Source organism: Impatiens glandulifera, chromosome 3, assembly GCF_907164915.1.
Source record: "Impatiens glandulifera chromosome 3, dImpGla2.1, whole genome shotgun sequence".
Taxonomy (NCBI): Eukaryota; Viridiplantae; Streptophyta; class Magnoliopsida; order Ericales; family Balsaminaceae; genus Impatiens; species Impatiens glandulifera.
In genome coordinates this window covers 12,283,749-12,414,531 of record NC_061864.1, presented here as the reverse complement: position 1 = coordinate 12,414,531, position 130,783 = coordinate 12,283,749, and the positions used below count along the sequence as shown (strand labels likewise).

The window sequence follows — 130,783 nt, the reverse complement described above, 5'->3', positions numbered from 1 at the left end:
ATAAAAATTACAAATATTAATGAGAATATAAGAGTTTGTCTATATTAAAAATAAAAAATAAAAATATATAATAAACGCTTTTGTCATTTAGTTAGTTGGAATAAGGTAATTAATAAAAAGGTTTGAATATTCGATATCTTATTTATTTTAATAAAGCTCTTCTATAGTTTTTGGACATCGATGATTAAATGTAAGTATGGTTACAATTGGTCTGGTTGGTTCACAAAAATGTTTAATTATACATCGGGGTTTGGAGGGAATTTATTCTATGTGGAAAAAAATTCACGAGCAATCTTGATTCATTGTGGGGAATGATTATTCGATTAGTTTTTTAGCGACAATTGGTGTAGTGTCAAAAGTTTAATTACGATATCATAAGCTTGTTTCCATTGCTTTATGTAAAATGCCACAATTAAGAACATGTTTGTTCATGTAAAATGCCACAATTAAGAACATGTTTGTTCTCAATCTAGTGGTTTCATTAGTCGAAGTAGATATAGAAAAAGATTAATAGAGAGTTCGTACCATTATAAATTTTATTTTTGGTAGTACGCAAGGTGAACTTAAAAAGTTATTTATTTATTTTTTAAAAATTATTTGAAAAGAAAATCAAGAGAAAAACATATATAATATATATGCACTAAAATATAATTTAAAAAGATATATCATATTAGTTGTTAGAAAAATATTATTATTATTATTATTATTAAAATGTTGTAATATGTCTTAGTAATATATTAATGTTAATTATTTTAAAGAATAATTATTTATTATTAAAAAATATTTTATACATAAAATAAATAAACATAATTTGAGAAATAAAAAATACTTATAAATTATAAAAACACTCAATTAATATAGTATCATACAAAAATAAAAATAATAATAATCAAACAAACTCTAACAAAGGTTTGATATTAGGTTTTTTTATTTGAAAGTTTTACTCAAAACTTGTTATTTTCTCACATTTCACTTCATTTATCTCATTATTTTTATTATTTATGAAATAAAAAATATATTTTATTTAATATATTTTCTCTTATTTCTATCTTCCATATATTTGTATGGAATAGAATAATTAATAAAGCTTACAAACATAATTTTAAAAAAATTAAATCAAATATAAATTATATCCATAACCAATATAAAACAAAAATGAAACAAGCTCTAATATATTATAATGTCTTTCCCTCAAATCATACTCAAATAAGAAAACATCTCTCTCAAGTTCAGAATATATATATATATATATATATATATATATATATATATATATATATATATATATATATATATATATATATAAAAGAAAAGAAAATTCTAGGGTGGGCTTAAGCCCATTTGAGTGTCACCATTTGAATAATACGTTATACGTTGACAAGACATTGATAGTTTCTTTTTGAGGCATTGTTACAAGTTATTCGCTAATATAATTTCATATAATTTTTGTTAGGAGAAATTTTTTTGAGTAAAAAATTACATCTAAGATCTCGTTCTTTGGATGGAGAATTATTCACAGTGAAATTCTTACGGATGATATGTGCATGAAAAATGTTGTATTATGGTTTTTCGTTGTCGTATGTGTCATGAGGAGGTTGAATCGACAAATCACTTACTTTTTTATTATCGAAGGATGACAAATATCTGAAGTTTTTTGTGGAATATCACTGAGAATCATTGGATGATGCCCGAGTCTTTGGGTAATTGTTGGGAAATTTGGATTAATGCAGATAATATGGCATGCCTATATAATTGGGTTATCATCCCAATTATTTTTTGGTAGACTATCTAGTTGGAGAGAAATCGTCGAATTTTCACTGATTGTAGTCGTCCGATGTGTATCATTCATAATGTTATAATTATGATGTTTTCTGAGATTTATTCTGGAAAATCACTAGAGTCTATTGTAGAGTTAATCGTTCTTTTCGAGAACTTACAAGCTCGATAACTAATTTAGTAACGTTTTTCTTTTCTCTTTATGTCATGTTTTTTTTTGTTATGCTAAAACGATTTATACAAAAGACATCATTTTTAATATACATGGACATTTTTAAAAAATATATATTATAAATGAAATAGAAGATTAATAATATATATATATATATATATATATAGAATTTGAAAAAAAAATGGTAGAAAGATAACGTGGTGTAATCTAATTTCTTTTATTTTTCTTAATATTTTAATAATGTTAAAAATAAATTAGTCAGTGATGGTAGACATCTCATATATACACTCAAAATTAAAATAAATTTGTCCGACAAATTTTTGCAACTTAGTTATATTTTTCCAAATCATCAAATAATCCCTCTCAAATTAGTCCTAACAAAATCTAATATTGATAGGAATTGAATTCAATTTCAAAGTATTCAATAGAAAGTTCAAATTGCAACTCAAAATTCCAAAATTAAGTAGCTACTTTTTTCAGAATGTATTCAATCAAATCATATTTGATTCAATTTAAATTTATCTCAAATCAAATGAACACAATCATCCTAAGAAGCTAAATAATAGAACCATTCAAACCGTAAATCGCAATTACATCAATCAAGACTTTATTTCATCACAATATCAAAAGTTCATATAAACATTTTCGGTAAAACTATAATTCTAATTTAATTAATACTATTCTATTACACTCAAATTAAAACTATAAATAGACGCTAACTTTTAAATAAAAAGCAGAAGAAGCTCTAAATGCTTCAAGCTCAACCAACACCCATCCTTCTCACGGAAAGGAACAAATGAGGCGTATAAAAGAGTAAGGAAACATTATTTCCTTGGAGTGGAAAGTTCTCACCCTCAATGGAGCTCATACTAGAGGAATTTTATGAGATGAATTTTCCTTCTTTTAGGATAACCCAAGTTGCTAGAGTGAATGAAGTCTTCGTCGCAACAGTAGTAGGGACGACGATCGTCGTAGCAGTAGGGGTCGACGGTTGTCGCATGTCAGAGAAAGGGATTTTGAAAATGGGGAAAGAAGAGCTTTTGAGTTTTGTCATTTAATTGAACAATACCGATTGGTGTTGTACCAATCAGTACTATAACTTAATAAACGTGGTAAAATGTCAACCATCTCTAGCGATTGGTTATAATACCAATCAATATTATTAGCTTAATACCGATTGATATCATAATCAATCGCTAGAGATGATTGACATTTACCCTTTTTTACTACTGGATCATATTTGATAATTAGAATAGACGTTAAAATTCAAAACTACTTTTCTAAACTGGCTTGAAATGGCCCTCTAAAAACGGTCCAAGCGCCAATTTTAATATATTCAAAATTTGGATAATCCAATACCTTCAGATTGACTAATTTGAAAAATCCTAAATTTTGAGTATAATATTGTTCTTTGAAAAAATGTATAAAACAACTATTTTAACGCTTGTATTTTATACTCAAACACCATTTTTCATATACAATTTAAATTAGAGAGATCTGATACGTTCAGATTAACCGGTTAGAAAAATTATAAATTTTGAGTATATATATTAGCAATTTTGTGTAAAAAGTATTCAAAATGCCAAAAGAGTGAAACTCGAGTCAAATTGGGCAATTTGAGGCTTGGTCAATGAAAGTCAACGCAAGACTACTGCGCCAAGACTCTTTAAAACATGAAGATGACATCATCATGATGTCAATGAGAACCACATTTGAAAATTCTCAATTGTGTTCTTGAATTGGTATCGCCCATTTATAGGAAGAACTTCTAACTTCAAAAAATCACTCTGGTCTAAATAATCGATAGTTTTGAATGATTTTTAAATGTTTTGGAAAGCTTGCAGAGACCTTTACGAAATTGGTTTAAGTTCCATTTTGGATTGAAGCTCTTGATAATGAGGAATCATCGATACAAAAAAAGTCTACAGAATAGGATCAAACCAGACATACATTTAGTTTAAAATTCATAACTTGAGCCACAAGGCCTAAAAAAGGAATTTATACTTATCGTTGGAAATTTAAGACATGGCCCAATCGAATGACATCGATCTCAGACTATCATTCGACATTTAAGGGGTCTAAATGCCCACGCAAGGTTGATGTAAGTGCACCTATTTTGATCCTGGAGTAAATTGAAGTTAGGGGTAACTTCATAAATTCATATATTTTGATCTACTCAACCATTTGGTGCAAATGTATTACCATTGTAAAGATCATTGAGACAACTTTCTTTGAATACCAAGTAGCTCTCATGGATCAACCTACCACCGACGATAGGTTCCCAAGATTAGCTAAACCAAACAAATTTTTTATCTTCACAAGATGGTTGAAGACGAGATTCCAAAAAGACATAACTTTAAAAGATTCACTTGACGCTTATTGTAAAGTGAAATGGGAGACAATATTTTTGATGAATAATTTTAAGTAGATGGGAGGAAGAGAATACATCTGAAATTGATTCACTTTTATTATATTTATTTCAGTTTTTATTTCTTTTACATCCTCTGTCAGTTCATCCAATTTATATTCAACAACAACATAATAGGAATTAGTTTGGGGTGCTATTGATGAAGCTCTCCAACCAGATGTTGGAGTCACTGAATGATGGACATGTGTTGTTTTAGTCATTTGATAGATTCGCAATGGGGAGAGAATGAGAGGTGTTAGGGCTAAGGGAGTAAGTAGTTTCTTTTTGTCAGGTTTGGAAGAAACTACATCTTCATTTTTTCTCATGTTTTCTCTTCCTCCTATCTACTTCAAAGGTTCATAAAAAATATTGTCTCCTATTTCTTCAAAGTCTACCCCATCGTACAAGATCTTCTCCTCTTCAGACTCTTTCATCTTAGTGGCAGTCTTGCCCTTCAGGGCAGTGATTAGATCCTGGACAGTGTTCTTCTTGCTGGATTTGTAAAGTAATATCATTGGACAGAAATGTTCATACACTTCGTCCTATTGGAAAATTTAGGCACAAATGTTTTCATCACCTCATAGGTCCACACTTGAAATGCTAGTGTGAACCCAAAGTCTCTCTTGTCCCCTTCTTCTTCCTCTCCAAGGTTTACTTCTTGGCCAAATATATAGACTGTTGGTGTTTCATGTCCTTGTTAAAAACCTTCAGGATTGCTCTAAATGACACATTCCCCATGAAAATTGGAGGAAAATGTCAATGTCCTCCACCATTTAGACGGTTTTAATATTTACAATCCTCCTTGAGTCAAGGGCGAAAGATACTAGCAAACCAGGCATACTAACCCCATCTTCCATGCATCTTCCTTATGAAAGCATGAAAGAAAATTTGACTCAAGGTCTGCAATTCTAACAGTCATATTACTGTTAAAATATTTAACTTCTTCATCTTCTTTGCCAATATTTTCCACCATAGAAAATTTGTCAAAGTTGAGGTCTGTCATCATGACATACTCCTTCATGCCAAAGCACACCTCCTCTCCATCACCAGGAACTTCATCTCCTTCGAGTTTGAGTTGATTTTCTTGAGAAGCATTTGATAGATATTGTTCTGAGAACAGTACGTACGGGACTCTAAATAAATATTGGAATTGGGTTTCCAGATCCCTATTCATAAGATTCATTGCAACAAACTTCTGGACAATTTTTTTCGGATTGAATTTCTATGAAACCCTATTAAAAATTGTTCAGCCATGGAAATAATGGTTTTGGTTGACGTCAACTTCAAAAAGGAACAAGAGTATGTTAGAATAAGTCGTGAAGAAATAAAAAATGGTGATGAAGTTATATAAGATCGTGATGAGGTTATATAAGATCGCGACAGACATGACAATACAAGGTTTGACAAAAAAACTCAAACTCACCTGAATAATCAAGACGATGTTTGAAGGAACGACGATACGAACTTTGATGGATGAGTCAAGGCAACAGTGATGATGAGAAGTTAGAGACGGAGTCGAGAGATGAAATCTTTAAAGGAACAATAGTATGTTAGAATAAGTCGTGAAGAAATGAAAAATCGTGACGATGTTTTATAAGACCGTGAAGAGGTTATATACAATTATGACGAACATGAAAATAATAAAGTTTGACGAAAAAGCTCATACTTACCAGAATAATCAAGACGAGGTTTGAAAAACGACGAGACAAGCTTCGATTGATGAGTCGATTCAACAATAATTATGAGCAACTAGAGAGACAAAGACAACGAGAGAGATGAAATCTTCCAAGAAGGGGCGGAGCCACTCTTGGGCTAAGGTGGGCTCCAGCCACACCTAAATTTAAAAAAAACGGGACAAATTAAGTGAATAAACGGAGCAAATTTTATCAATTGAAAACTGAAAAGGGAGAAAGACCGAAAGCTCACAAAACCTCAATTTGTTGCTTGTGTTGTGCGATTGACGCTGCCATAACCCTCCATCTTGTTGGTTCGATTCCAGATTTTTAGTGGTCTTCTTCGCTTCGGCCTCCGGTCATCTTCTTCCATCAGCTTGCTCTCGGTTTGGTTCGTTCTTTACCCCTTTCTCTGCATTTAATTTTTTAATCAGTTTATCGTATGAATCAAGAACAGTTTATGTGTGAGTTGTGACAGTGTGAGTGTGAGTGTGTGACTATGTCCGAATTCCATTAATAGTCCTCAAAGAACAACAAAATAACCAATATATTATGTGTGTTTTATTTAAATTTTGTTAGGGTTATAATGGAACTATCAACTATGGAAGCTCAAAGAAAAACTATTAACTCATTTTTTAAACCAAAAGATCAGTCATGTACAAGTCAAGGGGGTAATGAATCAACTGTCGATATCTCAAATGTCCCTGCTCAAGAACCTAACAAATCTTCTAGAATTGATGTTGATGTAAGTTCTCTTGAACCTGATTCAGCATTACGTATTTCGATGTGGAAATGTCATTTTAATCAAATGAATGAAATTAGACGAGCTTATATCAAGATGGGGCAATATCAACCTATTAAGGATGAGTACCCGCCGACCAAATTTGGAAATCAAAATCGACGGTTTCAAAGACAATGATTTAAGAAATTTACTTGGTTAGAAATACTCTCCTTTGAAAGATGTTGCTTTTTGTTTCCCATTTTTCTTGATTGAACATAAACAACCCCAAAAACCTGCATTTACAACAGATGGATTCAAATATTGGAAGCGAGTTAATGATGAGGATATATGCGCTTTGTTATGCATATAGGATGTAATACTTCACCACATAATACTGCAGTTGAATATCTTGATAATTTAATGAATATCTCTTGTCATATTGACAAAGTACTGAATGCACAGTCTTCAGATGAAAAAACAAAAGAATAGAATACGACTTACAACAACTATTGAAAGCATTCGGTGGCTCACTTTGCAAGCGTGTGCATTGAGAAGGCATAATGAGTCTCCATCTTCTAATAATCGTAGAAATTTTATTGAGATGATAAAATTTATGGGGAAATTGAATGAGAGTATTGAAAACACTATCTAAAATCGGGGATGCCAAATTCTGCATTTTAGTTGACGAAGCAAGAAATGCATCTAACAAGGAGCAGATGGGTATTGTGTTAAGATTTGTGGATATTGATGGGTTTTTACGAGAACGGTTCTTTGCCATTGTAAATGTGGATGATACAACCGCTGCAATACTTAAGAAAGAAATATTTGATGCTCTTGGTCGTTATGACTTGCATATCCATAACATGAGGGGACAATGATACGATGGTGCTAGCAATATGTGTGGCTCTTGGAATGGATTACAGGCTCTTTTTTTGAAAGATTGTTCATGTGCATATTATGTACATTGTTTTGCTCATCGGCTTCAACTAGCATTAATTGCGACTGTCGAAAAAGAGGTATCTATTTGGTTATTCTTTTCGAAACTGAATTCCACATGTAATCTTATTAATGCATCTCCTAAACGTCATGCCGAGTTACATTCTTCTCAAAGAAATGAAATTGCACATATGGTAGCTACTGGTGAACGTGATACCGGTAGATGATGTAATCAGATTGGAAATTTATTACGGCTAGGGAAGACTCGTTGGAGTTCTAATTTTGACTCACTTTGTAGCATGGTTGATATGTATGGCTCTGTGATTACCATGTTAGAAAATATGGTGGATAAGGGGTCTTCTAACTCCATTCGTGGTGAAGCTAGTGGTTTGTTGATTGCGATGAAGTTTTTTGATTTCATATTCATTCTACACTTAATACAAAAGATAATGGGATTAACAAATCTATTTTGTCGAGCATTGCAAGAGAGATCTTTAGATATTTTAAATGCATTGGACCATGTTTCAACTACTAAAACTTTGCTTCATGCTTTGCTTTGAGAGAGCAAGGGTTTGATATTTTACTCAGTTATGTGGAAGAAGTTTGTGAAAAGTATGACATTGAGATACCTCAGATGGAAGCTCGTTACAAATCTAGTAGAAGTCGTTCTTATCAACAAAAGGATTCGATTATAGTTAAGCACCACTATCTATTTGATGTATTTGTTGTTGCAATAGATTTTCAAATTGAAGATCTCAATAATAGATTCAAGGACAAGGTAGTCGAATTTCTTAAGCTCAGTGGTGCTTTGGAATCTAAAGACAACTTTAAACTTCTTAATGTTGATCACATCTATCAACTTGTTGAGAAATTCTATCATCTAGATTTTGATGCACAAGATTTGCACCACTTGAGAACACAATTGGCTCACTATGAGCTTGACATGCCTATCAATGAAAGATTTCAGAATTTATCAACTATTTCAGAATTATGTCGAAGATTAATAGAGACAAATAAGTCAAAAACCTACAATTTGATTGATAGGTTTTTTTATCATTTGTTATAATTTATGAAATATAGCTATATTGTTTACTTATACTAATATATTTCTACATCAGGTCTATAAAAATATTATTGACATCTACAATTTTTTCCAGAATTTTCGAAGCACGTTTGGAAAAACACTCATTTTCGCAATGTCATATCTAAAGTTTTGCAATTTCGAAAATTTCAAACTCGAGTGTAGCGTGCTCCTAAAATTGTACTTGACATACATAAAATATTTAAAACAAATTATAACACTTTTTTGGAAAATTTCTTAATTTTTAAGGTGTCATTTTCCTACACTTGTGGACTCCTTTCCTTTCTACAAGGTTCAACACTCTAAACCAACAAACAAGCAACATGCGTTGATTCATAATTGTATTCACTTGTGTCCACGATGCTTCAAGGCTTCATTATATCGTCTTTGTCTAAAACCTAATGGCGTTTAGAGTCATCTCTGGAGAAATAATATGGTTAGCCCCTTTGATAGGCATAAAACCTAATCGAAAGATCAAGATAATTCAATAGTTTTTTGGGGAATTAAAGGAGAACTAGCATGACACCCCACAATCATGCCCCCCCCCCCCCCCCCCGCTTTAAAAGTGGCCACGGGGGTTAATCACGTATCCCGTAAACACACTTAATCATTTAACTAGGCACATAACTTGTTATCTAACGGGCTCGAACTCAGGACCTCTCAAGGAGGTTGGGGATATCCACATCTTGTTGTCACTAGGCTAGAAGAGGGGATTAAAATGTGGCCACATGGGGGTTACGCACATAGCCCGCAAACTCACTTAACCATTTAACTAGGCTAAACTTATCTAACCTTGTCTAATTTTAATGGACGCCTAGAGTTAGTTTTAAGCAAGAAATATGGTTAGTCCCTTCGTATAGACACATGATTAAGATATGTGTAACAACCCTTCTTAAAAAATCAATAACCAACTATGTTCGAGTAAAAATTATCATTTTTATAGGCACATAGGATACAACGCCAATACAATTTCTTAATATGTAACTAAGCACCGTGCCCTTAAAATGAGAATACTCTAATTTTATTTCTTTTAGTTTCTTTATGACATAAGCTATAGTGGCAACTCTTAAAGTCAATTAGCTTATTACGTATTAATTTAAAACTTGTACGGATCAAACGATTCTATTTCGGTTCATCATGTCTAAGATAGGATAATATCTTAAAATGATAGTCTTCCAATCTACTTTTTATGAGATTCGCGAGGAAGGTAAACTAAGGGATTCTATAACATAACTTCTGTAGAATTTTTTTTCTTTTTAAAATAGTGCACAGGTCGAGTCTATCATTTAAATCTTTTGTTATGTCCCCTCCGCGGAAGGAGCACTCGAAAGGATATAAATTTTAGGTCAATTAGGTACCCGATTTTTTTGGACGAGTTCAGGTCGGTTTTGGTTCGGGTTACTCAATACCTGAAAATTTATCATGTCTAGCATTTGGTGGGTTGTTTGTTGTTCATACCCTTCAATTGTTTTTTTTTGGGGAATTAAAAACATGTGTCCATAAGGAATTAAACACATAACTCACAAACACAATTAACCATTTAACTAGGCGCAAAACTTGACGTACAATTAACCATTTAACTAGGCACAAAACTTGACGTCTAACGGGCTCGAACCCATGACCTCTCAAGGAGGTTGAGAAGGCTGAGAATATCCATATCTTGTTGTCGTTAGGTTAGAAGAGGGGATCTCTTCAATTGTTTTTATAACCTTTTCTTGAGTCTATGTCCATCTTTTTTTAATTACAAATTAAACGTTATTATTGAATTTTGAGTTATTTTTAATTTTTTCAATAAAAAATACTTGAATTCATACTTCTAAAGATATTCTCTCATTATTTATATATATATATATATATATATATATATATATATATATATATATATATATATATATATATATATATATATATGGTCAATTATCATCTAATAATTTTTTCCAAAATTGTTTATCAACCATTCATTAAGAATAATTTTAAGGGCAACTCAAAATATTTAGTAGATATTATGTTCCGTTTGATTAGTTAGTTGTACTTATTTACTTTATTTTACTTTAACACTCATTGTTTAAATACTCAATTAAATTTGTTTTTGGAAAAACTCTCAACCAATAACGTGATTGTTAGAATATTTTGATTAAAAATTTTAACTTTATAAATTATTCATACAATTCACCATATAATTCATTCATTGTTATTTTGATTCTTTATATATACATATAATTTGTAACTGAATTTAATAAGATTTAATTTTATTAAAATTAAATAAATAAATTAGATGAGAGATAAATAAACTAATTTTTAATAATTATAATTTAAATAAACTTTTAATAATATATACAAGCTTATATGTTTAAATGTTGCAATAAATTATATTTATAATCAAAATTTAGAAAACAGTTTTGAAGGTGTATAAAAAAAAATTCCTACTTTGGAGTAAGAAACATAAGACAAGAGCCTTTAATATTTGTAAGAAAACTCTCATAAACACTTGAAAATGAACTTGACGTGACCTCTGTAGTCTCTTTCAAATTAACATCAATAAATAAATTTACTTTTACTAGGGTGTAAGTCAAATTTAATTATCTGCCAAACCCCCTGCCCCATATTTAAAGTTTTGGTTGTTACAAGGACCATTAATACTATCATCAAATACCTCCCAAATTTAATCCTATTATGGATAAGTGCCCAACAACTTTGAAGAGACTAATATACCATCTTGCTTGGTTGATTCAAATTCTTAAGTTTTTTTTCAAAAAGGTTATAAGCATTCTAACTATCTCTAGAAAATAACATGATTTAAATATATATAATTAATAAATAAATAAATAATTCGTTGCTTTGAATTTATTGAAATAAACATGATTTATTTAATAAAGTATTGAATTATCAAATTTGGGTTGGGTCAATTGAGATTTCGAACCTCACAATTTAGGTTTATTATTGTTAAAGTTATAAAAAAATGAGATTTTATCTTTAAAATTTTAATCCGTTTAACTTATTATTTACGTGACATTTATAAATAAATAATTTATATCACTAATTTAATTACTGAATTTCAGATAAATGAATGTTTTGACTATTGATTCTTTAATATTTGGTAGTCAAAAAAAAATAATTCGTTAAAATTCGGTAGTTAAATATTGATATGAATATTTTATATATTCATTTATAAATGTTAGTTAGATAATAAATTAATTACGTTTAAAATTATTAATATAAAATCTCGTTTTATATAATTTTAATAATAATAAATCTAAATTTTGAGGTTGAAAATAAGAGAATTAAAATTTTAATTGCTTCTAATAAAAATAGCCCAAATTTGACCCGTAGGCCATTAAAATAAATATTGAGTTGCAATATTTTGAATAAATATGTATTTTTTTATATATAAAAAAAAAACTTAAATGTATAAATATATAATAATAAAATAATTCTTATTTTAAAATAAATAATATTTTAATATTAAATAATATAATGTAATAGGAGAAGGAGAATTAAAGGGAAATTTGATGGAATAACCCTCATAAGAGGGGAATTTCCACTTTTAACAGGTGATTAATAAATTTTTCATTTTTGACCTTTTGCCAAGGCAAAAGGTCAGTTTTACCCTTTATTAAAAAAAAAAAAAAAATTTTGATTTTCATTCTCCCCCGTCTTCCTTTCCCTCGAACCCAGTTCTCCTTTCACTCCCCCGTCTTCCTTTCCCAGTTCTCCTTTCACTCCCTCTCTCTCGTTTCCAACTTCGACGACGTCCTCTCCCTCGAACCCCGACGAGCTCCGACGACAAACAAGAGCCCCCGACAAATACGTCGAATGTGAGTTTATCTTCCCCGTTTCTATCCTAGTTCTCCGTTTTATTGTTTAGGGTTTAGTTTTGGGTTTAAAATGCTTCTGTCGAAGGCTGTTGCAGGGTTTTGGGTTTATTGCAGATGCATTTTCGCAGGCGACAGTGCATCTGTCGCAGACGACAGTGCATCTGTCGCAGACGACAGTGCATCTGTCGCAGACGACAGTGCATATGTCGCAGACGACAGATGCATCTGTCGCAGGAAGAATACACTATTCGCCTGCGACAGATGCATCTGTCGTCTGCGACAGATGCACTGTCGCCTGCGACAGATGCACTGTCGCCTGCGAAAAATGTCATATTTCCTTTAAATTAGTGGTATTTACTTTCATTATTCTGACTTATTGATTTTTTGCAGATGGCACCAACCAAATGCAAAAACAGATGGAAAGGGCTATGAAGAGTCAAGTTTAATTATTCTGACTTGAATGTAAACCTTATGTATTTATTTTTGAATGTAAACCTTATGTATTTATTTTTGAATGTAATGTAGTTTGCTATTTTGAATTCAAATATAATATAGTATATATATATATAATTAAGCACAAAACATAAATGAAATGCATTTATCGCATGCGACGGTGCATCTGTCGCAGACGGGAAATGCATCTGGATAATACCCTACAAGTACATGTTCGACCCTTGAAGTCAACTTGAAAATCAAATTCACCGTCATGCACATGGAACTGAAATCGATTAAGTGGATAAACACTGTAGAATCTAGCATTTTCACCTTCCTCACGTAATAACTTTTCATAATATGGAGATAAATGTTCGTTGTGGTTGGATGATTTTTCTCTTCTATGATAAAACCAATCTTGTATTGTGAATCTTAAATAGTCAGCTAATGTTGTTATGGGATATTTCCTAGCTTCTCTGCACTGACTATTAAAACTCTCAGCGTAATTACTTGTCATTTGATTGTATCGCGAACCGGGGAAAAAAGCACGACTCCATTTCTCCACTCCAATTTGTTCCAAATATTGAGCAATCCTAGGGTCTTTAGTTCTGATCTTGTCAAAATGCTTCTGAAACGTGGTCTCGGTGTATGCACGAGAAGCCAAATCAAACTCAACATGACAGTTATCAGTTTTAAATTTGGCCATTATATTCATTTTGATGTGGTATGTGCATGCCCCGTGATGTGCTTCTGGAAAAACCGCGGACAAGGCGTTGGCAATACTTGGGTGTCTATCGGATATGAAGACGAGATCCGGGACTGATCCAATTGCCAACCTTAGTTGTTGCATGAAATATGTCCAAGAGTTATTATTCTCTGAATCAACGACACCAAAAGCAACGGGATATAGTTGCTCGTTCGCATCCAATGCTATCGCAACCAGTAGTTGACCTCCAACTTTATGCTTAAGGAAGCTGGCATCGATGCACAATACAGGACGACAACATCCTATGAAACCCCTAATTGAAACCCCTAAAGACATGAACATATACCTGAAGTGTCCTTCCTCATCCGTCTGGATGTCAGTTATGGTACCTGGGTTCTTCTTCTGCAACATGAACAGGTAGGATGGCAATTCACCATAGGAATCCTCCACAGTTCCTCGCACCGCCATTAAGGCCTTTTCCCTTGACCTCCAAGCCTTATTATATGTCAAAGTTAACCCATAACTTGTATGCATGTCTTCCATTATTTTTTTAGGCATGTGGTCATGGTGATGGTCCATGTATTTACGTTTGATACACTCCGCAATTACCCATGATGGTGCTTGCCTCACATTGTCTTGTCTCGTCAAAATTGAGCATGTGTGTTCTTTTACAAATTTTCTGATCTCAAACATCTCCGAGAATTTTCCTTTCATAGCACGCAATTTCCACTTGCAGTTCTCAGCCATGCATTTTACAAACCAAAGATTTTTTGTTGACTTCACCACTTTAAGGACAAAGTGATTAGACATCGCATGTCTATGCAACCTCAATTGTATTTCTTTTTTGTTATCAAAGAACGTACCCACTTCCAATGAATTTTCAATTAATGGAGCAGGAGTTTCGATCTCGAGTGGTTCATATGAGAAGTAGTGCTTGGTTCCCTCAGTATGGCTGAATCTATTCCTAACATGGGAAGTGCTTGGTTGACTTGGGAAAACATTTTCCGGCTCAAAAACATTTTGCTCCTCACATACATCTCTCTGCTCAAAAACATCTTGCTGCTCAAATATATCTCGCTGCTCAAACACATCCTGCTGCTCAAACACATGCTCAGATACATCTTGTTGCCTTAGGAATACATCTTGTTGACTTGGGAATACATCTTGCTGCTCAAACACATCCTGCTGCTCAGATACATCTTGTTGTCTTGGGAATACATCTTGTTGACTTGGGAATACATCTTGCTGCTCAAACACATCTCGATGCCTTGGTAAGATATCTTGCTGCTCAAATATGTCATTTTCTGGTCTTTCACTTTGTTGAGTTGAAGGTATTGACTTCTCTACTAAGGAGACACATAGCGGGGCGCGATGATTGGGCAGTGAAGACGAGAGTTCTTGTAAATAGAACGCCACATCGCTATCTCCAATGATTGTTGCAGGAGGAGAATTGATCATTAGCATATTATACTTTACCTTGAACACTAAGTCATATCTTAGTTTGTCCACACCAATAGAATTATAGACAATTGAAGTTAACTCTTCATATGTAGCATTTCGGGGTACATTCACACCACGACACGAACTTGAGACAAAAGAACTAACCCCACAATCATCAGTTTTCCAGTCTCCATCAAAGAGTAGAAAAACACCAACATTCATGTGATCTGCAATTGAAAAAAATTCAAAGAAGTCAGTGACAGTGACCAGTCAGTGTTAATTGCAAGGAGGAAAATGCAAGGAGGAAAATGCATCTGTCGCAGGCGACAGTGCATCTGTCGCAGGCGGGAAATGCATCTGTCGCAGACGACAGTGCATCTGTCGCAGACGACAGTGCATCTGTCGCAGGCGGGAAATGCATTTGTCGCATGCGACAGTACAGATGCACTGTCGCCTTCGTCACCTTCTTCGGATGTATATTTCACTGTAAAACATATCAGCCAAGCTCTAAAACCATTATTCCATGACCTAACCTACATCTTAGACTCTAAACAACAAAACCCTAAAAGGACGAACGTCTAACCTGAATGTTGAAGACGATCGTCGATGATGAAGGAAGGATCCGTTGATGATGAAGGAAGCTTGATGATGAAGGAAGCTTGATGATGAAGAACCTTGATGAAGGAAGCTTGATGATGAAGAACCTTGATGAAGGAAGGACGGGGAAAGGACGGTTGGTGGAGAGGAGGGAGGGAAATGGAGAAGAAAGTGACATTTCATAACTGAAATGCGCACTCACTTACTGATTTTTTTTTTTTTTTTTTTTAATAAAGGGTAAAACTGAAAGGTCAAAAATGAAAAATTTATTAATCACCTGTTAAAATGGAAATTCCCCTCTTATGAGGGTTATTCCATCAAATTTCCCGAATTAAATGTTATAATTTAAGGAGGCCTAAAACAGAAAATAACAGCCCAACCTGAAGTACTGGGCTAGTCTACACCACTTTTCTAAAAAATACATTTTTTTAACCAAAATTTAAGAAATTTATAATATATTAATATTTAAAATTAGCTAAATAATTTTACTATAATTGGACAACAAATTGGATCAGTTAAGAAAAAAACATTTAAATATCATATATTATTGTAAAAGAAGTTGATTAGTAAAACTAATAATTTTATAACTATTTATTTTCTTTATTTATTATGTGATAAATAATATATATAAGTAAGCTTGTTTTAAATGTCCATATTTTGGGTCTAGAATTAAAACCATAATAGAAAATTTCAATTAATTAATGACTGACTCGTGGCTAATAAGCGCATTAGATCTTTTTTTTAAAGCAGCACCCCCCCCCCCCCCCCCCCCCCCACCCCAATAACAAAATAAAAAAAAAAAAACAAACAAACAGGAAATAAATAAACCCTAAACCCCCAACAGACCGACAGACAGACCGACCGACTACCACCAAACCAAAAACATTCTAGAAATCGAGCTTCTTGCTAAGAGAGGCGAAAGATAACTCATGAATAGTTTCGGTAATAAGATCCTTAAATATCTGCCTCTCTATATCCAGCACTATATCCGCTATTTCCTGAGTTGGCTCTTCACCCCCCCATCCACTAATCTCCTTCCCCCCCTTTTCAAAATCCTTCCTCACTATCTCTTCCGCAGTTATTTCGTCCTCTTTCGTCTTCTCCTTCTCCTTCTGATTCATCTTCATCAGCAACTTCTCTATCTTAACATCATCATCTTCTGGCTTCCGCCGGATATTCTCAAACTCAGCCCATATCTGCTCCAGCGTCGGCAACGAAGAAGCGTCCGCCTCCATTGCCGCCTTTGTCCAAGGCGGCAATGGACGACGCTTCTGTTTAAAGATTTCCATGACCATATCAAACATCGCCTTTCTCTCTGGCTTTGAAATTGTAGTACTAGTAGACCCTTCTTTCTCTTTTAGCAGGTACTGCTCTTCAACTGTTAAGAACGGGTCGATATATTCAGGAAGATTGGTTATGGCTTTGAAGATGTCGGCAAGGTAGATGAATTCAGGCTCGGAAGAGATGATGGCCGGGGTGGTGGTGGTGATAGAGTGCTTGAAGTAGTATTCATCGACGTCATATTCCAGCAGTCCTTTTTCTTAACAAAAAATAAAATAAAATAAAATTATTATTAAAAGTATGGGGGGCAACAGTGATATGAATGTCTAGTACTGATTAAACAGTAGTACTTTTAAATCACTTGGGTACAAGTTAGAATTCCTTCATTAGAACAACCAACCCACGAATTTAATGTTTTTTTGTTTTTTTGTACAAGAGGAGGAAATAAAAACAGTCATCATATATGTTTTTGTAACAAAATAAAGCATTACCATAACAAGGTAAATAAATAAACACCCAACAAAAGAAAAAAAGCATGCGTAGTTCAGTAAAAAGGACAAGACACAGATTCTGCCTTTGCAGTTCATAAATATTTCTACTTCTTCTTTTTTTTGTGTATAATTAATACTAAACCCTAAATTATTTAAGGCTTAAGACTTAAGAGATATGATATAAATTCAGGGTCGGTCGGCAATTGTTCATGAAGCACGCAAAGTTATTAGTAGCTGTCTAATCATTGATCACTTGTCAGTTGCAGCAATTAATAATATATATATATATATATGATAGGATGATGCAATCTGAAACCCTAACACTCTGCAAATAACGGTGCAAATTTAAGTACCTCCTTTGAAGTCAATGCACCGGGGAAGAACCGGGGAAGGAGGGGAAAGGGAAGGGGAAGGGGAGGCTGATTCTTCCTTATACTGTAGAACAGAGACCGGACTCGGTTGTGTATCGGCCGCGGCTGTCATTTCCGCTATGCTATTAAGCAGCTTGTCGCACCTCTCCAACAAGTTCTTCCCTCCTCCTCCGCTTTCCTCCGTTTTGGGTTTCTTCTTCTGCATCAAAACAACAACAAACAATCAGGAACTGACTTCTATTACAAATGGGGTCTGAATCAAATTTACCTCTGAATCAGTTTGAGGAGGAGGTATTGGCGTGATGGGTTTCACCTCTGCAGTGATCTGGCGTCGGTTCCTCGGTGAAAGGTCGGCTGGGATCTTGTTCCTGGGACTCTGAACTGGGGACTGAGAAGGGGAGGAGACCCTTCTCCCCTGTTCATTGTTACTCTTCTTCTTTGTTATGGCAATGGCAGATTGTCTTTTACCCCTGATTGGATTTGGAGCTTTTGGGGGACCTTCCTTACGAGTATATGATGAACTGGAACTGGAACTACTACCATTCCTTATCCGCCTTGGTTGATTATCCTATTTGGGCAGTGAATTTGAGAATTATTAAGCATTTGAATCTGATTGATTATTATTAATGTATCAAGTGTTTGAGTACTTACCGACAAACTGCTATGACATAATATCAATGATGGGAACGGCTCTACATGCGGACGGATAAACTTTGACTGCATTAGGCTAGTGTGAGATTTAGCCGACCGGAGACTCTGTTCATAGACGAAGTCGTTCTTCTGTTTGATTGCAGTATTGACGTGAAGAAGTCCTTTGAGCCGACGATCTTCAATGAATTGTTTCAATGAGTCTAGTTCTTTCGATGGATCAGCAACACCTTTCATCTTCATCCGTTTCTCCATCTCACCATAGGAAGGGAAAGACTCGTCGGAATCAAAGATGCTCCTACGCGGTAATTGAGATCCGCCGGCGATTTCACTCTTCATCAGTGATTGCGAATTCGCATTCGCTACATTTTCCGGCGGAGCAGTAGTCAGTTGTTTCGGAGACAGTGTTGGCGATTGATGATTAATTCGCTGCTTTCCGGAATGATTAGCATCCACGAATTGATTTTGCGACAGATCTCTAGTAAGTCGAGATTCCGAAGCAGATCTACGAAGTTCAGACTTGTTCGTAGCATCCGGACATGAAGGCAACAGTTCGATCCCCATGAGCCTAGCAATGACGCTGGGAGACCGGCTTTGATTGTCATCATCGGTATCAGCAACAGTTCCATTTCGTGAGAGAATCGCCAACTTAGTTCGGATATCCTTTGGCTGAAGGCTTCCTCTAGAATCCATAGTTGCTCTGCTATCAAGTGAAAGCCTAGGTGGAAATGGAAATGGAACCGGTAACGGTAGCCCTGCCGGAACGGGAATCGGAGTGGCGGCGGTTCTCGTAACCACCACTTCTTCATTTTCAGTAACCGCCGCCGGTGCCGGTGGAGTGACGGTTGTAACCGAATCGGGAGTTGTAACAACTAACTGAAATCATAACGAATTGGATTTCAGTTATAAAAATATAATTAACTGATTTCGATTTGTTGTTATGGTTAGTGATCAGTTGGGCCTACATTAATATTGTAACCGGATGGAAGGAAGGAGACAAAACAAAAAAGAAAAGAAAAAAGAGAGAAGAAAGGAAGAATGTTGACTTACCGAAGGAGGAGAAATGAGTCCTTTGGTGGAATTGAATCTTCGGTTGGCGCCCATGATATGATTCTTTTCGAACATTTGGAAGAAGACGGTCATGCATCCCATTTGCTTCTCCAATTTGCGATCGCGTAACATTGCACTCGTCATTTTCCGGCAGAGATACAGGAGGAAATAGCTAGGAGGAAGAAGAAATCGAAATCAATGGCTCGCTCTTCTCACTCAAGAGTAGTACTACAACACTTTTGCTTTTATCATCTACTCCCGCTTTCAGCTCCCTTTTAAAGGCTTCAATTCTAGAGAGAGAAAGTTGATGGTAGTATTTACGTGGGGCCCACATTAAATAAATTTCATAGTTGAAATAAAATCTAAATAAATGTTTCATTTATTTATGTTATTTTTTTTATTATTTATAAAAACAAAAACAAAACTTCGATTACTCTACCAAGAGCTCGTTTGATATTGAGTTATTTGCAATTTTTATTGGGCTCGTTTGATTCAACTTATAATTGTTACGTGTATTATTTGCGTAATAATCTGTTACATTACGTTTGAACACAATATTTTTTTTTTAACTCTCTTTCTAACCTGAACTAATTAGTATTAGAAGGATGGAAGAAGTTCAAGATGAATATCTAGCTCCTTTGAGCATAGGATTCTAAGATGAGTGTACGAGAGGATAAGCAGAATCCAAGTTATTTTATTATTATTTTAGTGAAAATGTATATTATTTTTTATTTAGATTTTGATAGTTAATATATCTTTTTTATATTTCTAAGGAAATTTATTATATATAACATGTCACATAGAATCATAGATGGGCAATTTAAATTTAATACATTGAGCTCACTAGTTTATCATTTTCAATGTTATCATATTCATTCTAGATATCAAAGTTTAATGAAAACACCTTTCATTTTCATTTTCTAATAGTAGACGCTAAACATTAATCATTAACTTTATGAAATAATCAAATAAGTACTTATTAGTGGGGTATGGTAGATCATATACTAAAATATTTAAATAAAAATGTTTATAATTCTAGTTAAAGTTAGCTGAAATTAATGTTATGGGTTATAGTATTGACTATTGAGTTATAATATGGTGTACACTTCTACTTGATTTCACAATTTCACTTTAAGTTTAAGAACAATGTTATTAATGTTAAATTATACAATTAAAATTTATACCTAACTAAGTTATGAAAGTTGTGTTATTCTTTCCTTTATGAATTCTGCAATTCTTGTCCCCTCTTTTCCATTTTTGATAATTTATTTTCCCAACTAAAACTTTAGGGTCGTTTGTACATTTGAGATGTACATTTTTTTTACTTACATTTTCAAAAGTAACTTTTTATATATTTGTTTATGAATCTATGTTTTTAATATTAATTAATTTAATCACATGATGTAGATCTTACGACTTGGGTAAATGCTGTAATACATTATAAAGGGCTCGGATTTCAATAAATTGCATCAGTGGTGAATGAAGTAGCCGTTGCTATTGAACAGGTCTATTTAGTATTTACCTTTTCATTTCATGATTTTTACCGCATTGATTTACATACAATAAAAAAAAACACTTACCCACAGATAAATTAGTTAACATCATATCCTTCAAAGACAATCTATGGGAAAAAGTTAAAAGGTTTATTCATATTTTACCTCAAATTATCGTTAATACTTGTCTATTTCATTTTTATTTTATTTTTTTTATCATTATAAATTTATAGTTACATGTTTGTATCTCTATATGTTACCAATGTTGGTAAACCGGCAAGAGAAAAAATGCCCATAGTTTTTCACCATAAATTTTTGTAAGTCATGAAAAAACAAGCTCACATCCCAAGGAAACTCTATTATTTATAGGTCTCGAATTCTCAACCCAGCGAACCAATTACTAATCAATGACATGTCTAAAAAATTAAAATCATGGTGCTCTACTTCAATGTTACAGCCATATTTGCAGCAATTTCAAATAAGAACAAAAACTGCAATGCTTTACAGAGCATCTTAGAGCATCTTAGAGCATCTTGAGAAATCTAAAAAAAATAAAAAATATTTATGAAAGGTTAGTATAATTGAGGTAGATGAATCTAATTCCGGGTTTGATTTGCGTTTAATTTTACAGTGTTTAGTGTTTTCGTAATAATCAGCTGCTACAGTTGTTTTGCATAATAAGTTAACGCAAAAAATTATAATTAGACACATTTTGTATTCAAACGCAAATTTTCTCTATCGCCCTCCTCTATTATGAATAATTTGGAGCGAATAAACTGAATATAAACTAAATTTTATTAGAGATATATGAGAATTTAAGTTGAGTATAAGCTGAATTCTATTTAATGGATCTAAAAACAAGCTAGAGTAAATAAGTTTAGTATAAGTTGAATCAAACTTACCCGAAACTTGGTTTAATATATAAGAAATTGACCAAAAGAAAATGTTATTCAGCTCTCATTTTATATTTTTTACCCACTCAGAATGCTTTATATGATATTATTGCGAAAAAATAAATAAATTTGAATTGAAACGGCTGATATTGTATACATACATATTTGTGTTATCATCCCAATTATTTCCTAATAAATTATCTGGTTTGAGAGTTAACGACAAACTTTCAATAACCGTAGTTGTTCGATTCGTATAATTTATAATGATATTATTATGATATTATTATGATATTTTTTGAAATTTGTTCCGGAGATTTGGTGTTTCTCTTAAAGATCTACGAGCTTGATAACATGTAATATTTACATGTGTTTGTATTTTTTTTCTTCTTATTTTCATTCTTTGTAACATATTTATTTTGTTTACAAATATAATGTTTTGTTGTTATGCTTAAACGATTCCTATCATTTTTAATAATAAATTAATCATTTAAAAAATATATATAATAATATTTTATCATTTTTTTTAATTATAATAAATTCAATTAGGTTAAAATATCCACATTAAACTTTTGACAATTATAAATTTTATTTTACTTTTTCTTGACAAAATTAGTTATAGATGGATTAACTACTAATTGGTTAATTATTTTAGAAACTATATGAATTATTATTTAAACTATGCTTAAATCTTGTGATGGTGTCTTCTTTTTTATTATCAAAAAGCATAATTAAATGTTAAACCTAATAATTGATAATTAATAGTTTTGAAATATATAATATCTTATAAAATTCATACCATATTCAAATTTTAATACAATATTATAATTAAATAAAAAAAATTATTATAATTATAATAGACAAAATATTTATTTATGGGATGTATAGTAATTTGCATAAATAAAATTTTATGTGTGATTAACAGATATATTAATGTATTATTTAAATAATTAATATTTAGTTAAATTAATACAATAGTGTTTAAAATTTAAGCATACTTTATTTTAAATAATATATAGTTTAACTTATTAATTATTACATTTGAATTATTTGAAACATAAATATTCAATTAAATAATAAAAAATTAATATCGAACAAATACTAATAATATGTTATTAAATAAAAATTATATCAAATCGAGGTCTCATTGATTTGAATTTTATGTAAAAGATTTCTATGTTAGATCAATTTTTTTTTTTATCTAAATGCAAACAAATGAAAATGAAAACAAACAAGGTTTAAACAAAATACTATAGTGGGTGAAGAACAAATTAACAAAGATTTGGAACAACAGTCTGAAAAAAAACAGACAAACAGAGAACATTTATAAAGAATGTTATTAGAAAGAATGGTATAAAGTTCATTGAAAATACAACATAATGATCAGTGATCATCTGGAAGTTGGTGCAGGATAAAAGTGAGAAATATGTTTAGAATAAATCTGTTAAATTTTATAAAGTTATTCTACCAATAGTAAACTGTATTTTTGCACAATTTTCAAATAAAATATTATGTCAGTGTAGAGCTTGAGCTCCCATAATCATCCATTGGCGAGGATGTCTCTCAATCATTTGAATTAAAAAAACGACAACAGTTGGACCACTTAATTAAACCCTGACCTAAATACTCAGAGAACAAACTTCACTATCTGTGTTATATTTATTCGGAAAAGTAAGTTTCAGATTACAAGTGAATGTTTATATGATTGGTATGTAATAAAATATTTGTTTTAAATAAAAGTGATTTTTTAGATTCTTAGAATAACTTCTTAAGTTTATTGTCAGAATTAGACCAATGAACTCATACAAAACCCTGTTGTGACCAGAAATTCGATTTGTTATCTAGCAAAAATAATGATTACTTAATTCATATAAAAAAATAAATTCATTAATATTTTTGAAGTTTAAACAGTTAAAAATATTATTTTAGTGATTAAACTTACTTAACCGGTTTCTTATATACAAGTAGGTTGATATTTATAACCATAGTTTACGATGGTTTATTTTTCTTGTCAAATTAACTTAGTATGACTAATTAAAAAGTCAACATTTTTATATTTATTTTGTAAATCATATTTCACAACATAAAACAAAATAAGAAATATTTTAATATTATTTTCTTAAACAATTTTTACATTATACTTTATATTTATTTGTCGGTTAATTAAGTCTTTAGACATAAGTTTTTCATTTTTTTTAAATATATGTATTAACATTATTTATAATAATTTTGATTGTATTATTTAATTATATTTCATATATATATTAGTAAATATTTTTAAATGATTATTAAATCATTTAAAAAAATAAAATATATTTTTATTTTTTAAGTTTGTTAATGTATTAAAGTTATTTTAAGATTAGATGTTAAAATCTATTTATAAAAAAATCATCTATAACTAATAACCCTAAAAATGTAGAAAGGTCAAATATTTTTATAACATTAATTGATTTATTTGATCAATAACTCAAAGTTTAGAAGTTTATTAAATTTATTTTCAAAGACATTAAAACAACTAATTTATTTATTACTGGACAAATGGGTCGTGATTCACGGGTCTCGACACGGTTAGAACTGAGCACCGCACAGTTAAGACTAAACGGACCATTAGTAAACACACCACACTTACTTACTGGTGATATTTTTGGGAGATCTTATAAAAAAAAATTAATAATGTTACTGTTAATTACTGTTGATTTATTATAATGTTTAATGTAACTCATTTATTTTTTATTATTAAATTGTACTCACTACTCACTTTATAGGAATTTATAAATGGGATGGACCTTTCATCCTTCTTTCCAAATTCTTCCAATCTTTATATCTATTAAGAACAGAGAATCAAGAGAATCAATGTCACTACAAATAATACTTAAATATATAGTTACCAGGTTTTTTAAAATAGCTATATTTTATTTTTCATCCCAATTTCAAATATTCACTTTCTTAAACATTTTGATTATTTTTTGTATATATATAATTCAAACCAAATTGTTAAATAATTTTTAATTTTTTGAAAAACGTTAATTAATCTAACATAAATCCGACCAATTTAAGTTTAACGATAAAATTTTACAAAATCAAGTGAACTAACGTAATAAAAAGACACTAGATACAAAATGAGTAATACAATTTCAAAAACAACGAAAATAAAATACTCGCCAAAGAGCAACAAAAAAACCGACCGTTAACGAACATGTAGGTCTTAGAGAAAATCAATGACATCCGCAAACTGAGTATAATTATTTAATTATACTGATAGTATTGTAAAATAACAAATCTTATTTTCTCTTTTAAAAAGTGTTAGATTTACTTTTTAACGAGATTGACAGATTTGTCAGTATTATAATTTAGTACATTTATTTTCATTAACAAACTAATGACACGTGTTAGAGTTTTTAGGTCTGATTAATCATTAACAGTTATAGACCCACCCAGAGTTTTGGATTCATCGATAACCCAAAACGGTTTGTAAAAATTATAAAAACAATATAAAAAAATAACACTGTTTCCAACAATAAGTTCCCATGTTCTCTCACCCACTCGTCTACTCTCTGCTCACATTCCTCCATATCTGACATTTTCTTCTTTTTTTTTATATATTTAAAATTAAGATATCATTATAATAAAAAAATGCATTACATAATAAATCTATTAGGCTCGTTAACTCGTTTGATCCTTGGATTATCCCATAACATAACAATTTTATCATAAATCAAATTAATTATTTTATTAATTAAAATATTTAAATTACCTTTTATTAAAATATTTTATTTTATATTAATAAAAATAAATATATATATCTTATATTTATTTTATTACATTATAAAATTTATTTTTAAATAAATTAAATTAATAAATTATTTTATTTAAAAAAATTATATTAAATATAAATTTAGTTTAAAATATAAATAAAATTAAAACTTACTATTTTATCTAATATACAATTTAAATTAAATAATTATATTAGAAAATAAAGTGAAACATATTTAAATAAAAATATTAATTAATTTATAAATATATCGCATTTAAATTAAATATTTATAAAGAAATTTATTTAAATTTTTTTGATATAAACTAACTTTAAACGATTATTCTAACTAAGTATTTTAATAAACTTGTTTAAATTTTGATTATTATCTTATAATATTTATTTAATGTAAAAATTTTATATTGATTATATTAAATAAAAATAAATACACAATATAAATAAAATTATAATATACTATTTATGTAATATTTAAATTATAATAGTAGTGATTTATAAAATTAGTATTTATTTAAATTTTTATTTATGTATTAATAAAAGTTAATATTAACATATTTATAGTTTTTTTAATATTTAATTTATTATATTTTAAAATTTTATTTAATATAAATTAAATTATTTCGTTTAAAAAATATTATTAATTATAATATATATATATATATATATATATATATATATATATATATATATATATATATATAATGAGATAGAGGAGGTGTATAACAAGAAATTTTTTTTTAAAAAACCTAGTTTTTTACTAATTCCATCAAACAAGCATTATTTAAAAAAATAACCAAGATTTATTCAAATAACCCATTCATCAAAACAAGCTCTTAGAGTTAGTTTGAATTGAACTTATTTTAATAACATAGAGAATTGTTTTTAATAATAATCGTTAATGATTTTGAGGAATTGATAAAAAAAAATAATAATTCTCATTTAATTATTTTTAATTTTATAAATATTATTTGTCAAGTAATTTTTTATATAAATATTTTTATTTGAATTATATAAGAATTATATTTTATAAAAAAACATTTCTCATCCTAAGTGATGTAATTGTATAAAGTTAATAAAATGATAAAATTTTATTATTATTTCAATTAAATTAAAAATAGTTTTTTTCTTACTTAACATAGTAAATTTATTTGGTTTATCAACTTTTAAAAACAATATTTTTTGGACATTTTTTTTATTAATTCCAATATATTTTTAAATTATTATACAATCTTTAAGCACAATTCTTGACTTATATGTGGTTAAATAGGAGTTTTTTAAAATAATCTTTGATCATTTAAAAAAATATTGCTTAACTATGATCTTTTACAAATTCTGTTTTTTTTTTTTTTTTTTTTTTTGTTAAAAATACTTCAAGAGCTTGTTTGACCTTTTGGGTTTTTAGGAGTGTTAAAGAGTTCAAGAGCTTGTTTGATATTTTGGGTTTTTAGGGTTTTTTACTTAAAACCTAATCATCACTTCATTCTGTTTAATAATTTTTTGTATCTATTAAAACATCAAAATTATCATTTATTAACCCAAAATATAAATGTTTCAAAATTATTTTAAATAAAAATAAAATAAAAAATGTAAAATAAACAATTTCAAACAAAATTATACATAAAAATATATTTCAAACTTAATTAAATATACAATAATAAAACAAGGGTTAAGCTTGTTCAGTTAGGATTTACTTAAATAAACTCTACTTTATTTAAAAAAAATGTTTATTAATGTTGATTTTAATATAGATGTTTTTTCTAATATAAAAAAAACTTAATTCACTCGCATCATTCAACCTAGAAATTAAAAATATTATTGATATTAAAATTAATAAATAATAAAGTAGGGTAACAATACCGAAATTATCGGTATAAACCGAAATAATATTTATAAATATATATATATATATATATATATATATATATATATATATATATATATAATATTTATAAAGAAAAAATAATAACTAATCAAAATAATAAATAATTCAATTTTTATTTTTATTTTAAGAATTAGATTAACTTGGTTAATATGAATTTTTTTTGGCAAGATGAAACGGTTATTAATGAGTCAATGATCTTAGTAAACTTATTTTATTTGAACAAATTTGAGGTTTATGTATCTCTAATCTTAATAGTTTTTTTTAGATTTGATGTTAATTTAATTATATAAATTTAATTTTTTAAAATTAAATTAAAATATTATTAATTTATAATGTTATTTATTATATATAATTTCTAGACATTTTATTTGGTAAGATAATAAACTAATTTGATATATAGAGAGAGGGGTATAAATATATAATATACTAATATCGTATTGAAATCTTGGTATTAGGGGTAGGTCGGTACGGTATACCTTAGTGTTTTATCTATACCTTATACTTTACCTAAAATTTTGGTATGCAAAAAATGCATATCTTTACCTTATCTTGATTTTGGTATACCTTGATTTCGATATACCTTAATTTCGGTATACAAAAAATTCATAAATTTATCTTACCTTGATTTCGGTAAACCTTAATTTCGGTACGGTATCGGTATTATACCTTTCATACCTAAAAACATATTAAATTTTAAAAAATCAATCTTATCCATAAGGTAGAGATTGCATATATTGAATAATTTTTTATTATAATTATATTTTAATATTATTCAAAAATTATATTTCTATAATTAAATTAATATCAAATATATTTAATTATTTCTTTATAAGTATTATATATATATTTATATATGTTTTAACTTATAAATACTATTTCGGTATTTCAGTATATCTCGATATACTAAAATTTTCAAAATTTCATTCCTTTAACGTACCAATAATTTTGGTACGGTATCATACCTTATCTTTTTTTTTCGGTATACCTTAAATATCGATATTTTCGATATATTGCGGTACGGTATTTTCGATATACCTTTAAAATTGGTAATTTTCCACACCCCTACTTGGTATACCGTCAATATTTGGTATGATCGGTATGTTATTTGTATTATATCGAAATTTCGGTAAACCAAAATATCGGTATAATTTTTCATATATCAAAACTTTCGGTACAATATAAAGTATGAATAAAAATTATTGTATACCGATCCATCTCTAATAAAATTTATTAATCAAAATAATAAAATATTTTCTATTTAAAAATAATAATATTTTATCATTATAAATTAATACATTTTAAATATTTATAAAAAATACACAAAATCTAAAAATCAACCCCTCAACATTTTTTAAATAAATCAAGCCATTGTTTGATTATTATTATTTTTTTAGAATTTAAGTATAATCGAACATCATTTCATTCAATCTCGTATCAATAACATCACATAATTAATTAAACAAAATACTAAAATACCTTTTATTTATAAAAAAAAATATCTTATATGTTTTATTACTAAAAAAAATATTCACCTCCTTCGTCATTATTTTACAACTAAACATAAGTTTATTCAAATAATCACTTGTCAAACAATTCTTTACGCATATTAAAAATGATAAGAATCGTTTACGCATAACGATAAAAAATGACATTAAAAATGTACTCACAAAGATATCGAGCCCGTAAATTCTAAAGAAAAATGATTAACTCCCGACTCTACCGACTTTCCAGAATGAATCTTAGAAAGCATCTTAATAATAACATTATAAATTATACTCATTGGACGACTACGATCAATGAAAGTTCAATGATTTCTCTCCAACTAGATAGTTCACCAAAATATAATTGGAATGGTAATCTAACTATAAAGAGATGACATATCAGTCGTCAATTCAAGCTTTCCAACAACTACCCTCAGACTCAGACATCACCATTTTTCTAGTTTAGCGGCAACGAGATATGAATATTCAGCCTCCTTGAGAGGTTTTGGGTTCAAGCCCGTTAGGCGACAAGTTTTGTGCTTGGTTAATCTGTTAAGTGTGTTTGAAGAGAATATTACCGGTTTGATTCTATCTTGAAGCGTTTTGAGTTTAAGTGGGGGACCATGGTTGTAGTGTGTTATGTTAGTTCTCTTTTAATTCAAAAAAATAACTATAGATAATAATCACTCATCGAAAATGTAAAATTAAGTAAGTTGTTAATTCAACATCATCGTGACACATACGACAATGATAATCATAATACAATTTGTTTTTATGCACATATCAATTGTAAAATTTTTACCGTAAATAACGTTCCATCCAAACGAGATCTTAAAATGTATTAATTTCCAAACAAGCTCTTAAAATGTATTAATTTCCAAACAAGCTCTAAAGAATATTTAGAATATTAGTTAATAAATTATGTGACGTGATTAGAACTTGAAACAATGAGGTTAATTATGAAAAACTCAACTTTGATATAAATTGAAAACAGAAATTATTATAATAATTAAAATTTGATATTGAAAATATTGATAAGTAAAATTAAAAATAAAAAAGTTGATGAAAGAGAGGAAGGTGGGATTCTGGATTTCTGAATCACGTCTGGGTTGTAGCAGCTGGACGGTCTGGTCTCATTTCTTGAAGACTGCTCCTTTGTTTCATGTGATACTCTGTAACCCCCTATCCCTTTCTTAACAACTAATATAAAAATAATATTCTTATTTATTTATTTATTGATCATCCATCCATATAGTAAAAAAGAAAAAAAGAAAACAGTACCCTTAAGAGGTGTTTCAATAATCAATCATATACAAAGTGTGTTTATTTTTATAAAAAAACAATATACATGAATAGTTAGCTAGCTAGCTAGAATATAAATTAAATAAATAAAAAATGTTTTTGGAGATTGTGTGGTGGGGATGGATGGATAGATGGAAGCTTAACCAGCTATTGGTTGACATTATAAATAATTAATTATATATTAATTTTTCTGTATGTACCAATGGGATTCATTCTTGCATGCATCCATGTGACGATAAAAGTTGTCATATTTGTCCCCTAGTATCTATTATTATATATTAATAATTTAATTCTTAACATTCCCAATCTAACCATCTCATTCTCAATCTAGTTAGGTACCTAGTTGCTAGATTTAGGGGCATGCAATTGAAACTTTTATCATTTTTTATATAAAGACCAAGATCACACACACTCTCTCTTTGTATATTTTGTTTCGAGAATTGTATTAAAAACGATCTAAATTGAAGTAAGTAAGTAAGTAGTATAACGGTTATAATAAGATATTAGCTAGGGTTAGTATTTTAAATTTTGAAAAAGAAAGAAAACAAAAACAAAATTGGTGACAGGCTAGGAATCAAATCATAGCTAGCATATGAACATTGTTTCAGAAAATAGAGGAAATAGATTGGCATAACTTTCTCAATCAGAGCACTGAGGGAGGACCTATCTATGGTTGTTTGTCCCCCCATACTTTAATTCAGGAATCTCTTCTGCTTGCTATGAGCCATTAATTTGTGATGCCAAAAAAATTAACATTATCGATCGAAGCAATGTTTGCATGGATGTTATATTTATTTTTTTAATAAAAAAAAAGTGATTAAGACATATCATGACCATTTTCACTTTAATACAAACTACTTTTAATATTGGTATTAATTATGATACATCAACACAGTCTGTGTTATTTGACCAAGAATCTTAACTATGGAACCATAATTGGTTACAGCTAATTGATTGGAAATGAGAAAATTTATTTCTCCTCATTAACTCTTTTTCTTCAAACAATTTTCCTTTTTTTTTTTTTTGGTAAGAATAACTCCATTACAAAACTAGAATCCGGGTATTGAAAATATTTTTGATAAAAGATGAATAAATGTGGATGAGTTAGTATGTTTCAAAATGGGATACTTCTCATTAATCAATAACTCAATTTGGTGGTTCTCTACTTATATTGGAAAGACAATGGCAACCAAATTTCTTTTAAGACAATAATGACAATTCAACAAACATATTACACATGAGGGTTTCGGCCTTTTGCATCGATATCTATGTTTGTAAAAAGCTCTTTTCTAAATAACGTTGGATATTGGGAAAGATAACTGTGGACAGAGGCGTTTTGGGCGATGTAATTATGTGAATAATAATCGTTTGTATACTAAAGATGTTTCTGATCAAACTCATAGCATTGTATGTTTTTGATTTTCTTTGGTTGTGTATTTTGTTGTTATTCATGTCTTATTAATATAAAATATACTTGAATCTTTTTAATTAAAAAAAAAACTGAAAACCAAACAAAGTCCTTAGAATAAATGAGAATGACTCATACATAAGAGACATAAATAAAATTGATGGCCAAAAAGAAGATGCAATGTGACATAACCTTAAACAAAAGTAAGATGTTATGTTTTTGGGTTGATTAATGGAGACTTTGATCATGACCAAAAAAAGAACACATGATGAAGTCACACAGTCATCTCATCTCATGATGATAATATATTCAACACATGACCTCTGCACTTTTATATTATATTAAATAAATAAATTATGCTTGAAAGAATAAAAATGTGCACATGATATTGGCTTAGCTCTATTATAGTATTATTGTATTATTTATATAGGCATGCTTTTCTATGTCAGAAGATACCTCGATCATATTCATTCACTTCAAAAATCTAACCAAATGCTTGTTGTTTCATCTGTTGGTTATTTTTAATTTGTATATACCAAAATATCCCTACACTTCATAATATATATATAAACATATTGGAAGTCTGTTTTATTATTTATATACAAACCAGAAGGGGCTACTTTGTTTTTGGCTATTAAAGTCATGTAAGGCTATATGGTTCAATCATTTAAACATCAATAAATAGTTTGTCTATACTTTTAAAAACAGATCATAAATAATTAGTCATAAACAATATAATAAATAGTAAAACAACTACAACATTATTTTGTCAAATGAAATGTTTGTAAAAAAGGGGGGGGGGGGGGGGGGGGGGGGGGGGGGGGGAAGATGGAAAAACAATGGGCGTTTGTTCACAATACAAGAAAGAAAGAAAAGGCGGAATTGCAGTAGCTGCAAAATGACACAGTATGTATGTATGTATGCTGCTGCTGAACAAGAAAGATAGTCAAGGTTTCAAATAAATTTTTGGTCCATATCTAAAAAGACAAAAAAGAGTGAACAGGCTTAATTAAAAGCATGCAGGATCACATACACTCATTTTAAAAAACTTAACTTATTCCCCACCATTATCAGGGCTGATGTCTTCATAGTTAACCAAAGCCCTTCTTCCACCCAGAGCTACATTATCAGGGCTGGGTGATCTGGATTTTGAGATGGACCTTCTCCTCCTTTTTGGGCTAAGTTCATTGTCCACCACAGCCCGAGGCCCAAGACGAGATTTCAGCTTATCACCCATTGTAGAAACTCCTCTCCTGTCCACGGGGCTCCTGCTATGCTTCTTCCTATCTTGACGCCGATCAGGGCTCCTAGATCTGCTCCTACTTCTCTCTCTCCGGTTATACCTGAGAGATCAAGCAACAACATTTAAATTATGGCAGAGTATTTAAACAACCTTGTTCGGATTAGGATCAAGCAACAACATTTAAGGCTTAATATATAATGAAAATGATATTTTTTCTTAAAAGAAATCTATGGTATTTTGGTTGATGAAAAGAAGATGGGTTATTATTTGAAGATTATTCACATAACCCAATCCAAACAAGGCCTGCATAGTTACCTGTATGTGAGAAAGAGAGAAATCTAGTCATTCTTAAGTAAGTGGCCTTGTTTGATGTGGGTTATTTGAGATTAGATTTAAGTAATTTACTATCCAATTACAATTCAAATCATCAAACAAAATACCCTCTTTTTTTCTCTTTTCTAAAATCATTGTATTATTTAACCTAATGTATTTTTGTAACCCAAATAACCTACTTTTCAATAACCTTACATCAAATAAAGTTATTTAGAAATAAGCTTATTCAAATAAACACTAAATCAAACAAGAAATCAGAAAAGAGGTATACTATTATTATTGTGGTACATTCAACTTTAAGACTAAGAGCTTGTTTAATCTGATTTTTTAGGATTTTTATGGGTTTTTTTTAAACCTTGTTTGATAATAAAAAAAGGTGAAATATTAGGGATATGTTTAGGATTAGTTACTAAAATATCCTTTTATATTTAAATTTAATAAAAGTAAACTAAAGGTATTTTAGATGATGAAGAAAGTGATTTTATGGATCGAAAAAATCATAAGATCAAACTAGTTATCGTTGTTTGTGTATGAGAGAGAATGAGACCTGTCGGGACTCCTGCCCCTTGCTGGACTTCTATTTCTTCTTGGAGGCGAGCGATTGGAGCTATCTCTATAGCTTGAATACCTATCATGTTAAATAAACATCGATTGTATAAGAAAACTCAATTATCATATCTTATTAGCATTAATGTCGACCATAGAATACAATTACCTGTTGTTATTGTCACGGTTCCTTCCATTAAAGTTTCTGCCACCATACAGGTATGGCTGATTATAAGAGGGGCGGGTTGGAGATGGGGTGCGGTACTTTCGTGCAAATGCATATTGTTGAGTAAACCCACGCCCCTTCCTGATGCGCTTTGGAGACCCATTTGGCGAAGGGCTTCTAGACAAACCTTGCCTATGTCGACCAGCAACAATAGGATCAGAAATTTTCGGAGCATTAGTTTCAGTTGGACCTCTTACAGGACTTTCTCGGTCTTTCAGTCTTGGCCTACGATCACTATTCCCATTGTGACCACCTGGGTTTGAAGGACTTGTTTTGCTTCTTTTGGGCCTCCCCTCAGAACTGCTGCTAGGACTTGGTTTAAATTTCCTTCCGGGGCTTCTAATTGTTACAACCAACAATGGGGGAAATTTCATTATCACACAGTTGTTGACATTAAAATGACGAATTAAATAGATACATTTTAGGCTTCCTAAAAGATATACCACAAAGTTCTAATGAGTTGAAAATTTTGCATTTGTTGTGTTATCCAAATTACAACAATCTAGATTGAAAAAAAAAAGTATCTATACCAAATGAAATAGGAAATTGCAGTATAATTTGGATCAAGATCAATAAAATAATTTTGATGCCAAACTGAAGCAACAAAAATTTCACTATAATCTATATTCATCATCTAAAAAATAATCTGATCATGATTGAAAAATAAATATTATACCAAACAGAGAGATTAAGAGAGATGGACTTCCAATTAACTTTGTCTATTTTCCAATGAGATCGTGATTGTGTCAAAATACAAATTTCTAAATAAATTTTGATGAACTTCGTAATCTTTTCTTTAATATTTGGTTTCTATTAAGGAAGATTAGCTTGAAAGGCCCTAAAAGAGATAGATATACATGATAGACAGCCATATGCATTATCTAAAAATAGAGCCAACCTGGATTTGTTGGAATCGTCCAAATGTTGTTGGTTGGAGGTCTTGTCAGATTTGCTTCCTTTTCCATTACTATTATTGAAAAGCCTAGTTTCCATCCCTTCAAATTCACCATCTTCATGTGACAGCTTGTCATTGATCTTCAGACTGAGATCCTTCTTCTGTTCCGTAAGAGGAGAGTTTCTAACAAGATCTATAACAACGCAGCAATTATTCCCATTGGCATCCTAAGGAAACAGTGAATCAAAGTGGAAAAGGAACTAATATCCCAAAAAAGTATGTATGCTTTACCAGTGTCCTTCAGCGACTTGTTTTGACCATTTCTTGAGTTCTTATTTTTCCTCACAGAACCTTGCCTCCCAGTATTTTCATCATCAGAGCTGCTGCTACCATCACTGTAGCTTGAACTTTCCGAACTCCTGATGAAAAGGGTAAAGTTCAGAAGAGAAGATAGCGTGGAAGCTGCTATGGATGCACAATTGCAGACTGCCAACAATTGAAAAGATAGTATAAAATGAGAATGAACAATACGGTTTAGATTTGTGCTTTGATCTTTTATCACGACCAGTTTTTGTCTTCTCCCTTCTTTTATCTCTCCCGTTACTTCTCTTTGTTGATTTTCTCTTGCGGCGACGTCTTCTATCACTGGATGAACTTGAGGAATAAGAATCAGATTCTGAATCAGATTCTGAGTCTGAAGAGGAGGAATCAGAATATGTGTCAGAACTCGATGAATCAGATGATGAGTAACTCATCTTTCTCTTGTTTCTTCTGTCTTTGAGAGATGATCCACGCTTTGAACGACCTTTAACATTTTTTTTCTTTTTTCCTGTAGAAAATGACATTGATATCATCAAGTAGGTCAATTAATAAAAATTAGGCTTCAGTCTAGAAGCAATTTTGCTATAATCTCAACTTTACCTTTATTGGAACCTTCCTCCGTCACTTGAAGTTTGTTGTCAGGTACCTCACCACAATCCACAACCGTGACAACTCCAGAAGGTTTTCCATCACTAGTCCCTAGTTGTTCAATCTTCTTTAGAATGTCCATCCCGTCCACAACCTTTCCAAAAACAACATGTTTGCTGCAACATTTTTAACAGTTGTAGAGTTATAGAATTGCATGGATGAAAAATCACATATGAGATAGAAAATAATCTTAGGCAGTGTTTAATATCCAAGCTTATCACTAAATTTAAATAATTAAGAGCTAATTTGAATTAAGTTCATTTGATAATTGTTATTTAATATCAATTAATTATGTAGATTTAATTCGATAAACAATAAAAACTTAACTTGGTAATATAGTTAGTGCGAAAAAAAAAAGCTTTAACCCCATAGAATAAACTATATTACGTCTCTGTAAGGATGAAATCGTCTTTAAGTACTTTTCTAATATTATACCAAATTTGATCAAATCTACTTACAAATCAAATATTTAAATTCAAATATTTACATTGGATTTATTCGGCATTTGAAAAACACTTAACTAATTAGGCACTTAAAATTCAGTATATAGCATTTAGCACTCAATTTTCAGTTTTATAAAAAACACCCTTACTCAAAAGCATGGACACACTTACCCGTCCAGATGAGGTAAACGTTTGAATGATATAAAGAATTGAGACCCATTAGTATTTGGACCTCTATTTGCCATGGAGAGGAAGCCAGAACCGCTGTGGTCGAGTTTAAAGTTCTCATCTATAAGCATCAGAAGACACCGTTAATTAAATTAATTTGCATATAACTGATAATAAAAAGTAAGAGCACCTGCCAAGTGAGAATAAACATATATTAGAGGTTACCTGCAAATTTATCACCATAAATACTTTCTCCACCGGTTCCTGCAAATCATCAGAATGTGGTGTCTTACAAGTCTGCTTGGGGAAGTGAGTTAAATGGATCATCTACATGTCTGAAAAGCATACCATTTCTGTCTGAAAAGTCACCACCCTGCAGTAATAAGAATTTATTCAATTACTGGGAACAATATTGTCAAAGTTGAACAGACAATATGAAATCTAAAATAATGCATATCATGGTCAAATTATTGCACATTGAATATATGTAACTCATACTTGAGCCATGAATCCTTTGATTATCCGGTGGAAAATTGATCCTTTGTAGTGCAATGGCTTCCCAGTAGAAACTCCCATGCCTTTCTCACCTACAATAATGGCATGCAGTTTTCATAGGATGAAGTTCCTTTCAAGCATATTCATGAAGTTCCCCTCCTTTTTTTTAAGGATGAAACTTTTTTTATTAATCCACAATTACTACAAATGTTGCATGAATCGTGGTGAAACAACCAGAAAAAAAAGAGAGTATTAAATCAAGTATAAATCCAGAGTTGTCATAAGTTAATCATAAAAAACAAACAAACCAAACATCAGAAAGGACCAAAATCCCCAAAAGAGGATATCTTAGTAACAGAAGATGGATAAGAAGCAATATCAACAGATTAGTTTTTTTAAAAATGGTAATGGCAACAAGAACTGAAATAACATCAATAAAATAGAAGAAGGTGGGTCTGGGGAAGATTAATTGTACATGTAATCACCAGGTTATAAAGGAGAAAAGATATGACAAATAAGGACCAGAAAGTGCTACAATGCATAAATTAGGTATATATTATTTTAGCACCCAATTAGCGTCTCAAGTAACTGAGAATTAAAGAACACAATTTGGGAATGATCAACCATGATAGCTAGATTTGACCCAACTTTTGCAGCATTATTTAGTAGGTTTTCTTAGGTTTTGGCTTCCCAAACAGGGAAACAATTTCCTTGACATGATCCTTTACAAATAATCTTCAACTATAATCGGATACCATCCTTGACATTATATTCTTAAAAGGGTAGCACAGTGAAGCTTTACCTGTACAAAGGGCCTTGAAATTCTCGGCTGTCTTGGGCACAACATCAGCAAAGAGCTGCAAATCCAATTTTTTAGTTTAACCAGGAAACCGTACAAAAGAAATACATACTACAATTCAAATGTTCTCATTAAAAATTACCTCAAAAACTATTCTTTCTCCTTCATTACCATCTATTGACAGATTAAAAAACACAAGCGGATTCTTCTTACTCATCTTCCCGACCCTGTAGATACTAAGTAACAGAGTTTAATACAATTCTAGCAACAGTTGAGCCACAATCAAATCAAAACTCAAGATTTAGCCCATTAATTGAACTTCAAAGCACGTTTAGATTAGCTAGGTCAGAAAAGGACAAAAACAGATACTTTGTAATGAAAATGCAACACTTGTCAAAAGCATTCCACCAAACAAGCAGCTGAAGAGGATTCTTATTTAAATGTTAGACATTTTGATAGCACATTATAGAAAAGTGAATGTGAATGCTAAATAATAACACATTTCAACGATTCATTTACTATGAGCGTGATAAGAGAATAAAAACACAAACCGTAGCTGTACCCAAAAATCAAATGAATAAAACCCTAAACCCTAATTTTCCTTCAGTGTTCATTTAAAGCCGATACGTAGATTTCAAGTCATTATGGAATTGCGATGCATGAAATACAAGCGTCTACAGGAAACGTACAAATCTCCAAGAGCTAGAACTGAAAAAACTTGACAGAAATGATAATGGAAAACAAAATGGAATGAAAAGAAAAAGAACCTTGGACAAGTTGTGATCTAACCTTAGTTTTCTGTATCAGAATCCCGCAATGAAAGCTGACTGAAGAAGATCAGGAGAGAGAGAGAGAGAGGGCGCCGTCTGAGCTTTGAAATGGCATTGGCGAGAACAGACAGAGCTTGAGTAAGGGTACAGGTTTTTCTTTTACAAAATAAGCTCGTTTATTTTTCATATTTGCTCATTTTTACCTTGAGCTTTTCTTTTCATTATTTATTATTTTATTTGTTTGTGTTTGAAATATTTAAATTTTATTGATAGTCTATTCCAATGTGGAAAATCATACCATCTTGATATACATGAAAACTGACTGCTCGAAAGAAAGAGAAACAAAGAAGATATGTGACTGCACAAAAGAAAAAAAAAAAAACAATTTAGACGATCAAGTTTTTGTCGTTTGTTCTTGTCGTTTGCGTTTAATCCTTCTTAATATAGAAACGTAGTAGTTACCCGAATAATCGAAATATTTAGCAATAAAATATGTTATTGCATCCTTTATTATACTAACTAGGATATTGATTAATTAATTATAAAATAATTAATTAAATAAATTACAAAAAATATAAAAAAAATAAAAGACAAAAAAAAATATAGCAAAATAGACAATCAAGTTTTTGTTGTTTGTTCTTGTCGTTTGCGTTTAATCCTTCTTAATATAGAAACTTCTTAATATAGAAACGTAGTAGTTACCCGAATAATCGAAATATTTAGCAATAAAATATGTTATTGCATCATTTATTACACTAACTAGGATATTGATCAATTAATTATAAAATAATTAATTAAATAAATTACAAAAAAAATATAACAAAAATAAAACACAAAAAAATATAGCAAAATAGACATAAAAAATAGTTACATTAAACTTATTACATAAGTTAAAAATATTAAATTTTAAAATTGATAAATATTTATTTTATTTCATTTTGAATATGTTTATTATTTTTTAATCAAATTTTTTAATTAATCTTTTCAAATTATCATACACAATTGTCGGTCTAGTAAAGTAGATAAAACGACATATTAAAATATTATAAAATGTAATTAAATTTAATAAGAACTTACCCTACATATCTTATTTTTTTTTTAAAATTCGTTATGAACGACATTCAAATTATCATTCCCTTCCTCTCAATCGAATTAACATATTTCGTCATATCTTATGTTTTAAGGATTTAATTATTAACGACATTGAACAATTATTCTTTGATCGCCGAATTCGCACCACCTTTACCTCAATCCATCTAATTTGGATTCATATATTTCATCATAATTTATCTTTCAAAAATATTATTATGGTATTCACACCGTTCTTAAATCCTCAAATTCTTACCATCATTCCATCCCTCCCTCTAATTTTGAATTCTCATTATTAACCTCACATTCAATTCACACCGTCATTCTCTTAATATCTCATGCACCCACCAAATATTAATCATTTAATTATTGGACTATTTTTATTGTTAAATTTAATTTATAATTTTATGTATACATATATATTTTATTATTTTATTTTAAAAAATAAAAATTATATAAATAATAAACATGTTAGAAGAATATATAAAAATTAGTAATTTTTAAAAAAAATATTTAAAAATTTAGATTATTTTTTTTATTTAATATATATATATATTATGAAATAGTTAATAAAAATATAATTATTGATTTATATAATTTATTTAAAAAAAATAAGTAAAATAGTTAAAATAATATATCTAATAAAAAATATTAAAAGTTAATTTAATAAATATGGACATATATATATAAATATATAATATAAATGAGAGACAAATAATAAATTAAATTTATTTATTTTTATTTAAATATATTAAAATTAATTTTAAATAAATTAATTTTAAATATATTTTTATATATTAAAACATAATAACTTTCATAATTAATTATTCATTCCTTATTTTCTTAAATATTTGACTTTTGATATATTTTATATCAATACCCATTAACTTAAGGTTAAATGAATCAACTCGATTCATTTGTATAAAAAAAAAATCAAATCACTCACAACGATTCATTTTGTCTAACAAAAATATCCAAATCAATAATAAGGTCTATATATATTGATAAAAATCTTTCAAGCACAATAATAAATTAAGAATAACATGAAAAAAATACGTAACTCTCAACCAATCCTCGTTAAAACGTTAAAAGTGTGTTGTCATCTATATTCATATATATCTTAATTCATTATCTCCAAGAATGTGATACATATTTATCTTATTTAAATTATATTTATTTTTTATTTAATATTAAATACAAATAATATTTGTAACATTTAACTATATTTTTTGGTTCTTAATAATGTCTTAAGAGTTAAGACATAATTAGTATTTACTAAATAGTATAGAAATAAAATAAAATACTGAAGAGAAAGTTCAAATTGTTATGTTATTATTAAAAAAAATCTAAAAAATTATTGGCCTTGTGAATATCAGAAGTAACCACCAATTTTGTCAATTGTTGGTTTACCAACTTAAGTTGAACAAAATATATTACAAAATCTCAATAAACATAATTTAGGGTAAATGAGGAAGATCAAATATTTATGTGTTTGACTTTCCTTTCTTACTAGAATGGCTGTTAATTCCCCGGTTAAATTTGTATGTTTCTGTCTCTATGATATAAAGTTATTATAATTTTGTCCTATTTTATATTAGTAGTTATTTTGTTACTGTAGTTTAATACTTTTATGGCCTAAATAATTTGTATTGCATAAAATTTTAATAGTTTTTTAATTTTATGTAATACTTATTCTCTTGTAACATCGACGTGGATTCGAATTTTAACTTAAAATGAAAGAAAATTATACTATTTAAACAAAATAAAAAATAGAGATTTCTCTAAAATGTATGTAATTAATTAAAAAACAGTATGTAATAAAATTATATAAAAATATAACATAATTGATATATATATATATATATATATCCAAAAAAATTACCTCACAAACATATATATTATTAAGTTGATAATATATAAATATACAAAATATCATATATTTGAATTTGATTTGTTACATCTTAATTTAAATTTGTAGGTTTAGTAGCTATCATATGTTCTAGAGATTTCAAAGATTGAGTTAATTTTGAAATTAATTGTGAATTATTTGTTGTTAAGTAACATTATTAGCTTGTTTGTAAATACATTATTAAGAAATAGGAAGATACCTGATCTAGAATTTGGAGGTAGGTTGTACCTGAAAATATTTGTGATGGAATTAGAAAATAAAGAGAAAAATTTAAGTCAATATTTTATCAAATATTAAATTAAATTGAAAAAAATAAGTTATGGAATAATTTAATGTTCTTCTATTTGAAAATAAAAAGTTAGGAAGCTAACTCAGAGACCCATGATTGAATTTGACCGCCCAATATCAGAAAGCCCAATTATAAGGCCCAACTAAATCATTTATTTCTAATTTTATTATGACTTCACTAATTTATATATCAAAAAAATAATTATCTCAGAAACATATATAGTATTAAGTTGATAATAGATAAATATACAAGATATTATATATTTTAATTTGATTTGTTACATCTTAATTTATTTATTTTAGGTTTAGTAGCTATATGTTCTAGAGATTCAAAGATTGAGTTAATTTTGAAATGGTTAATTAATTAATTGTGAATTATTTGTTGTCGAATAACATTATGGCTTGTTTGTAAATCCATTATTAGGAAATAGGAATTTCAATATTCATAGGACGCAGAGTAGGATAGAAGAATTACTATTTTATCTTACTAAACATTAATTTCAATGAAAAAATTAGTAAAATTAAATCTTAAAATTATTTACTTTACTTTTTATAAGATATTTTATTAATCTTAGTTAAATTTTATTTTGGACATCCCAGTCAGAATACAATTTATACTTCTTTTATTATATAAATTATTTTATAAATTATAACTCCAATCTTATTATATGTATTTTTTTTTGTTACATGTAACGAGATTTTTCTATCATAAAAACAAGTTTTTCAATTATAAGGTTGAACATTTGATAAAATTATCTATCATAAAAACAAGTTTTTCAATTATAAGGTTGAACATTTGATAAAATTATCAAAGTGTTTTTTTTATAATGTTGAACATTTTTTTCTATGATAAAATAGCACATTAAATACATAAAAGGAGTATTTAATTAACTAATATATTACATAATACATATTTCCGCAAGCAAGCGAGCAAAATTGGAACTAACTATACAGAGGTTGGAAAATTCCATATATGTTTGTAATAATATCATGAATTTATGTGTATATTTCCTTAATATCAAATATAGAGTTTGTCTAGATTGATACAAACGAATTTATGTCGTTTTTATTTTTATTTTTTTATTTTAGGGTTTTAATGAAATGGTAGCTAAACCGTTTTTTCTAAAAATAAAAAAACTATAAACTAATTCTTCCTAAATAAAAAAAAAACAACTTAAACTCATTTTTATTTAACAAATTAAATTATACAATAAATGTAAAAAAAAAAAAAAATTCAAACTATTTATTAGAAAAAAAAGTGTACTAAAACAAAATGACAAAAAATTATGAATAGTCATAAATTTTTAAATAAGATCTTCAATTTGATTCGAAAGGAACCGTCATCACTGATGTGACATCGTGACATCGCTATTATTATGACAATATAAAAGAATTTATGAAAAATCTGTACCTCATTAATTTAAAAAAAAAAAAACCAAACTCTTTATCGTTAAATTTTATGTTATTTTTGTTTTTAGTTAACATTTTATTTTTATTTTTATTTTTATTCTCAAATAGTTAATCTTATTGTATTTTGTATGTTTGATGATATTTGTATACTCTATTCTTTTATAATTTTATCTTATGATTGAACTACTTTCATTTATATCATATAATATATGGATTTTTTTAAAATATGTAAAAAAATAAAATAAAAGAGAAATAAATTAATAAAACAAATAAATTAAAAAAGCAAACTAAAAACAAAAATGTAAAATAACCAACAAATAAATTAAAAAAGCAAACTAAAAACAAAAAAGTAAAATAACCAAACAAAAGGAAAGCAATAAGATCAATCGTCGTATTTCATCTCATTGTTTTTTTTAATCTATTTATATAAGGAAAGTTTGATGTGATTTATTAAATTATTTTCTATTACATTTTTTTATCTACTTGTACAAGGATTGTGTGGTTTGATTTTTTTTTTTATTATTTTAAATATTATTAATATATATTTATATAAAATTATTATAATGATAAACTAAAATATTAAAATATATTTTATAATATAAAAATAGTAAGTATATTTTTTTATAATTTAATATAATCATCCAATAAATTATTTTTTAATAAACTAAATTATTTTGAATGACCAAAATCAAACAAGTTCGCTAGGGTTTTTAATCTAGTTTACTTAATGAGAAGAGTTAATACAAATATATTGATTGAAGCTTTTGACTATTCAAAGTCAAACGGACAACGACAACTTGAAATAAATGTCCACACACGACGGTTTGTTTGATCTAAAGTTTTTATTTCAACGTGATGATGTGTTTTTTTTTTTTAGTGAAAATTCAACTAAATTAATTTTGTATCAAAAGTCATTGATTTTTTTTTTATAGAAAGTTTTAGTTTGATGTAAATTGGATTATTTGAAAAGGACAATCATATCTTTAATATTTACTTAAATTAATTAATTTTAACAATATAGTTAATTAAATAATTCAATAAATTGCGGGACAATGTATAAAACATGTGATTTTTTTTTTGTTGTCCAATGTAAATATATTTTTTTTAAGTCTAGTTTAAAAACTTGATATGATATGTTTTAAATGAGATTTGAATTCATAATCAAATTAAAATTTTTAAATTTTATTTTAAATCATATTGTTAAAACATTTTTTTATGTTTAAAAAAATAATAAATTTTAATTATTTTTTTTAATAATTAGACTGAAAAGTGTGACCCTAGCCCGAGATGAGATGATTATGAGTACCAAACAAAGAAAATAATTCATACTACAAGTTAAAATGCAAACATATCATTAACAAATGGAGATAAATAATATTTTTTTTTTGTCTTAAATTTTACAAATAATAAATTTACGTACTAAAAAAAAGTTAATTGGTAAACTCTTATTAGAAAACAGTACATGCATATATAATTATATAAATACACATAATTAGGACAGAACCGTGAAATATAGTAGAACAGGAAATAAGGTTGGGTGGGCTTAAAAAAATAGCAAAAATAATTGAGTAAAATTAGTGGATTAAGGTAAATTTTATTATTTTTTAATAATTAGATAAACAAACATTGAATTATATTAAAAAATTTAAAGTCGAATTTGAACATAAAAAAACAAAAAATTGGAGTGGGCAAACTCCTAACTTCTGTCCCTGCCTGTAATATAGTAATATAGAATATTATTAGTAGACTAATTATAATACTGTTATAAATATATATTACAAAATAGTTTAAATTATAAAATGTGCAAAATATAATGTTAAATCATTTTAATAAGTTTAAATCACATCAAAAGTTTATAAAATATATAAGTTAATCTCTTAAAAGCTAAATAATTTTTATTAGTTTGGTTATTTAAGCAAATAAATATAACAATATTTTTTTTAATATGGTTATAAAATATTTATGATTAATAAATCTAATATAGGTCGGTAATTAGTTTTGTGGCGGTCGATCAGATATATGGCCGGTGATGGAAGATGTTCACCCTACCAAATATATGAAGGAAGTTCCAAGGCAAATTCTCCTCAGATACAGAATTCAAGTTTTTAACTTCTTAATTTAATTTAATTTATCCACTTTTCTCTCATTTCATTCATTTATTTAAGTGCAAAAGTCATCCAAGAAGTAATGAAAGTTACATTATTTTATTGTTTGACACATCTCAAAATGTAAGTTTGACCAATCCACTAAGATAAAGATGAGGGCGGAGGGCAATGGCCCGATAAAGAAATTTGAAACCATCTAGATTTAAAATAAATTAAAAAATAATACCAACCAAATCAAATCAAATCATCTAAATACAAATATAGACATTCAATAATAAAATAAATTTATGATAAATAAAATCTTAATAATAAATTCAACAATTTTATAATTTCAAACATCTTAATAATGATAAATGATGAAAAATTTAATAAGTCGAACAACCAATCAAACTTTTATATATATATATATATATATAATAATAAATTAGCATTATACATTACAGTAAATACTTTCACTTTTATTTAATTTATTTACTTATTATTTTTATTTTTAAATTAAAATCAAAATTGTGACTTTGAGTCTTTTAATAACAACTATGAGTAAATAATATTGCTCTAATTATTTTATTTATTTATTTGATCATCTTAGATGGTCGACATCAACGACTATACTACATTCAATAATAATATCAACCACTCATAATCAAAATTGTTTAATCTGTTAAGGACATCAAATTATAATTTTTTGAAACTATTCAAACTTTCTATACTCACATGCTTAATAATTTAATAAAAAGAATTAAACAATTTGTAATAGCTCCAACTTTAACACCTAAATAAATAAAATGTTTTCCATAGAAGGGTCAGGAAATACTCGGTTTAAATTATTTGACTGCAGACCGGACTTTCTTAGCAAATATTATTTTATAAAAATCCGCTTCTTGACTTTTTCTCTCTTTAATTTTCCCACACGATTATTATAATTGAAATTTCCTAAAACCCCTTTTCCTTTCTCATTTAAATACACCCCTCCCTTCCTTCTCATTTTCTACAAATATCTCTCTTTCTCTCTCTACATATATCAGTTTTTAATATTAATTTATTTCAATGGCTTATAATACTTTGACAGTCGATCAGATTGCCGAGTTTAAGGATGCCTTTTGCTTGATAGACAAGGATTCGGATGGTACTAATTAATTATTTTTTCTTTTATATATATAATAATAATAATTGATTTTTGGGTGTTAATTAATTAATTAATTATAAATTTATAATTAGGAGTGATTACGACGGAGGAGCTAGCGGCGGTGATACAGTCGTTGAATGAACATCCAACCAAAGAAGAGGTTGAAGAAATGATGAATGAAGTCGATGTAGATGGGGATGGAACTATCGACTTTAACGAGTTCTTGAGTATTATGTCCAATAAAATTAAGGTATATTTGAACGATTTTCGTCATTTTTAATATAATACATCGTTTTAAAAATAAAATTTAATTAGTTCATATTTTACTTAATCACACGCGTGCAGGATAATGTGTCCGATGAACTGCGAGAAGCATTCAAAGTATTTGACAGAGACCAGGATGGTTTTATTTCAGCTCTTGAGGTCTTAATTAATTTCTTGATGTTTTATTATTATTATTAAAAATAATTTAAATATGTTAGAAATTAATTATTAAATTTTGGACGCAGTTGAGGAATGTGATGATAAATTTAGGAGAGAGGTTATCAGATGAAGAGGCAGAGCAGATGATTAGAGAAGCAGATTTAGATGGAGATGGTTTAGTTAGCTATGAGGAGTTTGCTAGGATGATGATGGTATCATAATTTATTTATTTATTATTTATCCTAATCATGTAATAATTCTTAATAATTTAACAATTCTCATTACTATAATATATATTTCTATAAGTATGTACATTTATATGTATTAAATCAAATAAAAGTGTTATATATATATATTAATCTATTATTTACACTACATTTGTCTTGAAATCCTTCTAAATTGTTTCATTATCTTAAAATTTTGATTATGCGCTTGCCACATCCCCTCTTAAACTAAAGTAATATTGGTTTTATTCTTTTGAAAATAAAATAATAAAAATAAATAAATAAGATAATGAACATTAACATCTCAAAATTTTATATTATTACTAATATATATATATATATAATATTTATAATTTCATATTTATTTGTAAACGGTGCACTATTCTTTACTTTTCTTTCTCTGGATCTAGACAAGTTTATATATATTTTTCAAATTGATCCAGTGTGAAATGTTAGGTCTCTATTATTTAATGGGCCATGCTATTGTCAAAGATACCGAGTTATTGTTCTCCTTGGTTTTTAAAATTTTTATTCAAAATCAAATATTCAATCAATCACTTCTCAAGAATTATATAATTCATTTCATTAATCAAAATATTAAAATACCTTCTATTTTAAATTATTATTTTTTATTTTATTCATATATATATCAATACTCTTTAAGTATTTTTATCAAAAATAATCACTACCTCTTTAAAATCATCACCGATCATTATTTTTTTCCCTCTCTAGGTTTTTTCATAAACCCATTCCAAACCAGGCCCATTTTGGAGAAGATTCTTCTCGTTTGCAAATATAATTTTGGAGCTCTATTATTATTATTATTATTATTATTATTATTATTATTATTATTATTATTATTATTATTATTATTATTATTAGTAATAGTAATGAGTTATTTAAATAATTTGTAAATTATTTAAAATTGACTGGTTATAATTTTGTGAAAGTGAGTTTTAAAAAATAAATTAATTAAAAAATATTAATATAAAAAATAAAATAATATTATTTTTTAATAAAATATATTTTAGTATTCTGGTTAATAAATTGTGTTATGCAATTAATAAAAAATAATGAAATAATGTTTGATTATGTAAAAATTATTTAAATAATTCCAATTGAACAAAGCTTTGATATTATATTATTTTATTATCTTATTTTTAAGAATGTTTAAATATAAATAAGTTATTTGAGATTTTAATTTGTTGAATTTTAAAATTTTATAAAAATAAAATAATTATATTATAGTATTTTAGTTGATAAATTAAATAATAAATATATAAATATTATTTATGTAAAAATATCAATAATAAAACAAGCACTTGGTGAACATATATATATTTTTAAAATTTAAAATGCTAGCTAGACCAATTATAGAAATAATTCATCTTTCAATTTAGTTAATTATTATTTATTAGTGTTAATAAAAGATGAGAAAAGATTATTTACATTTAAACTAACCTTAGTAAATTAGTTTTTAAATATTTAAAATAATGAGAGTTGGTAAAACTCTTACAACTACCACTCAATTTTGTTAGTATTGTCAAAGTCAATTATTATGACAATCTATCCTTTATGTCGGTGACAATAATTTGGTTCTTTTGGAAAAGCATATACATATACACCATCAATGGCCGAGATATTTTTTCAAAATGTATTTTTATTTTACTACATATTTCAATGTCATTTATAAAATGTCTCTTATTTTTCCTGTGAGAAATAAAATAACGTTATGATATTGTCTATCTTTTAATAATTATTGGAATGTTTTAATATATTTAGGAATTTATTAGATTTTTTATCCTTATAAATTCTAAACCCTAAACTTTAAATGCAATTACATGCAAAACTTGATAAAGTGGTAATAGTCGGCTTAAGAGACGAATATCACGATTCGATTCTATCTAGAAGCATTTTGAGTTTAAGCGAGACTATGCATATGGATTATTTAAGTGAATAAAAAAAATAATAATAAAATTCTATGCAAAATTCGAAAAATCAAACTCAAAGACAGAATAAAAACATTTGCTGCCATTAGTTAGTCATTATCTAACTTAAGTGCAATTCAACTTAGTCTGAACTCTGAAGACTATTGGCACATAAATTTTATTATCGAAAGATTATATTTTCTCAAACAAGTTAATTTATCAAAAAATAATAATTAGAATTACAAATGATTTTTATCCTTCCTCTGAACGTCACAGATCCAAGCATCCCAATATTAATCTTCAACACACAAAGGATAATCATGCCACTCACTATAATAATTAATAATAAAGTAACTAATTATTTCGTTAAATCTTATAAAGTGAAAGTAAGATTTTAGACCCAATTTGAAACGATAAATTTTAGAGATCTGAATGTGTGCACAATGACCAAGTATAGGGACCTTAATATTAATTATTCAGTGAGGGTGTGGGTGTGACGTCACACTTCCATCATAACTTTCTCACTCACCATCTTTCCTTGTCAGTTATCAGCAACTTTTCTCTCTCCCCCGTCCCATCGCGCGCGAGAACATATATAAATTCATGCGCTTCTTGTTTGAAACTTAAATCGGTGGTTACAGAAAGAAGAATTGCAGAAAGAACGATCGATCTCAAGCACAGCAATCATGGCTTATGCTTTCCCAGACGAAATAATAATTCAGTACAAAGAGTCCTTCACTTTGATCGACAGAGACTGTGATGGTGAGTTAACTGCTTCATTAAATCTGTTTTAGGATACCTTCAATCGATTAATGTTGATAACATTGACGCGCAGGATTAATAACGACAGTGGATCTTTCAGAAATGTTCAATTCCTTCAACGAGCATCCGACGATGGAACAGATTCAGGATATGATCAATGCAGCCGATGCCGATGGAGATGGAGCCATTAGTTTGGAAGATTTCTTAATCCTTATGTCCAAGAAAACCATGGTAAGTCTCTTTGTGTGTGTGTGTGTTTATTTATACAATTATACCGATTAATTAGCTAGGTTATTTGAGAGATGAATTGTTTACAGGCCAATGACATAGAAAATGAAATACGTGAGGCCTTCAAAGTATTTGACCGAGATCAAGATGGATTCTTATCGGCAGATGATGTAATCTCTCTACCTATAATTGTTTAACTTGATTTTAGGATTATTATAAATGTAATATGTTCTTGTTAATCCATGGTTGAAGGTGAAGGAAGTTATGATGAAATATGGAGAAAGATTAACGGATGAAGAAGCAGAACAAATTATTAGAGAATCTGATCATGATGGGGATGGCTTACTTAACTTTGATGAGTTTGTTAGGGTCATGATGATGGCGCCATAATTTTAATTTCTAATCTGTTTGTAAATAAAAAAAAAAAAGATTTTGAATTAAGGGATTGAGAAGGCAACAGAACGTCATTTCATTTGATCTTGTTATTGAGATAAGTTGGGGGTAATCGATTTCAACAAGAGGCTGCCATAGTGACGAACTGACGACGATGAATTAGGGTTGATTGTCAATGAGTATTTGGTGATGGAGGAATGTGTTCTTATAATCTAATGCACGGGCGAGCAAATTGGCTAAGTTTCAAACAACAGATCGTGTTCTGAACTGATTCTGTAAGCTAAGTTTCCTTTACTCAATTATTATGCTTATTTATGATGTATGCTTCTTTGAAATGTAAGTTTTGAAATCTCTTTTAATTTTGTTTACGATTTATAATTTCCTTCCATTTGTGAAGTCCTTCGGTTTCACTAATGAGATGAAATTGAATAGTCACACTGAATATAGTCATTGTTCCTTGTAAGCTTTTCCATAATGAGCTAAATAAGAAATCATCGTTGCGAAATGGGAGAACAAATATGAACATTAAGTAAATCCACTAAATTTTCAGATTTGCTAGCAGAATTAGCTTGGTGAACTCTATTATCTAGATTTGCTTCGTTTAATGTAACACACCTTAAACGAAGAACTTTGTGGTGACTGCTTCCATTAGTGTCATGTACTCTGCTTTAGTGTAGGCATATTCACTCACTCTTAGCTGAAGGGCCACATTAAGTTGACAGAATTACTAACAGTGAATACATATTCAGTCATCAATCTCTTTGCATTAGGTTTAGTGGCAATATGAATCTGTATAGATACCTGAATATGCTGCATGGCAATCCAATGCTCCTTCCCCAGCTGTGCCTTAATCTGCTTATGTTCAAATATAATAACTGAACGGGGTTTAGGCTTAAGGAATCTATCTAAACATATTACTAGTGCTAGTTCTTTCTTCTGTGTTCTAGAGTACAAATATAGGAAGCTACTAGCTATCCCCATATACATTTCCTCCAAGTCAAACTCAGCTGCTTCCAATTTTATCCAGTGATTGGCTGGAATTCTGTTTTGTTCCCTTGTTGATTAGATGAAAGAATGGAAGTTGACTGGTGGAGAATTAGATCTTAATAGCATATTTGATCGTATTCCTTTAGGGAGTTTCAGGTATCAATACAATCACATCATTACTACAATCTTTGCTTGTACAGTGTATCACTTCCCTTTTGAGTCTTTCTGAAAGTTTTGGACAGTCGGATATGTAACTGTCTTATCACATAAATATTGTTCTTTGTCCAAACTTTGAAAAAAATGCATATGGTAATAGCTGAAGAGTATTATTTCATGCCAAGTCAGAATTTGTCCAAGACTTGAATATGTAGAAGCATAACTTCTGAAATTTCATAACTGATGTTTTTTCATATCATACTAGTTACTTTTTAAGAGATGGCAATCTCTACACTTTGTTGACTTGATCAGCCTGAAATGAATGCCAATGTAGATCAAGTTAAGGTGGCAACATGGTGCTACGGTCTAGAAATAAAGTCTGCGGTCCAAATATAATTCCAGCACCCTCCATCGGTTCTAGTGTGCACTTGGGCTAGATTTCTGTTTGTTGTTTTAATATTTTGTTTTGTTTTTCCTCTCTGTTTTTCACACTGAATTCTGTTATTTTCTAAGTAGTTGTAACTGAATATTCTGGGGCAAGACAACACTCATATAAGGCTGATCCCTCTTCCCAAAGACCCATGAATAGAATAATGAATATATAAAATTACTTATGAAAGTTTTTCACCCTCATTGTTTTTTATGTTTTGATTATTTATTTTGGACTGTTTGATATAGACCAGTAGTATTTCTCTTCTCACCTTTGGTTCTTTTCCCCTCATCCCAAATTCTCCATTACAAAACTCTTCCGCTGCACTTTGATTATATATTTCCCACCCGGTGCTAGAGATCAATAACACGATTCTTGAAATCAATAACCCAAAACGCCAAGTTACAATATAAGGCGTAACATCATACCAAGATGTTACGACTTGATTCGTAGCTTAGTGTTTATGGGTTCTTAATTTCAAAAATTGAGTTCTTGATCTCTAGGACCGTGTGGAAATATATAATCAAAGTGTAGCGGAATAGTTTTTAATGAAGAAATTGAGATGAGGAGAAAAAAGAATCAATGGTGAGAAAAGAAATACTGCTGGTCTATACCAAACAGTCCAAAGTAAAGGTTCAAAACACAAAATAACATAGGGGTGAAGAACTTTCACAAGAAATTTGACATATTCATTCATTCATCAATTCATAGGTCCTTTGGGGAAGAGGGATCAGCCTTATATAGTTGCTGTCTTGCCCCCACAATATTCAGGATTATTATTGTAACAATATAACATAATTTAGTTTGTAAAATAACAAAACAGAATAAAACAAAAACAGAAATCTAGCACAAGTGCACACTAGGACCGATGGAGGGTGCTGGAATTATATTTGAACCGCAGACTTTATTTCTAGACCGTACGTAGCATATGACTACATTAAAGGTTCCTAAAAGGTCTTTAGGATCACAGAAAGACGAGAGTGCCTTGGTCAAATTTCCGGGAATCATTGATTTCCATAATAATTTTCATGCTTAGAGAGATGAGGTATATAACTATAACCAGATGACTGTATCTAGAATGAAGACAAAAAAGGACAATATTGGGCCTTGTGAGTATACCTAGGAACACTTTAGAACTTCTTATCAATTAGTTTGACAGAATTTGAACTACATGAATGATAGGGGGAGGCTTATAGCTCCATTTAGTCCCCATGGAAACAAAAGCAGGTTGAAGTTTCTTAAGTCATAGTTTCACTCTATCAAAAGAATACAGCACACTTTCTTTTGCTTAAACTTGTAGGCTGCTGTGCTGGTTTGCAATCAGGAGCTGAATATGCAACAAGATACCAAGGAGTTCACAACTGAGTCATGATATGAGTTGTGTCCACAATGACAAAGGAAAGACTATTGGGATTGATGATTACGAGTGAAAGTAAAAACAGTTGTCTCCTAATCTCTCTTTTCGTCACAAGTCTAAAAGAATTGGAATTTAATGTCTGGTTATCCTATTGTCTTCTTTTGATTTCAAAAACAAGAATGAATCTAACCAGAGGCAAATATGGTATTTGAGCAACAATAAATGACACTAAGTCAAGCTATTTTGTCTGAGGTTATTGTTGATTTATCAACGGTTCAGTCCCAGAGCTTTTGTTATGTGGGCTTTCCCCACCTGGAAGTGCCTTACAAAAGGCGAAGCAACCTGGTTTTGGATAAATCTTGCTACATTTTTTTAGACTGTGTTTAGATACATTGAGCTAAATGTTTCACTCCATTCATAAAATTATCGGGTCTAATAGCCAGTCAAGATATCTATTGTTTTTCCTTTGTCCACGAGGTTGTGTTCTACGAAAGAAAAATATTCTCCCGCAGTGTAGGAAACAAACAAAAACTAGTTATCTGGGATATGATTTCTTGCTGTGTTAGATTGAGAACTCTGCTTATAGTTGGTTTGTAATATTGTTAAAAATGTAGTAAGATTGTGTACACTAAACAATCTTATATAAATGAAATTAAAAATGTCTAAGAATTTGGTATCTAAAAATTTGTTAGGTTTAGTTAATATTGTAACAGATTGTTCTCTGAGAGGCCAAATAAATGATTCTGCTAGCAACTTCTCATTATGATCTGGTATCTAAAAATTTGTTTGGTTTAGCCGGAAATGAAAGAGCCTTGGGTGTTTTGTACACTAAATATAGGTTGACACTTGTATGCTAATTAACATGGAAAAAGAACAATATGTAGAACACAGTCTAAATAAACGATCAATTCCTGGCTGAATGTTTGCCTTATTCACAACATGTAGGTTTCTTGTTTATTTTATTTTTGTGTTTATCTACCTTAGAAACAAAACTGACATCCCCATATTTTTCACAAGAAAAAAGAGAACATGCTTTCTTAGACACGTGTCAATCCTGGCTCATATGACTAATGATTTGCTGTTAACATATGATCTGCATTTCATATGTTTTGACAGAACACCAGGATCTTATACCTTTTTGGAGGACGTATAGGTTTTTGTTTTGGTGGCTTTCTGTCCCTTGTCTTTTGCCAACTACGGGTGACAAAAAGAAATTGTACTATCTGAGAATATTGGATAATGACACAGTTGTTAGTGTAGGAGTTTGCACATTAGTTTTGCTATCCAATGGGCATAAAAAGTTAAAAACATTTCCAATGCCATAGACTAATGTTTATCCAATAGAGACATTTTCCTTTAGTGGGATTTAACACGGTTTTGACGCCTCAATTTCTTGGCAAAATGCCTTCTTATTTTATTTATTTTTCTTTCCAAAAACTCGTTTTCAGCATAAACGACTTATTCTTTCAAAAACATATTGCATGAACTCCTTTTTATTACCCCACTAGAAGAAACTGTCTTTTGCCGGTGAAATTGGTTGCATATAATATGCTTATTGTCCTGCAATTTCCAGGATATACATCTTACTTAACCAACTACATATACTCTTTGTTGAAGAGGTAAGCAAGGCTTGTCAGCACGGATGACACCCATTTGCTGATTCAACTTCTTTATTCAGAATTTAGCTTTTCTGTCTTCAGCCAGAAACTGCCAAGTAAGTTCCAGTTCATAAAACTCTCACATTTCAACTTTGCTGTTTATAGTTATCATAGTGGATAATAATACTAATTGCATTTTGTTTACAATAGATAACTTATAACTTAGTAATGTCACAGTAATAACTAATAAGTCAATGTTTAATATTATAGATAAGGTCTACGACAAGTTCACAATTAAATGCATGAAAAAGATTTGTGAATTTCCATAAAGTATTTTAATTTCTACAAAGAAGACTCTTAAGCTAATGACTACCTGAGTATAATAACCTTTACACATTTTTTTCATTATTTTATCACAAACCCACACATCACACCATATGCAGTTCAAGGTTTCCAGAACAAAGATGAAAGATCATAAATCGTTTTTCAATAGATGGGTCTACACTTTAACTATATTGAGTGTTCTTCAAGTTTATTGTTGAAGAAAGAATAATATAGTTTTTGGTCAATGTTAAAACATTAAATACTTTTAAAAATATTTTCAAGGTCCCCATGGGCACATTAGTCTGTTTGAGCATTTATTGAAAAACTGGGTGTCATATATTTTCTTTGTAGCACTTTTTTTTTTTTTTTTTTTTTATTAATGAAGGAGAACTAGCATGATACCCTACAAACATGACTCCCACTTCAACTCAAAACGCTTATTTATAGTACAATATTGAGAATGACTAATTTATTACTTTTCAAGATTGAGTTTTTTTAGGTTTCTAGTACCACAAGATTAAAAAAAAAACAATAATAATTTCACAGGATTTAAGTACTCTTGTCACCCACATGGCCACATTACACACCATGACCCAGGATATTTTCCAGGAAGTTCTTAGAATCATGGTTGACATATCTATATATTATTATTATTTTATTTATAAGCGAACTTATGGAGTTTCATGATATGATATTAGACTAGTAATATAATTTGAATTAGAGAAACGGGTTATCATCACATTAATATAGAGAGAAAACACACAAGTAGCTGTTTCATTAATATGGGTTAGGATAATGTGTGGTTTGCTAAGATCAATTCAGCATAGTCTGATTGATGAGTTGTTCAGTTCAATAATGAACAAGGTTTTAGTCGTATTAAAGACTTTGTTTGTATGTCTGTACAATCAAAGTAGATTGAGTAAGTCAAGTCTTCCATGTCCCATCCTTGAGTGTTTAAAACGGTGTAACCCTGAAATTTCTCTTGATACTTTAGGTTACAATAATAACTATTAGAAGTATTAGAAGTCTTTGTGACAGTGAATTTATTTTGGATGTTAAAAAAGACTTTAGTAATAAAGTTGTTGACATTATTGGGCAATCTATGGAGGAAATTGCATAATTGACGCAGCTTGTGTCTCTGTCGATAACTCGATGGAGTTGCATCAAGTTGCGGTTAAATAGTGACGAGTGAATGAAAAAGAAATTGTTCGGAATATATTTTTCTAATTAACAAAATTACATAACTATTCAACATAGAAAATTATTTGGAAATGTTCTTTTGCATTATATGTTTGACTGATAATTTGATACAATAAGATAAGGACATAAATGCCAACCAAATTGTCCAATGGAACAAGTTGAGGGGCTTTTAATTACTTTAATTTATTAGTATTTTCAACCAACTACTGGCCGGCTCGACCCGGTCTTGATTTTGATATCGGACTTATTTGGTACATACCCACTTGTTGCTTAGTTATTTAGTTGATGAACTCTTTAATTAGTAGTATCAACCAACTACTGGCCTGCAACTACCTTAATCCCATCTTAAACAGAATACATTATTATCACATGAAAGATTAATTTCACTCTAAACAATTCAAAAGAGATGACTAAACTATAAACATTTAAAAGTGAGACCCCTGACATTAGAACAAACCGATGGAGGGGTCATTGAAAACATTAAGACACATTCACACAAATCAATTACAACCAGAATCATCAGTTATTGAGCTCAGTTGGAAACATCATTTGGGAATTAAGATGAGATTTTGTTTGATATCTAGAAATTATTGATAAAAAAAAAGGGTTTCTTATTGATGTTTTCAAATAGGGTATGGTAACTTTTTGGAAAAAGGCCGGTCATATAACACTTATATAACACTTATGTTGAAAAAGATTTGAATTAAAAACAAATTAACATTCTCAGTTGGGTGGCCAGCAAGTATACTAATAAAAAGAATGGTTGTCCTAACAATTGAACATATGGAAATGAGTCATACACATCACATATTCTAGCTTATTAGTGGAATGGGAATTAGGTAATATATCATATCTAACCCAACACACTTTTCTTTTTAAGCAAGAAAGGGTTGGAACTTGGAATATATATATGTTTTTTTATTTCAATTTCTTTAAATTATTATAGAATTTAGTTATCAAATTATTGTGGGAATTATTGATGTAATTGATGTAATTGATATTTTTATCATTTGATAAAAGTTGAAACTCTATTTTGATATTTTTTATTTATAAAGTTTTAGGAACTATTGATGTGAATAACTTTAGGTATATTAGTCTCGTTTCATCTTTTATAAGATTGTCGCAAATATTTAACCAACAGATTGAGAAAGGTATTAGAGACAGTCATATTAGGTAATTAGATTTCGTTTATCAAAAGTCGTAAAATATATGATGTTGTATTAATAGCCAATGAGTGCATGGGTGCATTGACTCAGCTAATTCAAAAGATGACAAATGTACTTTTATCAAGTGAAACATCGAAAAAGTTTATGATCACGTTAATTGAGAGTTTTTGTTTGATGTAATGGGCAGAATGAAATGAGTGCGAAATAGATTGGGTGATTAAATTTTGTCTCTCGACGGTTAAGATTCTGTCATTGTTAATGGTAGTTTCTTAGGGATTTTTCGAGAGTTCCCGAGAGATTAGACAGAGTGATCCACTCTCTCAATTTTTGTTCGTTATTGTTATGAAAACTCTCTAAAAAATGATAGCGTTTGCAGAAAGCTCAAGACTCATCCGTGGAGTGAGTTGTGGTCAAGAAAATGTCATTTTTCTATATCACATTTGTTTTTCGTTGATGACACGCTCTGCATGGTTCAAGTTATATACAATAATTTTAAATACTTTTGGAATATTTTATGGGTATTTAGTGCATGTTCTGGTCTTCGAGTAAATCTTAATAAGTCGGACATTTTTTCTCAGATACTGCTTCGAATAAAAGAAGGATGATGTTGTCAAATGTGTTGGGCTTAAGAATTGGTGATCTTTCATCAACATACCTTAGTATGACATTGGGTATTAAATTACGATCCAAGGTCTTTTGGGCCCCGATTATCACTAAAATGGAATGTAAACTGTCTAAATGGAAAAATAAATAGTCTCAAAAGGGGGTCGGTTAATTCTCATTAAGAGTGTGTTGTCATCTATGTCTACATATATGATGTCTTTATCCATTTTACCAAGAGTGTGACAATGAAATAGAGAAAATAATGTGTAAATTTCTATAAAGATCCTCTAACTCATCGTTTTGTTATTTATTTGGTTGAGATAAGATTAAATATTATAAATATCAAGGAGATTTGAATATTCGAAATCTTATTTACTTTAATAAAATTATTCTATTAAAATGGTGTTGTAGATTTGCAACGGAACGGAATAGTGTTTGGGCATCGATGATCAAATGTAAGGATGCTTACGATTGGTTTGGTTATTTTAAAAAATGTCTAATTCTTCAGAGGTGTGTAACATTTGGAGAAAAATTTATTCTGTGGAAAAATTTCCGTGAGCAATCTAGATTCATTGTAAGGGACAGTTCTTCGATCAGTTTTTTGGATGACATTTGGTGTAGTGTCAAAGTCTAGCTACGACGTATAGAAATATCACAGTTAAAGACATGTTTAATCATCGATCTAGTGGTTTCGCTACCAGAATTAGATATATAGAAAGAGATTAAACATTATGCAGAATTCGTCTCATAATATAATTACTTTTGGTAGGACACAAACAAATATCCCCGTCTGAACAAGATGTTATGCGTTGACAAAACATGAATAATTTTCATGTGAGGCATTACTACAAGTTGTTCGCTAAGATAAGTTCATATAATTTTTATTGGGAGAAACTTTGAGAGTCAAAGATTTAATTCAAGATCTCGTTTTTGGATAAAACTTTATTCACAGTGGAATTCTTACAGATAATATGTGCATGAAAAAAAGTTGTATTATCATTAGTCGTTGTAGTATTTGTCACGAGAATGTTGAATCGACAACTCACTTACTTTTTTGCATTATCGAGGGGTGGTTATTATCCGGAGTCTTTTGTGGAGTATCACTGAGATTCATTGAGTGATGCCCCGAGTCTTTGGGTAGTTGTTAGAAAAATTGGATTGATGCGGCTAATATGATAGACTTACATAATTGAGTTACCATCCTAATTATTTTTTGGTGGACTATCTAGTTGAACATAGATCGTCGAACTTCCACTGATCGTATCCGATGCGTATCAATTATAATATTATTATTATGATGTTTTCTGATATTCATTCTGGAAAGTCGGTAAAGTTCGTCAGGGAGTTATTCATTCTTTTCGAGGATTTACGAGCTCAATAACATATTGAGTAACGTTTTTTTTTCATGTTATGTTTTTATCGTTGTGGTCAAACGATTTTCAATATTTTAAATGAATAGACCTTTTTTTTTTTAAAAATAATTATTTGTGGTCAATTTCAAGTAGTTTAGGTAAATCGATAAGTGGTATTTTGATTCCAAATTTAGATCAATGCCGGTAGTACCCTCTTCAAATTCATCGGGCCATTACTTTATCGAGACGATGAATGCGAGCAATTTGAATATACTTAATTCTTAAGTAAACGAGTGCGGATAAGACAGGTGAGAAGAGGGGTGTTTTATTTCTCTGCAGACACAAAAAAACGGCTGGATGAAGATATTTCATTTTTCATACTTGTTGGAGTTTTCATGATATTTGCCCACACGATTTTGTTGTTGCCGACTGTGGCCAGCTTCAATGTAAAAACGATTTTTTTTTTCTTTAAAAAAAAAACCAAAAGTTGACTCCATGTGTAAAACAGTGGGGTCGGCCAATTTGTTTTAAGCTTTATTTTATATTTTAGTTTACCAAACTAGTTCGTTTGATTTTGTTTTTTTTAATCATTCGCAATAATAAATTATTCTTATTTTATTTTTATAAAATTTAAACCTATTAAAAATTTAAATAACTTATTTTTTATCAAATAATTTTTATTTCTAAAAAAAAAAACTAAATAACTCAATATTAAACAAGCTTAAAAGGTAAAACTTTTAAAATTAAATAGAGGAATCGGAGCAAACAAATAAAAGTTTATGGTTTGCTATCTTATTGCATTAAATGGAGGCATTTAGTTTTTTTAAATGCAATTTTAAGTTGATGGTAGTAAATTGTAACAAACTAAGTTAGTTGGTTCATAAAAGATTAAATCGAACATTTGATAATAAAGTGGATCGGGTTATCTTAATTGTATTTTATTTTTATTTTACTTAATACTTTTTAAATAATATTGGAGATTATAATATTTTGTGATAAAAATTGTATAATTTTAATTGATTAAATATCTTGGGTAGACTGACTGGGAATTTTGACGAAATGATCATAAAAGTATTTTAAATACTTGGTCACCAGCGCATAAATTTAATTGCGCAAATGACCATTTTAAAATATTTTGACGAAATTATCCCGTCGCGTAACGCGAATGGCAGAATCGTCACGCGAAAGGAAAATTGTGAAATTACCTCATCATGTAACGCGAAGGGAACGATCATTCTGGACTTTTCACAAGTTTTTTCTTCGCGAGACGATCCTGTCATTCGCGTTACGCGACACGGATAATTTTGTCAGAATATTTTGAAATGGTCATTTATGCAATTAAATTTATGCGCTGACGACGTATTTAATTGTTTTTTAGGATCTTTTCGTCAAATTTTCCTTACTTGGGAGGGAGGGTGTAGTCAGGGAGGGTGTAGTCGTAACAACTTATAAGAAATAGAAAAGGAAAAAACACTTTTTTTTATCTTTTTTTTTATCTACTTATTCATTCACGTCAAAACATGATCAAATTGATTACAATTTTTAGAAAAAAAATAAAATTTGATTACAATTTCTTTGAAACTCTAAATTTGTACCAAACACCTCTAAGTCAAGTTTTGGGTTAATTGCATAACTAATAAGTTATTTTTATGAATTGTAGGAGTGGTGTTCCATAAAATAAATCTAGTTTCAAAAATAAATAAATTATTTTTTATAATTTTATTCCATATAAGTTATTAAAATTTGTTATTTAGATAAAGCTATAAATATTTAAGAAATTAATAATATTTTGATATTTTAATGGCTCCATAGTTATTTTGAAGGACCAAACTTTAGTCGATTTACTAAATAAAACTTAAATTTAAATTAATTTATATAAATGTTGAACTATTATAATTTTAGTTATCTAAGACTTTAATGTAATTCATTTTAGTATGACTTATTATTTTTATTTTTAAATAAATTTATCATGTGTATAAATAAAAGTATGTAAATGAAAGACATTTTCAATTTTTTAATTGGAGTATTTTTTTCGGTTGAGAGTGATTTGAGTAGGTAAAATAATGCGGGATCAAAATGTAGTTTTTTTTTGGAAAACGGTTTAGTTCCATTTTATTAAAAAACCAAAAGAGGGAAATGAGTTTCAAGAAACAAAGTTTAGACGGACCATAATTTTATTGATTACACAAATTGAGTTTCAAATAATTGAATTACAAAACAAACAAAATAACAAATAATTGAATTACAAACAAGCCATCAAACAATTGAATCCCATCAATATTTCACAAAATACTCCAGATAACAAGTCACCCTTCAACAATACAAAAGTAAGTGAGTTGCCGATCCAACCTACTCGTGACACATACGACAACGACTAACGTAATACAACATTTTTTCATGCACATATCATCCGTAAGAGTTTCATTGTGAATAATGCTCCATCTAAAGAACGAGATATTAAATGAAATCTTTGACTCTTAAAATTTTTCCCAGCAAAAATTATATTGAATCATCTTAACGAATAATTTGTAATAATGTCACAATGGAAACTATCCATTTTGTCAATTCATAATGTCTTAACAAGACAATGACACTTGTTTTCGTCCTACCAAAAGTAAAACTCTATTATGAGACGAACTCTCTTTAATAATTAATCTCATTTTATATCTAATTTGGTTAGAAAAACCAATAAACCAATGATCAAACATGTCTTTAACTGTGATATTTTTCTATATAACAATCAAGCAAACTCAAGATACATTGTAACTAGAATTTTGATACTATAACAAATATCATCCTAAAAATTGACTGAAAAACCATCATCCACAATAAATCTAAACGGCTCATAAAAAGAATTTTTACATAAAATAAATTCGTCTCCAAATACTACACCGCATTGGATATATGATCTACTATTATTGAGTGAAGATATAATTCATTCTAACAACTTTCAAAGAGTTGAAGATACGTGGTAGTTAAATTTTTTATTTATCATATTTAGTATATATATAATCTGATTTATTATATGATGTTATAATTTTTTTAGTATCCGCAAATAGACATTCAATAGGAACAAAAATATATCAATCATTTGATAAGATATACTCACAAGGAATGTATTTATATAACCGAACTTTATGGTTGTTACTTGCGTTACGTTTGCTCTATTTTATAAGGCCTTGTTTGGAATTCCCTAAAAAAAGAAAAAGGAAAATAAAGAAGAAGAAGGAATAAAGAGAAATAGAGAGGACCAACGTGCCAACCCTAATCATTTTTAGGAAGGTGCAAAAAAATCTTAAGTTCAAGTTGGATCCCAACTTAAAATATTTCAATTAAGGTGACATAAAAAAAAAAAAAGATCTTGAAAATTTAAATATTTCTCTAAATTTTGTTTATAATCGTGGTTTGAACTAACAAGCCAGTAATAAGGCCTATTCAATTATATATTATTTTCAAATAATTTTGTTGGACATTAGTCATTCAAAAAATAAATAAATAGATTACAATATATATTTTTTTAACAAAAATAATTAAAAAAATGTATGAGATTTTAATTGATGTAATAATGTTAGAAATAATCCGTACCAAATAGTACAATTTGTTTGAAGAAACAAACAAAATAAATTAGATAAAATTGTTTAATAATTAAGATAGAAAAGATGAACACGTCTGAAGATTAAACGTGCAGGCAACTGATAGAGTTATTTGATTATATTTCTTCATTAAGTTGACATGTTTAATTTATTTTTTAAAACACGGAAACTTATCATAGAAGAAATTTTTGATTAATAAAGAAAAGAAATGAAAACTTATAACTATCCAATCATTTATTTTATTAATTAAAATATTTTACTTTATTTTTATTAAATTTAAATTTTAAATACAAAATGTATTTTAGTAATTAAATAAACTAAAAATCAAAATAATATATATTTTTTTTCAAATAATGCTTTTTTTAGACAAAACCTAAACTAAACCCAAAAAATCAAATACCAAACCAACTTTTTAAAATAATTAACATTGTAAACGGTTACGTATATAACATCTTACCAAGTTTGATTTTATTTTAAAACTATCTGAAGAAAATTATTATCTCGATTTATTTTATTTTTTAATTTTACCAATGTCCTTGTTTGGAAACTCAACTCCATAGAGCCGAGTTTGAATAATTTTTTTTTTTAATTTATTTATAATTATTTATATATTAACAAATTTAATAAGTTTTCTTCAAATTAAGTTCGAGATGATTTACCATTTAAACTTTTTTAATTTAGATTTTTAATTTAATTTAATTTTATAGTGAAATGGAATTCGAAATGAAATTTGCTTTTTCTTATAAAAAAAAAAATGAAAACACAATGCCAAATTAGAGATCCACCATCGATATATTTAAAACCAAAAAAGGGAACACATTGGTTGACCAATTCTCTTCATAGTTTGAACATGAGAAACTTCCTCGACCGCCCGCCTTCTAATCAAATCGATCCTATATATTTTTATTATATATATCCTGGTATGAAACATCAAATTAATATAAGATAATGGCAAAATTACAAGGTCTTCTAGAAAACATTGATCTTGATCATTCTTTCACCAAGGCACGAAAGCGATGGCGCATGGCTTACACCGCCATCAACTTCATGCTATCTCTTAATTCCAAACTCGAATCATGCACCATTATTGCCCTTAACAAATCCTCAAAAGCTCTTAGGAGATGGCGTTTGGCCTACAACGCTATCTATTCTTCGCGAGCCCTCCTCTCTTTAGTTCGTGAGATTATTGTAGTCGATGATGATTCGAGTGATCCACTTCTCCATTATCATAAACAAGATCATCACTCGCTCAAAATCGAGGAAGATGAAGATGGAGATTCATTTGGATTTTCTCAACTTGACAAGGGACTTCTTGCCGACCTAGTGAAAGATAAGAACTCCAAAGACCTTAACAAGTTTGGTGGTGTTGCGGTTTTGGCTCGAGCTCTCAAGGTTGATAGCGAGAAAGGAATTCATGATAACGATGAGGATATTGGCTCGAGGAAGGCTGCCTTTGGATCGAATAGCTACCACAAGCCGCCGCCAAAAGGATTGTTTCATTTCGTGATCGAGGCGTTTAAGGATCATACCATTCTCATTCTTCTAGTTTGTGCCACGCTATCTCTTGGTTTCGGAATTAAAGAACATGGCATTGGTGAAGGTTGGTACGAGGGTGGGAGTATATTCGTGGCTGTTTTTCTTGTTGTCGTGGTTTCTTCTTTAAGTAACTTGAGACAGGAAAGACAGTTTTTCAAGTTATCAAAATTAAGCGATAACATTCAAGTCGAGGTCTTGAGAGATGGAAGGCGACAGAAGATATCGATATTTGATATCGTTGTCGGGGATATCGTGTGTCTTAATTTAGGTAATCAAATCCCCGCGGATGGGTTGTTCATCGAGGGACATTCGTTGCAAGTTGATGAATCGAGCATGACAGGGGAGAGCGATCATGTGGAGATCGATTGTGTTGAGGTTCCTTTCTTGATTTCCGGTTCGAAAGTTGTCGACGGGTATGGTAAGATGATCGTGACCTCGGTTGGGATGAACACTGCGTGGGGAAAGATGATGAGTTCAATCACGGGTCAATCTACGAACGACGAAACACCTTTACAAGCTCGTCTCAACAAACTAACCGCATTGATCGGGAAGGTAGGTCTTTCCGTCGCTCTTCTAGTTCTTATAGTCATGTTTGTTCGTTATTTCACGGGGAATACCAAGGACAAGGAAGGAAACCAAGAGTTCTTAAGAGGAAAAACGAACACCGACCAAGTATTCAACTCGGTCGTGCGCATTGTCTCTGTTGCGGTTACAATCGTGGTGGTGGCGATACCGGAAGGCCTTCCTTTAGCTGTCACTCTTACTCTCGCGTATTCAATGAAGAGGATGATGGCGGATCAAGCGATGGTTAGGAAGCTCTCGGCTTGCGAAACCATGGGATCCGCCACGGTTATATGCACCGATAAGACCGGTACCTTAACAATGAATCAAATGACAATAACCAAGTTTTGGCTTGGTGGAGATGAACTTGAATCATGTTACAATACCATATCCCCATTAGTCCTTCAATTACTCCACCAAGGAGTAGGTTTAAACACAACCGGAAATGTCGACAAATCAACCTCCGATGTCGCTCCACAAATCTCGGGTAGCCCAACCGAAAAGGCGATTCTATCATGGGCCGTTCTCGAACTCCGCATGGACATGGAGTTACTTAAGAAAACATGCAAAATAGTTCACGTGGAGACCTTCAATTCGACAAAGAAAAGAAGCGGCGTTTTAGTGACGGATAACGTTAACTCTTTACACACTCATTGGAAAGGCGCTGCCGAAATGGTGTTAGGAATGTGCACTACATACTACGATAGAACGGGACTCGTTAGAGCGATCGATATCCAAACGAGAAACCAACTCGAGAGGACCATAGAGGGGATGGCCGCGAGCAGCCTCCGTTGCATCGCTTTCGCTCATAAGAATACGCGGTGGGATGAAACAAAGAGGTTGATCGACGGAAAAGTTCAATATAGTCTCGAGGAAGATGGATTTACATTGTTGGGGATTGTTGGTATGAAAGACCCGTGTAGGCCTAGGGCTAAAGAAGCGATCGAAGCGTGTAGATTGGCCGGGGTGGAGATTAAGATGATAACAGGGGACAATGTTTTCACGGCAAAAGCAATAGCGACGGAATGCGGTATACTTAGACCTAATCAACAAGTGGAAGATGGAGAAGTTATAGAAGGGTCCGTGTTTAGGAATTACACAAACGAAGAAAGAATGGAAAAGGTTGATAAGATTCGGGTGATGGCTAGATCGACTCCCATGGACAAACTTCTAATGGTTAGATGCTTAAGACTTAAGCAACATGTGGTGGCCGTCACGGGTGATGGTACAAACGATGCACCGGCTCTAAAGGAGGCCGATATTGGACTCTCAATGGGCATCCAAGGAACCGAAGTCGCAAAAGAAAGCTCGGACATTGTCATACTAGACGACGACTTCGGCTCGGTTGCCACGGTTTTGAGATGGGGAAGATGTGTTTACAACAATATCCAAAAGTTCATTCAATTTCAACTCACGGTTAACGTCGCAGCCCTAGTTATCAACTTCATCGCGGCAGTTTCCTCCGGAGAAGTCCCTTTAACCACGGTTCAATTATTGTGGGTAAACCTAATCATGGACACTTTAGGCGCACTCGCATTGGCCACGGATAGACCGACGAACGACCTAATGAAACACGCACCGGTTGGGAGAATAGAGCCTTTGATCACAAACGTCATGTGGAGGAATCTCTTATCACAAGCGTTTTACCAAATAGCGGTACTATTGACGTTACAATTCCGAGGACAATCAATCTTTGGCGTAAACGCGGCCGTGAAAGACACTTTGATATTCAACACGTTCGTGTTGTGCCAAGTCTTCAATGAATTCAACTCGAGAAAACTAGAGAAGCAAAACGTGTTTGCTGGCCTTCATAAGAACCGATTGTTCATGGGTGTCGTGGGAATCACTATAGTTCTTCAAGTTGTGATGGTCGAATTTCTTAAAAAGTTTGCCGATACTACTAGCCTTAACTGGTGGCAGTGGCTCGTATGCGTTGGAATCGCGGCTGTGTCATGGCCGATTAGTTGGTTAGTGAAACTCATTCCCGTTCCAAGCAAACCAATTTTTACAAAGAAAAACAACTAATTATATTCGATTGAGAATCGTATTGATAATCACTATTAAAGTACTACAAAAAAATTTTGTGAAAAAGGAGGCCAAGATTGAGATTTTGATGAAAAAGGGATGTGAATTATAGGTTGATTAAAAAAAAATTGTGAAAAAGGAGGCCAAGATTGGGATTTTGATGAAAAAGGGATGTGAATTATAAGTTGATTTAATTTAACAAAGTTGAATGATAAATTGGATTGAAGGAGATATAGACAACACAAGGATTTATTTGAAACATTTGTTGAACTCATTAGTAGTTTAGTGGGACTGCAAAAGATTCTTTGTACACATGTTTTTTTTTTGTCTTATTTATTTAAATAAAGATTGTTGTTTTGTTTTTTTCTTTTTCTTTTATAAATATATAATTTAGTGTGAATATTCCAACTATTGTGGATATCATCCTTCACAATTATTGTTGTTTTGTAGTTGTGCTTCATTTTGTTGAAAATGTTTTCATTTCTTAGTTATGTAACTTGGAACAAAAAAGACTACAATTTGAATTTATTTATTTTTTCACTTTAGCTATTTGTATTATATTAATATTTAGTTTAATTTTAAAATTCTTTTACTGCTGCTCCCACTTATTTATAATAAGTTTGTGTCCATTCAAATTATTTATTATGAAATAGTTACGAATTTAAATAAGCTGGTAAAGTATTTGATCCAATTGTTTTTTAAAGTATTAATATTTAAAATATATATATATATATTAATAAATAAATTAAATAATTTAATTGATGATAGAGGGTTGAAAAAATAATGGGGAATTTTAAAAGAAAAAAAAAAACTATTTTTCTTCCTTTTCTACTTTTCTTGTATTTTTGTCGGCGGCAAATTCTGTGTCCTACTACCAGTCTACCATGCTGTTTTGGACCAGTTTTATTTGGGGACGGTGAGTAAGATTTAAAACAAAGAAAATATTTTTTAAATATAATTTTAAATTAAATATAGTTTTAAATATCTTTAAATAAATACTTTTTTATAATATAACTTTTCCAATATTTTGTTTTTAATAATTTATTTTAAATTAGCATTAATCAAGTGCTTTAGTATTTATTGAATAGTTATATTATAAATGGACTTATATATTTAAATTAGAATTTTTGAATTTATTAAAAAAAAAACTTTTATTTTAAAATTTTTATAAATTATAATGATCAATCTTATCTTCTTAAAAAAATATTTTTATATTATTATTATTTTTAAATAAAATTGTTAAGTTATAATACTAAATATATATTATAAAAATTAAATACTATAAATACAAAAAAAATATCAAGAAGATTTGAGAATACCATAAATGTTTGATTTTTCTTGGTTAATAAGTATTTTATTATTTTTGTACCATTTTCATACATATTATATTGCATTTTTTTAATTATATTTAAATTCAGAATAAAATAAAATTTGGAAATTTTTTTCTAAGTTTTACCACTTTCTATGGATCATGGTCAAACAATTACTCACTCTGAAGAAAGGCATGCTTTGACCCAATAAAAGACGTTGGTAGTTAAATTCAAAAGAAATAAAAAACAAGGTCAAAAGAAGACAACTATTTATATATTATGACACAAAGAAATTGTAAACATGTATATTTTAGAGAAAATAAATCACAAATATACCTTGTAAAAAGACTTTGATATATAAATTCAAACTTTATATCATTTTAATATTTATTTTCAAACTTGATGAGTCATGATGATATATCTTGTTGAAATGTTAAAAGTCCATTAATAAGATTAAGTGAACAAAGTGGAATTATGACTATATAATTGTTGCTTTGTTTGTTAGGAGTCTTTGTTTGAATATTAGACAAATTTAAAATATTTTATTTGTAATTGTTAAATTATGATTTAATTACTTTAGTATATTTAAATTTTAATTAATATTTACAAATTATATATAGAATTCAATGCAATTATATTATTTAAACAAACAAAACTATTTATTTTTTCAAGGAAACACCAATAGCCCATTTATAAATATTATTGTATGACTAAGCGAATAGGCCCATCAATTGGAAAAGCAAACATTAGAAATATAAATAGTCTTGTAAGGGCTTGGTGTTTAGGCCCATCAACTAGAACTTTTAAACTAATTGGGCCTTAAAGACTAGGCCACAAAATATGATATTATTAATATCTAAATTTTATTCCGTTCAAAATAAAACCTTCATATTTGAATATTACCGTCTATAAAATAAACATATCTTTGTAACTGACCACATTCTAGTTTGATTTGCGCAAATCAGTCCTAATTTATAACAAATAAATAAAACAAATTAAAACACTCTTGTTAGTTATAATATCCAAAAAGTCGTATACTGGTTAAAATAAAATAAAAAAATAAATAAATGCATATTCGTTTCTCTATTGTCTAATGTGGTCCAACACAACGCTTTCTATCACTGAAAAGTCTTTCAAGTCTTAATATCCAAAAAGTAATGATTAATGAACGAAATCCGTGACGCTTATTTATATCCCATTTACAAAATAATATATATATATATATAGACATTATTTAATTTTATATAAACAATGAAGGGTTAAGATAGATAAACACTTTAAATATGAAGTATAATCATTTAATTGCCTAGTATAGAATTTGCAAGTTGAAATGTATTAACATTTAATTATAAGAAACATAAAATGTCAAAATAAATAAGATAGCTAAAGTCCAAATATATTGAGTGAATTAATGAAGGAAATTCTCACATGCTACTAAATAAAAAGAAACCTAACTGCCCATATAAAGGCCAGCACACGGTCAACAACAAGCATTTCTATATTTGGAAAAATATATATTCTCGAGAAGCTAATTAATTAAGGCCTTCAATTTATTAATTTTTAATTATTAAAATGTATTTGATGAACAAGTTATTTAAATAACACTCTTTAACAAGTCCATATTAACTTATTAAGATTGTTATATCAAAACAATCTGTAAATATATATAATCTAACATCTCTTTTTATAAAATGAGAAGATGATATTGTTATATCTCTAGCTAGTTCACTAAAATAATAATTTCTACACTACATTTTTTAGGCAAAATGGATCACGAATATCCTACACGTTGGTGCATAGTAATCTTAGTGGAAATGAATAATAAAAAATGGTTCATTAACAACTATATATACGTAATTGATAGTATTGATTATAATTAATAAGATGGTAATCATAAACCCTAAAGAAAAGAAAGGAAAGGAATATTAATATATAGATTAGTTACACAAGAGAGTTGAGTTGTGAGGAGCAAAAAGAGATGAGAGTAGAGCAGTAAACCTTTGACCTGGAAACTGTTTTGCAGCAGGTTCTGTCGTCTGTATGTTTGTTAAGGTAGGCGGCTGCTGCTGCTGGTTTGATGATCGATAATAATATTGGCCTAGAAGGGAAGGAGTGAGGCTGTCACAGCATGACCTAGCTAGGGTTAGTCTTTCTTTCTTTCTATCTATCTCTAACCAAGCTAGATAGATCATGCTGGCAGCTTCACTTTTTCCACTTTTAGACTTCTCATCTTCAAGTATAATAATAAACACACCCATTCTCATGTTAAACGGATCGATCCATATATGAATCATGGATGATTGTGATGGAATGAAGAACAGTTGAGAAGAAGAAGAAGAAGCAGCAGCTGGCTAGGTTTAACAAAAGATAAGGCCATTTACTAGAAAGAAAAGGGTTGCAAGCTAGGACTTACTTACTTAGTTACGGATACGCTCGATTCACATGGTTTAGGGTTAGGGTTTTGGTTTTTGGGTACTAATTTATTTATAGTAGTCGTGAAAGAAGATAGAAAGAAAGAGAAAGAGAGTGAGAGAGAGAGATTGCAAATAATAATAATAATAATAATAATAAAGTTGGACAGAGACAGAAGAAGCTACAAGCTGGCTGGCCCTTTACAGTGAAATAAAGATGTGTAGTGTATATATATATATATATCTAGCGGCTACTATATATATATATATATAATAAAACCCTATTTCTTTTTTTACCCGTTAGGGCTTTTTTTATTGGATAGTTTTTATAGTTTTCGATCATTTTCTAATTGATTGATTTTGTTTGAATTATTTTTAAAATTTAAGAAGAATTAGAATAGGGTAATTAGGTTTTTAATTGGTTAATTATTATAATAATATTTTTATTTAAATTTTATAAAGATAAAGTAAAAATATTATATTTTAGTTGATAAATAATTGATTTGATTGTTATAACGAAAATAATGTGACATAGGTTTTTGTTATTGTGAGTTTTTTAAAAATTCAATCAAAATTAATTTTTTAATCAATAATTTTTCAACAATCATATCATTCATTTAATTAATTAAAATACTAAAATACTCTCTATTTTAAATTATTATAATTTTTTTAAATTTTTTTATCAAAAATAATCATTACCTCCTTAAAATAATTACCAATCATTATTTTTTTCTCTTTTTAATTAGGTTTTAAAAAAAAAACTAATGCAAACAAAGCTATAAATATAATTTATAAAAAAAAAAACAGATGATGGATGAAGAAGCTATGAACGGAAGCTACTACTGTTACTTTAATAGTGATGGTAGGTAGGCAGACGTTCATTCAACTCAAAGCAGCACTGCTCTTTATTTTTATTATTTGGGCTTTATTTAATACTGTATCTGGGCCTCACCACAACAAACCCAATGTCTTTATATTTTTTAAATTATTATTTAATAAATATAAATATTATTGAATAATTATACGTATAAAAATAAGATATAAGTTGCATTGCCTATTGGTTTTTAAGAATTATATGCATTATTGGAAAATTAAAATCATATAGACTAAGATGAAGCTGGAAAGCAATTAAGTAATAGTCAACTTAAACAATCCCCAAAACTAATATATTGGGGTTCAAACCTAACATGTCATTTCATCAATATATATATACTCTTTATTTTTTTTATTTTTAATAATAAATAGTCAACTAAATAAAGTGCTTCTTAATTTTAAAATGGAGGGCATCTTTTATATTTTAAAAATAAAAAATAAATGGTTGATTATTTTTTTGAAATGATGGTAGCTAGTGATTTTTATAACAATTAATTAATGTCTTACCATGTCTTAAATTGAAATTATGTCATGATTTAAGGGGCCATTTAATCGTAGTAATAATTAAATGGTAATGCTGAGACCACAACACAACAAAAATAATTTAAATGACAATTTTTTTAATTTTAATTAAAAGTTTCTTTAAGTTTAGTTGAAATTATATTTAAATTATCTTTTCAAAGTTATAGTGTAACCATACTTATTAAGACACGTTACAACTTACAAGTCATATATAAAACTAATATAGTCCACCCTAATCAATTAACTAATTAATGCACTTTGATTATTAAATTTGTTTAGTAAGGATATGACAAAAATATATAATAAATTATTATAACCTAATTATCTTATGAACTTCAATGAGATTTGGCCAAATGAATGATAAGACGGGCTACCTTTTGATTCAGAGAGTTCTGATAGTGGATAAATATGATATTTTTTTATTTTTTTTTAAAATGATTTAAAGGGGGTTAATATATATAAATAAAATAAAAATAATAATTTTAATATTTTGATTAATGAATTAAGTGTTTTAATGGAAAAAAAATAATGAAATAATATTCGATTTTTTTGAAATATTTAAATACCCAAAACCAAACAAGGGTGTTCAACACATGAAAACTCATCTTTTTAGGGTTTTGGTTCGAATATTCATTTGCTCACAATTTTCCATAAAAAAAAAAATATTAGAAACTATTAACATAATTTGTGTATCCCTTTGGATGATTGGACATAGTCACCTAGAGCATCATTGAAAACTTTGTCATTTCGATGGATTTGATCTAGACATGCAACTTGAACCGAATTAAAGAACAAATACTAAAACGTTTTATGAAAGGCGAGAGGGATAGAAAAATATACTCATAAAGAAAAACATACAAAAATCGCAACGATATAATAATTATGCTCCGGATTGCACTGTGTTTTGTGGTTTGATACAATGTTTCCTTCATTTTGTTGGGAGGTATAGATTGTTGTATGTCATTTTTGTATTATAATACATTTGTTTTGGGTTACATAATTTAGTTTGCGATCAATCAAAATTGTTTTATCTTTTAAAAACACAAAATGACTTAATTTAATATATTATAACGTTATAATTATCCAGGTCTTGAATTTGGTTATTTATAAAAACTAATTAGTCAGTTAAAGTATAGATGAGAACTTTGAATTTGATTTCAAAAGATAGACATAAAAAGAAATAAGAAATATTGATTATTATTTAATGGACCAATGGAATGAAAGCAACGTAAGGTTAAACGATTATAGTAGGTCCCCTATCTATATAATATGTTTGCAAAGCTCGATTCCCACCACTCTATGGGAGTACTCCAATTTTGTAGCTATTGAATATAATTACAAGTTTATTCTGTTGAGTTTTAAAAAATATTTATAATAAATAAATATATATTAGTTCATCTAATTTCATCAATTAGATCACTTAATTAATTAAAAATAAATAAAAAATTTAAAAATAATTACCTATTAACATTTTTTAAATAACTCAAAGTTCATTTAAATAAATATTTACCCAAACAATCTTATATATAGCAATTTTATTATTAAATTTTATGTTTAGACTTTAGAGTGCCCGTTGTGAGTTTTCTTTTGTCAACAATCATTGAAAACTTTCGCTCATATGCTCCAAAATCCCAACTCCTCTCACCTTATGTTATTTTATTTTATTTTTTCTTGTGAATAATAAAATAAAACTCATATATTATGGTTTGGTTAGAATATGAAACAAAATAATGGAGCTATTATTGGAATAACCCTATAACCGAATTGAAAAGAGATAAAAAGAAGAAAGATGTAATATATATATAATAATGAAAAAGTAATGTATGATGAACAGAAATGAAGTACGAAAGAGCATAGAAAAAGCTTCAGCACAAAAGCACCGCATTAGTTTAATAGAGAAATGAGCTCTCTGTGTGTCTAATAAACTATTCAATAGGAGGAAACAGACAAGCCTAGGCTAGGCTAGGCTAGGGCGGCCAGCTGTTTATAGTTCATATGCATACTAAATGCCAAATCCAAAAAAATAAAAAGATTAGACAAAACAACTTTAATACATACTACCAAGTAAAGAAGTAAAGATGGGCAATAAGTTAGTTAAATACCAACCATATGATCCAACACGATATTTATACGGAACGATACGATATTATCTCACTCGGGTCTTGAGTTGATACGATACAAGCACGAAATGACACGGTCACGACACAATTATGAGTTTATACGATCAAAAAACGGTTACGAGTCGACACAGACACGACAGAGTATAGACACGATACAAGTATAGACACAACACGAGCACGAGTATACACACGAAACGACATAAACACAATTGGTTAAATGACGTAAGGTACCCACGTTAACCTTCTCTAAACATATTACATTTTTATTCAATTAATAAATTATTTAATTTCATAAATGTAATATTTATAATTAAAATTAAACACACTAAAATATAATATTAAAATAAAATATTAACTTAAATAATATAAATTAAAATAAAAAATAAATTATATGAATAAAAATATGAGTTTATTAATAATTCTATTCGATATTATTTTATTAATTACTTATTAATTTTTTAATTATTATTAATACATTAAATAATAAATATATGATAATAATTTTAATTTTAATAATATAATAATATATATTTATAAATTTTACCCACCTTTTCCACTTTCTCTTTTTTTTTTTTTTCTCAAACTATCCATTTTACATTAACATTATAAAATGGCCACGTCTCTCTAAATATATTTATATTTTCATTAAATTTATAAATTATTTAATTTTATAAATGTAATATATATAATTAAAATTAAATATATTAAAATATAAATATTAAATAAATATATGAATAAAAATTTGAGTCTCATAGTAATTATCTCGGTATTGGTATTGCTTTTATTAATTTACATATTACTTTTAAAATTTTAATTATTATTAAAACATTCAATCAAAATATATAATAATAATTTAACTTTAATAATATAATAATATTTTATAAGTTTTACTAACAATATAATTTAATATATATAAATAAATAAATAATTAACATAAATATCAAGACACAATAACAAAATCTAGTCGGAATAACACGAAACACAAATTTAAACACGAGTTAGTACGACACGAATAACACGACACGAAAGAATCCGTGAATTATAATATTTTGAGTGGGTTAAAACACGTTATAACACATATAAGATTTAGACACGATACAATTGAGAGTCTAACACGACTTGTCCGAATCGAATACAAACGTTTATATACGATGTCCAACTCTACTAACTCTACTACCAACAGCAGCTACTCCAGAGACAACACAACATATACTAACCCTAAACCCTAACCTAACTATTAAAGTGAAAAATGTTAGAATTACTGTGCTAACGTAACATGATGATGAGTAAATTGAGAAATTAGTCAAAGGTACCACACATACAAAGCTGTCCGTCTGAGCACTTTTAAAAGAACTGAGACCAGCAGCAGCAACAAGCAGACCTACCTAGGGCTGGCTCTCTTCTATTTAATTAATTATACACATATAGTAGAGTGGTCCTGTTGTTTCTGCTTCTGTCCTCTTTCTTTCTTTCTTTGGGTTTCTAAACTCTCACTTTTCAAACATTTCATTTCATTTCCATTCAATTATACTTATTATATTATCACCAACCCATTTCATACACATCACTAACAACAATAAGGTTAGGTTAGATAGGGTTGGTTACCTCAGGAGTTTTGTCCTCTTTTAGCCCAGCCCATAACCTAACCAACCTTCAAGGAAGGCTTTGGCCCCTTTTTTTTTTACCATCAAGAGCAGCCCAAAACATAATAAACAAACAAAATTACTATTAATAAATGGATTGATGATCCACCTGGTACCCACATATCCATATCAATCAAAATATTAGTCCAATAACAACAATTATCATAATCAAATTCGCAGGCACTTCTTGCCGGAAACCCATTTCCTTCCTAAATGCACAATCAATCAACCAATCATCTACTGAATATAAATTTATAACAAAAAAAAAAACAGCCGAATGCATGGCATGCACAATCAATCTGGGGCTAAGGTAAATCCAATGCATCAATTCTTGCGGCTAAACAACATCATAACAATATTATAACATATTCATACCTCACTATATACAAACCCTTTCCTTTTCCTCCTACCCCCTCACAAAAAAAATAATCCAAGTCCTCCAGCTTCTCTTTCTCCTGTGCAAAAATTGAAACCCCCCTTTGTACATACATGCCTCTCTCTGTCTGTCCCGTTGTATTAAGAGATTATAATAGACTTGGACCCGTATTGAGAGAAATTCACATTTTTTTCCTTTGAAAATATCTTAAAATCTTTTAAGAGTAGTAGAGATTATGGTGTTATTATATCACCCCAGCTTTAAGCTCCCTCTCAAGCTTTCATCAGGTAATGTCCACGAAAGCAGATGTCCGTCAGAATCACCCGACAACAATTGTTTCAAGTCGCTAGTAAGGTGAAGGGCAGTGACAGCATGTTTATGAAACTTTAGAACCTTCCGCAGAATCAATCTATATTCAGGACTTTTCTCACCCAAATCCAATCCCACAACAGACAAGCTTCCCATTGCCTTCACCGGCGTACTCACCTCCTCAGAACAATGAACCATTTGCCATACTTTCATAGCTCCACTCTGATGACCCGTTACATACCAATTTGTATCGAGCCAATCCGAAAACGTGCAGCTCGTCAACGAAATTATGAAATCCGATGGAAGTTGGGATGTGTTAATGACAGCCAAACAGTCCCCATTAATGCTCCAAACAGCTAGCATAACACCCGCAGCCGTCACAATCTCACCTGTCAAATCATTCACGTATATTGCCGAAACTGGCGATGGGAATTCCGGCAGCTGCCTTATGAAAACCAACGAGCTAAGATCCCATATGATTACGGTTCGATCGTCGGAACCACTCACAATCATCATGTAAGGTTGGCTAACACGAATTGAAGTCACCTTACCCGTATGTCCACAAAGTGCCTTTGCCAATACCAAACGTCTTTGAGTATTAAAACTGTCGTTAACAATTTTCCAGGCGCAAACCAAACCGTCATCCGCACCAGTAACTAACACCTGCCCATCATGGGTAACCCCCGCACATTGAATCTGGTTACCTCCGTGTAGATTCTCGTGGGTGGAGAGAAGTTTATCTTGATCATAGCTCACGAATCTCAAACTACGGTCTGGGAAACCCCATGAGACACATTTGGTGTAAGTTTGAGGTTTAAGCAAGCTGTTTGCTCCAGCCAACAGAACCTTGTCGTTGAATGTAACGATCTGAGCTATGGAAGAGGATGTTTTCCGGAGCTCATGTGGGATGAGATCAGATGAGTGTTTAAGGGGATGAGGAGGCTTTCTATCTGATCGCCTTTTAACATGCGCTTTCTGGAAGAGTTGTTTTGGTGTCTGCCCAAAATTGTTTATTTGAGCTAGAATTGAGGCTTTCATTGCAGGTTCAGTGATGGAATCTATATCCACACTTCCTTCGTATGTATAGTGATAGAATACATTTATAGCTTCTTCTGCAGCCTGTCAAATCCAGACGAAAATAAATTGCATCTTTTAGAATGCCTTACTATTGATTCTAGCGCAACATAATCTATTGTCTATTGCAGTATTGATTGAATAAGAACAAAGTGGAAAAACGCAATCATAAAACATAAAAATTACACACCTTTCCTCTCTGTTTATATCCAAAAATTAGGTCAATCCAATGATGAAGGTTTTCTGAAACATAATCTGATTCCAATGCTTCTCTGTGCTTCCTTATAAACTCTCTGGCACTGCCTTTGGCCCATGGAGGTAAGAAAACATCACCTACCTGAAACAACAAACCGATGTGACAATAAGTTTCTTGTCATTGAAAAGGAAATTTTCCATACAGAGATTAATCTGCAAATAACTAAAAGAGGAATATAAGGAGGGGTGTAGGTGTTAACAAACCTTTTCACCAGATTGTTTCTCCCCCAAATCAAGACTAAACCGATTTTCCAGAAATTCAGGCGCATAGAAGAATTCTGGAATTAGTTCCTTCACATCTGAAGTATTGCTCCGTCCAGCGGCACTGGACCATGTGTCTTTTATGCTATTGAACAGACGGTCAGCATGGTCAAACTGACCACCTTGCAGTTTCTGATTTTCAGTACTGAATGGTGGAAGACGAATGAGATAGAAGAGAACTATTCCAGCACTAGAATAATGCGAACCGTAGTGAAATTTAGGAACATCTGGATCATCCCAGCTCTCGTACCTTAGAGAGAAAAGTTAAAAAAGGGTAATGTAAGCCAAGAGTAAGGATATTTTAATGCAAGGCTCATCACTATTTCACTGTCCCCCAGCAAGCTCATAAATAGGTAGACATGTAGAATTTTTATGCTTATATATAACATTATTCTTAAAAGTGGATATAAAAAATAAAATGAGTGAAAGCCGTGTTTTTAATAAACATTGCAAGTATAAAGTATTTTTTGTGTTTTCCCAAACACTTTAGCCCATTTGGAAGCAATGTTAGGAAGCTGCTCCTGATGCCACTTTGAAGTTTAAAAGTTGATATGATGTGAGAGCAGGATACTCGAATTCCTTTAACAAGATGCAACACTGATTGAAGGCAGTTTTGTTTTCCCTCCATTCTTTATGAAAAACCTTAATCCTTGTTACCATATCCATACTGTTAACCCCCTTTAATCTCCAAAAGAAATAATAGAGGGGTTAACCAGGCTAAATGGGTCAATGTCAATAATTTATTAACAAGGGATTACAGAGGTTGATAGGGTTGGAAGAAATAACAGAGGGAAAATGAAACAATAATCATTTTAAAGGAGAGTAGATTCTGCACCTTATTAATGGAATTAGAAGGTAATTCTGCTCCTTTAACAGTACACAGGTGAATTTGGTCATATTAAAGAAGTTTATATTTAAACTGCAATTTTCTCGAAATAAAAATTCACAATTCACTAGTTCTAGCAACCAAGCAAGTTAATTGGAACCAAAATTAGATCCCATTCCGATTCTATTCTAAATGAAATTGAAACTGCAAATCCAATTTAATTTTTAAATCATATCTACCAAAAATGGAAAAAATATATATGAAAATGCTTTTGGCATAAAAATAAATCTAAAAATGTGCAAACCAACCTTTTTCTGAATTCTTCTGCTCCTTCCAATGACTGACAACCCATAGGCTTGTCAAGCCTACGGAATGTTGTAGGATTCGACAAGTCCAGAATTTCACTCTCATAGTCAGCAAGAATCCAAGGGAAAACTGGATACTGAGTTAGGTCACTGTATCCACGTCCAGCAAGAGTGTTCAGGTGCATGAGGTACTGAAAGTTGCTGATTTCTCCGTTTTGCCATCTCTTAGAGAAAGATCTTGCCGTAATTTTGAAAAGACGACCTCCCTCATTGCCGTCTTGCTTGGATAACCCTGAGATTGTAGAATCCAACCTGATCCAAGGATAATCAAAAGCAGATATTAGTGGGTTAGTTAACTCCATAATAGAAACACTATAGATATCAGTAACAAAATATAGTGCTCTATCACATATATTAAACTAATGCTGAGGCCATAGAAGCGGAGCCAAAAACACAATCTATTTGAAGCAACAAACTTATTAGAGTCAAGCAAGACAGTTCTCAAGAAGATGGTACAGCGAGACAGATCCAATAAATATTCAACACAAAGATAAGAAGAGTGCAAAAGCATTCTGGAAGTTGCATTTTGAACAAATTGGATGAGTATCCAATTTAACAAATGGAAGCTGATTGCAGAAATGGGATTTTTTTTTGGAAAATAAACGAAACAGAAGTCTATGACATACATGCTATTCCTTGGCAAATTCATAGCCACCAAATTTTTGAAGACTTCTTCCCTTTCTTTTTTGTGGAAAACCAGAAGGTCGTTGTATCCATCCATGCTGAACAACTCAATTGCAACAGGACGCAGCTGATAATCGCGCCTTAGAATCTCGTGAACACTGTCAAGATTCCACATATGCCAGAGATGAGGCATGTTGCTGCTATTACAGGCTTTTTCCTTTCCCCATGCCCCACCATTGTAAGCCCAAGCTCTTCCTCCAATATAGGTTTTAGTAGCCGCGCCACCAGATGAAATCGACTTCGGATGTGATTCTGAACTGAAAGAAAAGTCTTTATTTACTCCCAAAGCTTGATCAATCATGGAGAGGTCATCTTCACTTTCCTTTTCACATATGCATCCAGAATTATTGATATAAAAGTTCTCAATGACATATAAAGCAAGTTCCCCGATAAGAAATATACCGTCATGTTTGTCAAGACCAACAACTCTTTCACAATTATAACGGTGCTTGATCTTTTCAAAAGGCTCCAGATAAGGTCTAATCAAGTATTCACCATTATCGTTCAGCATCTTATCTGATTGATCCTCCATTTTTACCTCTTCAGATTTAAGGGAAGAATGATTCCTTGGAGATCCTAAAGCAGACCTTCCATGTAAGCTTTCATCTTTAGACAAGGATACCGTACTAGATTTCATACCATAATCAGTAGCAGAATGAAGACTCATATCATTTAAACTACTGGTAGGATCATCATTCCATTCAACCCTACTTGAAGCTACATCTCTGACATTCTCCAACTCTCTGAACATTGGTTCTTCATATGGTTCGCCATCAAAGGAATCATATTTTACACCATCAGTCAACAAGTCAGAAAAATTATGAGAACCGGCCAAAGCATCATTACTGTTCTCATTTTTTTCTCTGGAAAGCTCCATGCTGTCCCATTCAAACTGCCCATTCAGAACTTTATGGGTCATACCAATCTTCAGTTTGGGCCTCTCTAGCTTTTTACGCATTCTATACGGACCTTCAATGAGGCAAAGTTGCCACTCAGGACCTTCACTTAAGGAAGATCTATGCATTGGAAATATTCCTCGCTCATGCACAAGTTGTTGAATACGTGTTTTCCATTTGCTTTCACATTGAAGCACCCATCCATACTTGTCTTGGCGGACAACTCTTAGTTCGGCAGACATCAGTTCACGAACGACTTCAAGTGCATATCTACGTTCACTTACCTGTTCCCAGTGTTTTTGATCCAACTTTGCAATATCACGTGATCTCCTCCCCACTTCTCTCTTACGCCGGCTGTCCATGCCTTTTATTCGTACTCCAGGAAACTTTACTGATCCAGCAATGTACTGAGCCCACATAATGGCAGCACATTGTTCCAAAACTTTGTTGACAATCGGTTCTGCACTATGAAACCAAATATAGAAATCTGACAATCTTCCAGCTAGCAGTTTGTCAAAACCACCATGCAAAAGATCCAATTGTGGCCCTTGGTTTAGTTTTGAGACAAGTAAATCTTCTAGAGCAACCTTGCGATGCACAAGTAGATACCTAAGTATATCAATTGTGATATTCTGCACATTTTGCCTCTGGTCTCGAAGAAGAGATATTAGATTTACACACAGACAACAATTGAGATCAGTATCCTGGTTGCTGGGACAGAATATGACTTGCCTATGTGCATCTAACAACTGTAAAACTGTGCAAATGTCAATACCACATTCTTCTTGTGAAATGTTTAAAGATGATCTCATATGATCAATTGGCAATCCTATTAGGGAAAGAAGATTGTCTTCTCCTATGGAGGTTAAGAATGAGGGAAGAAAACAATATGAAATCATCCGGTTCACATTTTTCAAAACTGCATGTACATAAGCCTCGAGTTGCTTAGTCCCTCTCGTGATAGATAGAAGTCCTTTTCCTGTTGGAGTTGCACCTTCAATCCGTCCATCCTTGTTAGCCAACTGTAACATAGACAACAGGAATTCCAGAGTTCTGAGTACAGAACCAGGATTAGGAAAAGCACCCATATAGACACGATCAACTATAATCCAACACAAAGCATCTAAGTTGGAGGTCCACCGGCCCTTATCCAACTTGGTCTCATCTTCCTCATCGTCGCGTAAAAGGCGTCGTTCAAGAAAGTTCATCAATCTAATCAGGCACAACCCCTGGAAAACCAATAGTGACTCAGCATCAACATACAAAGGTGCACTTTCCAAAATACTCTCTATCATTGATACAGACTTGAGCTGCTCTGTCATAAAGTCAGAAAGAACTTCAGCCACAAAATCTAGAACAGCGGTTGCCCCTGCAGAACAGGGACCACCACCATAGCCCACATCATCAACTTCGAGAAGCAGCTTGGGGTTAACAATAGAATTAGTGTTTGCATCAGATGGTCCATGAGAGCTGGATTTCATTTCTGAGTCAAATTCACTCATGTAAGTAAAAGATTCATTAGAAGTGCTAGGAGCTGGTGTATACTTTAGTTCTCCCTGAACGGGACTCCCCACTGACTTCAATGCAACAACTGGAGATGAAGCAGGCATGGGTGGGAGTCTGGAGGGAGTTTTTTCCCTTGTAATAGTAGAGTCAGAAGCAACCAAAGATTCAGACCTTTGTGAATCAGCCTGGTAAACCAGATTCTCCCCATCTTTTATATCATAGAAGCTAAGATCACCAATGCTGGAAGCAGCACTAGATTGCTGGTCAACAATGTGAGCATTTGAATCTTCTTCTTTTTGTGTGTTTGATTCCCACTTGGATGTAGCAGCACCAGTCTTGATCTTATCAACAGCTGCAGTATTAGGAGCAATTGATAAATCCTCTGAACTTGTACTGATCTGAGCTTTTGGAAAACTTCCAAGACTAATGGAAGTTTTAACACTCTGTTCCTGTTCATGAGGAAAGCTAGAGAAACTGTTCTGAGAGCTGTTAGTATCACGGTCATCATCGTGAACATTCAAACTTTTGTTCTCTGTCTTGACAGATAGTTGCTTTGCCAACTTTAAAGCATGGGCAGACCTGCAAAACATGAAATAACTAAATCAGGCAATACATAGAAAATAGATGTAATCTTTAGTGAGCAATTTGAGAAGTAATTGTCATACTCCTATAAAATGGGGAAAAAACAAACCTAACACAAGAAAAATAGAGGTCAATGCAGTTTTCAAGAAAATCTGCGCGTCGGCAAACAGCAGAGAAGGGTGGGCACATCTTGGCCATATCAACCATAAATCTCAGAACTGAAGTAGCAGCAGAAGGAGCTGATGCCTCTCCGCCCATTAGCCGTGCTGCATAGGTTTTATGCATTAAAGCTTCACCCTGAAGCTCTCCAGCCATATCAATATTTCCATCAGCAAGTTCAGCCACCAAACCAGTAGCAACTTGGGAAAGGCTTCCAGATTGATGAGCTAGTATTGATTGTGAATACAACCTCTCAAACGTAGACTTTGCCATAGCAATCACGGAATCCAACAGTTCCACAAATCTTAGCTCTTCATAATTTCCATCACTTGGCATAAGGGCATGGAAATCCAGCATGCGCACTTCAGGTAATCTTGGGTAAACAGGCTTTCCGAATATCAGGCAGAACAGAATGTAATATATATCAGGAGAATCATAAAAGCTCGGAAGCACTCGTGCCAACCCTTGATACCCACCACTAGTCCTAAATTTCAGTGCAAAAGTGGGTGAAGAAACAAGACTGACACCAAGAAGAGTCATGATCCATCTCATACTAGTTGGATGAACAGCTTCATCAAGAAAATAAGTGATCAATTTGGATGAGACGATCTTATGCCATTGCTCGAGCATTTCATCTGAATCAATGGTCACCTGTAAATCAATTAGCATCTCCAACAACATATTTCTCACAATGACGTGCTTCCCCATGGATTCTCTCAAGATTGGACTATGAGATTTAGGCTCAGGTGGATCAAATGTCATAATCAGAAACCTAACTACATGTTCCAATTCAAAATCAAGAAAGCCATCTTCTAAAATGACTCCCAGAAGCACAACCAGTTTTTCCAAGACAATGACCTCAACATCACCTCTCTGTAGGGTTACCAGCAAATGTTGAACTAGATTCATTCTCCGTAATATAGTAAGATTGTGATTCCTGTACCAATGCATGGAGACTAGATGCTCAAGAAAACCTAGTAATGCAATCTGAACAGAAACCGAGGCTGTTACCCATAATGTCCAGTCTAATAAAACATGCTCAACCATATCTGCATTTGACAGAACTAAACATCTTGGAGTTTCAGCATGAATATCAGCATTTTCAAGTTCTGTGATATGATTGTATGAATCTTTAGCATTAAAGAAGTCATCTGTGTCTCCTTGAGATCCAACTGAAGAAAATTCCTCTTCTACCTTCGACAAACTAAGATCCTCAAATGAAGTTCCAATAACTGGCGCAGCAGATGACACAATTCTTTGAGTACTTTCAAATTTCTTTGATTCAGGAAATGAAGCTTCACATGCAGCAACACCGAAAAAAATCTCCAGTGATTGCATGTCAAACAGTGACATTTTGCGATGCAGAAACAATGCTAGCAAATGGTATCCCCTGAACATCTGCATGTCTTTGACGTTCTGAGGATTTTGATGAAGTGCACAAGCAAGAAGTTTCAGTGCCATGTGTAGCATATCCCTTGTTTCAGCAGCTTCAACCAGAGCAAGGATAACAGCCATTCCACCAACAGGTCGGATACTATCGCCAATCACACATTGCCTGCATATGTATATATCCCCATGAAGACGTCCAAAACGAGGTATTCCTGAAGAAGTAGAAGAATGAAAAAACATTAATGGCATGCAACTATAAGATATTTCTTTTCAGGATAGGAGAATTGCCATAGAAGAGAAATTATATTGTTCTATTCTCCGATTTTCAACAGGAATTGGAGAACCAATGTTGTTGTTTGCCAAGTTTTCCACTATAACTGGAGAACTGAAAAGAGAGGCTTTCCACTTAACATATCTTTATCTAGAGGAATTAATATGGAAATAAATACATTCCCCTTTGTAAAGTTTGAACGTATCTTGCACTTTTTTTTTTAATAAAAGTTGACATTTTCAAAAAATAAAAATAAAATAAAATATAGAAACAAATACATGAATCAAGAAAATGAATATAAAACTCCCTGTAAGTCCATACATGCTTGTAATTTCCATTGAAACTTCATTGAAATACTAACTGTGTTTCCTGATGATAGAGCAAAAGAAGTTTGTAATTCATGAAAGATGCTTATGTTCAGGCCAACCTCTCAATAGTTGCGTCTTCAAAGCTAGGTTGTCAATTAACATGCTATAAGAGCTTTAGTCCAAAGAGATACTTGGGTTATATTATAGCCCTAATAATCCCTAAGATGAATTTTCATGTACTTTAATAGGTCTGTTTATCCATCCATATGCAGGTGGAGGTTGAATGAGGAGGATTATTAGCTTGACATAAGTTTTGGGTGTAACACCTAAGTTGAGCTTGCTTAAGCTTTTAGTGAGAGTGGAAGTAAATAACAGTTTCCATGAGAAGAAAGGTCAAGGCCCAGTGTATCAATATACAACTTAATCAGTTCCAATAACTATCTCCCAACTTCTTAGAACAAGGAAGAAAAAAAACTAGGACCCATTAGTGTGATGTTCTCCAAATTTCAAGCAGACCAGAAGAAATCATTGTTCTCAATCATATTTCAGAACATGACCGAGAAGCATAGAAATGGAAAATACGATCTAGAGAGAAATGGACTGTGTAGCGGATTGTATAAACTTACCACCAATAGGAGAAGCAGCAGCTGACATGGGATCAACTAGATTTAGCAAAGAGAAAGTTCCACTTGCTTGCAAAGATTCTGTAGAGGTCCCATCGAATGCAAATATGAGATTCTTCCCAGAGAGTTGTAAAGACAGGTTTCCGAGTCTTTCCCAATCCCAAACAATACCGCTACGATCTGCCATGGGACTAGCTTGTTTGCTGGCACTTTCAGGTCTTTGACTGTTAGAAACTAAAGCCCAATCAGTTTCTAATGAATCTATGATTGCCATGCTACCCCCACTGCAAGCCTGAATAGGAACAAATTGCAAGAGATCTGTATCTTGGAAAAGCCCCCTATATCCTCTTCCAAGTATGTACATAAAACAAATAGCACCCGGTGTAAGAACCTCTTCAAAAAGATAGCAAGAACGAAGTCTCCATGACAAGTTAGAAATTCTTGCACAGGTAACTGGCGTCCCTATGTTTACCTGCAGAAGTTTCCCCACGGGTGAAGGAGAATATCCCAATTTCCCAGTGTGTTTTAGCTTTCCATTAAGGTAGACATATGCAACACTGGATTGGAATAGTCCAGCCAAAGCATTTGGCTTGCTATGAACAACTGCAAGGTGATGCCACCTCCCTTCCTCCAATTCTAGCCCTGAGAACGATAAGGAGGAAGAGTTACTTGTTGCCAAGGTCAGAGAGCCGTCTTCTTGAAGATAAAGTTCAGCATAAAAGGTGCTAGCATTATCTATTGCCCCGACAGAAAATATACGTAGATACTGCCCTCCTCGTACTTGTGTCTTCCCACTTCCCTTTTTTGTTTCAGTTTCCTTTATCTGTGACTTCAGTAAGTTCCGGAACTGAAACCAACATACAAAAGAATAACCAGCCACAGGAGGCCATGATCTTTCCCCAAGTGATAACTGTATACCAGCATATCCCAGCTTTGTCATGTCCATCTCTAAAAATGGTGCAAGAGAAACATTCTCTGAAGCCATATCTTCCCTGACAATTAACTTTTCCATCATATCAACAAGCACATGTCCTGAATTAGTTAACCTCATTTGTAAAACATATCTGATAAGGACACGGAGTTCGGATGCTGATAACCTGCAATAATCAGTTTAGAACTTCAATTCCACATCCAGAGGATTTTAACAAAGATAAATCTCAAGGAAAAAATCTATGCAGTATCTGTATATCTACCTATATGCTCCAAGGACTTCCACAATCTTCAAAGCATGAGAAACCAACGGTGATGAGCTAGAAAGGAAAGGGTGTATCTTTTCCAGCAGAAGTTCGACACATCCTGCATGTAAATAGTAAGTTAAGAAAATTTTCTTTGTCGTCAAAATAAAATATTAAGAATGAATGAGGATTGCTCACCTACTGATGTGAGGTTTTCAAGATTGAAGGACCCAACATGAGCAAGTTTCTCAATTAGGTTTAGCACTTGCAACTGCACACTAGGACTGAAGAGCAGTAATGAATGTATGAGAACCCTAATGGCACCAGCATTGCACACCCTTTCATTATGAGGAGTGAATACTCCAGCTGGAGCTTGTAAAAGAAACCCATTTGACCCAATTTCAGTGACATCAGATGCAAGCTCTGATGTAAAAGATGGTGGGAGGACTAGTTCAAGAGCAAGTTCCACTAGCAACTGTATAACTTGCCTTTCATACTCAGTGCAAATCAAACCAGAATCAAATAAAAGATCATAAAAGGTTTGAGAGGATATGATTGTGTGCAGCTTCATTCGATTAACTGAGTGGTTGCATACTGCAGCAGTCACCATGCGTAACAGATACGTGAATACTTTAATGCGAGACACTAAAGATGAAAGATCAAGCTGCTCTCCGTCGTTATGAAAATGGTGGAGTGTGGTTAGCAGTAGCGAGAAACCGGTGGCTTCACCAAAAACCATCTGAGCTGAATTATTAACTCCCAAAATGCGCCACAAGGCACCAAAAGTGTCGCATATTGCATGACTTAATAGTCTATACTGAGACCCCGTAGCATTTGTAACAATGCCACTTTTCAGAACTTCAACAAGTGCTCCCAGTTCTTCCGGATGAGCCTGATAAGACATAAAAAAAATACATTAAAAAACATTACAAATAATTGGTTGCATTCCGAGTCCACATATTTCGTGCCTATTCATGACCAGCACATCAAGCATGTCAACTCAACTAGTTTGGAAAACAGCCTAAAACAAATACCTGTGGTGCTTAAAGTCACAAATAGAAATAAATGAATAACTAATGAACACCTCATGGACTTTTTTATACTATATGTTTTAACTAAAATTATAACATACATTAACAATTTCTACGCTCAAATTAAAATTAAGACACTTACATAAGTGAGCATAAAAAAAATGTCCATCCTAAAAGGTGAGCTCAATATTGTTATTAACAAGAACAAACCTGTGCAACATCTTCAATAATTAAACATGAGAATACTCGGAGGGCCCCTTGACGGTGAACATCAGATGCTAAGAAAGGGAGAAGAATGGTTGGACCATTTGCCAATCGAAATGCTGATTGATTAGCATCTGCCTTTTTTATCAAGGAAACCATGCAATCCCATGCAACAGAAATAGTAGCTTCAACCTCAAAAATTGGGAACTTTGCAGAACCATACTCTAATAACTTGGGAGAAGAAAGAATGGTATCCTTGCTGTCCAGGTGCTTCTTGAAGCTGCTTGAGCTTGAATTCCACTCAAATGGGTCACTGCCAAATTGGTCTGTGCCCAAGAGAAACTTGTGCTGCTTAAGGTCATCCAACAACACCTCTAGCACACCAACTTCTCGCAAAACTTTCTTGTACTGTTGATCAAATGATAAAAGTTTCACAAAGAAAGCAAGAATAGTGTGCTTCAATTCAGGCATTATTTGCTGCTGCAGCAGACAGCAAAGTGAAAGCAATTCTTGATCAGGTATACAATTTACAACAGTTACTGCATATTCAAGAATTTTCAAAATTATTTCCTGCAAAGACCATGGGAAACCACCCATATTCAGAATAAGGAGTGGCACTGTTCGCAATTCCTGGCATAACTTGTAATTTTCCAGATTACTAGAAAATATCTTGAAAATTCGGTTTAAAACTTCTGCCTGTAGCTCTCTGCTATCAGCCTTGAGAAAAATGTCCTGCAACATCTGGACAGCTTCAAGGTCCTTAACTTTGTTGTTTTCTTTCTCCCAAACTGTGTCAACAATTCGTTCAAAAGATGATGTATGTCTTCTACTGTGTCCAGCAGACTTACCATGGGAACCTTTTGACCCCTTGTTCCCCACGGATGCTGTAGTGTCAGCCGGACCAGTTTGAGCTAAATTAACAAGAACATCAAGCAGCCTAGATAACACTGGTGATAGGCCTTCTGCAGCAATATCCTCACCGTTTTCATTTAACACCATTCCATTTACATCAGCTGACAAATCTAAGCCATCTGAAGTCGAGTTAGATTCAGAGTATGGCTTGCAATGGATTGCTGACATGCTTTGCTTAGAAAGAGTCAAAGCAAATTGCACAAGAAAGTGGTATCCATGGGCATTATGAATGTCTTCTCTAAGCCTGACACCACCAGCCTCTGCATGAAGAATTATCACAAATATTTGAAATTAAAATAAAACAAAAAAAGTGAGAATGAAATCAGTTAAGATGTACATGGATTAATCAAAAACTGTGTGGACTCTTGAGGTAAAATGAACAAACAGTAATTTTGCACTTTTGTGTGAAATTAATGAATTTAATACACATATTACCAGGTCTACATGATAATTCGACACATTCAAGTAATAGATCCACAATTCCCATAGTGTAAGCAGGATCACCAGAGTCAGGATTAAAATCTTTAATAGCCAACAGCAACACTTTTATCTGCATTCAAAAGTGAGACACTCTGCTGTAGAATACAACTGACATTTACTGTACTATAGTAAAGGCGTTGGTTTATTGAACAACACACACAAGCATTAACATGTTATAACAAAAAAAAACATAGTACACATAACAAGATATTTAGCAGGATTCCAGTAGTTAGAAGAAATCAAAGATGTGTACATTAAGATCATATGCCTTGTTCATACTGGTGGGATCATAAAATAACCAATAATCCACTTGCTAGCCAAAAGATAAACAACTAGAAAATGAGTAGGTAGAAAAATGCAGAATGCATGGATTTGTTATCACAAATTAGAGCCACCACGTGTGTGTGTGTATATATATATATATATATATGCCTTATATGCCCAGATAAGAAAGAAAACACTACAACACACGGTGCAATGCTATAAAAGTTTGAATGCCACTGTTAAAAGGGAAAAGACAGATAACAACATAGCTGCAGATGCCTGATGCTTAACAAGTAACAAGTGGATATGTGTAGCATGAAAATTACAGGAAACATAGCAGCTATTATACGTACAATCAAAATAAATTTAAATTACAAAATACTTGCTTCCAGCTCAATAAACTAATTGCATACAAACGTGATAACATACCAGATGAAACTTGCGTATATACTTTGCTGTGGTCCCATTATCATTTACCAAAAGTAGCCCAAGTATCTGAAAGAACAAATTTGAGGTAGCAGTAAGGTTATGCAGGCTAACACGACTTCTTGAAATCTTGTCTGTGTAAACAGATCAGCAACTGATAGCGTGCCTACCTGCATTGCATGTCGATGAAGTTGAATTGTGTGCAAGGAACCTAGACCTTCCTTGTATAAAGAGAAAACATACAAAGATCCATTGGCAACCATTTGGAAAAGCAACTGCATGGAGTCATCTTCAATCAAACTCTGTGCAGCTGAAGGATGACTAGCTAATGCTTTCATGATATGTACAACACTGCCTTCTATCTGCAATAGTAAAGGATGATTCAACAAACTCTTCCCAAATTTAGAGCTATTTATTTACACAATTGCAAGTACAAAGTAATTAGGTCCCATGTTGTGGAAATGTTACAGATTTCACTCGTCATCTCCTAAAACTGATCTAACATTTTCTAGTTGGGCCTTATGACATATAATAATTATTACACACATCCTTCCATGCACTGAATTGCTTTTAAACTAACAGACAAGTTAAATTGCAGTCTTCTTTGTGCATGAAAGGGTTGTTTTATAAAATTGAAAATTAATTAAAATAAATGAAGTACAGTAGTATAAAATATCATGAAAAATCATTTACATATTTAATTCTATTATAACTCAGCAAATTTGTGTGTTCAACATCAAGTTCAGTTGAGTGTTTTTTCTAGGAATTAAGATGAGTTGATTTAAAATACAATATCTATTTTCAGCTTTAATTGATGAAATAAGTTGTTTACTCAGTTCTATTATCAAATTAGCTCAATTAAGAAAGTACTAATTAAAGGAATGTTTGAGCAAAATTGTAAATTAAGTGTTGCAAACTGAACACTAAAACTTAAATATTAAATATATATATTTTTGAAAGAAGGAATAAAATAAATATTGAATTTTAAGTAACCTAGTATAAAATATTATCAAATACTTTGCAAATCTAATTTTATGTATAATTTAGCAAAGTAAGTGTTTAGTATTAACTATTAAGTAAAGTTAAGTTGACTTAAAATCTAGCACATGGCTCTATTGAATGAATTAAGTGATTTACTCAATTATGTATCAAACTAACTTACAATTAGATGATAGGTCAAGTTACGAGAGTGATAACACAAGTTATGAAAGTAGTAAGACAATTAAGTGATAACACAAGTTATGAAAGTGATAAGTCAAGTTCTCAATGAAGACACTAGGTTGGAAGCTTAGAAGTATATTGTGAACATAGAACATTAAAATTATATATAATTAGATTTGGTTAACAGTTTGTTTTGTGTACAGGAAACTAGAAAAAAAAAATGCATGACTATCCCCGAAACCTTCATACTATGTTATAAAGTCAGTTGAACTTTGCACATGAAAACAAAATCATGGCTCGACCATTTTATTTTGTATAATAAATTTCTCTACATTAGCATATTTTCAGAGGCTGCATTACATGAGCTTTGATTTGCACAATTGATAGAATTTCAATCTCCAAATGGTTCATAAGAATTTTTATGCCATAATTCCAAAAATGCAAATTTCGAGCTCTAATTCCAATTTCTAGCCTTCCTCTATATAAGTAGTTCACACAGATAAAATTGATTTCTTGAAAAAGGAGAATACCCTAGCCAGAAATAGGCAGGCATTAAGCCTGAAGACATTTTTTTATACTTGTAGCTGGTCTTATTACCAGCAGTACTGCATTTGGTTTTTTAGAGTGGCAGTATTGAACAAAAAAATATGACTGATAATCCCAAAAAACTTTTCAGATACATAACAAAAAGTTCAATGCGGTACCAGGCATAGAAGGTAATAATATTTTAAAGCAAAATCGAGAGATTTTCCAGCAAAAAAATAAATTAAAAATTGTTTTTACAGTAAAATTTTCATTAATACTTCAGTAAATGCATTGATCGCGTCAACCGTATAAATAATTACAAACAATAAAGCTCAGGAACAGATGATAAAATGAGAATCGTAAAAAGATTAAATAAATTTATGCTCCAGTACATGATAAATTACTAAATATTTGAACAAAGCAAAGGAAAAAAAAAATCTTAAGCACAAGAATGAGAATGCACCTCAAGCCGGCGGACATGGGAAGTATCGAGATCATCTTCTGTCCCGCTTACTGGCAAACTCTCTGGTTTGCCATCCATCTTTTGAATCCCTCCATCAGGACCCAGAAGAGCATTAAGAATATGGATGAGGCAGCAGAGTATCCCTGAGTCAAGGAGGGATTGTTTGTCCACAGGCTGTAGAAAGTATAACCACCATATCATTAGGATCGCAGAATCAAGTTAGATGACTTCCCATCTGAATCATTGAAGAATGACTTCAAAGGAAGCGAACGAAACAACCAAAGAAAAAATGATTTCACATCAAAACATGAAAAGATATTAACCAAGTGCTGCTATTTCTTCCATATCTTTGCTTATATACCCATTCATAACTTGGACGTAAAGAAAGTACTAAATTTATCCTCAAATTAATTGGGTCAGCTACACAAGTCATGTTTCTGTGTAACTCATAAAAGGGTAATGTTTCCTATGTATACAATTATACATGAAACCACATCCTTCCTAACCACTTCTACTAGAGTCAACTTGTAGTATCCCATCCCTTGAGGGCCCCTTCAATAAATAAACATAAATTGGACACAAATCAAAGTTATTTAAGCAGACAAGTAGAACAGGTGAAAACGATATGTTGAAGCATTCAGCTTAAATGTAATGCAATATAAGACTATTAGACTTAATATGAATTCTAAAGGGATAGGTTCATAATTGTACCCCATATACAAGCATTTCCACTGCAAATAACAAATTTGTGCCAGGTTTGAGGCCATCCTGCAGGATACATCCAAATGTTAGACAATGAGATTTCTTATACATTGGGATAATTTACAAGAAAGTATAATAATAACAGCCCACCTCACTAGCTTCTGAGAAAAAAAGTAACACCTTCCTTGCTTCCAAAGACCTTGATTTGCTACTAATCCTCAATTTATCAATGTCGGTAACCAGTGCTCTTCCCAGGACAAAAGAAAAAATGTGTGTTTCAACTAACCTGAGAATTAGGTATATATACTCAGTTAATCATGCTACTTGGTAAGCCCACCAAAAAAGACTAATAGCTAAACAACTAACCCAAATTCTAGGGGTTGTTTGGCAAGCAAACAATATGTATTATGTGGATTTTCAAGTTATCTTATCATATGAAGATATTTATAAAAATATTAAATAAAAAATAAATATCTAAATAACGTAATGGTACATTTTATGTCTAACCCACATACTGGGGCATGAAGTTTAGCAAAATGTTCAAATCAGAACCTGATATTTAGTTCCATTAAACATGACACACAAAGTTTGAAAAATGTTCAAATAAATTCATTGTTAATCATAAACATACACTCCATTTAAATAGATATAACCTACCTTTAATATCCCTAGTTTGAACATTGAGTGTACAATTGAGTTTTCAATTGAATTTTCTCGAACTTTGAGTCCTGTTTTTAAACAGTGTTTGTCAGTTTAAGTCTTCATTTGAACTATTTTCAAACTTTGAATCCTATTTGGAATGAAACTGAACATTGGATCCTAATTTGAGCATCCTAACAAACTTCAAATCCTAATTTATGTTTTTGGTATACATATTTCGTAACAAATTAAATTGGAGATTTATTTTGCAACCAAAATCACTTCACTTAAGTAGGCACAAAACAAAATACCACAACATACTTTACAACTTAACAAGCAGGAAATACTAGAAATGAAGAAATATGGCGGTGCTTCTAATTCATTCCCACCCACTTGATGTAGTCCAAAACAAAGTCATTAGAATAAGTGCATATTATAAATTATGCTCCCCTAATCACCACCGCAAATTAAAGGAGCAAGGCTAAAGTGTAACACACACAAGAGATCTACATGTAATAATATTGAATACGGTAGAAGAATTGGTGCATTAAAAAGCAGGTCTGTGTGAAATTGGATTGAATGAATAGATACAACATATGCAAATGATATAGAGAGAGGAGGTAATGGTATATGTGAATGGAAATATATATATGAAGGTTTGTATTCATATGACACCTACATTGGTCATAAAATATATATGCATGAGAGCCTTCCCTTGATAGATGGGTAACAAAGGATTTTTAAAATGCGTGTCATGCCTATGCTTCTGAGATATAATGAAGCAAATAGATAATACATGCATGACAATTGAGCAGCTTTTAAGTAACAATTTACAAATAAATAAAGCAAATAACATTAAAAAAACATGTGTGACGTTCCGAAATACATCCAAAGAATCATACAACTTAACTAGAATGTATTAACATTGTAGCAATCAAAATTAAACAACTATGGGAGAAAAATAGGAAGAAATGTTGAAAAATATGTCTATCAGCATTGCTATATATTATAACTATTGGCAATGGCCATTTCATTTTCTACACAACTAGAAAGGGCAATATGTCGTACATCTTTCTCATAAACAATCCTCCCCTTGTTTCAAAATATGTAGCCACATTACACATTTTTCATGTCCCAAAATAAGTGGATAATAAACACTCCATGTTTTCATTAACGTGACATAGAATTCCAACAATTAACATCAAAGTAAAGCACACAAATAAAATAATGAATGGACATAAAGCACTTGCCGAAACTATCACCAAACTGAACTAAAACACAAATAAATTTTGATCAAAAGGATATTTTGGTCAAACTTCCAATGCATTGTAGGAATGCATTAATAGTCAGTAATATCCCCTTATTTTGAAAAAGCAAGATAAACAATAGATTATTATATTTATAAACAATCAGCAATTGTAGATCAACTAGAAAATTGAAGAATGCTTGTCATACATGGTAATTACTTGAGCTACATTTGTGTGTTGCTTTATTAATCTACAGAATCTGTCCACAGTCATATTCAGGGCATTTTCTTTCTCCTGCATGCAAAGGAACATAATTAGTACCTGCAAATCCACTAAAACACCCCTTTCTTATTGACCGATATAGAGAGAAGGAAAAGAGTGGGAAATAGGAGAAAACAATTGTTGCTAGATTGTGCACAAAACAAAAACTGCAGAATAGGAACTAATGGAAATTTAAATATGAACCTTCTCAGAAGACGATGATCGGAAGTCCTCCCAATATCTCTTGAATTCCAATTCCAATACATTGCTGTCTCTGCTTTGAATGAAAATTGAAGCATGTAGTAAGTGAGAGATTTCAAAGAAGCCTCTCTATAAGAAAAAGAATCAAACTTTTTAGCAAGAGAACTTTTGATATGAGATAAATACATCTTAACAACAACTAAATGCAAAATTCAGATCTATAGTAAGAATTTTGCCACATTGCAACCACATTTACAATTCCTCTGTGGGTACTAAAATATGCACAATTTAGATCTATATTAAGAATTTTGCCACATTGCAACCATAATTTACAATTCCTCTGTGGTACAATCCTGAAAATATTGTAAGCATGAAGAATAATTAAAATATGAAGCGTGTAATCACATCTAAAGAAAAAACATTCTATCAGTGAAGTTGGGAGAAAAGGCATATATTTCACTTGCGACTGAAGATTCCCAAATTAGACTTGAAGATTGAACATGTGTTCTCAGCATAAGAAGGTATACAAAGCTAAGAGACATAAAGCTAAGAGACATAAGCCGACACTACCCTTTCTAGACAACATAACCTGTAATCTGTCAACTCCACTAAAACCACATATTGTGAAAGTATTGCAGCTCTTTATTAAGAAGATCACATTTCGGCAATAAGTGTGGTCGTAAACAGTTCAGCAAATCTTCTTTAAATAACTGCAATTGCCTTGAAACATAGATCTAATAACCTGATTCAGCCGAAACTACACATCAAATTAAATTCTAATTAAGATGTAGTGGGAAAAGACTGATACACTTTACGTTTCTAGAATCACATCAGTGTCTCTCCTATGAATTCCATGCCCTTAATAGCGTTGAATTTTTTCCATCATACAGCTTCCTTCAGGATTTAGTTGTTTAGCATGGTTCACTATTCCTAAGAAAAATACACTATTGAAGGAGTTCATCTTCTTCACACCTCATATCTAGAAAAATGATAAATTCATACTTCTCCCTTTATTCCATCCCACAGAAGACCAGGCGTATTGATATCAATTAATTAACAGGAAAAAAAACTAGAACCAATCTCCCTAATCCTGAAACCTAAGATCACAAAAGCATGGAATTTGACTAGCTTGTATCAATAAAGGTCTTTGCTTATTGAGTAAGAAACCAAAGCAGCATGTACTTTAACATTCCATGAACTGATTAGAAACAATACTGTTAATGAATCAATATCGAAATCCATGATTATTGATACTGATTTCAAAGAAATGAATATCAGATTGAACAAATCTGGTGATCTCACTATCTTCAGAAATGCTTGTGTGGAACTCGAAACAATAGAAATAAGTTCAGCCGTGTGTAGCCAAGCCGAAATAAGTCAACCCTAACAATGTATGGTGCATCTTTAGCAAGAGGAGGCATAGTGTAGGAAAGACGAACCTGGAATTAAATGACGAGACGAACTCTTGATTGATCGAAACATTGCTTTCTTGGTTCAACGAAGACGATAAAGCAGATGGAGGTGTAGATGGTGATGAAAGGGATGATGTAGACGCTGATTGTGAGAGACCGACCTTTTCCCTGAAGTCCTTAAGCAATGATACCCATTTCATTGTTTTCTATTTTTAATCAGGCGTCGGCCAGCTATAATCTGTCATCCAAATACTCTCCTCCCTCCCTCTATCCGGCCGATCAAAAAATGGATCTACGAACTCAATCCCTCAAATTCTCAAACCGGAAATCCAAAATCCAACTACAGAACAAGCAAGGATGTGAGATAGCAATTTGTAATTTGCATAATCCACAAGTAAGCGCTGACAATGATTGGATGATAGCAAGAAGATCAGGCTGATTGATCTAGCTAATTGCTTTGAACTTTCCTTCTACTAATTGTATTCGTGTATAAGTTCGTATGTTGACCTAGAAAAGGTCACTTAGGTTGAAAATGTAGCAATGAAGGAGACGAAGACGACGAAGACGACCAGCTCTTTCTCTATCTTCTCTCACGAGGCTGTTTTAAGACGACCTCTCCCCCGCCTTGTTTAACGCTTCTCTTTCTATATCTCTCTCCTAGTCTCTAAACCCTCTCCTCTCTCTCTCTCCTGAATCTCTCCAGCAGCTTGACTTCTCTATAACTCTCGCCGTGGGTTCCACGTCTCGAGAGTTTACGCCCCCAATCGACGAACCAGACGTGACTGCCTCTACTACGACTCTACCTTTCGATCAATTTCAGATCTTTGCCCATCCAGTTTTAAACATCTTTCAAAACACTCTCAAACTTTGAACATTTACGTTTATCTTTTAGGTCAACTCTTTCTACTGAACACATGATTTTCACAAATTACATGATAATATTAATAATCTATATCATGATTCATAAATAATATTTATTTTAACTAAAATAAGAATTGAATAATCAATTCTAAAGTCAATTCATACAACAAACAAAAATAAATTATTAAAGTTAAAAAAAAATTAAAGTATGGCCTATGAGTGTGATATAGAGATGAGTTATGGACTTTAATATATTTAAATTTGAAAAATTAAAAGGAGAAAAAAATATATATATAAAATTATTTGATGAAAATTTATTAAAGTAAAAGGAATTTATCTTTTCAAAAGAATTTTAATTTGAAGATTTTAATAATATTTTGACAATTGGTATTAGTAATGTAATTTTTAACTCTTAACAATAAAATAGCTTTCAATAAGAATAATAAAATATTTGAACTATTTTTGTATTACTTGTATATTAATGTATGCTCATAATATTATGTGTGTGTACACTTACCTCTAAATAAAATAATATTGATCAAATTATAATTGAATATTACTTAAATATATTAATATTTACTATATATTGTTTGTTAGAACATTTATCATGATGTATATATTGGACTTTCTGATTTTATCTCTTAAAGTTTATTTGATGTTGATTTGTTTAATATTTTTATTATATTTTGTTTCTAAAAAAGTAAATTGTTTGATAAAAAAAAATATAGATTATTTGAATTTTTAATTTGTTGAATTATTTAAATTTTATAAAAATAAAGTAAGAACATTTTAGATTAATAAATTGATTAATTAAATAGTTGAAACAAAATAAGATGTGATAGGTAAGTTTTTGGTAAAACTAAACTAAAAATAATAAAATTTAATTTCTCTTAATATGTTACAAATATAAAACTCAAAATTCAGTTTTATCCAACTTAAATATAATTTGTGTAACATGTTTAAAATCAATATACATATTTTATCAATAAAAAATAGGAGAGAAGTTCATTTTAACAAAAAGTTTATGTTGCCTATTCAAATTTTTGTTAGACTCAAATTGTTTAATAAATTTGTGAGAATGGATCAAAACAAGTGAGCTGTTATTTTTTTTTTTTAAGCTATACTATCATCAATAAATTATTACTCATTATGTAAGTTGTATGTAACATATTTTACTTAATTAGCTTATTATAATTTACATAATGTACTATTTTATTATTTTGATCTTTTACGGTAATTTTACAAAAATTAAACCCACAATTTCTTGTCCAAATATTATACATTGCCTCGAGGTGTTTATAGGTTATATTTATACTTCTTGAATATTTTTCAATTAATTAGGTTCAGATAATCTCGTGTCCAAATTAAATAACCTAAAATAAAGTTTTAGGTTGGTGACAAGTTAGTAAAGCAATTAATAAGTTAGATAAATTAATTTATGACAATTTATATGTTATCATTTTTTGTTGTTAAGTTTTAGTCTAATGTATAAGTGGAGAAGGTGACATTTGGACTAATTCCCAGCTGAGTTGATAGTGGCCAATATGTTGACAATTGTACAAGTTGTTTTTCCATTTTAGGCAGAGTCCTTTTTTTTATCACTTTTTCAATTTATTTTGTTACAATTTTTTTATGCTAAATTTCTTATTCAGGTAAGATTTCAATAAAACTATTGTGGTTTTTTTATTTGTAAACATTTTTATTTGGTTATTTGCGACTTCATATGAACGCATAAGAGGGAAATTGTTACATTCTATCGTAAAAGAAAGTACTACTAACAGAAAATATGAAGTGACCTATAAAGTAAAATATGTTTGGTTCAATACTAAATAAGACAAGTAAGTTAAAAAATACTTAGATCCATAAAAAAGTATGTTGTAAACTGTCTAACTAATGTATTTTAATCTTAAAAATAATAATATTATGGATAATAGCATGAATTATATTCAAAATATATATTTTATAGTAAAATATAAAATTTATCTTTTGATAATAATTTTATATAATTAATGAATTTAGTAAATATATAATGAAAATAAATTAAAAATATATAACTCATTTTTGTTAATAATTAAATATAATATCATAAAGAGGATAAAGAGATAAATGAAAAAAAAAACATGAATAAAAAAAATTAATAAGAGAAAGTAAAAATAGACATTATAAGCTTCAACTTAGAGAAGTGAAGAAAGATAAAATTATTTTTTAAATATAAAATGTATATTATTATAATTTATAAAGATAACTTATAAGAATGTAAAAATTTATTACTAGCTGAATCAAATTTATCATATATTTATGTTATAAAAATAAATTAAATTTATCATTACAGAACTTCTTTTCTTATTGTTAAATTTATTTTAGTTATAATAATTTTTTGTATAGATATTACAAGAAAGAACTTTATGGGACAACTAATATTGTATTATAATTATTAATTTTTAAGTTTAAAAAAATATATTTTATAAAATATTAAACAAGTCTGCTAGTTTTTTAATTGAAAAATACTCCGCTTGCATTCCTTCACAATACTGTCTTCTCTAGACCTTAGACCTGTTCTGTATTCATTAAGTTCGTGGGTTGATATGCTCCAATTAAGATAGTACAAAGGCTAATTTGTTATTTTTCCCAATTATAAAATGTATTTCATATTAAAAAATCTCGTTCCTTTGTGAACGCAGGTAGTTTTGGAATGAGTCCAAAGAATTAAAGAATAATTTGGTGGGTCCCATGTAATGTGTGAAAACGATTTAATAATATTTAATATTTATAGTCGTCTCTTGTTTCGATGGTTCAAAAATCAAATGTATAAGAGCGCGAGACTTGCGGAATATAATAATATATCATTTTCTATTCATATATTTCTTTTAATATTAATATATTTTAGTCCACTAAAATTAAAATTTGTTTGATTTTGTTAAAAAAAATTTTTGTTACGTGAGATTATTTTCAAATAATTATCATTCTTCAATCACCGAATTTTGAATTATACTATTTAAATTATTAATTAAAATATATAAATATTATATTTAGAAAAAAAATATTACATTTTCAATATTTTTTGTTTAAATTAATATTTTTTTATATTAATACTTGTTTATTAAAGTTAATATTGTCAAATAAAATGTTATTTTACTTCGGTTGAGTTATTTTTAATAGTGTGTGATAAATGATATTATATAAAAATTATTATTTTATTATAATCATGAAAATAAAAATATAAGAGTGATTTTAGTTTTTATTTGATATAATATATATACATATGGTTGTTTAATCTTTGGAGTTTTATTTCAAAACTTAACTATCTTATTACAAATTAAATTAATTATTTTATTAATTAAAATATTAAAATTATTCTTTACTTAAATATTTTATTTTATATTATTAAAAAATAATATTAATATATATCTTATATTTATTTGATTACATTATAAAATTTATTTTCATATAAAATAAATTAATAACTTATTTCATTTTTAAAAATTATATTAAATATAAATAAATTCAAAATATAAATAAAATTATAACCTAATATAACATTTAAATTTTAAATAGTTTAAATAAATAATTATACTAAAAATAAAGTTAAATATATTTAAATAAAAAATATTAATTGATTTATAAATATATTCTCATTTAAATTAAATATTTATAAAAAAGATTATTTATTTTTTGTTGGTATAAACTAACTTTAAACAATTATTCTAAATAAATATTCTAATAAATTTGTTTGATTTTTGATTATTATCTTATAAAATTTATTTCATGTAAAATTTTTATATTAATTATATTAAATAAAAATATATACACAATATAAATAAAATTATAATATACTATATTATTTTATATAATATTTAATTATAATAGCAGTGATTTATAAATTTTGTATTTATGTATTAATAAAAATTAATATTAACATATTTATAATTTTTTAATATTTATTTTATTATATTTTAAAATTTAATTTAATATAAATTAAATTATTTCATTTAAAAAAATATTAATAATTATAATATATATATATATGAGAGAGAAGAGAGAAGAGAGTACAGTATAAAATGACAATGGGACTGTTAAGAACCGAGAATGTATTTATCATCTTCGTCCCGTTTTAATTTCGGGGATTTTTTTAATACCATTCCCGTCTCGTTCAGTTTTTTTCGGTTTCGAAGAATTTCGCGGGACATCGTTAATAATTTTTTTAAAAATAAATAAATAAACATTATACAATAAAATTATATAAACAAATTTTTTTAATATAATATATATGGTAATATATTAAAATTTTATATTATTATAAAAAAACAATTTTACTATTCTTATAAAATATAGTGAATAAATATATTAGTCATTTAATATATTTAATTATGTTTATAGTGTTTGGAGCAGAATCGGGGTGAAATCGGAACGGGATGGGGACACAAATACCATTCCCGCCCTATTTCCGTTCCGTTTCGAGAAAAAGTCGTTCTAAACAGGGTAATTTGGTTCGGTTTTCGCGGGACAATTTCAAATTACCATCCTTAGTATAATAGGGTATAACCTAATATTTTTTATCAATTCCATCCAACAAGGGTTATTTGAAAAAATAACTAAACTTTATCCAATAACTCATTCATCAAACCAGCAGAACAAGTTATTTTTTTATAAAAATTTAATCATAAGTAGAAAAGAGGGGCTAAGAATGAAAATTTAAAACCGTTTCTCAGTAATTGAATCGAAATTCGTTTGAAATAATTTTTCTCCGAAATTGGACGAGAATAGAGCGGGATGGTATTTGTGTGCCCCGCCCCGATCACATCCAGATTCTGATACAAACACTATAAACACAATTAAATATATAAAATCACCAATATATTTATTTATTTATTATATTTTATAAGAGTTATAAATATATTTTTTTTGATGATGATGTAAAAGTTTAATATATTAAATATATATTATATTAAAAAAACTCGTTTATACAATTTTATTGTATAATTTTTTATTATTTTCTTAAAAAATATTTTATAAAAGATGCTCCGCGGGAATTCTGCAAAACTAAACGGAGCGAGGATGATTTAAAAAATTCCCAAAACAAAAACGAGACATGGATGGTAAACACATTTCCCACTCCGAACCCGTTATTGTCCCTAGATGGGAGGTTCAAAATAAGGAAATTCCTGATATATAATTATTACACATCCAAATCTTAAGAAGATTGGTTGGTTAAACAAAACATATGTTTGTAAAAAGTAACTTCATGTGTGCCATTAATGGACTAAAAATGGCTGCACCTTCAAGACTTAATAAGATTTGGATGAACCGTAAAGTCCAAAAATCTATCGCTGCACCTTCAAGACTTGAATAAGATTTGGATGAACCATAAAGTCCAAAAACTATAGATTTTATTCACTATGTGGATGGTAATCTAATCTTTAATAGTAAGTAAAAATGACAATTATAATCTTACCTGCGATTTCATATATGAATTGTCTAGTTTGGGCAATTGTCTCCTTTGGGCAATTTTTATTAGTTTTGACCAGTAGTTGACATGTTTTCGCCTCAATTAGAATACATGTTTGCCAATACATACAATTAAATGTCTCTATGTATCTCAATCTCCTAAAATATTTCTGGTTAATTACAGTTTCCATAATCATAAGATATGGTTATTTCATATATATCCAAAATCATTAATTAAAGTATATTATTATTTTTATTTATTTATTTATTTTATTTTAAGGAGAGTAGCATGCAGGGGCGGAACCAGGATTTGAAACCTATCCGGTTAAATTTTTTAACAAAAAAATCTATCCAGGCTAGTTTTATAATAATATCAAATAAACAAACAAAATAAATTAAGTTTACTGTCATTAGTGCCTTTTAGCGACGGAAAATAATCAATAACGACGATAAATGCATACAGAATATTTAGGGCTACCCGGGTTACAGCCCGAACCGACTTGTACTTGGCTCTACCCCTGGTAGCATGACACCCCACAGTGATGACTCTCACTTAAACTCAAAACACTTTCCACATTACTAATAATGAATTATGACTAAAATATATATTAGATTAACAAAATTACCGGTACGAAACTATTGACAATTAACTTATCGTTAGAGATGACCAAAATTAAAATATAAATTTAGACTAGTAATTAATTAAGTAGTATCAAATATTGTTATAATGGGTAACATCAGGAATATTCATCATCGACGAATCAGGGACACAAAACACACCCTTCTTCTCCTTCTCCATCAAAATATTCTCCACATTGTTCTTCATCCTCTCCAATGCCATCATATAGTACTCCAATTCCTCACCACCCATCTTCTCCAAATCCACTTTCTCTTCCCACCACAATGTTCTCCGGCTACCTTCCTCGGTCCTCAGCCTCTCTCCTATCTTCTTCTCCTCCTCAAGCGCCGCCACCAATTTCTCATACCGATCGTTCAAATACTCCCGCTTCTGTAAAACCTGATTTCTCTGAATTAGACCATCAGTCCGGTTTTCAGGGCGAAGAAGGTCTTCGGGGTTGGGTTGGCTACTGAAGGTGAATGTGCGGTTGCCCGGCGAGGTGACGAGAGCCAACACATTAGCGCCGGTTAGGACGCAGAGTTCGGTCGCCTTCTTGAATAGGCCTGCCCTGCGTTTGGAAAACGTGACTTGACGGTAATTCAACTTCTCTATCTTCTTCATCTCAATCTTCTGTTTTCCCATTGTTTTCTTCTTTTTGTTCGTCATGTCGATTTCCATGTTGTTCTGCATTATGTTGTTCTCAAAGAAATATATATATATATATATATATATATATATATATATATATATATATATATATATATATTAACTATTTCCAAAACAATATGAAATATTTCTAATTTATATGTTCAGAATCTTTTTAGGAAATACTCATTATTATTATTTATCTAAATTTATATAGATCTAACTTTTTATAATCTAAATTCATATTATTATTATTATTATTATTATTATTATTATATTTAATTTGTTTTTAAGAATGCCAATTATAGTCTAATATTAATATGTGTTTGATGAATATATTTAAAAATAACTATTTTAATTTGACTGATAACTAATGTGTGTTTGATGAATATTATAATCTAACCATTTAATTAGAAATTAAGCTAAATTCCTAAAATATACTATATCATTAATATTCAATCAAGACTTATATATTCAATAATACATGATAATTATTTTAAATATATGATTATATATTCAATAATATATATATATTATTGAATATATAATCATATATTTAAAATAATTATCATGTATTATTGAATATATAATAATATATTTAAAATGATTATCAAACTAATTTAATATCTCATCCGATATTGAGTTTTTAATTTGTATATTTTAAACTAATTAAATAAAATAAAGTTTGATAAACACACATTTTATCGTTTAATTAATACTTAGTTTTCGATTATTTCAATCGCCAATTGCAGGCCTGGTGTGGAGACAAATGAATTTGATCTTGCAAGGAACATGAGAAAAAATAATGGTTTAACATTAAAAAATAGTGATATAAGAGTTCTAATGATCTAATCATTTAAGGCGTTTAAAATTCAAAACTCGTGATCTAAGAGGAAAAATAATGTGTTTAATATTAAAATTCATGATTTAAAAGTTTTATTGATTTAGTTATTTATACCGAGAGCAATGCTTAAGTTGTGTTTATTATTTTTCGCAATTAAAAGTGGAGTCTTAATTTTTTTTCTCCATTTCTCTAAGTCTACAGCATCAAGGAAGATGGTGGATTCCGAAAACAATACATAGAGATAATTGTTAATCTAAAAGTAAAAATCTAAGTATGTTTTATTCTTTTTTCTGAGCGATCTTTTAATTTCATGTTACAATTAGCGTTTTTGTATACTAAATCAAAACCATGTATGTAGTATGTACTATTGTTGTATTGTTTTTGCGGAGTAGATAATACAATTTCAATTTTGCGAAATGTACGTAAATTCTTGAAGCTCAAACAAATTTGATTTCTCACTTGGTAAGTTCATTTATTTTTTAATTTTTTCTTTTACTATAACCTAATATTTTAAAGAATAGTGGCCACTGTACTGGTTACAATTTGTTTGAATTAAGTGCAACACCAGATTCATAATACAATAGTAATTATTGCAGAGAGAAGAACTTAATAAATAATCAATCAGCTTCGATTATATCCATTATTTCTAGGGAAAAAAAACAATCTTACTTAATTTGTTAAACACATATATTATATCTAAAAGAAATCTGCTTCGGTTATATCTATTAGTTCCACCAAAAAAACAATCTTACTTAATTTGTTAAACGCATCTAATAAATAGGTACTATAAACATTAAATTTTAGACAAAAACCTCATATTCCATATATTCATATTAAATCTATCACAACAATTGAGGATACTTCATTCCTATATATTTTTTGCTTAGTTGTTTTAGTCTTAAAAATAATATGACAAGACTATATTATTGTCTACATTAATATAAACACACAAGTTTAAAAAAAATTAAACAATGTCAATTAATGTAGTGATAGTGATTTGAGTGCATTGTGATTTGAAAGTAGAATTATATTATGTTTGAAATTATAGAATTATTATGTTCGAGAATACTTTATTTTTATATATTCTCTAAGTAGTTGGTTACTCTTTTAATAAAATTTAGACTAAGATATCTTTGACAAACAACTCTTTAACACTTAATGTTTTCACTGATAGTCTATCAAAAGAGCTTTAATTGCATATCTTATTTTTTGGTAACTAAATTATTAGGATAAATAAGATCGATTATGGCTTATTCTTTATTACGCTTTAATGTTACATCATTTTCAACTCTTTTCGAAATTCGGAATTTTTTTAGAAAAGTCTCATCCTTCAATATTATGATTGAGTTGACTAGTCCAGATCTCATGAGTGAAATATCATTCTCTTGTAACAAAAAAATCAAATAAGCCTATTTATGCTTATTCAATATAGTTAAAAACTGAGGATATTTTGAATAGTATAAAAAGTTAATTAATATAATATTAAAAACCTTTAGCTTATAATTTTGGACCTAAAAAATATATTATGATACCATTCATTTGATTTTGGATTTGAGAATAATAAATAATAAATTATTAAATTGCTCTGGTTTGCTAGTATAGGATTTATTAAATGTTAAATTAAAAAATTATTTTAATAAATTAAAAACTCAAATAAACAAACTTCTCCACTGGTAATAAGTCAATATAGTGAAGCTAGTTTATTAGGTACTATATAGGCTTAATTAAATATTAATCTAAATTTCATATTTTTCAAGTTATTTGAATAGTTAAAATTTAATATGCTTAATAAATTTATCTCATTTATTTATTTTAATATTTGATATTATAACATACATTTATCCTGTGTATTGTTTATTTTAAATTAATCAATCATTGCATTTTTTTTATAATTTATAAATAATTAATAATTAATATTCAATTACATATTATTTAATAATAATATAATTTAAATTATCAACCAAAAAGTCAAAATATTTTATTCAATTAGACTCAATCACTTATTCATCATCATATTATAAAGAAAACTAATTAATAATTGGAGCCTATATACAAATTAGGAGTCGTATTATTTTTTTATCATCATAATTTATAGTTTAATTTTTGTTTGTTATATAAATTATGAAGACTGATTTATATAGCTTAGTAGTAAATCAGAATAACGCATTGTTTTCATGATAATATTTTAAAATAAATCATGATATTGTCATTTAATTTGACAAACATTATAAATGTATATATTTTTTATATTTCTTTTTGTATATACATATATTAAAATTATGAATAATTATTTTTTTTTTTTTAATTTTACTTAAATGTTGAGTTTGTTCTTAAAGTATATAGTGTTGAATTTACTTAATGTATTCTTGAATAAATCTGAAATAATAACCCACTAACTTACACAAATTAACAACTTTTAGTTAAATATATTTTGTAATTTAAGGAAGTTAATTATTACTAGCTTGATTGTGGATATGATCACCGGTCATATATTAAAAAAAAAATGTGACCATAAGGAATTAAACAAATAATTTCGTAAACACACTTAATCATCAGACAGGCTCGAACTCGAACCCAAGACATCTCAAAAAGGTTGAGAATATCTGATTCCCGCTAGACTAGAAAAGAGAATTAGTGATATATATATTATTTGAAAAGGGTGCAATCCCCAATCTTATAATTTCTTAATTATGTACCATGCAAGCAATCATATTTTCAAATTAATCTTTTTTCTTTGTATCATGCTCATCATATCATGTTTTCTACTTTTCTGCTTACAATTTTAGAGCAAGTAGATGTTTGTTGGATGATCATGTGCTCAAATGGTTACTCCAATGGCACATGAAGTATTATAATAATGGATCAATTAATAATAAAGACATTTTTTCTTAGTATGTAATTTTATCTTAATATAAGTAAATGTGAAGTGTTTTTTTAATATTTACCAAATGTGTCCCTTGCAAGTGAAGGGTATGTGTCAATTTTCAGGATGAACATAAGTTAAAAGAGAGATTTAACAATTTACAACTACAATTGGTTTTGTTTGTGTGTGAAGCTATCAAAATCTCATTAGTAAAGCCCCTCCATATTAAAAGGAAAAAAATAAACATTTGAGCCTTAATAATGATTTTTCAAATCATACAACAGTGTTTCTTTGCGAGTAACAACAACGAGCCAAATCCTGATGACCTTAACTTGAGCAACAAATAATTTGCGAGTATTAATAATTATATTGACAAAAATTTATAGTAAGCATATTACATAGAATTGAAACCAAAACAAACCATTTTTTAAGTACACATATTTCTTTACTTTTGACTTGACTTGGTGCTGTTCTTGTTCAATCCTGGTCATGGCTCTTGACTGTGAACTCGGCTATGGAGCTCAAGCATTTCTTGATGATTGGGGTCCACCGAGAGGGCAGCCCTACAATCTCGTAAAGCCCCCATCACATCACCAATATGCTCGTGGAATGCTGCCCTTAAGTGTAGAAGGTGAAGGTCCGCTTTAAAGGCAATTGCCCTTGATAATTCCGCTATGGCTTCCTTCTCCTTCAGATTGTCCATCAACACTGTCACCCCCAAACCAACCGACCATCAAAACAAAACAAAACAAAAGGATTGAAAATTTGATGTTTTCTTTAAAAAATAACTGTAAGAAAAAGAAAACTGTCCAACCAACCTGCAGCGCGGTATCTGTAGGGGTAAACGCGGAATGGATCCAAGCGTGTAACCATTTCCAGGTCGGACTTTGCATGTTCGCGTTCACCATATTCCGACCTCTTCTCATAAGCAGAAGCGTTGTTCTGAGCCTTGTCTATAAGCTCTGACATTTCCTTGTATGCTGCAGCTTTATCATGCCTTAGGAAATGGACCCGAGCAAGGCCTTGGTGGGCTCGGGTGTGCTTTATTGCAAGAGCGTTCATGTAGCAATCTGCTGCTTGGTCTAGATTCCCACAGTCAACATATACACTTCCAAGATTGTTCAAAGCCTGCCCAATTCAAGTTGTCAATCATTTGCCTTCAAAATGAACAAATAGAGTCTTTCCCCAAAGATCTCTTTTTTACAACTTCTTCCCCATCCCATCTTTTTCTTGTCTAATCTTCGTCATAATTCAGTCGTCATTCCTTATCACTTGTTCACCCACAAATCAATTTAAAATCAAGATAACAACTTTACAGTCCATGTATGCTATAATACCCTTGAAATCTTAGTTAGGGCCAGTCTCATCATCAATCTAATCATTCAACTCATCAACTAAGATCCCATTACTTTTATCAGTTTAACCCAAATAACCCCTAATCCACTTTTTCATCAATTATATCAAAACAAAAAACTACATCAAACAAGCTCTTACTCTGTTAGGTAATAATAAAGTAAAGGCATTTGGCAATTTAAACTTCAACATCAACAAGTCATTCTTAAGCTACGTGAAAGGGCATAGATGGAAACACCTAAATACAAAAATTCCGGATTGAATAACATATCTGGATGAGATTATGTTTGAGAACTAAACTGAGTGTCTAGAGAATGATTCAAAATTTTAGTGGTTCCAAATGGGGCCAAATGTAATAGTTGAAGAATATGAGAAGTTAGCGAATAGTCCGAACCCAACACTTGTCATTAACGACACTATGCCCGAAAATGAGTAATCTTAAAAAGAAATAAATCCCAATATTCACACACAATTGACTCTATATCATGCAAAAGGTTTATTCCCTTGAATGCAGCAGTTCTTAAAAGGTATGTATAGATGGGAAGGAAGGGTTCAACGAAGAACAAACCTGACCCTTGCGAAGTCGGTCAGACGGGCACTTCAATGCATCTTCAAGGAGCGATATAACCGACAAAGAACAAGACGGGTCTTGACTAGAGTCTGCTAATGCATACGCCTTGAGGAAGAATGCCTCAAATGACCTTTTAAGAAGAATAGACTCCTCTGCTTTTTGTAACCCTTCCTCGCAGTGTCCTGTGTCATATAAGATCCATCCCTCGTAAACCAATCGCTCGTAATCTGTTGAAGCGTGTTCTCGAGCCAATTGTAGACTTCTCATGGCTGCTTCTGGACAGTTCAGTCTGACCATAAAATTAATCATTCACATATATAATAAGTTATTTGAGCCCATTCGGAAACACTTTAGAAACCGTCCATAACTTTATTTGAAAACACTTTTTTTCTATCTCAGCCGAACGTGGGTCCAGATGAGATCACGTTTGGAAACACATTGATGATTTCTCATCTAGATATGGATACAAACCAGAATGATACATACCTTAAGAGAAGCAAAGATTGTCTGAAATAGAGGACTCCCTTAGCTGCATCGGATTCAAGCATCTGGTAAATTACAGAAAGGGATCCGATATCATCAACCGATGACCACTTATCATACAACTGCAGCCAACAATCGGCGGTTGTCCAATTTGTAACATGTTCTCGGACAAGAGTACGAAGTTGGGATGCCGCAACCCTCCCTTCAAACATCCTATAATCTGGGGAGAGTGTGGACATCACTTGAATATCGCAAAGAGCGGCTTCATAGTTCTCGAGAGCAAGATAGAAACAAAATCGGAGTTCTAAACATTCCAATGCAAGTTTGAAGCCAAGGACACGGTTGACTTCCTTAAGTGAAGCCTCGATGTTTTGTTTCTTCATCAACAACAATGCCCGATACATATAAGGATAAATTAACGTGGGGTCAAGCTCGGTTGCAGTCTCGAGATCTGCCCATTTCTGATCGCCATCGCAATACAACGATCTTTCTTGATACATCCAACCAAGCGGGCAGCCCGAAGAAATCACGGATCTAAGTTTTTGGTATGCAGAAAGCTTTTGGCCGTTTATGTTACAAATTCTTGCCAAACCGATGATCGAGTAAACATGGCCTAAACTCAAACCGTTATTGAATTGTTCCTCTGCTTCATCGTATTCTTTCCTCAAAAATCTAGCACAACCCAATTGATGATGAGCCAATTGCTTTTGGCAGTTAGTTTCGGCCGATTCCAACATTCTTTCCAGGAAAGCAACAACTTTATCTGATCGAGGATCCAAATTTACTGCAACTTCGCTTAAAAGGGAGTACAGTGCGAACGAGGCAGAGCCAGCCATGATAGATCGGCTCTGCTGGTTAGCGTTTCCGAGTAGGTGAATAATTCGTTCATCGTTGAGGGAATCAGGAAGTTCTTGTAGAAACATTTGTAAGCATGAGGCGGCAACAACTGGGTAATCCTCTTGAAGTGCATATTCCATTAGATCAATAGCATCCTCTCTGGAGTTTATCGAATAACCTAGCTTACGATCACACGCATCTTTAAGCCGTTCACAGCAAAATTTGTTCGAAAAAGCCAGAATTTCTAATAGAAGAGATGAAGGAACGTCTCTTAACTCGCCTGTCAGGCTGAATTCACATACTACCTTCATACCGAGAGGGGAGATATTATTTTCTGACAAATTGATGTCGTCTAGTTGAGATTCTATGAAACACCCATTAAGCATTGCACTAAAAGGAGCCGAAAGGTCAGCTATTCTCTGCCTATCACACTCTATCTTCTCATCCCCAATTCGAAATGAAACTGTTTTCGATAACCGATCCAAACTCAGTTCGACAGAATCAGAAGAGAACATACTTACATCGGTTGGCATCTCGGAAGCAATGTCTAAAGGCCCGTATTCATGGGAAGTTTTGCCAAAAGCAGAGAGGAGATCTGAAACAAGCTCTTCGCCCTGTTTTTCATACTTCAACCAAGCACCAAAGACTAGTTTTTCATGAACAGTGCTCGATTTAGTCCAAGCCGAGCGTAGGCTTCTCCTCATAAGCTTGAATTCCCCAAGACCCTTAAAAACTTGGTATTGCAAGAGATAAAGATTTGATTTTGCATTTGGAGGACAAGACTCGAGCTCTTCATGTATTTGAGCTAAGATTTCAACATAATCAACCGGTTTAAAGAAGGGGAGAATCGGGGGGTCAGGGACCTTGATGAATGATTCTCTGAAGAAGAAGACACAAACCCATCTCACTTAAAAGAAACAAAAATGGAAGACATTATCAATATTATGACTTACATTGAAGATGATGATGATTGGGTTGAACATTTTGAAAGTTTTCCTCTTTCAACTTGTAGCCATGCTTGTGGATTGAAAGCTTTTACATGAGCTTCTTTACAAGATTCTGATGGAAAGAAAGCCCTCATAGAGCATAAGACATTAAACAGCTCCCAGATCTCCACTATAACCAGATGGGGGATTATTAACCCCAACCAAATCAAGTCAAACCCACACACACAAACACACACACGAACAAATATATATATTAAAAGATGAAGAAATATTGCATCTTTCCACAAAGAAACACTCAAGGACTAATTTTCAGATTCAAACAAACAACACCCTTTACGGGATCAAGGAAGATTTTTCACAAACCCTAGCAAGCACCAACCAATTTTTGGGCTAAAATCCAGAGACGTGGGAAAGTTAAATTCTCAGCAAAAATAAGACGAAAAGCCCACTGAATATGGTAAAAGACCCACCAAAATTGGCTTATGATCTCTGCCAAAAACACAAAAACCCATCATTAAACCACCGAATCTCCCCATAACAAAAGAAAAAAAGATGCAGCAAAGTGATTTCACTAACCTTATTCGTGGCAGAATTGAGTTAATCCGAACAAAGTAGAGAAGTATGAACAAAAACCCACTAAATTTACACGCCTGCTGCTGTCTTGGAATTTCAAATTTCGAAATCTGGGTAAAGTAGGCTGTTACTGCAGCAGCTGTTTCTCTTAGAAGAGAGAGAGAGAGAGGGGGATGAAAGTAAAAGGGGAATCCAAGGAGGAGGAGGAAGAAGAGGAGAGAATTTGCAGTGATGCGTTTCTTCTGGTCTTGTTGAAAAAGGGAAACTTTTTTTTACCCTTCTTTCTTTCTTTTCGCTTTCTCCCTCCCCGCACTACTACTACTGCCTTGCCTTCTTCTTCCCCCTTTCCTTTCCGTTGCAAACTTCTCTGTACTATTCTTTTCTCTCTTTGTTGGGAATACCCATCACAAACAAACAACAATTTTAATTAAATATATTTATTAACAACCTAATCGAGATTCTATCAATCCAATCACATTTCAAAACCCTTGTTACAAAATTACTAATACAACCTTTGGTTTTATTGTTAATTTGAAATGGAGCCCATAAATAGATAGCCATAAAGTGGCCATGTAGTAGTGTAATATTACTATTTTTGTTTTTTAAGGATTTGTTTGTTTGGTTTTAATTCTCCTCCTATAAAATTCTAACTTTATAAATAAAAACAAAAATCACAATTAAAATCAATTTATGTTAGCAAAAACAAATTCAACGTCACTTCCATTTTTATTGTTAGAAAGGGTAGAAGGAGAAAAGTATTAAAAATTTATGATTTTGATAATTTCATTTTTATGTTCAAGTTGAAGTGAGAACTTAATTTGTTTTATAAAAGAAACTAAATTAAAAAAAAAAAAAAAAACAGAATTTGAATTCCAAACATAATGGATTGATTTAATAAACAACATGGAAGTAAGTGAATGTTAGAAAGGGAGAGAAATAAAGAAAGAAATTAAATTGGTAATTAATATAATGGATGAGACTACCCACCAAAAAGAAATTCATTAAATTAGGGTTTAACATGGGAATTTGGACAAACCACATCCATCCATTCATTCATCATCATTCATAAATCACCACATCCATTTCTTTATTCCCCCTATTAATGGGATTCAGCTAAAACTAGATATTAAAGTATATCATGATCTGCTTACTACATTAAAATTTAATGTATAATTCTCATTGAAAAAAAAACCTTAATTGAAGGTGTATGTTGAATTTGCATTAAAATTATATTCATTCAAAATACACCTGGCCTCTTATGTATTTATGTACATTCTTCAAATTAATTATAATGATAATAAATGAAAATATATATTTTAAAATAGAAGTGTTTCACAGATCTGTATATGAGTCAGCTCAATTGTATATGAACATGTGTGTATGTCTGGCATTAAGAATTTATAAGAGAAGAGACAGCCAATGACATTGCCAATTGCCAAATCATTTTAATTATTTTGATGAACAGTTTTAACTACTTTGCTTCTTTAGATCCACCTTCTTTTTCAACATAATAATAATACAATATATATTATTTATACTATTTTCTATGGATTTTTTCAAAAATAAATAAGAAGCTAACAACCAAACATTTGTCAAACTCCACTCTTAAAGTTACAACCTTTGGTCATGGCCCATTTCCCACCTAATGGAAGCAAAACTCACCATTTTAGTCTCCCTAATCTGTCATTATTTTTTTGCTTTGCTTCACTTACAAGAGATTCATTTAAATTTCAGCTAAAATATAATAATAATAATAATGGTTTCCTTGATAATCTGATCTTCTCAAAATGGCTCAACTTTCCATAGACCTAAAAGTATTCACTACAGACATAATAATAATAATAATGTTCCAAGGCTTAAATAAAGTGTTACCAATTCCAGAATGGTAGACTCTTTGAATGTGGAATACTAGCCACTAACGCAAGGCAATATTAGTATTCTCGAAGTTAGGTTACAGATGGTGGGGTTGTAGCAATTACAGGTTGTTTCTCATCATCCTCGAGTTGGTACCTACGGTGGAGGAAAAACAAATTTAGTTCTTAATACGAGTAACAAGTAATTAAACTCAAAACGCAGTAGGGAGCAATTATTATAGGATTAGGCATGAATTCCGAATACAACAAAAATCTGGTTGTCCAAATTTACATGTATAATTTGTATATGAAAAAGGGCACTTGGGTGACAGCTTATACAAAACAATAGCTTTGGCATTATTAGAATAGTTTAGATCAAATTGGGAAGCTGACAAGAATACACTACTAACCAAGATCTGAAATTGGGATTCCAACTCATGTAGAACTGATATGTATATGTTGGAAGATGTATAGAAAAAGCAGAAGGAACAACAAAGGAATATATTTTATCTTGTGTCTTTTCCATAAAATAAAATAAAATTCAAATAAAACCTTGTTCAAAAGCGTTTGTTTGGGTAAAATGGCTAAACTATCCTTATGGGCTAATAACTTTTTTGAACCAACAACCATATGCTTAGAAAGCAGACTTGGTTAATATTTTGGTATTTTAGTAGACGGTTTAACGGAAGAAGTGATGGATGATGTATACTGGTTTATCTGGATTAAATCCTAAATAAGCCACATCAAACAAGCCCCGAGTCTACACAGACGTCGAGGCTACCAAATATATTGAACATTGTCGAACAAAGCAGCAATAATCAATTAAGTCAAATGGTGTTTTGTTCATGGCGAAAACACACTTCACATATTTTTGGCACATCAATTGCTCAACTTTCTGAGGCATGCAAGCATTTTAAACAAATTTACCAATTTAATCTAGAAAAGTGATAAGAAAATGGCAATTGAAAAAGAAAAACAAGAGAATATTTTGTTTACCTTTATCATTTGAAGCAGGTGAAAACTTGGGATCCTTTATTGCACTGTTCTCACAGAATTCAGGCATGTCCTGTGATCTGATTTGAGTTGGGGAGCATGTGTTGCTCCTGATTGCATGATAACTGGGGCTCTGGTATCCCGTTTGGTGGTTCAAGTAAACATCCATACTAGCACCAGATGAAGAGGGAGCTATCTTTCTCTTGCTCTTGAACCTTCACCTAACACAGATGTCAGAAGCAAAAAGAGAAGCAAAATGTTCCCTTCAAAGGCTCTTAAGCTTGTCAAAGAGAGAAAAGTTCAAACATTTAGGATACCTGTCCTTGCGTTTTTCAAGATATCTTTGCACAGATAGTTTTCTACTTGCAGAACCTTCAGCTCCTAAAATGTCAAAAAAAAGGATCAATGAGCAAGAAGGAAGCCAAAACACAGTATCATTAAGCTTCACATTTCTAATTGATAAAAATACTTCAATTGAATATTAGACATCTATTATACTGATAACATCTCCAGAACTGAATGAATTCAAATATATTTTATGGTCAAAGATGGAAATTACAGTTAATTTAAGTTAAACTCAAGGAATGCAGTTGGAAATAACCAGTTTAGTCCTGCAGAACCAGATAGCTTGCATCCAACAACTTTGTTGTTCATAAATAAGCAAAAGTATTAAACAAATATTGACTGAATTGTGAATATAAGAACTTGTTTATTGAGACTAGGGAAAATCCCTGGAGGAGGCGCTAGCAATTTGTCCCAATGAGAAGAGCAAACCAAACTGCTAGGGTTGAGAATTATATTGAGATGAGGAATAAAAAAACTACATTTAGGAAAAAGAGAATCTTTAAAAAAGTATTTGACTTATTTCTTTCTTAACTACAACATAACAACTACTATTCTATTAGTAACCGCCATATATTCCTAACCGCTGGGTGTTCATACCGTGACACTTCAACCAAAGGCTTTAGTCCTTCCTCTGATTCATTAGCCCTAACATTTTCCCCTTCTATCAGAACCTCATGTCAATCAAGCTGCTTACAGTGAGAATAGAACTTGAAACCTCAGCATCTTACTTTAAGACTCTTACCACTTGAGCTACATTGAATGGGTTTGAATGTAATGTAAGGGCTTGTACATGATTGTAATGGAATTATGGAAACGGAAGAATTATACAATTAAGGTTTCTGAAGATCATAATTTCATTAAGGATGAAAACCTATTCACTTTGACAATGTCGTAGATGAGAGAATGCAAAAAGACAATTTATGCATAACTTTGTCGATGCCTGGAAGCCTATCTCTCTCATCACGTGGTGAACAATTTGGAAAGAAAATAATAGAAGAACTTTCTAAGGAAAAAGTTACGGCGTCGAAAGAATAAAATGTTTTATGCTTCACGCTTTCACTTCAATCGGAAAAGGGGATTTGTACGGATGAGAATTTTTTTATCTTATTGACATGTAACATTTTTGTGTTAATGATTTTCTTCCCTGTTTTGGTTTTATTCCCTTTCCCATCTAACCCTTTTGTGTTCTTGTTTTTCTTTCCCATTCTGGTTTCTTTCCCTTCCCCATTCTCCTCTTTGTAATGATTGAATGCTTCTTGCGTTCCTTTTCGTTTCAATGGAAAATTGACCTCTTTAAAAAGATGAAAGGAACAAAACACTTCATGGGTTGGAAAAGACAAGACAAAAGCTGAAAAAGGAAAAAGATTTAATCCCTCTACAGGACGTAGAAAGGCTTAAACAATTAAGTATGCAATGATGTCCATAAATCACAGGGCAACCTAGAAATGGTATAAGGTTCAGAATATTCTTAGAATATGACTTCCAACACTGAGAAGGAATTTGAATCAAAGAGGGTTCAATTAGAGCTCTCGCAAATGAAGCGTGATAAAGCGAATATATACTTTGCTGAATACCAGTTTACTAAGCTGTCCATTTTGACAACGATGAAGGACTTTTGACTAAAGCTTGTTAATGTTTTCTTTAAATAAACCTAATTTTTGGAAAGAAAGTATAAACCTTGTTTGATGAAAAAAGTGTGTATTTGAGTTAAATGACTAAAATATATTTTGTATTCAATATTTTAAAATGTTATAAAAATATAGTAAATGTATTTTACTATTTTAGTTGATGAAGTGATGATGGGATAAGGGGTTATTTAGATCAAATCCAAATAACCCTTCATAAAACAAGGCCTAAGTTACTTCAATCAGTTAGAGACCTCAAGAAATGCAATATAAGTACTGCAATCAAGGGGAAAAAAATATGTTGTGGGAAAGATAAACAAGATAATATTCCAGAAAAGTTTCACAGAAGTAATTAGTCCCACTAAAGCTAAATTGAACATGCTTACCAAGGTTGTCATCCAAATTCATCTCACTTTCCTCTCTGTGCAACCGAGAGTTGTCAGCGAAATTCACTGTGAAACCCAACCAAGTCACATGTGAGTGAAACTTGCTGGCAAATTAGTAGCAACCATTGTTTTACAATTCTCATTTCACTAATGCTCCCATGCAACCATGTTGGCAGGTAAGCATAAAAAGCATTTTTTTCCAATAATGCAAATAAGACTTTTCAGGTATACCACAAGCAACATATTAATAAAATTTCTCAAAAATAATTCCCTTGATAAATTCTCTGCTAAAATTCCTATTCATGCATGAGAACGAAACAAGAAAATGGCACAGATTAAAGTTGAGGGTTACTTGATATCCAGGTTGGAACAGGAGCATCAACTCCAGATTTGACACTAGAGACTTGTAAAATGCCCGGCAAAGCTTGTTGTCTAGTGGCTGCACCATCAAAAGGTCCTTCGAAAGGTAAATGTGGCGGACTTGCAGCAAGCTGCATCAGCAACCGTGCCTAAAGTATTGCTCATGTTAGACATACTGACAATTATATCTTTTAGTTTCAAACATCCACCCATAATGATAATACCTTGTCAGCTGGCACATCATCATACACATTCACCTTTCCACAATAGAAAATTGTCAATTGTCCAGCTGGCACGTTTGGCACATCTGATGTTCTAGAACCATTTTTTAGAACTTCAGTTCAAAGATCAATTGGTGAAAGAATGTGGTGTTATATCTCATAAAAGTAAAGACGATACCTAACTAAAGAGATACATGGCATAAACATGCAAAATGGACAGAATGTAGACCGCAAGAAACCATGAGAATCTCAACTAAGGTCAAAGAAACTTAAAAGCAGAATGACGCAATAAGTTGTCAATTTCTCTAGCATAAGCGAGCATTTCCTCTTTTTACAATATTTTGTTGCAGAAATATATAGTTTGTTATGCATGCAGATTTTTTTTTATTGTAGGGTCCATTGGATCCACAGAGAATGAAGCCACTAAGGAACTTCTATTTTTGTGGATGAAACATCATGTTTTAGCAACGGACTACCAACCTACCACTACATTAATTATCCACTAATAATGTCACCTAAAAGTAATTGTCCACCATATGCATATGGGTGAAATCAATTTCATCCTACTGAAATCTAAATGCCTGGTCCAATGAGCGATAATCATGTCTCACCAGATACACCTCAAATGTAAAAAGCTTTGGCATTTTCATCAAAAGCCAATCATGTTGCCCCTAAACCTAATTATAAAACAAACATTCAACAAGTGAAGCAGACTGAATGTGCATTGACATCACTCTGCACCATTACACCAAATGACCTTCAGTTAACGTTTGATTATTACACTACACAAAGCTTGTCCCCTTAAATGCAGGATTAATACACGCACGGTCCGACATGAAGAAATAAGAAAAATGGCTACCTTTGGTAACTTGGTATGAATTATTATGGAGCCAGAGTCAACACATCTCGCACAAACCATATAAACTTATATAATATATGATCTCAGAGTACGTAGGAAAGGAACAACTGATTCAGCTGCAGCCTAGTTGCCTAGGCAAACAACTTGAATCCCCCAAAACCTCCATCATAGATTGTATCCAGCATGCAAAAAGAAAAGTACCCAGGAAACAACAATGGGTAAAGGAGGGGAAGATATCTTTTGTTAAACTTTCAAAAATCCTAAAAGTTGAAGCAAAATCATTTGTGTTTGCAATAAAATGTCAATGTATTGGTGCTAAGAAACAACCTGGGAGGGGTTGAAACATTAATGTCAGAGGTAGCTACATGACCGGTCAATACATCGTCTGGAATATGATCGGATTTTTCAGAATCCTTTCCCCGGTAAGGTACAGTTTCTTCGGCCGACGAAGGACTTGATGGAGTATTCCCACTTGCTGCTCTTGGGGCCTACTTGGCAAATCAATTCCATGTTTATTATATATATATTATATAAATATATTAATCAATTATTGAAACAAAGTATGAAAGTGATAGGAATAGTCCATAATCATTCTTTTAAGGGGATAATATAAAAAAATCAGTGCTTTTGTGTATTTGTGTTATGAATATTTTCGGGTTAAGAAAAGAATGAAAGATAATTGAAACTCACAATATGGAGCTTCTTCCGAGCGGCGCCGGCAGCATCGGAATCCGGCGTGGATTCGAGAAGTGTCTTAAGAGAGATGACCTGCTGGATCGCCTGCGATTTGTTCCAAGAAGGACGCCGCATTCCTGTACGGAAGTGTTAAATTATTGGACATGGAAGTGAGGTAGAGCTATAACACAGGTGTTTGAACATGAAAAGAGTGAGAGAACCTTTGGCTTTGAGGTAACGGCGGCAATCTTCGCGAGTGAGCTGAGAAATATCTTCTTCAGTGAGCTGATGGAGGGGTTTGTCGAGAGGTGAACGGAGAACGGTCTCTTGAGACGCCATGGAAGAAGATTCCGGCCGGAATTGTGAGATTATCGCCGGATTTACATAGATCAGTGAGATGGATACATGTGAAACCCCAGAATTTCCTTTTTGCTTTAGCTCCGGTACGGTAGAGAGAGAAAGAGAGCTGGGGGGTGGGTTTCAGTTGAGGTTCAGCATAATATTATTTATTTATTTATTATTTTAGTATGCAACCCCAGCTCGCCACGTTGCTATCGTTTCCGCCCATTTCTCTATATCAATAATTACGGCGTGGGCGCCCTTGATGGTTTAATAATTTCCTTTTTATCAGGTTAAGAGTAAAAATATATTTTTAAAAAGGTTAAAAGTATATATATCATTAAAGTTGTTAAGGATATATACAATACATTTGAAATCGACGCGTCAAAATATTGTAAACGGTGAATAGTATTTGGAGTTTGTATGGAGTAGTATTGCATTCATTTTCGAATATAATTCAAATGATTGTTGGGTGTATCTAGTTCGAAAAAAATCCTGAAACTTTCAATTATTGTAATCGTTTGATTCGTATCATTTATAATGCTATTATTATTACGTTTTATGAGATTCGGTAAGAAAAGTTAGTAGGGTTTGTTGGAGAGTTAATCGTTTTGTTTAGAATTTACAAACATAATGAGTTTTTTTTTTCATGCATTTTTTTCATTGTATTTAAAAGTTTTTTTTAATATAAATGGATTTTTTTTTAAATATGAAAAAAAAAGTAATTTATAGTGAAAGGGAAATCGAAGAAAAGGAATGACATGTCACCAGCTTTAAAGATAATAAAAGTGTGAAAAAAAATTGTTATTTTTTCAAACAATCAAATTACGCCATATAATATGTAACGAACACTTTCAAATTTACTTTTCAATCATTTAAAAAAAATAATAAATAAATAAACTATCAAAATACTCTACACATCAGATTTTATTATTATTATTTAATTGGGTAAATGTGATTTTCATTTAAGTCAAGTAATAGAAATAACTTCACTAGAAAGATATAATATGCCTTGCTTGCTGGTTTACATAATAATGTATATATCAAATTAAAAGGAAAAAGCGAATATTCATTTAATATGATTTATATAAGAAAAAATGTTTTAATTACTTTTTTTTAGTTAACACAATGGTCAGGCGTTATTTTTTTTATTTTATATAATATTAAAATTATTAATAATTCAAGTAGTTTAGTTTAGTTGGTTAAGTTATATAATATATAATTTATAAGAAATTTATATTTAAATCTCGTTAAGGTATTTGTTTTTTTCAAATTCTTTTGGGGTATAAGATGGAGGTCCCTAGGACATTGCTTTATCCTAGTGTCTATATTTTATTATTATTTGTATTATAGAAAATTAGTGATTCATTAAAATGTAAAACTCAATATGAACTCAAACAACTTAAATTTTTTAGTCTTTTTAAACAAAACTCTTCCTCTTCTATTTTAATGAGTAAAATTTATAATTTATGAACTAAATAAAACTATAAAATATATTATGATAATAAAACTTAAATATAATATTATAAACATCAGCATAAGAAGTTTGTTTAGAAAAGTTTGCAGACTTTTTAACTTGTTTGATGCTGAGTTATTTAGGATTTTTTATTTAAATATTGTTTAATATTAAAAAGAAGTTATTTAAATTTTTAATTGATTGAATTATTTTAATGACTTTTATATTTAAATTTTATAAAAAAAAAAGTACAAATATTTTAATATTTAATTTGTTAAATTAAGTGATTAAATAATTAACAAAAATTGATATATAAATTTAAAAGAAACATAAAAGTATATGTGTTTGTAAATGTATACAAATACACAAACATAATAGGAGATAAAAAAATAAAATAAAATGAAAATCAAGTAAAAGTAATATGAAAATAAAAACAAAAACACAAACATATCAACTGATTATCAAGTTCTCAATTCTCGAGAATCTCGATTAGCTTTCCGATTGAATCTATAAACTTTTCTGAACGAATATAAGAAAACGTCATAATAATATCATTATAAATCAAATGTATACACAGGAGATTACGATTATTGAACGTTTGACAATTTTTTCTAATCAAATAGTCTATCAGAAAATAATCGAGATTATTATAAAAAAAAAATAGATATATGTAATATTAGTCGTTTCAGTCTAAACTTTTATGCAACTATTCAAACATTTTGAAAAATAAATTTCATTTATACGATCATTGTATTCCGAATATAATTTAAACAATAATTACACCAATAATATAAAAATATAAATGAGTTAACAAATTTCACATTCATATTTAGGAAAAAATGGAAAAATTATAATAGTAACAAAATTAGCTCTGCTATTTTAAATTATTGATTGTTTTTATTTTTAGTGTGAAAAAAGAGATCATTCTAGTTTCTCTTGACAGTTCATCTCAAAGTGTCTTTGTCACAATTAATTTTAATTTTAATTATTTAATTTATTAATTAAAATATATTTATTTATTTTTGTAAATTTTAAATATAAAAAAAATCATAGAGACCCAACATCAAGCAAGTTCTTCATGAAAATGTGATATGCTTTTGGTATTGAAGTATTGAATTTGATTATTTATTTTCTAGATCAAAATCTTAATACATATTATCATATTCAAATTATATCCATAATAAATAGAAAACGTTTTCATTTTATAGTTCTAGGGATGAATTGTTTTAATTACAAAGTTAAAGATGATAAATGAAAACAATTTAAGTTAGAGGGTACAATTAATTTTTTTTTTATTTAAGAAGAAACCGGATGTCTCTGGAACATCGGAAAAGTAACGGTAATTCTTCACCGGCGAGCAATCCAGGATTCTAGAAATGTCTATCTTCTTCTTCTTCTTCTTAAGATTCGATTCATCCCTTTAAAGGGTTTTCAATTCCAGTTCTTATCTACACTCCATCTTCAATCCTAGTTAATATTCATTTGAGGGGTTTTAGGGTTTATCACCAGATGTGGCAGACGGCGTTCTGGAAAGATGACGTGGAAACGGGAGTTGGCCGGCCGTTGTATCCGACAATGTTGGAAAGTCCAGAACTCCGATGGGGTTTTATTCGAAAGATTTACTCCATCTTGACCATCCAATTGTTAATCACCGTTGCTGTCGCTGCGATTGTCGTTACCGTCCACCCAATCGCCGTCTTCTTCTCCACTACCCCTGCTGGATTAGCCCTCTATATCATCCTCATCATCATCCCCTTCATTGGTATAACATGTTTTCATTTCTAATTAAATTAAAACCATTGTAGATTTCTTCTAATTCTTGTTTGATTCTTGTTTCAGTTTTATGCCCGTTGCATTATTATAGTGAAAGACATCCATGGAATTACTTCCTTTTAGCCATTTTCACTGTCAGTCTTGGGTTTTCAGTCGGATTAACCTGTGCTTTCACCAGCGGTAATTATTAAGCAGTAGTTTTATGTTCATATAAATATATGCAATTGAAATTGAAACTGAAATTTGATGTTATTATATATAGGAAAGGTAATATTGGAATCGGTGATATTGACTACGGCTGTGGTGGTGAGTTTGACACTGTACACTTTCTGGGCTGCTAAAAAAGGGCATGATTTCAATTTCTTGGGGCCTTTCTTGTTTGGCGCCATTTTTGTACTCATGATCTTCGCCTTCATTCAGGTAAGTAACTTAGCAATCTAGAAGAACAATAAGTTGACATGATCTTGATCTTGATTTTGATTTTTGTGAGTGTTTCATGCAGTTGTTGTTTCCCTTGGGGAAGATCTCGGTGATGATTTACGGGTGTTTGGCTTCGATAATATTTTGTGGGTATATCATATACGACACAGACAATCTGATCAAACGATTCTCGTACGATGAATACATATGGGCATCTGTGTCCCTCTATTTGGACGTTATCAATCTCTTCCTCTCTGTTTTGACCATCTTCAGAGCTGTTGATTCTTGAAATATTACTAAGGATGCATGTATAGTATTACTAAAGATGCATGTTGATTTTAGACACTATTAGCTGAATCATCAATACATATCAAAACATGAATATAAAGATTGAGTTTTTAAATGATAAAATGAGATCTGGTTAACTTTTCTTGCCATTGTTGTGTTCTTGACTTTTGGGCTTTTATGTTACTTGATCATTATCAATCTCTTCCTCTTTATTTGGACTATCCAACCGTTATATATAAAATTTTGATATAAAAAAATAAGTGATCTATTTAGGATAAGATAATGAATATTTTTTAAGATGTACTAAGATGATGTATCTAAATATCCAATATCTGCATTTAAATTTATCTAAAAAAAACGTATTTAGTAATTAACTAATAGTCACGGATGTACTAATTTGTTTAGTAAAATTTTAATTAGTCACGGATGGAGTTAGATATTAGGGCATAATAGGACAACCACATGGTAAGGATTTCATTCTTAGACTTGACTTCAAAGTGATTTTCATTTATCATTTTCTAGACCATTCAAACCTTATAAAATATCAGTTTTGTGTTCCCATAACAAATAGTCTATTTATTGATGGGCGAACGGGATTGAACCCCTGCGGGTGGTGGATTCACAATGAAGGTCTGGCTACATCTACCCCGGTTTAAGTTTTAAGTTTCGAGGTTAGGGCAGTAAATAAGTCAAACTTGCTCGCGAGCCGCTCAGTACTTTGACCGAGTTCGAGTCATGCTCATATAATATTTGTTTGATGGCTTGTCGAGCCTGATAATAAATAATATATATTATTTATTTAATTTTAATTCAAATTTTTAAGTCGAGTATGTAGGTAAATAGTCGTGTCGAGCTAATAAAAATTTAATCCAGTCGAGCTCAAGTTAGATTGAACTCGACTTAACTCATTTGCAACTCTACTCTGTGTCAAATATATTGGAAAATGAAGGTCTGACGAGACTTCTTATCTCCAGAATTTTGATGAATCAAGAAATCTAATCTTCAAGCCTACATTGGATTGAAATAAACCACAAATTTGTATTATTTTTTCACACAAAAGGATTGTTACTTGAGCATAGTCAGTCATGTGGGCTCAGACTCAGGCCTGCATTGAGATGAACTTGTGGGCTCAAATTCTCATTTCTTTAATTGTTGAATCAAATAGGTGATGTAAAGTCTTGATTGGGCCCATCTAAATGAGTCACAATTTTATACGTTTTTGAAATAGGGCCCAGCTAAATGAGCTTTCTCTTTTAAAATAAAAAGTTATTTTTTTTTTTTTTTAAAGAAGAGTGAATACGTAATGCCATTAAAATTTTGATTTCTTTTATGATTTTACGATTCTAAATAAGGTTAACGAGTCTGATATTAGATAAATTTTTACGATAATAAAATTTTATAATTTTACGAATTTATAAATAATTTTGATTTTATGATTTTATATATTTTATATTAAAAAATAAATTTATATTTATAAATTAAAAGAAATATATTTATTCAAATTAATTAATTATTATAATTAATCTTCTAATATAATTTTTTTTAGTGTTGTTTACTTAATTCATTTTATATTTAAATATATAATTTTTTAAAAATTAGTTAGACATAAAATAATTAATTATATATATAAATAATAATAATATATAACTAATATTTTTCAAATTAAGCTTACGTTTTTTTTTAGTTTTACGAGTTCACACCTACCAATGTAAACTCTCAATTTTAACTACTTTAAATAGAACATTGCATTTGCTCTAATTTATATGAGGTCATGATTAATTGTAGAGTTCTTAAAAAGAATATAAAAAAGTAAAATGTAATAATAGTAGGTGGATTATGTTAATAAACGTGGTTGAATTGAATTAAATAACTAAATTTAAAAGTAAATAATTTTTATAATGAAATTGATCAAATAACTGAATAAGCCCATTTAAATATTTTTAGTTGTTACCAATTTCTAAAACACTACTGTGAGTGGACTGATTTACTTGTTGCACCATTAAACGTGAAAGAAAGGATCAAATAAAATGTTTATAAGTCAAATCCATTTCCTTTTTTTCTCCAAAAATTAAGTCAACTTCTTTTCCCTTTAAAAAAAAAAAAAATAAAAAAAAAATAAAAAAGGTCAATTTCTTTCCCTGTTTAATCTCTTTGGAGACAGAAATGGGGTGCAATTTCCATCTCCCACCATATATATTTTTTTAATCTTTTTACTTTTACTTTACAAAACTTTATTATTATTGTGATAAGACGCAAATGTTAATATATATTAAAATAGAGAAATATTATGTCAAATTATTTCAATGTATAAGTACTATCCTTTTATAAAGAAATAATAATAATGTGGGAGAAAATAAATAAATCGATCAAAAATTCTTTTAAATTATTTAACTTCAATCTCCTCACCCACCCACACATACATTAAATTATTTTATTATTTATCTCATTGTAATAAAATATGTTTAATTATTTTATTATCTATCTCATTCTAGCATGGGAAAACGGATCATTCTTAACATGGTGAGAATTAGTGTCTTTGTTTTGGCCTTAAATATTATTTTAATCTCATTAAAGGGTTGTGTTTGGATTGGTTTGGATGACATGTAATTGTAATTTTGAATTTGTGTATTAGGTTTAACTTGGACAATGTTAATTTGAAAATATTTTCTTGTAAAAATAACTACAAAATAATATACCATTTTCTCATGGAGTTTACCAATGTAAAAATTTAGATAGTAGGTAATAATGTCAATCTAATTTGGTAGTGACTTTGTTGATTTTTTAAAATTTGTGAATGTACCACAATACTTGTGTTGTCGAATTACAAACAATATCATCCTACAAGCATGACACAATCATACACATAATTAGATTAATTAAGTTAAAGCGAGTTTCTCTTCACGATTCAATATTCAAATGAAGAAACTAATTTTGAAGAAATATTTGAGTTCAGATTCTTTTCATCTATACTTACAAATTTCTTACCCACAATCTCTTTGTAATAGATTATCATTTTTCAAACAAGTTGTATTTTGTATGCCCTAAATATTATTTCTTTTGTTTGTTCATTTTCAAAAGAGGGATGAACACAAGATAAAAGAGTTTCTTTAGATTCATTATGATATTGATAACCTTTTGAATTTCAATTAGGTAAGCTATATATTCGACCATACAAGACGAACAAAATATATGTTTAAGCTATAATATTATGAAAATTAAAGAAAATTGTAAATAATTAATGGGCAGATGACATATGTAAGTTTGGAAAGTTGCATCGACAGTAGAATATTCCATGTGGGCACATCACATGGAATGCTTTTTTTGTTGGAGTGGAAGGCAAATGTTTTTGACAATATATATATATATGTCACATCTCTAATTCAATTATAGAGCTTATGGGCCACGTTTGGAACAGTGCAAACAACTTACATAATTAATTATTTCTATTATATATATATTAATAAAACAAGCACATGCACATACCCAATAATTCTATATATACTCCGTTTCTAACCACATTCTTTCATGTTGGGTATTCTTTATTATTAATACGTGTTTCTCGAATTTAGATTACATTATGGTTTTTGCCTTTGCTACCTTATTTTCTTTTATTCATTTAGTTGAAAGAAAAAGGTACCCTTAATTATGTCAATTTTGATATGATTATTGATTAGATTTATATATAATTTTAGGCAGCGTTAAGATGAAGCGACACAAATAGGTTGTTACATGAACGAGGAATAAAAGGAGGAGGGCGGCCAAATGCATATTAGGAGTTTTTGGATTTGGATTACGTATCAGAGAAATTGCGTGCAAACTATGATTACTATCCACGAAATATTGTATGCAATAATTGTTGCAAAGAAATCTTTTTTCCCTTTATTTTTTCATTCCAAAATACAACTTTAATAAGTTAATTAATTGAGAGAAGGAAATAGAAAAATCACCATTTTAAAAAGAGAAAAAAATGAGGAACTACATGTACAATAACATCTTTGTACATCTACTATGTCAAAAATATCTCACACAATCTCCCTTTTCTGTGAAAAATGAAAGATGGAGGAAAAAACCGTTTAATTATGGCGTCGAGTCTTAATAATTTTCATTTTGTAAGTTTTTTCTTCTCTCCACATGCGACATCGATCATAGACAAATTTTCAATCATTTTCGGTCTTCTAAGTAATACACCAATAGATCTCTCTATTGGATTGAAAATAGGTTGCTAGAGTTTTTTTGTCACCATTTTTACTTATTTTTTACTATGGAGAATGCAACAATTTTTTATTTATTAATTTTTCGATGGGAAGAATGCAACTATTTGATTGCTTATATTATGTTTCATTTACTTGTTTTATTTATTTTTTCTTTATTTTTGAGCATTCAACACTAGCTAGTGTCAACCTTTATATATTGTTTTATATATGGCCTTGTCTAATTATAAATTATTAATCAAATGGAACTGATCACATAAAAAGTTCAATATACTTCATGTTCAATACTCTAGGTCTGGTCATCGCAATAGTTAGGTTGACACAATTTATTTTATATTTATTCATTATTGAAAAAAAGTGGACCGGGATGATTGAATCTACAATAACTACTTTATCTTTATTTATATAATGAATAATGAGTTGTTTATATGTATAGGAATTTGTAGCTTGATTTGGTATCTAATTAATGGGAATAATGGGGTAGGTATTTATGTCGAAAAAATATAGTTGGTAGCTTCTAGAATGACTGATTTTGTTGTATGAAATCTTAAATATTACTTTTAATTATATATACAAATGATCGTCATTTTACATTTTATAGGGTTTGAAATTGACAAATTTGGAGTGTAACGCAATTTTGGTAATGATTTTTTAGAAAGAAAATGTATTTTTACTATCGTCTCAAAAGATTTATGTTACACGTTCATTTCAATCCGGAAGAGAGGGCATATACGGGATGATAAATTTTTTATCTTATTGAAATTTAAAATTCTTACATTGTTTTTTTTTCTGCACTTTTATTCTTTTATAACGTATCTTACGCTATTTTTAATAAAAAGTTACTTAAAAGAAAATGTATATTCCAGGTTAACCTATTCAGGAATCAACTTCTTACGTCTTCCCTATATTCCCAAGACTATCTTTGTCTTAATTTCTAGAATCTCATCTGAGATTATTTACTGATTGAGTTTTAATTTTTAGGGTTTGATTTGATTATTGTATTACCATTTTGTTTGATAAGAAATGAATTATAATCCCGATTATTATTGGGTGATTTATTTTTTTTAGTGCGAGTTCCAGTATTGGGTGGCGTTAGTTGTTAAATTTGATTTAGTTTTTTTTAAAACTAAGTATATGATAAATTTAAAAAGTTTTAAGTTGAGGTGGAAGATTATGATTATGTTGTGATTAAATTAATAAAAAAAATGTGACGAAGATAATTTGATTATTATTTTAAGAATTAAGAAAATAATATTTAGGATTTTTTTTTATAAAGAATTGGTTGAGTAATAAAAGTTTTCTGGTATGTAATGAATATAAGATGAGGATAATGAATGATTATAGAAGAATATAGTTTGTGGCTATGAATTATACATGTAATTAGTGGGTGAGTGAGTGGGGATTTAATAAAATGATGTATCTGGTGATTCTTAAACTTGAGAAGGATTTTCCTAGAAAGATCATCATCTCATATCAAAACATCATCCTCCACCATTAAAAGTGAAATTAATTGTCACACATTATTTGCTATGTTAAAGATTATATTAAATTAATAATTATTTTATATGATTCTCACACTTCTCAATCTTA

The 130,783-nt window shown here is 30.5% G+C and overlaps 10 protein-coding genes across 13 annotated transcripts; 4 read left to right on the top strand and 6 right to left on the bottom strand.

The window, feature by feature from the left end:
• Nucleotides 1–16,643: 16,643 nt before the first annotated feature.
• On the bottom strand, nucleotides 16,644–19,826 carry LOC124929737. Its single transcript, XM_047470131.1, has 5 exons — nucleotides 19,598–19,826; nucleotides 18,551–19,423; nucleotides 18,168–18,467; nucleotides 17,882–18,098; nucleotides 16,644–17,296 (listed from the first exon to the last, which is right to left on the bottom strand). Exons 1-5 carry the CDS (start codon nucleotides 19,739–19,741, stop codon nucleotides 16,644–16,646), a joined length of 2,187 nt encoding a protein of 728 aa, XP_047326087.1. The 5' UTR covers nucleotides 19,742–19,826.
• A 12,937-nt stretch (nucleotides 19,827–32,763) lies between these two features.
• On the bottom strand, nucleotides 32,764–38,836 carry LOC124930806 (peptidyl-prolyl cis-trans isomerase CYP63-like). Of its 2 annotated transcripts, none has more exons than XM_047471165.1 (14): nucleotides 38,729–38,836; nucleotides 38,082–38,175; nucleotides 37,943–37,997; nucleotides 37,144–37,232; nucleotides 36,994–37,018; nucleotides 36,871–36,909; nucleotides 36,649–36,766; nucleotides 35,987–36,150; nucleotides 35,597–35,894; nucleotides 35,357–35,484; nucleotides 35,069–35,258; nucleotides 34,114–34,509; nucleotides 33,946–34,026; nucleotides 32,764–33,165 (listed from the first exon to the last, which is right to left on the bottom strand). In XM_047471165.1, the coding sequence occupies exons 2-14, from the start codon at nucleotides 38,154–38,156 to the stop codon at nucleotides 32,877–32,879; spliced, it is 1,947 nt and encodes a 648-aa protein (XP_047327121.1). In that variant the 5' UTR covers nucleotides 38,157–38,175; nucleotides 38,729–38,836; the 3' UTR covers nucleotides 32,764–32,876. The 2 variants fall into 2 exon arrangements, with proteins under 2 accessions (XP_047327121.1, XP_047327122.1); XM_047471166.1 differs by having other exon boundaries at nucleotides 38,082–38,166; nucleotides 38,729–38,804.
• Nucleotides 38,837–46,506: 7,670 nt separating this feature from the next.
• LOC124933075 (calmodulin-like protein 11) lies at nucleotides 46,507–47,347 on the top strand. Its single transcript, XM_047473803.1, has 4 exons — nucleotides 46,507–46,636; nucleotides 46,729–46,886; nucleotides 46,982–47,059; nucleotides 47,146–47,347. Exons 1-4 carry the CDS (start codon nucleotides 46,558–46,560, stop codon nucleotides 47,278–47,280), a joined length of 450 nt encoding a protein of 149 aa, XP_047329759.1. The 5' UTR covers nucleotides 46,507–46,557; the 3' UTR covers nucleotides 47,281–47,347.
• Nucleotides 47,348–49,822: 2,475 nt separating this feature from the next.
• LOC124933074 (calmodulin-2/4-like) lies at nucleotides 49,823–51,830 on the top strand. Its single transcript, XM_047473802.1, has 4 exons — nucleotides 49,823–49,973; nucleotides 50,047–50,204; nucleotides 50,291–50,371; nucleotides 50,454–51,830. Exons 1-4 carry the CDS (start codon nucleotides 49,898–49,900, stop codon nucleotides 50,589–50,591), a joined length of 453 nt encoding a protein of 150 aa, XP_047329758.1. The 5' UTR covers nucleotides 49,823–49,897; the 3' UTR covers nucleotides 50,592–51,830.
• Nucleotides 51,831–64,311: 12,481 nt separating this feature from the next.
• On the top strand, nucleotides 64,312–67,643 carry LOC124932319 (calcium-transporting ATPase 12, plasma membrane-type-like). Its single transcript, XM_047472939.1, has one exon. The coding sequence runs from the start codon at nucleotides 64,384–64,386 to the stop codon at nucleotides 67,480–67,482; it is 3,099 nt and encodes a 1,032-aa protein (XP_047328895.1). The 5' UTR covers nucleotides 64,312–64,383; the 3' UTR covers nucleotides 67,483–67,643.
• Nucleotides 67,644–76,528: 8,885 nt separating this feature from the next.
• On the bottom strand, nucleotides 76,529–98,099 carry LOC124929260 (protein SPIRRIG-like). Its single transcript, XM_047469576.1, has 19 exons — nucleotides 97,376–98,099; nucleotides 95,940–96,009; nucleotides 95,683–95,768; nucleotides 93,739–93,874; nucleotides 93,598–93,654; nucleotides 92,887–93,060; nucleotides 90,908–91,099; nucleotides 90,741–90,806; nucleotides 90,003–90,117; nucleotides 88,662–89,827; nucleotides 87,619–88,312; nucleotides 87,439–87,541; nucleotides 86,249–87,342; nucleotides 83,605–85,255; nucleotides 80,454–83,492; nucleotides 79,771–80,079; nucleotides 78,580–78,886; nucleotides 78,311–78,457; nucleotides 76,529–78,165 (listed from the first exon to the last, which is right to left on the bottom strand). The coding sequence occupies exons 1-19, from the start codon at nucleotides 97,546–97,548 to the stop codon at nucleotides 76,987–76,989; spliced, it is 10,758 nt and encodes a 3,585-aa protein (XP_047325532.1). The 5' UTR covers nucleotides 97,549–98,099; the 3' UTR covers nucleotides 76,529–76,986.
• Nucleotides 98,100–104,366: 6,267 nt separating this feature from the next.
• LOC124929736 (agamous-like MADS-box protein AGL61) lies at nucleotides 104,367–104,963 on the bottom strand. The gene has a single exon (XM_047470130.1). It carries the CDS (start codon nucleotides 104,961–104,963, stop codon nucleotides 104,367–104,369), a length of 597 nt encoding a protein of 198 aa, XP_047326086.1.
• A 3,994-nt stretch (nucleotides 104,964–108,957) lies between these two features.
• LOC124932506 (ETO1-like protein 1) lies at nucleotides 108,958–113,752 on the bottom strand. The gene is made up of 6 exons (XM_047473151.1): nucleotides 113,393–113,752; nucleotides 112,823–113,305; nucleotides 111,036–112,748; nucleotides 110,547–110,838; nucleotides 109,444–109,753; nucleotides 108,958–109,333 (listed from the first exon to the last, which is right to left on the bottom strand). The coding sequence occupies exons 2-6, from the start codon at nucleotides 112,948–112,950 to the stop codon at nucleotides 109,113–109,115; spliced, it is 2,664 nt and encodes an 887-aa protein (XP_047329107.1). The 5' UTR covers nucleotides 112,951–113,305; nucleotides 113,393–113,752; the 3' UTR covers nucleotides 108,958–109,112.
• A 1,381-nt stretch (nucleotides 113,753–115,133) lies between these two features.
• Nucleotides 115,134–121,195, bottom strand: LOC124932515 (protein TIFY 4B-like). 3 transcript variants are annotated; one of them, XM_047473161.1, is made up of 9 exons: nucleotides 120,928–121,191; nucleotides 120,722–120,843; nucleotides 120,359–120,519; nucleotides 119,176–119,266; nucleotides 118,944–119,100; nucleotides 118,592–118,657; nucleotides 116,553–116,616; nucleotides 116,239–116,450; nucleotides 115,134–115,399 (listed from the first exon to the last, which is right to left on the bottom strand). In XM_047473161.1, the coding sequence occupies exons 1-9, from the start codon at nucleotides 121,043–121,045 to the stop codon at nucleotides 115,365–115,367; spliced, it is 1,026 nt and encodes a 341-aa protein (XP_047329117.1). In that variant the 5' UTR covers nucleotides 121,046–121,191; the 3' UTR covers nucleotides 115,134–115,364. The 3 variants fall into 3 exon arrangements, with proteins under 3 accessions (XP_047329117.1, XP_047329118.1, XP_047329119.1); XM_047473162.1 differs by lacking the exon at nucleotides 118,592–118,657 and having other exon boundaries at nucleotides 120,928–121,194; XM_047473163.1 differs by lacking the exon at nucleotides 115,134–115,399 and having other exon boundaries at nucleotides 116,314–116,456; nucleotides 120,928–121,195.
• Nucleotides 121,196–123,959: 2,764 nt separating this feature from the next.
• Nucleotides 123,960–125,031, top strand: LOC124931767 (protein LIFEGUARD 2). The gene is made up of 4 exons (XM_047472319.1): nucleotides 123,960–124,263; nucleotides 124,341–124,454; nucleotides 124,537–124,694; nucleotides 124,777–125,031. Exons 1-4 carry the CDS (start codon nucleotides 124,011–124,013, stop codon nucleotides 124,981–124,983), a joined length of 732 nt encoding a protein of 243 aa, XP_047328275.1. The 5' UTR covers nucleotides 123,960–124,010; the 3' UTR covers nucleotides 124,984–125,031.
• The last annotated feature ends 5,752 nt before the right edge of the window (nucleotides 125,032–130,783 follow it).

Bases quoted from the DNA above. Each gene is read 5' to 3' on its own strand.
- LOC124929737 (XM_047470131.1), bottom strand. From the start codon at position 19,741: ATGACGAGTGCAATGTTACGCGATCGCAAATTGGAGAAGCAAATGGGA. The intron at 18,099-18,167 runs GTAAATTTGATT...GTTTTGATGCAG, and splicing joins CTCCTCAAACTGATTCAGAG to AAGAAGAAACCCAAAACGGA. The intron at 17,297-17,881 runs GTACTTAAATTT...TTTTTTGTTAAG, and splicing joins GTGCATTGACTTCAAAGGAG to AAAAAGGACTGCTGGAATAT.
- LOC124930806 (XM_047471165.1), bottom strand. From the start codon at position 38,156: ATGAGTAAGAAGAATCCGCTTGTGTTTTTTAATCTGTCAATAGATGGT. The intron at 37,019-37,143 runs GTATGAGTTACA...TTATTACTGCAG, and splicing joins TCAAAGGATTCATGGCTCAA to GGTGGTGACTTTTCAGACAG. The intron at 34,027-34,113 runs GTAATTGTATTC...TTAACATGATAG, and splicing joins AACCGTGACAATAACAACAG to GTATTCAAGCTATAGAGATA.
- LOC124933075 (XM_047473803.1), top strand. From the start codon at position 46,558: ATGGCTTATAATACTTTGACAGTCGATCAGATTGCCGAGTTTAAGGAT. The intron at 46,637-46,728 runs GTACTAATTAAT...ATTTATAATTAG, and splicing joins GATAGACAAGGATTCGGATG to GAGTGATTACGACGGAGGAG. The intron at 46,887-46,981 runs GTATATTTGAAC...ACACGCGTGCAG, and splicing joins TTATGTCCAATAAAATTAAG to GATAATGTGTCCGATGAACT.
- LOC124933074 (XM_047473802.1), top strand. From the start codon at position 49,898: ATGGCTTATGCTTTCCCAGACGAAATAATAATTCAGTACAAAGAGTCC. The intron at 50,205-50,290 runs GTAAGTCTCTTT...AATTGTTTACAG, and splicing joins TTATGTCCAAGAAAACCATG to GCCAATGACATAGAAAATGA. The intron at 50,372-50,453 runs GTAATCTCTCTA...CCATGGTTGAAG, and splicing joins GATTCTTATCGGCAGATGAT to GTGAAGGAAGTTATGATGAA.
- LOC124932319 (XM_047472939.1), top strand. From the start codon at position 64,384: ATGGCTTACACCGCCATCAACTTCATGCTATCTCTTAATTCCAAACTC.
- LOC124929260 (XM_047469576.1), bottom strand. From the start codon at position 97,548: ATGAAATGGGTATCATTGCTTAAGGACTTCAGGGAAAAGGTCGGTCTC. The intron at 89,828-90,002 runs GTAATATGTGTA...TTCTTCATGCAG, and splicing joins CGAATTATCATGTAGACCTG to AGGCTGGTGGTGTCAGGCTT. The intron at 85,256-86,248 runs GTAAGTTTATAC...CTACTTCTTCAG, and splicing joins TGCTGCTTCTCCTATTGGTG to GAATACCTCGTTTTGGACGT.
- LOC124929736 (XM_047470130.1), bottom strand. From the start codon at position 104,963: ATGCAGAACAACATGGAAATCGACATGACGAACAAAAAGAAGAAAACA.
- LOC124932506 (XM_047473151.1), bottom strand. From the start codon at position 112,950: ATGAGGGCTTTCTTTCCATCAGAATCTTGTAAAGAAGCTCATGTAAAA. The intron at 110,839-111,035 runs GTATGTATCATT...TTTTATGGTCAG, and splicing joins CAATCTTTGCTTCTCTTAAG to ACTGAACTGTCCAGAAGCAG. The intron at 109,334-109,443 runs GTTGGTTGGACA...TGGGGGTGACAG, and splicing joins CTACAGATACCGCGCTGCAG to TGTTGATGGACAATCTGAAG.
- LOC124932515 (XM_047473161.1), bottom strand. From the start codon at position 121,045: ATGGCGTCTCAAGAGACCGTTCTCCGTTCACCTCTCGACAAACCCCTC. The intron at 120,844-120,927 runs GTTCTCTCACTC...ACTTCCGTACAG, and splicing joins CCGTTACCTCAAAGCCAAAG to GAATGCGGCGTCCTTCTTGG. The intron at 119,267-120,358 runs GTTGTTTCTTAG...AAATGGTTCTAG, and splicing joins AATGTTTCAACCCCTCCCAG to AACATCAGATGTGCCAAACG.
- LOC124931767 (XM_047472319.1), top strand. From the start codon at position 124,011: ATGTGGCAGACGGCGTTCTGGAAAGATGACGTGGAAACGGGAGTTGGC. The intron at 124,264-124,340 runs GTATAACATGTT...TTCTTGTTTCAG, and splicing joins CATCATCATCCCCTTCATTG to TTTTATGCCCGTTGCATTAT. The intron at 124,695-124,776 runs GTAAGTAACTTA...TGTTTCATGCAG, and splicing joins TGATCTTCGCCTTCATTCAG to TTGTTGTTTCCCTTGGGGAA.